The 144179-nt window shown below is 39.0% G+C and overlaps 6 protein-coding genes across 10 annotated transcripts; 3 read left to right on the top strand and 3 right to left on the bottom strand.

Moving 5' to 3' along the window:
* Positions 1–16269: 16269 nt before the first annotated feature.
* On the top strand, positions 16270–23770 carry si:dkey-105h11.2 (NXPE family member 3). The gene is given in 9 exon segments (XM_051098480.1): positions 16270–16442; positions 16533–16594; positions 19983–20339; positions 20422–20837; positions 20927–20997; positions 21278–21405; positions 21408–21483; positions 21894–22234; positions 22403–23770. Coding segments are annotated over 9 exon segments (1671 nt in total). The 5' UTR covers positions 16270–16420; the 3' UTR covers positions 22601–23770.
* A 3059-nt stretch (positions 23771–26829) lies between these two features.
* Positions 26830–30389, top strand: LOC127155893 (uncharacterized). Its single transcript, XM_051098472.1, has 2 exons — positions 26830–27653; positions 28509–30389. Exons 1-2 carry the CDS (start codon positions 27564–27566, stop codon positions 30354–30356), a joined length of 1938 nt encoding a protein of 645 aa, XP_050954429.1. The 5' UTR covers positions 26830–27563; the 3' UTR covers positions 30357–30389.
* Positions 30390–31423: 1034 nt separating this feature from the next.
* On the bottom strand, positions 31424–32462 carry LOC127155900 (uncharacterized). The gene is made up of 2 exons (XM_051098486.1): positions 32019–32462; positions 31424–31753 (listed from the first exon to the last, which is right to left on the bottom strand). The coding sequence occupies exons 1-2, from the start codon at positions 32460–32462 to the stop codon at positions 31424–31426; spliced, it is 774 nt and encodes a 257-aa protein (XP_050954443.1).
* A 5858-nt stretch (positions 32463–38320) lies between these two features.
* On the bottom strand, positions 38321–43366 carry LOC127155896 (NXPE family member 3-like). 2 transcript variants are annotated; one of them, XM_051098478.1, is made up of 8 exons: positions 43016–43366; positions 42869–42930; positions 41497–41856; positions 40875–41290; positions 40721–40791; positions 39610–39813; positions 39157–39497; positions 38321–38913 (listed from the first exon to the last, which is right to left on the bottom strand). In XM_051098478.1, exons 1-8 carry the CDS (start codon positions 43050–43052, stop codon positions 38716–38718), a joined length of 1689 nt encoding a protein of 562 aa, XP_050954435.1. In that variant the 5' UTR covers positions 43053–43366; the 3' UTR covers positions 38321–38715. The 2 variants fall into 2 exon arrangements, with proteins under 2 accessions (XP_050954435.1, XP_050954436.1); XM_051098479.1 differs by lacking the exon at positions 42869–42930 and having other exon boundaries at positions 38322–38913.
* Positions 43367–55355: 11989 nt separating this feature from the next.
* Positions 55356–130386, top strand: LOC127155895 (NXPE family member 3-like). Of its 4 annotated transcripts, none has more exons than XM_051098474.1 (11): positions 55356–55455; positions 116760–116950; positions 117247–117308; positions 117887–118252; positions 118652–119067; positions 119184–119254; positions 119354–119557; positions 119884–120224; positions 120351–121423; positions 122308–122414; positions 127066–130386. In XM_051098474.1, exons 2-9 carry the CDS (start codon positions 116914–116916, stop codon positions 120546–120548), a joined length of 1695 nt encoding a protein of 564 aa, XP_050954431.1. In that variant the 5' UTR covers positions 55356–55455; positions 116760–116913; the 3' UTR covers positions 120549–121423; positions 122308–122414; positions 127066–130386. The 4 variants fall into 4 exon arrangements, with proteins under 4 accessions (XP_050954431.1, XP_050954430.1, XP_050954433.1 ...); XM_051098473.1 differs by lacking the exon at positions 55356–55455 and adding an exon at positions 108316–108714; XM_051098475.1 differs by lacking the exon at positions 55356–55455 and adding an exon at positions 113957–114080.
* Positions 111098–113974, bottom strand: chst2b (carbohydrate (N-acetylglucosamine-6-O) sulfotransferase 2b). The gene has a single exon (XM_051098481.1). The coding sequence runs from the start codon at positions 113680–113682 to the stop codon at positions 112285–112287; it is 1398 nt and encodes a 465-aa protein (XP_050954438.1). The 5' UTR covers positions 113683–113974; the 3' UTR covers positions 111098–112284.
* Positions 130387–144179: the final 13793 nt, after the last annotated feature.

The following is a 144179-nucleotide window of genomic DNA, read 5'->3' as shown; positions in this document are numbered from 1 at the left end:
TACAAATACAACTGAAGTCTAGATCTCATACAAGATTTTAAACACTTTCCAAAAGTGATTTTCACTTGTTTAGGTGTAAATGTTTTTCATGAGGACAATAAATTTATTTTACTGAGTGCATAAAGCATCACAGTGAGCATCCACAGGCTTGCCACCTGCTATCTTTTATTAGTAACTTAAATGACAGAATGACTGAACATGTAGACTTAGATCAAAGAGTAAAGAGTCTTTAAAATGCTAAATCTTGACAGGAACTTGATAATGACTTTAAAGCTGTCTTATTCCCACATCTGAATAATAAAGTGTCATTTTGTCACTTTCTCTTATTTCATTCATTATCTGTGGTGAGGGTGTTTCAGAGCAGCTCACAGCATCTGTGCAAACCTACCTGCAGTAAATCATGCTGGTTCCTTTCGCTGTGAACCTGCTGACTCAGCATCTTCACTTTCGTGTTGAAGTATCTAAGAATTCTTTGTAGCAACTTGTGTGTGTGTGTGTGTAATAATCATTTAACCATTTGACTGAATGATTCATCATTCATTCAGCAGTGATTTTTTCCATTGCTTTTGCTTTGCTTGTTGGATTTGTGCTGGTGAGCTGAATTTTGAGTATCAAAAATATGCAGCGAGTTTCGGATACAGTAAAACACTGATTTTTAGGTTCCAACTGGTTTTGGGTACTAGACTAAACTCTGTTGAAGGGTACCAGACGAAGTTAGTATTTCCTGACAGGATCCAGTGCTCAGAGTTGGAAATAATATACCCCATGTGGAGATACTGTATGACCTAATGGAGATGTGTTTAAATCTAAAAACAGCCCCAAATCTGAGTTGGTTAACTTGTAAATCTAAAGGTTTTCTAAAGTAAATTTTTGTTATGAGGACAACTTTAGGTTTTAGACCTCTAAAATGTTTTCCACCATTTTTTCAGTTGTTAGCATTTTTTTTTTTTTTTTTTGGACAGTTTACCTTGTTCTTTGACTTTAATACCACCCCCACACTACATGGTTTTAGCAGTGTTTTTCCATTCTTTGACAGATGGAGATAACCAAACAAAAGCCGAAAATCTGAAGCAAATCTGTGTTCATTCAAATGAGTGAAGATCCCCAGGTTTCAGTTATTAAAGACACGATCTGATAGAGGCAGCGAAGCTGGTTTAGCAGGTTAAACATCTAGATCTCTCTTTAGTCCAAGTCCTGTAGGGTGGAATGTGTTTTAAATTGAATTGACATCAGAGCTGAACAGTGTTGGGAGTAACGCATTACAAAAGTAATAATATTACAGTAGTATATTACTTTTTGCTGTAACACAGTAATATTGGTGAAATTTTAAATGTTGGTAATATTATTACTTGTTACAATCTCAGTTACACATGTTACAACAACATATTTTAACTAAATTAAATGGTGAATTTACCAACACTGCAAAACAGCACCAGAGAAAAAAAAATAGTAAATTAGCTCGTCTATTTCCTGTTGCTGGAATTCGATGGTTGGGATGACTGCCGAGACGGATTGCATGTGTGAGATGGACACACTCCCGTTTTATTAATTTCATCAGAGAACAGAATAAGAATGCATAATCAGGTGTAACTATGTGCAACACCAAACTCTTAACAGGGTGAAATAGCATGAATGACTCCTGGAAACACCTGGACTGGTGCCACTAACACTAAACTACCGGTAGCCTATCTAAATATGATTTTATGCTATATAGACCTAACACAATACCCTCCACTGGATGTATAATGAGCAGAAATAAACTACATTTTGGTATTTTATAATGCCTAGTCATACTTCTGAGGATATTTTGGTGAAAGTAACTCAAAAGTAGTGTAATGCATTACAATTCAGAGACAGTAATATTGTAATGTAACTAATTACTTTTAAAAGACAGTAATTAGTAATATATAATGTATTACATTTTGGAAGTATCTTGCCTAACACTGGTGCTGACAGACAGCTTTGTAATGTAAACAGCAGTCCAGCAACTTGTGTGTATGGGTGGCACACGTACGTATTTGACTCTGACGCATCAGCGCTGTTCCCTTTAGGGTTGGCCTTGTCATCTTCAGAACTGCTCTTACTGGAGTTACGCATTTCCTTTTTAGCACTGTTCCCTTTAGGACTGGCCTTGTCATCTTCAGAGCTGCTCTCACTGGGGTTACACATTTCCATTTTCACTTAGTACTCTGGGAGAAAGCAACCCGTTACTGACAATATAGCCATTTGTTACAGATGTACAGTTGAGGTGTTGTTTAGTCGTCATGAGTCCCTTGTTTGTCCTGAACAAGGACTTCTTCAGAAAATCCTTCATGTCCCATAAGTTCTTCGTTTTTTTTTTTAGCAGTTTTTGTGTATTTAAACCCTTTCCAACAATGACTGTATGATGTTGAGATCCATCTTCTCACACTGAGGACAACTGAGGGACTCACATTCAATATTACAGAAGGTTCAAACACTCAAGGATGCTCTAGAGGGAAACACAATGCATTAAGAGCCGGGTGTGAAAACTTTTGAACAGAATGAAGACGTGTACATTTTTCTTAAATTACCTTTAGCACTGCCCTTCAGAAGCTACTTACATGTTTCCCAGAAGACAAAATAAGTTAAATTTACCCTGTTCTTCAAATTTAAAAAGTTTTCACTGCCCGGGCTCTTAAAGCATTGTGTTTCCTTCTGAAGCATCAGTGAGCATTTGAACCTTCTGTAATAATTGCATAAGAGTCTCTCAGTTGCCAATAACAAAACCAAACCCACAAGAGAGATTGGTCCTTCTGTTTGCACACTTGCACATAACAGATGGATACAAATTGGAGGAATGTTGCAAGCAAACTATTTAACCAAGCCATTATTGGTTGAATTCAGATTTTTATTTTATATTTTTAAAGAATCTGTTGCACAAATCATTCAATGATCATTCAAAAGTCAGTCACTTACAGTTCTTTCCTGAATGAATCAGCTGTTTTGAAAGAATTTGTTGAATGAATTATTCATTGACTCACTGATTAGAAGTAAATGAATTCACAATAACATACCATACTAACATACTATTGCTGCAATATAAATACATTACTGATTTAATTGGATTGTTAACAACTGGTCATTTAAACCAATTGGCAATTATTTAAACCTAAATTAGAATAGGACATCATGTCTTATTATTCTAATTGAATTAATGATTAAATGTAATGATTTGACATAAAAACTTACATATTTAATATGGTTAGAAAAAAAGGAATAAGGCCTAAAAAAGCCCCCTATTAAGGGCCAAATGAAAAAGTTAATTTCTGTCAATGGTCTAGCTCCACCTTGAGACATCATTGCAAGTCAAGGCTATTTATATGACCTGTGCGGATATGAGAAAAGGGTAACTTGTCTTAGTCGCTTATCTTAGTTCTTTAATTTTCTATATCACAAGCTGTATGCAGTCTTTTATAGAAGCTTTCAGTCTCTTAACTGAATTCCTTTATTGGTAGGACTCCAATTACCCAGGCTGTCCCTCTGGACATACAGCAGAAAGATCTCTGGAGAATGAGTCATTTGCAGTCTTTAGCTAGCACTTAGTCATGAGCTCATGCTAAACTAGAGCTGATATGAGCAGAAGATGTTTCATTCAGCTCATGTTTCCAAAGATAGCAGCCCTGCAGTGCAACTACAGTCTAGCAACATGAGGTTAATAACTGAAAGATAATTATAAATAACAGCAATGTTCATGTAACTAATTATATTCACTGGTTGATGATGGTTTCTTATGTTTGTACACTACACGATTCTGTAGTATAAATAGTGCATTCACACATGACAAAGGGTAGCGCACATGCCGAATGCTACAGTATTAGTACACTACACTATTAGTAAATCATTTGGATGCAGTTTTTGATTAGGAGAAAAATCCACAAAAGTCTACCAATCCTTTAACAACACCCCAACAATTGCCTAGAAACGCAAAACCAGCTGTCTTTGAGAAATAATGAATAGTCCACCATTCTCGCTAGGAAACTCTCGACATGAAGCTGTGTATTTTTTTCCCAAACACTGAAAGCGAATTGAGTCCACATCTTTAGACCTCATTGACTTTCAATGTAGGGACAAAAACAGTTTGGATATATCTGTTTTTCCATTTTGTGAAGGAATGTTATATTTAGAAAATATCTTCTTTAGTGTGATGTCAAATAACAACGATGAACAGCTACCAAGAACACTTTTACGCTGCCTATATTTCACAAGCAACCACCTAACAACATCTAGCAACTTCCTAAAACAACCGAGCAACACTAAAGCTACCATCCAGAACACAGTTATTAGGGCCCGAGCACCGGCGAGGATCCTTTTGGAATTGCTCAGTTTCTTCTTCTTCTCCAAAATGAATTGCATTTTTGAGGTCCTAAACATGCTCAAAAACTCATAAAACTTTGCACACACGCCAAGAGTGGAGAAAATTTACATCTGATATGGGTTTCAGAAATGGGTGTGGCAAAATGGCTCGATAGCGCTACCTATTTCAACGATGCACCCCTCGAGCTATGTTTCACATACATGTACGGAATTCGGTAGACACATGTAAAACACCAATACTTACAAAAAAGTCCTGTGGTACGAAGTCCAAATCCCAACAGTAAGTCAGTTATTTTGAATTTTCTCTGCAAGTTTTGTGTTTTTCAGGCGTTGTATTTAAACAAACTCCTCCTAGTGATATAAACAGATCAACACCAAATGTGGTCAGTGTAATCTAAAGCCCTTTGTGAGGTTAAATTTTTAAAATTTATTTTTAGGCTTTTTCGCCTTTCTTACGATAGGACAAATCAAGACTGACATGAAACAAAGTGGGAGACAGAGATGGGGGCTGGGTTTGGGAAAGGTCTTCAAGTTAGGACTCGAATTTAGGACACCTGTAGCACAATGGCGCTGTATGTCGGCTCACTGCCCACAAGGCCATCGGCACTAACTTGTGACGTTAAATTGCGAAGATCTTGAGTTTTTTATTGAAGGGCGTGTCCGTGGTTTCGCCATGAAAAAGGAAGTTGTTATAATTCAGGCATACAATGTTCGATTTACACCCAACTTCACATGTTTCATAAGAATCCTGTCCTGAACACATGCCCATATTCAGTTGTAGTCATAGTGCCACCTGCTGGCCACAGGAAGTGACATGTTTTACGCTGTAACGAACTCCTCCTAGAGATTTAATGACATCAACATTATATTTGGTCAGTCAATTCTTAAGGTTTTTGAGATGTTAAATTGCGAAGAGCTTGAGTTTTCGTTAAAGGGCATGTCCATGACGGCGTGACAAAGTTCAATATTACTGGGAGTTATTTAGGGGAGTGTAAGATGTGAAATGATTTCCTCATGAATTTAAAGTCCAGGAACTCTGACAAAACAGATGCCATGCAACAAAACAATAAAACTAATCTGGAGAAGAGATCTTCAAAGAGGGCAAACAACACCATCCCTATTGCTCATTTACAACCCCCTTCCTCCCTCTCCTCTCCCCCCCCCTGCATCTCACACGTTTCCCCCAAAAGGTTCCACTGAAAGTCACTAAGAATGTCCATATTCTACATGAGTTACACTTTGTGAATATGTTCAACTTTCCCTTTCATGTTTGGTATCGTTATAAAGGTCTCTGTGCGATTGGTAAAATGGTCTCAATTTCACAGAAGTCACTTATATTATGAGGAAGACTGAACACTTTTGTAGAATTGTGTTTTGCTGCTGAGGGGTGTGTTTTCCCCTTAGGGTCAGGTGAGAATCCCAGCAAGGTGTGACCCTGGGTCACGAGATCTCCTGACAAACCAAAAGGTTTTTTATGTGTTTACAACTGATTAGAAGATTTGTTTGTTTTGGTCTGGGTATATAAGCGAAGTGACAAAACATTACGGGGGGGATTCTGTATTCAGAAGAACCCCACACTGTGTGTGAGAGTCTCTGGAGCTTTGGCTCTAAATCTCTCACACGCTGCTGTGTATCTCTAGGCGGTCAGGTATGCATCTCTCACTCTTAGATTTATCTTTGAGTAAATGATGTTATGTATTTATTTGAATTGGAACTAAATTTAATTCTGAATTGGACTTTCATTGTTTAATTGTGTAATTGGCGTGATACATCTTACCTGACAAATAAATTGTTATATTTAATTCAGTCTGATCTCTTCTGAAATCATTATTTCTAGTAGATTAAAGTGTAGTCTGATATTTTTCACAAAGTCTGCGTCCAGGATGGTCACACCGAAGTACCAATGGTTGGACCATGGGGAACACCATTAAGGGCTTCCGTTTTCTGACTGTCACTGGCTTAACACATTGTAGTTCTCGTGATTATAGAAAAATACACTTTATGGTGAGGACTGCAGGGTGCAGTCTGCATAAAATGTATCATAACCACCCCTCAACCTCTGAGTAAGCCCAGAACTGGCGAGTTTGGGCCATGCGTTCACTGTTGGCCAAGTGAATTGCAAAGCGATATTAGGTCCTTAATAAACGAATAATTGAAAGTAGAGGATTTACAGAATAATCAAGTATCTGAAGTAATACACATTGATATTTGTGGTCAGCCTAAATTAGAGTAAACACCTAAATTCTAACGATCATATGAAATTGGAGTCAGATTAAATATGGAGCTAGATTAAAAGTGAAACTAAATCCTGATAAATTAAGCGAACTTTGCAGATGCGCTGTGAAAAGACCGAACACGCATTAAACCTTCAACCAGACAACTGGACTCCGCATTTGGGCCAGTGGATGGATCCTTACAGGAGTAGAAGTTGTTGAAGATGTATCTGTTGTAACTCATCCATAATGTATCCTATCTGCCCCAAACTTTACATGTTCGATAAGAATCCCGGCCTGAAGACATCTAAAGGCCAATATATTACGTTTGTATCACAGTTATTATAGCTCTCATTAATAAATCATTAACAAGCATTTTATAATGCTTAACACAACACTAGTTAATAAATCTTCACATTTCTAGAAATATAAGATAATGCACTTGTTCATGTTTACTAATGTACTTAAACATCAATCATTAACAAATCATTGGTAAATTGAAATGCTTACAAATGTCATTAAATTTTCAATTCATATCATCATAAACTTTTTTTAAAATCTATCTTTGGAGCTCCACCATGTTTGACTGTAGGGACTGTGTTATTTTCTTTGAAGGCCTCATTTCCTTTTCTGTAAACAGTGCCATGATGTCCTTTACCAAAAAAGCTCTACTTTTGTCTCATCTGTCCAAAGTACATTCTCCCAGAAGGATTGTGGTTTTGGCAAACTCCAGTCTTGCTTCTTTATGCCTTTGTGTCCTCCTGGGTCTTCTATCTAGTGTCCCTTTTCATTCAGACGGTGATGGATAGTGCGAGCTGACACTGTTGTACCCTGTGTCTGCAGATCAGCTTGAATTTGTTTCGAAGTTAATCGGGGTTCTTTATCTATCATTCGAACACTCCTTTATTGTAATTTTGGATTAATTTTGCTCTTCCGTCCACGTCCAGGGAGTTTAGCTACAGTGCCATGGGTTGTAAACCTCTTGATGATATTGCGCACAGTAGACACAGAAACATTAAGATCTGTAAAGATGGACTTGTAATGTACAGATTGTCCATATTTTCCCACAATTTTTTTTTTTTCTCTCAAATCAACTCTTTACACTTCTTTCTTTTGTCCGTGCTCAGTGTGACACACAACTCAAAGTTTGAGTCAACTTTTCTCCATTTCAACTGGTTGCAAGTGTGATTACAATATTGCCCACACCTGTTACTTGACACCGGTGTGTCTAAATACAAATTACAGGTGCATCATATGCTTGAAATACAGTTGTTTCTTACAATTTTGACAAGGTGCCAATAATTTTGTCCATTCCATTTTTGAGTTCTGTGTGAAATTTTATCAAGTTTGGCTTTTCTTCTCTGTTTTTGTGTTGTTGCAATGCAAACAAAAACAATAAGCATCTGAATACCAAAACATTTGCAATTTAAACAATTTTCTGAGATGTTGCATTTTCTGACAGAATTGCAAGGGTGCTGATAATTTTGCCCATGGCTGTATATAAACTAATGATTTGTTAAGTATTATATCTTCATTAATGACAGTTATTATAAAGTGTTACCTCACTTTCTCTTAAAACTCTAAAAGAAACAAAGTGTGTGATTTAATTCCACTCCTTTCTTTTTAAAGTCTTCCTCCGCGAATGTTACGTGTCTTCCCTCCAGCCCGACGTGTCTCCGCAGTATTCACACAGCAGTATTCACACAGCGGTATTCACACCGTCAGTGTGTCTGGGAGAGCAGTGCAGTGTCACAATAAGAGCAGCACACCATGACCGCTGCCTTTCTGTCCATTCTGATAAGGCTTTGTGTATCACCTCTGTGGCTCGACATGAATGGGAATCCTCTTCTACTGTGTGAAAAGAAAGATACTTTACTCATACCCTCTCTTCTCCTGCCTTTCTAGCATTACAGGAGCAGTCTAAACCTCTGGAACAAAGGACTGCCCTATTTCATTGCATTTCAAGTTGTCAAAGCATGACAGTCCTGCTACCTAAATATTTTTCAGGATGTTGATCAAAGGTAGGCTGTATCTACAAGAACTCATATTCTTAATCATATGCTTAATAAGTATCTTCGTCTTGTTTTCCAGAAGAAATCATTTGTTGAGATCTGCCAGAGAAAACACATTTATGTTCAAGGTACATTCTGAAACAGCATTTATAAATGTAATACTTTTTCTGAATATATTTGTATAAGATATTTGTCCTGAAAAATAAGATAAAATATGCTATATCTGTAAGTCACAGACTTTTAGTACTTTACTTTTTGTTATCAAGTGGAGTGCTTCTCATTCTCTTGTTGGTATGACTGTCATTTTTTATTACGGTATAGGAAATCACCACCAGGGATGAAAAGTAATTGTAATTCTATGGGCCGCCGTGTAGAAAATATCCTTCACCAGCTGATTATTTGGATATTTGTGGCAAGGATGCGATTTATCTTATGTAATATTACAGTTTGAAATGCATAAACGGCACACAGTGAGGTTATAAACCATAATTATGGTTCTATCAGAGGTGCTCAGATGTAATATTTCTGAAATAATGATCTCCTCTCACCTCTGTATGCCGTTACTGTGGAAACTGATAAGTTCCTGACGGCTCTAGGATGGCGTTGCCCTGGTAACGCCGCCATCACGTCCTGCTGCTGAAGAAAGCAGGGAAGCTCTAAGGAATGATTTTTTTTTTTTTTAATCTATAAACAGAGCATGAAGTGCTGTCACTTTCTAGTAAATCCCAGTGACACATAAAAGGCAAGTGCTTAGTTATAAGCATCTTAAATGTAAAAGTAACTTATTTTTAGGTTAATATTCTTTATCGTTCTTTGCCAGTACATCAGTCTAAGTGTATGCAAAATGTGCAGCACTGTCGCCCTTCACTTAGGTCACTCTTTACTCTATGTAAAGTTGTTACAAATGACCATGGTAATTTCACTCCATCTGATGTCTGGCAGACACTCTTTATCAACCCTGAAAAATGCTTTGTGGTATGCAGTCAACATTTATAATTTTAGTTATCAAAACACACTAATGTAATTCAAGTCCACTGTAACATTCCTTCACAAAATAGGAAAATTATGCTCTGTTTAGTTGGCGAATAGCTGAAGAAGTATACTTTTATACTTCTAGTATAAGAGTATTTAAAGGGGTCATTGGATGCAAAGTTCACTTTTACATGTCGTTTGAACATAAATGTGTGTTGGCAGTGTGTGTACACAACCACCCTATAATGATGAAAAATTCACTCAGTGGTTTTTATTTAATCTGTTAAAATAATTTCCCCTTTTTCAAATCAAGCCATTCTCAGCATCTTGTCTGTGTGACGACACACCGACAGAGGCCACTCCCACTATAGTTGATTGACACAGCCGTCTTACCTTAGGCCCGCCTTGAATGAGCAGTAACAGTCCGACCGCCATTCTTTCGATGCCAGAGCAGGGACGTAGACAAGAATGTCTCCTAAGCAATTGAGATGTTCTGTTGTTGGATGTAATAATGAACATAGTAGTCGTCATTTACTGCCAACATCTGAACTGCTGAAGTGTTTTTTGTAAAGGGAATGCGCCTCCCGATCTAAACATATGTGTCTATGTTTGCACGAATCATTCGTGATCCAGCTTCACTTAAAGCAGAAGTGAGTATAATGGTCTGTTTATGCATCGGCTTTCTTAATAACGCGCTAGTTAGCAAGTTTTGTGGCTAAAAGCAGCTAAATGCGGCTAAAGTAAACAGGCTCGTCACTCCACAGAGAGAAGACAGAGCAGAGCTCATTAACATTTAAAGCAACATCGACCAAAACAGGTTGATTTTTGCAGAGCTGAATTTGGCAAGGTGAAAAAGGTGTTTTTTTTTACACTACCATTGAGAAATTTTAACCAAAGCATGTCATAGACTTTTCATTAGGACCCTAAAGAATCATATCAACTTGTGGAAAATAGGCATCCAATGACCCCTTTAAAAAAGCATTAAATCATACTTTTAAAAAGTGTGTTCATTAGATAAATAATAACCTTTCAAATAATATATTTATTTGTGAACTGAATATAATATTTTTAGACATCCAAGTGTAAGGTGTTTGCAATTAAATGAAACTGTATGGAGGTTTAAATTTACATTTAATTTAAAAAAATGATAGTAGGACTTAAGCAACTTTATATGTATTTTTATGTTTTTATATATTTTACATCTGTATATATGAGTTCAGATGCAAAACCAGCTAAAAGCCATCTTGGTCAAAAATGAGATAATGATACTGAGTGAATGCTCTCGACACATATTATACGTCCATCAAATACTTTTTCTTCAAACTCGCTAAAATACCAGCCTCAGCCCAATCAGAGGTACCAGTTCTTACATAGAAACCTATACATCTGATCCTAATAAAAATGCATTTTTTAAAGAAAGGCGTCAGATAGATTTAGCTGGTTTTGCATCTGAACTCTTCATATATGTATTTTCAGAATTATTTCTATTGACTTTGAAATATGCATATTTCAAAGTGTACTTTCAAATTTAAAATTTTTCAAAGTGTACTGTTAAAGTGTACTTCCAAATGTGCACTGTAAAAAATGATAAGTTGACTTAACTTTAAAAAATTGAGGAAAGTCATTGCCTTAAAAAATGAAGTTAAAAAAAGAAAAAACTTTTAATTCAGACAGATCAAACAAGTCATTCTAGTTTTGATTCTAAACAGCTGATAGAAAACTAACATTATTGTCTGCCTAAGTATTATAGAGAAAATTATTCTCAGGTCAGTATACATCAGTCCCAGTAATGCTAGGATTTATCAGTAATATTTTAGTTGGTCAAAGAGTAAAAAGGTTTTAGCAGTGCCCCTCCCTGACACAAACTATGCTGACATCACAACATTCGTTAAATCCCCTGCTAATTCTTACTACTCTTTCTGTTGTTTTTTTTTAATTCATAGATATATTAACCAACACATTCTTACTCCAGACTCGTCACATATTGATGCTTGGTCAGGACCCACATTTTGGCCTTAATTTTTGATGCACAGGGTAACTCTTTAGTGCCATTTTTCAATGTGCAGGGTCCACCATGCTTTAAATAACAAACCTTTAAATAGATGCAAACCTTTAAATTATATATTGGGTAATTATATTGCCTCTATATTGTATGCAGATGCGTCAAAATGTTCGCAAATGAGATGTGAACACTTTGAGGGAGTGGGATCATTTTCAGCGATTAAAACATTATGATTTAATCTTTTCTTCACATAAACATAATGTATGGCTTCAGAAGACTTGGAATGCAGCACAACTTGTTTGTAATGCTTTTATACTGTGACTGTCACTGAACTTTTATTTGCCTGTTGCATGTTTTATATTGTTCAGTAGTGGGTAGGTTTAAAAGGTGTGTACCGCTTATGCTAAATGCAAAAGCAAAGTCCGCTCAAATAACGCGCAGACAGAAAATGTCTATACGTATACTTGTTTCTGTTTGCAATAGCGTCTGATACTGTGCTGTAACATGCTGTAGTACTGCTGTACTGGACAACGCTGGTAAAATGATGCTACCCTCTCGTGACGTTATGCTCTGCTCACATGCTCTGATAATAATAACTTTGTAGGACTATACATTATTTTGATAATTAGTCCAAAAAAAGTTATATCTGATTCTGAATTTTTTTATTATTATTATTCTGCAAAAGGGGGGAAAAAGTTTGGGAACCACTGCATTAACGAATGGATACACCAAAAGTGACAACAACTTGAAACAGTCAACACGAAGTAATGAAGTCAATGGAAACAATGCGCCAATGTGATGACTGAACTGCTTTTGTGTGGTAACAATTCATGAAATACATTGACCGCCTACATGCTGACATTCCACATGTTTGCCACGCCATATACTTTTTGTATAAAACATTATACTGAATTAACTAACTAAAAAATGCATCTATGGCTGATCTCATTAAATAGCACTACAAGGCTAACCTGCTCCAGAGCAGGTTTTACAAGAGACTGCAAACCAGAGCTGGACCAGTCAGCTTTGAGGAAATAGTTAATATGTGTCTGATGCAATAAAACACTCCCTGCTATATCTCTTACTTCTGCACGGCATTTTTTTATAGACCATTATAGCAAAAAATTCTGGGTTAAAAACAACCTAGCGCTGAGCGAAATATGGACAATAATTGTGTGATTGGGTTGTTTTGATGCAGCGGTTGGGTTAAATGTTTAAATGTAGTTTTATCTAACTCAGCTATTGCTTAAAAATAAAAATTACTATATTTCTTGCTTGAAATTAACCCCAGAATAGGTTGGAGATTAACATTTATTAATATATTTTTCATAAATGTAATTTTATACATTTATATTTTTGTAATTTCTCTTAACATCAAGTTCAAGAAATAAAGTCTGGTAGCACTCTGTGTGTTTATTTCCTTATTACGTTTAATAACAACAATTGTTTAATTTGCATAGCCTACCCCATAGGGAATAAATTCCGCTAATTGAAGATAATATTCTTAGATGCATTTTCTTTTTGTACAAGCATGTTTGTTACATATTTGTTACAAACTTGTTTAGGGTCAGTAGCGCTGGGATATAGAAACGAGATATGTTAAATCACATTCACAATGCGCTTCAAACATAAAGTTATGTTGTGCCATTACATATTTAACAGGTGTGTCTTTTTTTTTTTTTTTTTTTTTTTTTATTCTCTAAATGAATGCACACATCAAATACACTGATTCTTGTCAGGCTAGTTTGTAGAAAATACATTTCCATATTCTTTGAATCAAGCTTCCATTGTTCACTGTCACTGTAATTCAGATAGACAAAGGAGAGAGACAATATATAACAATACATAAAATACATTACAAATAATTCTAAAACAAAAGCACAGAGATACAGACATTTTCCAGTCAGTTTAGTGGCACAATCATTTGTGGGACTTCAAATTCATCATTGCACACAAGACAGATGCATGCTTTACATCAAGAATCCATCTGGGTTATTTTATGTGCTCTCTCAGTCCCTGAGAACCGAAGGTCCCATCCTGTCTTCATGAGTAAGCCAATGCAATTTGCATCCAAAATAATCAGTAATTCTGACTGATGGTTTAATCGGAGTGAAATGTCCAACCCAGGCTCATTGGAAATACGTGCCTCTACATACATTTCTGCAACACTGTAATTACGTACCTTACTAAATGTTTCGCGGCAGTTTCAAAGTGAAATGTCCAGAGAGTGGCGCTAAAACGCACGTTCACTACGTGACCTTGGCACATTTTTATTATGTTGGCGTTTTTATTATGCTGCTTGAGATACGTATTGCAGCTGTTCAGAATTAAAATATCCAGGGCGTGTTGCTAAAGGCTAATGCTCTATCTTATTTGAAATATCCCCTATACCAAACCCAACCCTAAACCTAACTGATAGTGTTAACAAATGCAAAACTGATTTAAAAATGTATTTTGTGATGCAGCTGTGCTATTTTTCCTTTCTCATTCACATTTGAGCTGTTTTGGTGAACTGTAGTTTCACAGGGTTTGAACCAGAGCTCTTCATCACCCAAGTGCAACGCCGTATCACATGAGCTACCAAGCAAACCTACTCAATTATAAAACTTATGTATATGAGGCTGTATATGTGACAACAGTGTTCAAAAGTATCAGTTTTCAAATCATGCAGGATGTTAAAATTGTCTTAAAACCATAATATAATATTCTGCCGTAGTAATCGTCTGAAAATTAGGCTTTATTAATCAAAACTCTGGAAAGGAATAAAAGTTTTACTGCCTCCAGCATTCATTTCAACTATATAAGTATGTTTTTTTCAGGTTTGCAGAAATGTATATAGAGGCACGTATTTCTATAGCAACTTTAGATTCAGTAAGTCGTTAGTAGAGTAGTGAATCATTTCGAGTAGCAATTGGTTTATTTGATTCAAAGTTTTAAAAACGTTAATTTCTCTCGGATGCAGCTGAAAAAGTGGGCAGCCACTAACACATTTTTTGCTACATTTGTAGAAGGGGAGGATTCCAAGCAGATGTCAGGTGTTTTGATTAAACAAAAATGTGATGAATGATGTGATAATACAGACATTTAATTGTTTCTACAGTAGGACAACAAGATGGGTTGGCACAGATTTCCCAACACGAGATTACATCTAAAGAGTGTTCACCATTTTTATAGTCAGTAAGAATGACTGTGCAGCAAAGTTGCAGAAAAACTACCCTGGGAAAATAATTTTAAGAACCAGCCAAGGAAAATAACCTAAAAGACTGAACCCAAAATTTAGGTGGGAGTGATGGATGGATGGATAACCAACCCAGCATTTTTTATAGTATATCCAGATTAATCTTCAAAATCTTCTACAATTTTGTAGTATTTTTAAGAATAAAATCAAATAAAATGTAATTTTGTGCAAGGCATCGGGTGTTTCCATCACACAAATGACAGATGCAGTATGCGTGTAGTTGACTGAGGACTTAGATGACCAACTCCTTCTTCTGGTGAGATTTTGAAGTGCATATACAGTGCAAATTTACCAACCCATGCGATCACGGGAGAGAAGTTGTGATTATCCACCTTTTTTTTTTTTTTTTTGTTTTTGCAATACTGAAGCTAGAGATTGGTCTTATTATTGGGAGATACCAGGGTCTACCATTGGACAAAGCATAATGGGCAACTTGGATCACCTTAGATCACCATATATATATATATATATATATATATATATATAGTCACGGGGGCGGAGCAAAGCGACAGACACAGTGGGCGTGACGTCAGGCCTCGGAGAAGCTTTTATTAAACAATAACAAAAAGTGTCCAAAAAGGGGAAAAAAGTGTCCAAAATAAAAGGGGGATCTGGTGTCCTCGACGTGACGGGTTCCGTGAAGGAGGGGTAGTGTTCCGAAGAGAAGGGTCCAGGTAAGGGGCGGAGTCCGGCGGCCGCAGGCGCTCCCCGCTCAGGTCCGGGGTGCGAGGGGCGGCGGCTTCTCTAGCGGCATCGTCCTCCTCCACCTCTGCGGCACTTCTGGGGGATAAAACGGCCCGGCAACCTGGCCCGTCAGCCGTCACGGGTGCGGTCCGGCAGCTCGTCCTACTACGCACCCTTCCTGGACCCACGAGGACACCAGCGTGCATGCACAGGGAAGAGACCGGTCTCCTGAGGAGAGGCGCGCTCGGCATTTTAACAGCGGCGGTGATGATGCTTCATTCACATCAGGTGTGCCTCATCACACGCCGCCAGACCTGGATGTTTCAGCGCCCCTCCTCCTCCCACACGCCCACTCCCGTCGGGAGCCTGGTGAAGGGCGGCGATTACCGACGGGGTGCAGCTGACAATTAGGGGGGAGGCAGTCGACTCGTCACAATATATATATATATTTTCACATAAACAGTTTATTCAGTCTAGTAAAGCTTTTCCTACATTGACATTTATTAATAAAGAAAAAAAAAAAAAAAAAAAAAACTTGTCTTGAAAAGAAAAGAGAAAGCTTTTTTGTGTGTGCGTGTGAATTTGCTAGACTTCAAATGTATTAGCCCCTGTAAATAACGTCAAAAATACAGTGGCTAGTTCTTTTGTTTATTTGTTAAAATGCCTCACCTTGAAGTAGACAGAAGTGCGTGGCTTAGGTAAGGGAGGAGTAAAATAATTGTGGTGAAGACAAACAGTTCTCACTTCCTGAAGTACAGAGTTGTTTAAACCAATGAGCATTAACCTGTGTCGTCAGCCAGTCATTTCTTTGTACCTTTAGCCAGTGTAGTCAGCAACTGGGGATGGGCTACCATATTCTTATTGTTAAAGCAGTGTAACCGGTTTTACAGGATGTTTGGTGGCAGGGTACTATTCTTTAAATACAAACTAACATGAAACAGACATAGTCGTGGTCATACCATCCATGATGGATTCAAATCCACCAGGTAATCAGTAGTTTTTTAGACATTATTATAAAAACATATTATGATTTAAAGATTTAGGGATTTGGCAATTGATTTGTTTCTGTGTTTCAGTTCACAGGTTAAGAAAATATGTACTGCTACTTGAATGTTTTGTTTGGATTACATTCTGTTTGGTAAGTTCATAAAATTTATATACACTTAAAAGCTAACTTTTTTAAATAAACATTTAATTTGTACCTGACAAAACAGGGTTGCTTTAGAATTGACATTTTTATTCAAATTCATCAAATTCAAAGACATTGAATCATGTCTAATCAAACAACATGCATCATTTGAATCTAAGTCAAAAATTTAGAACTGCTCTAAGTGTAGTTTTATAGTAATGCAGTCATTAGATTTTATCAAGAATAATGACGTTATTATCTGAATGTGTGACTATGTGTGTTTGTGTGTTTGTGTGGGTGTGTGGGTGTGTGTGTGTTGCCATCTCAGTCTGTGCTAATTATTATTTTATGACTATTTTTCTACCTCATTTTTTTGGGCATTTTTTCAGTTTTGTTTCTGACACAAGTGTTACTAGATACTATAGTTTAATTAGAACTCACATACCACTGAATTATATAGGCATTTGTTAAAAAATCTACAGAGGGTAACCTTTAAAAGGTTTGAATTTTACACAGACAATCTTTAAAAACAGGCTCAAACCTAATCAGTGTTATCCCTGTTACCCACGTCAAAGAACAGGTGGACAGTAACACGTTTGACGATTTCAAACAAAATAGTGCTAGCTAATAGTCAAGTTCACAAAAGCACATATTGTATACCTTGAAAGGATTTTTACTTGTAGATATTGATTATATTAAATGTAAGAAATAATTGTTTCAATTTATATTTATATTTTAAAAATGGTAACAGGACTGTTACCATTCATCCATTCTGTTACCCCCTCATTTTTTGATGAGGGTAACAGGGCTGACATGAAATCAGGGGACTCCAATGAAATTATTTGTATTTTACAGAAAAATGCACACTTATGCCAAAAACGCTGCCTAAAGGGCTCATCGGATGCCCATTTTCTGCAAGTTGATATGATTCTTTAGGGTCTTAATGAATAATAATTTAAACAGCATTTATGCTGTTAAGGGTAAGGTTTTTGGCCTGTCCCTCACTATCATTTTTCTTTTTCACCAAGAATTTTAATTTGCAAAATGAAGACAAAATGATATAAAAATCACATTAAGGGGTCATCAGATGCCTATTTTCCACAAGCTGATTTGATTCTTTAGAGTCTTAATGAAAAGTCTATAATATACTTTGGTTTAAAATTCTCAATGGTAGTTTAAAACAACACCCTTTTTACCTTACCAAAATCAGCTCTGCAAAAATCATCCCATTCTGGTCGAGACTGCTTTAAATGCAAATGAAGCTCTGCTTGCCCCTCCCCTTTCTTCTCTCTGTGGAGTGACGAGCATGTTTACTTTAGCCGCATTTAATCGTGTTTAGCCACTAAACTTGCAAACTAGCACATTGTTAGGAAAGATCCCAAAGATTCATAAAAAAAAACCCTTATACTCACTTCTGCTGTAAGTGAAGCTAGATCACGAATGATTTGCGCGAACATAGATGGATATATATATAGATCAGGAGGCGCATTCCCACAAACAAACGTAATTCACTGCATCTTCAGCGGCTCAGATGTCGGAAGGTAAATGACGACCACTATGTTCATTATTACATCCAGCAACACAACACCTCAATCGCTCAATCTGAGATATTCTTGTCTAACTTATATCACTGCTCCGGCATCGAAACAGTGGAGGTCGGACTGTTACAGCTGATCTGAGGTAAGATGCTGATGTCAAACAACTGTCATGGGAGCGGACTCTGTGGGTGTGACACTACAACAATAGGCATCTGAGAATGGCTCGATTTGAAAAAGGGAATATTATTTTTACAGATTAATTAAAAACCACTGCATGAATTTTTATCATTATAGGGTAGATTTGTACATACACTGCCAACACACATTAATGTTCAAACAACATGTAAAAGTGAACTTAGCATCCGATGACCCCTTCATCGGATGCAAAGTTCACTTTTTACATGTTGTTTGAACATAAATCTGTGTTGGCAGTGTGTGTACACAAACAGCCTAAAATAATAAAAAACCCACCCAGTGTTTTTTTTTTTTTTTTTTTTAAATCTGTTAAAAATAATTTCCCCTTTTCCAACTCAAGCCATTCTCAGCATCTTGTCTGTGTGACGTCACACTGACAGAGGCCGCTCCCACGATAAATTGATTGACACGGCCGTCTTACCTTAGGCCCACCTTGAATGAGCAGTAACAGTCCGATCGCCATTGTTTCGATGCCGGAAATGGGACATAGACAAGAATGGCTCCTAAGCAATTTATGTAATAATGGACATAGTAGTCGTCATTTACTCCTGACATCTGAGCCACTGAAGACGCAGTGAATGACTTTTGTTTGTGAAGGCAATGCACCTCCCAATCTACATAAATGCATCGATGTTCGCACAAATCGTTCGTGATCCAGCTTCACTTACAGCAGAAATGAGTATAAGGGTTTTTTAATAAATTTTTGCAACCCCCCTTTCCTAATAACGCACTAGTTAGCAAGTTTTGTGGCTAAACGCAGCTAAATACGGCTAGAGTAAGCAGGCTCGGCACTCCACAGAGAGAAGAGAGGAGCGGGGCGAGCAGAGCTCATTAGCATTTAAAGCAACATCCACAAGAATAGGTTGATTTTTTCAGAGCTGATTTTGGCAAGGTAAAAAGGCTGTTTTTTACACTACCGTTGAGAAATTTTAAGCAAAGCATGTTATAGACTTTTCATTAAGACCCTAAAGAATCATATCAACTTGTGGAAAATGGGCATCCGATGACCCCTTTAACATCATTTTGCATTTTGCCTTCATCATTTTGCCTTCATTTTGCAAATTAAAAGTCTTGCTGAAAAAGAAAATGATAGTGAGGGACAGGCCAAATACCCAACTTACCCTTACCAGCATAAATGCTGTTTACATTATTTAAAATAATATTTAACTGACTTTTTATGTAAAATTTATGAAAGCATAAATGGTATTATGTTTTTAAACTGCACATTTATTTGCTGTTATATTAAATCTGTTTGACTATTTCTTAGGAACGCAAAAGGCACTGATTTTGTGAAATGAGCTTTAGGATTTTGTCTCAGTTAGTCAACATTCACAACATATTTAATAACTTCTTTACAGAATTACTGCCCCAGTATCCTCTAGGTGATTAGGTTCAGAAGGGGGTGTCCAAACCTGTCCCTGGGGGTCCCTATCCTGTTTAGCTCCAACCTTAAATAAATACACCTGAACCAGCTTAAGGTCAATGGCAAGTGTGTTGTAGCTGGTAGGAACTAAACATAAGATGACAGCCCTTTAGGATCAGAACCAGACACCCCTGAACAAGAGCGATGGATAATAACTGACACCCTTTTTAAAGATTAATAAGGGTGAAATAACCTAAGATACTATATATATGGTATGATTTACATCATGATCCTCTTTCAGATTGTATGGCGACTGAATTGTTTACAAATAAGAATTCGTCCACTCCCCGACTCTATTCCAGTTCTTCGAAATAATAATACCTCATCAACAATATCAGTGTTTGACATGGGAATCAGTGATGAGGAGTGGGAAAGACTACAGAAGGCTCTCGAATGGCCTAAACCAGATCAAGAAATCCCTCACCTGAATCTAAGCACAAGTCCAGTTCACTCAACATTCTCCATTGTGGGACTGAAAAAGAGTTACGAAGTGGGAGAAAATATTTCTGTTATTATCACAGCCAGAGACCACAACAACAACCTGAAGACATATGGAGGAGATTTTTTTAAAGCAAAGCTTTTCAATTCAGAGCTAAAGGTATGACTGCATTTGGGTAATTTATAGTAATTTTTGCATTTTTTTTCTGCATTACACTTAAACATTTTCATTATTTTTGAAGGCGAATGTGTACGGGGAGGTTGTGGATCATCGTAATGGGACTTACTCGGTTACTCTTCTTCTGCCCTGGGAAGGTCAGGCACAAGTTTTTGTACGTCTTGAGCACTCCAGTGAGGTTGTGCAGATTCTTAAAAAATACAGGGATTCCTCATTCCCACGCAGCCACTATATTGGCCACTTCGAAGGGCTAGGTCCACATAAAAACAGAATCAGGGAAGCAGTACAATGTAATCTTAAGTGGGGTGCAGAAGGAAGCTGGAGGAGAGGCAACTGCTGCTGTGAATATAAGGATAAAAAAACAGGAATGGTGTGGCAGTGTGAGACACCGAAGAAACTTTCCTGTGACAATCTAGTTTATCACTCAAAAGGAAGTTTGGAGAACCCATTAAATGCTTTTGAGAAGCAGTTTTTTGCAAAGTAAGTATAGGAAATGTGTCAAAACAAATTACAGAAGAATTGCAGAACTGTAGAAAAAGTATAAAAAGGCATTTTTTCTCTCTCCACAGGGCGTTAACAAATGTTCCTATTACTGGAGATAAACAAATCATCAATGTCCTTCCCAACACTGCAGGCATTGGTATGTTCACATATGATCTATGTACATTTTTACAATTTAATTTACTATTTAGAAAGGAATAAATATAAGTAGAAAGGAAATAGTGGATATTTTTTTAGGAACAGAATGTCTTGATTTCTCTTATATTCGCGTTGATTCTGTTGGTAATTCTTTCCAAATAGGAAATGGTCAAAACATACACAGACAGAGATCATCTAAAATCAAATTTAGTCAAAAGAGAATGAACAGAATTCACATAATTGCTGCACAGTCTTTTCAGGTAATTGTTTCTTTGCTTTAGGCACAACGGTGAGATGCAGATCTAACTTGAAGACACCAGTTCCTGCTGGGTTCTATTTCAAAGATGTTTGGAAGTCTTTTGTATGCAACACTCAGCAATTCAGTGCTGCCAAAATGGGAAACTGTCTTAAAAAAAAAAGATTGTCTACATGATGGGAGACTCCACCACAAGGCAATGGTTTGAGTTTTTTGAAAAAAACGTGCCAGGCAAGTTATTCAGTGATATAAATGGCTTTGATTTTGGGGTGGGGGAGTTTTTTTCTGTCTTATAAAACATGTTATGTAAGACTTAACAGCATGAATGTATAACATAAATTAATAAGAAATTAACATAGAGATGCCCTGCAAAGTATTTGGACACTTAATCTAAAGATGTATGAATTTCTTGGTATTAGCTAGTTGAAACTGAGACATTCCTCAAAATATCATCTTCTGTGTTTCACAAAAGAAATAAGTTCATACGGGTTTGTGTGAGAGTAAGTGATGTGATGGACTCGCTTAAGTGCTCATACACTTCTTGGGGCTGCTGTATACAATAAGCAAAAACAACTTTTCAAAGCTGTTTAAGAAATTAATAAAGTGATGAGTCTAATATAGATTTTACTTATCTTTATTAGGCTTAAAGAGAATGAACCTTCACACTCCTCGTTTGGCTGGACCCCTGATGGCTGTGGAGTTAAGGAATAACATCATTATTCACTGGAGGCCGCATGGTGTTCCTTTGCGGTTTACTATAATGCCTATGACTGACCTGCATTATATCGCCAATGAAATTGATAAAATAGCTGGTGGTCCTCATGTGGTCGTTGTCTTCACTATCGTTGCCCACCTGGTGTTTCACCCAGTAACATTTTTTGTCCACAAAGTGGACAAAATCCGTCAGTCTGTTGTTGCGCTGCTGAGCCGTGCACCACAGACCACCGTCGTCATCAAGTCTGGAAACACTGCAGGACTGAAGGTACAAAGGATGAACTACTTTTAAGCAAACTATTTCTTTTAAGTAGAAGGAATAGATTTATTGTCCTTTCCTTTCTACATGGTAAGAGAGGTATAATGTGACAGACAAATAAAGTTACAAAAAAGTAATAAGTGCTGGACGATCTGACAGTATATTTTGTTGTTACAGGACGTTTTTCAAAGTGACTGGTATGCGCTGCAGCTGAACACAGTGATGCAGGAGATGTTCAGCAATATTAATGGAGTAATCTACTTCGATGTCTGGCAGATGACTTCCTGTCACTATTCAATTGAAAATGTTCACCCAGCACCTGTTGTCATTGCTAATGAAATCAACATGTTTCTCTCATATGTCTGTCCTGCCTAATACATTCAGACTCAACCACAGTAAAACAACATTTGTTGGTAACACTTTACTTGAAGGGGTGTGCATAAGACTGACATAACACCTTCATAATCGTGACATGACACATGTCATGAATATGAAGGAGGTTTTATGCATGTTTATAACAACTGTTATTAAGTGTCTTTCACTCAGTTATGTCATTTTTAATGCAAAGATGACATTGTTCGAGATGCCTTTGTTATGACAACTTGACGTAAACCAATACATCATAACCTGTCAGTGAATGGATGAATGGCGTGCCTACAAGAGACAGCTTACCCAATACAGATATAGTACAGTATTCTGTCTGCCATAAAAGACACTTTGTTGATCCAGGGACTGGTGCTCATACTCAGCATATTAAGCATGCATGGCAGAATTATAAGTTGGAAATAAGTGACCCTGGACCACAAAACTAGTCTTAAGTGGCACGGGTATATTTTTAACAATAGCCAACAATACATTGTATGGGTCAAAATTATCGATTTTTTCTTTTATGCCAAAAATCATTAGGATATTAAGTAAAGATCATGTTCCATAAAGATATTTTGTAAATTTCCTACCATAAATATATATCAAAAACTTATTTTTGATTAGTGATATGCATTGCTAAGAACAATTTTACAAATTTGGACAAATTTAAAGGCGATTTTCTCAATATTTAGATTTTTTTGCACACTCAGATTCCAGATTTTAAAATAGTTGTATCTAACAAACCATATATCAATGGAAAGCTTATTTATTCACATATCCAAGGTCACATATGGCGTCATAGAGGAAATCATTTTTCTCACAGTGATAGCACTACTGGTTAGGTGTACGCCATTATGGTGGCGTCTTGGGTAGACTTTTCCATGATGTAAAAAAGCATGTCAAGAAAATATAAATGTGTGGGATGCTGTACTTAACTCTTTTTGCAGTGATATGGACCAAACTCTGCATGACTTAACCCACCATTGTACTATTTTCATTTTAATGTTTGGGTGAATCGCTCTCCAAATGCAATAAAATACAATTTTATTTATTTATTATTATTATTATTATTATTATTATTATTATTATTATTATTATTATTATTACTATTGGATGATTGAATGTATTTCTGTAACACCAGTTAATCTTTTGTAATAATAGACATTTGAAATTGTCTATTATCTGACCTTCTGTTGGAGGAAACTTGAAATAAAATAAAAAATGAAATGAAAAATATTCATGATGCTGCTATAAAATAATTTGACAGAGTATTAGCACTTAATGACATTTTAATGACAAATTCAACTTGTACCACTGTAGTTCAGGTCAAGAAAAGTATTAATGACTCGGTTATAATTATTCGACAGAGTATTAGCACTTAATGACATTTTAAGGATAAATTCAATTTGTACCACTGAAAAAAAGTGGTAAGAAAAATATTCATGACACAATTATAATGGCCCCATGACTGTCAAAACCAACCAAATGACAGTTTAATGTAATGTTAACCCATAAAGCTAAGTAGTATATTAAGTTTGATAATGAATCTGCTATGTCATGTTTATGACAGATTTATGAAAGATTTCATTACTGCTGTGATAATTTATTGTGTTCAATTTAATAAACTCATGAAGTTCACTTTTTATTTCAGAAATCTGGGTTTAATGTACAGTACTTGTACTGTCTTCTTCTATAGCATCATGGGGTCTACTCTGATTGGCATGGTTTACTGCACTTGGCAGGAGAGGTCCTTTCATGTGAGTTGTGAGGACCGATTAAAGGTGGTGACCATATGGAGGTGCCAAACTCTAATTAAATAAGCAGTTCGTCTCTCACGCACTCTCAAACAGCAGTTATTCACTATACACTCATGTTCCAGCACATATATACTGTAAATTGCATATAAACAAATATTTTTTTCCAAGGAACTATGAGTCAGCTGATGGCCTTAAAAAGAAAAAGAGAAAAAGAGTGCACTGAAAAACAGTTGGTCTAGTTGATTTATGTGAAGATTGAGTGGAGCTGTATTCTAATGGATGATTCCCAGACTCAACAATCCTCCATCTGATGCAGTGGCTTTCAATGGTGATATGATACAAAGATAATGGTTGTATTCTGAAGCTGGGCAAACGAATACCTTAGGCTATAACGGTTGGTATGATGTGTTTTTGTATAGCTCAGACAAATATTTTTAGCGGTACACCTGTGTTTACAGTAGGAGGAGTGTGTTTACAGTAAATACAGTTTGTATACACATGTACCTTTAGTAAAAACATAAAGACTCATTTACATTTTGGCCACTGTGTTTCTCCATGGCTTATTAGTTGAGTTCTGGTGGCCTTTATGACCGTAGTGCTGCCACACAAACGCACACATTGTCAGTCCTTATTAGTACCTAGAACAAAAACCCGGGTCAGAGGAATGTTAACAAGCTTCAGATGCAGTCTTATTATGGTAACTTGCCATTGCTCCTGGTGCTAGGTCTGTCCAGTAATTCTCTTGAAACAGTTGGTCTTGTAGGTGTCTGATGTGTCAAAGCTGCCTTATGAAATATTATTAAATAGTTAGTTCTGGTCTTTGAATTTGATTTTACAGGTAACCTTTCCAAGCAGTCCAGCAGCACTGAGACTTTTCCCTGTTTGTGTCACTCAGCTTGTCCACATTGTATACTATCAGTCTGTGCAATAGTGGTAGGGATTTTTCAACTCATTCTGGAGTCATGATGGTAGGTGGTGACAAATGAGTCTCCGTGAGTGAATCATTGAATCATTCACTCATCTGATTTGTTCGAAACATGAATTCATTCATTGACTCAATTGGCCAAACCATTTTATCAAGAACACTGAAGCATTCCCATACAAAATCCCATTGTTTAGAAGAGACAATGTCATCACAAGTATTATTTCTGACATTTCATCTGTAGCCCTAATATCATTGCATGTCCTTAGCTTTGTATAATAATATATACAGCTACATTTGGCTTATTAGACAATATCAAAATGAAAATGAAGAGGTGGCACTACTAATCCGGTGCAAAGAAGATAAAAAAGCAGGGGAAAAAATAAGCAAGAAAAGGGTGAGTGATTAATTTTTAAAAGACATGAAATGGCGGTTGCTACACATGGTGTCCCATCAGTTTATTTCAGCATTTTGTGAGTGCTTTCAAGAGGCTGTGGCAATGTAACATCAGTGTCATCTTTATTATGGTATTGGACATTATTGTGGACACTTCAAAATATGTGAATAATTCTAGATACATTACTAGCCAAATTGTTTACATTTTTAGAAAGCACATTAGCTCATTTTTCATCGATCAGTTAAATATTTTACAACACTGCATGTTTGCTGTGAAAAAAATTACTAGCCAAATTGTTTACATTTTTAGAAAGAACATTAGCTCATTTTTCATTGATCAGTTAAATATTTTACAACACTGCATGTTTGCTGTGAAAAAATTCAGTCTTTTTTTTTTTTTTATCTGAACAAAAGCAGTAGACCTGCTGAATAAAAAAAGTTCTTTCTCTGACAGTTGGCAGTTATGCAACAGCAGAAATGGAACTCCATGGTTACCCTTGTACACACAGCAGCACTGTGCAAGCACAACTTTGGCTGCATGCGAAAGTTGAAAAATGCTGCCTTTGGAGGATGCATCTCAAGGTAGGAAGGCAACAAGACACTTCTGAATCCATTGTCAGCTTCACTTCTGTCTCCTGAGATGTCTTCATCTGATCTATTTTTGAAGGCGGCATAGATGTATCCTTCATTGCCTTTGATATACCACAATCCTGTGCATTCCATTTTGTGATGGTTGAGCTAAAAAAATAAAGATGGTGTCTGAAAGTTGCATTTGGTAATCAATTTGATGTGTGTAAATGTATGTTTTTGATCAACTTTTTGCACTTTGGATATTATTCCTAGTGGGAAATCAGTATTAGATTTAAAGTAGATCATTAAACCACTACGCAGCCTCTGAAGCCTGTCCGAAATCAGTTTCGTGAGGTGCCTTCATGTGCAAATGCTGCCTGCAAAGTCATTTCCTGATAAGGCAGCGAGGCAAAAAGTCAGCAGCCTAAGCTTTTAAATGCAGCCTTTGTGTTTCTGACACCTGCTTGTCAAGGAGAAAGAAGTCAAACAGTAATTATGTGTTTTCAATAGCCATTCAGATTTTTTTTATTCGCAGAATTACACCATTTTTTAATTCAAATATTAATTTATACATTTTTGCATTTTAATGTTACGACGGCGTTTTAGTGCCACCTTAAAAAAAAAAAAAAATTCTAAGATTACGAGATTAAACTCGTAATATTTCGAGAATAAACTCGAAACTACGAGAATAAAGTCGAAAGCTTACGAAAATAAAGTCGAAATGTTACGAGAATAAAGTCGAAATGTTACGAGAATAAAGTCGAAATCTTATGAGAATAAAGTCGAAATGCTACGAGAAAAAAGTCGAAATCTTATGAGAATAAAGTCGAAATGCTACGAGAAAAAAGTCGAAATATTTCGAGATTAAAATCGTAGTATTTTGAGAAATAAAGTCAAAATTACGAAAATAAAGTCGTGAATGTTTAAGATATGTTCTGTACAAGCACGTGTCGTCTGCGCCAGTGAGTTAGCTCTACGGAAGACCTTGCAAACATCAATCGTCAAAGGTAAGGTTTATTAAAATCTCTTTAGTATGCATACACATTTGTAAATGTAGTTTGATATAATTTGATAGATAGGGTATACGATGGTACGGCGGCGTTGCAGTTAAAAGCGTATTGCATTTTTAATGCTAGCAATCGCGTTTTTTAAACTATCTTTGAGGATAACTGATCATAAATATCATTAATCAGGGGATAAAACTGGCAGTGAGATTTAATAGTCAAGTTCGCGGAGCTGAATTAGTAAACCTTGGTACGAGCTCCATGTTTAGGAAGCAAAGTTATCCAATTTAAATTAACACTTCTGTGCACTACTTTGCAGCCCCATGATGGAGGAAAATAGTGATAATATTTTCAATTTCCTGAGAAATCGACGCATCCCTGAAGAAGAAATTACATTAATGAAGCAGCAAAAGGTATGATGTTTTGGTTAAATTGATAAGTCATTAGGAACGCTGAATATGGTCTAACTAATAAAACGTGGTTCAAATAAATTAAAATTACACATAACAAAAATAATTAGAATACAGTGTTTATTAAATTTTCTTAACCTTCTGTTAAAAGACGCGGCTGACCTTGTCATGTGGAACAATAACAGTACTTCTAAACTTTTAACTAAACTTCTCTGCCCTTTCACAACCTAATATCTCTTTAAACACGCACCTACTGCAGGGACGGGCAGCATCAGTCTTGGAGGGAACTTGCAGAGTTTACCTCCATCATCTCTAATTAAGGGGCAGTCACACTACACGTTTGATTTCAATACCTTACATTAAATATGCAAATCTGAGAGAGTGAAAAACATAGTTCACAAAAACTGTATAAAAACATGTGACCAGCAGAAGATACATCATGACATGACCTCATAGTCAAATTTAAAGTTTAAATCTAAACTGTACCACTGCAGGAAAGTGGTGTAGATTGTTTTTACATTTTGGATTTCAGTTTTTAAAAAGACACTGCAAAGCATGATGTCATTTCACAACTGTCATATCACAACCAGCGTAACAAGAAATTTTGAATGCTATTTTTTAGTATATATACATTTTGCCAGCACACTTAAAATTTTAGATGTGTTTGATTAGGGATGGAGCTAACACTGTATGACAGTGGCCCTCCAGAACCGGATTTGTCCTGACATATTAAATCTGAGTGACCAGATTCTACATTTGGTTCTCCTTTTTAGAAACATGGTCTTTTAGCTGTTATGAAATGGTATGATTGATATTCTTGTTCCAGAAGTTAACATGCGAGTCCCTCTCCTTTCACAGATTGACAGAGAAGTCATCCTACTTATGGACGATGCAGACCTGGCAAAGTACCTTCCCTCATATGGAGACAGGATTGCCCTGATACATTTTTGCAGGCGTCAGACCCCATCTGCAAAGCGAAAGCTGGGTCTTTTCGAGAAACTGAAAGAGAAAATGAAGCTTAGGAAGGAGGCAAATGGGGATGAACAGGAGCCACAAACATCAAACAAAAAAGCAAGCTGCAAAGCAAAATCATGCAAAAGAAACATTGAAATTGGGTGGATTCACAATGAAAATGGTGTAATAAAACAGGTTCGAGCAAGGCAAGGTGGGGGGACCAGAAAACTGCAGATAAACACTGAGGCAAGACATGATGATATACTAAAAGAAGGAAAGGCATTATTCTTTCAGAATGGAAACTCCACCAAAGGCCAAGAGTCTGATTTTGAATTCGAAGTTTGGGATTTCAAGCAAAATCCACTCCCCATTGATGTCTCGGTTGGAATGATTTATAACACTGTCAAACTCCCCATTTTACGTTTCTATATAGCAACTCGTCCAATACTGAGCTTGACTGAGGAGTCTAGTGATGAACCTGACCAGGCTGGTGACATATCGGATTCAGATTCAACAAAAGTTGATGACTGTTCTCAGAGTGAAAACTTGAGTGAGCTTGAGGAGACTGTTCCTGATGTTTTTTTCATTTCTGATGAAGACGTTAGCCTACATTCCTCAGAAGACCATCATGCAGGCATGCAATTCAATGTCAGCAGTGACCCAGAGATCACATTTGGTCCACAACAGCCTACTGAGGAAGATTTTCTCAGTGACACAGTGATCCATGACCCTTGTGACTCACCACAAAATGTTCCTAATGATTTACAGAACAGGAATTTGACCATACACTACTCACATAGCTTCAACGACATGATTGAGGCATTTTCTGACCATGAGATTGTCACCCAGTCCTTGACAGTAAAACGTATACTTCCCAACAACTCAGAGGAAGCAGGTAGTGGGCCAGGCGTCCTTCGTGATGTGTACAGTAACTTCTGGTCTGATTTCTATGAACACTGCACCATCGGAACATCTGTAAAAGTGCCTTTCCTCAGGCATGACTTCAGCAGTGACAAGTGGAAAGCTGTGGGGCGAGTCCTTCTTAAAGGGTTTAAAGACTGCAAATACATCCCCATCAAGATTGCTCAACCATTGTTTGAGGAAATACTGTTTGGGGTTGTATATACAGACCTGAAGGCAACATTCCTGAAGTTTGTCAGCTGCCAGGAGCGAGATGTTCTCAATCAAGCACTCAACGACTTTTCCTCTGTCGACATGGATGAGCTTTTGGACATCATGAACACTTATGAGTGCAGGAGGATGGTCACTGCTTCCTCTCTACCAGGAATAATTGACGAAATTGCTCACAAGGAACTCATTCAGAAACCAATGTTCGTTATTGACTGCTGGAGGGAGGTCACAAAAGACCTGATCTCTTTAAGCTGTGAAGAAATTCAACAGCTATACAAAGACTTGAAACCAACACCAAAAAAGGTGACTGGCCTGTTGAAGTTCCCATCAGAAATGTCAGAAAATCAAACAGAGGTTGCCAATCACTTGAAAAGGTACATCAGGGAAATTGACGAAGACAAACTCTGCAGATTTTTGAGATTCTGTACCGGTTCCGATTTGGTGGTTACAGAGGCCATTCAGGTAGAGTTCACCATCCAGACAGATTTCACTAGAAGGCCAATTGGACATACCTGTGGAATGGTCCTAGAACTCTCTGACTCCTATGATAATTTCCCACAGTTCCGTGCTGAATTTAACTGTGTTCTGGAAAGTAACATCTGGGTCATGGACATTGTGTAGCTGGATAATTTTCTAAACACACACATCACACACATACACACACCCACACACACACCTTCAATGCCTGTAAATACAGAATTCTGAATAAATAGGTTCATACTTGAAAACATAAGGTTGAATGTATTACACTGAAGCTTTGCATATGATAACTGGAAATACACTCTATGTGTTGTGCTTACATCTTAGGTTTACATATTGATTCAAAATTCTATACCCATTGAATTTCTGAACATAAAAAAGAAGGTATCAATTTTAAGGTAAAGAATAGGAACATTCTCTTTACATACAACTTATGTTGTGTTTTCATTAAGTTTAAATACTGACTTACATTTCAATACTCACTTAATGTAAGAAAACCAGGCTTATACTTGAAAATGTATCTTAAAAATGTATACTTGAAAAGTTATTTGATATTGAGAACTTCTGGAGATATTGCATATATCCTTAGTTTAAATGTTAAAATACATTTTTATGTTGTGTTTACTCACGGAATGTAGAATTCAGAAAAAAACTGGTTTATACTTGAAATGGTATACTTGACAAGTTATTTGAGATCAAGCTTTGGAGTGTCACAGCATGTAATGCAAAAAAACTGTTGGAGGTTTTACAGATATTCTTTGTGTACATACATTGTTTAGTTTCCATGTTTTGTTTACATATAGATTTATATGCTCATATGTTATAAAATGTTCAAGTACAGTTGAGGGTAAATAACACTTCAAAAGGCACATCAGAGGGTTCTTAGCAAGTTTTTGAAATGCTTCATGCAGTCACTGTGAGGGCTTCATATGCTTGTTGCTCATGTTTTCATGATGTTTTAAAAATGGATTAAACATTTTGCATGTATTATATTGATTATGGCTAGTTACTGGTGTGCTGTAATTTCTTGTTTGTGTAAGCATACACCATAATTGTTTTATTAACAATATTTATTATACTTACACAGCTCAAAAAACAATGTATTAGCATAACACTTATTGTAATACAGTCTAGTCTAATATACTGTAGGTCTGAGTTCAAATGTAACTATGCTTTCATTAATATGCAAACATCTAAAGTTTTTCTTTCTAGATATTCTCTAGTATCTCATTTCTTAACAGAGTGTACAGTTCAGCTGCAAGGTATGGGTCCACAGGAGCAGTTAATCCTTTTTCTTCCATAAGAAGTACACAGAGCTCAAATACAGTCTTGTCACAGGGGTATTGCCCCTTTGGGGAGCACTCCTCTTTGCAAGATGCTACTTCTTCAGGACAAACAGATTTGAGCTTGTCTTCTGTTGCACCATGAATTTCTGGCAAAGCGAACATCAGAACTGGGCGAACTGCGGGCAATCCCTGGCCTGGTCGTGGTCTTATTTGGTGGGTGTTCCATGTTCTCACAACTTCATCTAGCTCATTCTGCATGGCAAATCAAGACATTCATTGTTAAAGCTGATGTACAATGAGCTTGTGAATGAGCATATTAACCCCCCACCCCCCCAAAAAAAAAAAACAAAAAAACACATTTTGTTCATGAATTTTAACACTATATATTCAATTTTAACTTTTACCATTTTGTCTACATAACTCCTAGCATAAACAACACTTCACATAATAGTTAAATCCAGTGGTTTATCTATTTATTTAAAGTTCAATTCACGTTAAAGTTAAAGTTGTTACGTACCTGGACAAGGTTCAAGAAGCAGAACTGCATAAGATTTTTGTCCAAGAAATCACCAGAGAAATGCCCATCGCCTTTGAGGGTCTGAAAGATGTCCATCCAAAGTTGTCCACTTTGTTTACGCAGGATGCCCCACCATGCTTCTATGCGTTGATTTGCCGTGCTGCATCCATACATAAAACTTTTCTCTCCTGCATAACTGTCCGTGTGGTTTCTGCGCAGGAAAATTTGCATGTCTTTGACGTGTCCATTTTCCGTTCCTGGGTCGGCGCGCAGTCGCTCGGGACAACCCCCCATGCGGGTTACAGTGGAAATGTAGTAGTCGGCAATAACTTTGGGGTCACTGTTTGTATTGTACGCTTCCATCCACAACACAAACCGACTGAAGCCGTCAATGCAACCATTAATTGCAATGCCGTACGGCTTGAGTTTATCATATGAATCCATATGCCACAATGCGTTGGGACCCCGGCTGAAGTACTGGCGACGTCGGAGACAGTGTGTTCAACTCCTTCAGGGTCGATTGCTTTGATCATCATCCTCATAGTCTCTTGAGAAACAACATATCCTCTTCGAATAGCACGCAGATGTAACCATCGATATCCCTGGAGTCGACCACTGGTCGCCATTTCAGATTGCACAAAAGAGGCAATTTCCTCAATGTCTGTCTGATTTTTTCTTCTGAATAAATTAAGTTTCCTACATAACCGCTGCAGTGTCCTTTTACTAATTATAAGTCCGTGCTGATGCGCCAAAAGACAAAGAATTTCCTTATTGCTAAATCCTAACCTAAAGTAGGACTTAACCAGATCCTCCACATCCATAGTTTCTCGCAATTCTGTGATTTTTCTCGAAATATTTCGACTTTTTTCTGGTAACATTTCGACTTTATTCTCGTAACATTTCGACTTTATTCTCGTAACATTTCGACTTTATTCTCGTAACATTTCGACTTTTTTTCTCGTAACATTTCGACTTTATTCTCGTAACATTTCGACTTTATTCTCATAAGATTTCGACTTTTTTCTCGTAACATTTCGACTTTATTCTCGTAACATTTCGACTTTATTCTCGTAGTTTCGAGTTTATTCTCGTAGTTTCGAGTTTATTCTCGATATATTACGAGTTTATTCTCGAAATATTACGAGTTTAATCTCGTTATTTTAGATTTTTTTTTTTTTAAGGTGGCACTAAAACGCTGTCGTATAATGTAGACTAAACCATGTCAGCCAAAAAAAGAAAACATTATTCTCTATTTCTCTGGGTTACGGACATAACCAAGGTTGCCCTCGGGCAGGGGTGTCCAAACTCGGTCCTGGAGGGCCAGTGTACTGCAGAGTTTAGCTCCAACCTTAATTAAACCCACCTGAACCAGCTAATCAGGGTCTTACTAGGCATGTTAAAAACTTCCAGGCAGGTGTGTTGAGGCAAGTTGGAGCTAAACTCTGCAGTTTACTAGCCCTTCAGGACTGAGTTTGGACACTTCTGTCCAAGGGGAATGAGGCACTGTGTCAGAAACGCTTTGGGAACACATTGTATCCTGAAGCATGTATAAAATCAGTCCGGCCTCGGGTGCAAAAAAAAAAAAGGGGCATGGTAAGCAGCTATGGCCACCGTGTATACCCTTAAGGTGGAGGGTGTCAACCCTGCGGAGAACCATCCCTGCAATACCTTCAGAATATTCCTCTCTCAGGGGCCAAACACATAATTCCAGAAGATTCCATCCCCTGACCGAGCCACTCTCCCAGGGAGAGTCATCAAAAAGGGGCACTAGGTCTGAGAGCCAATCTTGAGTCAGCCAGAACGGGGGTAATAAAAACAGACTGACCCTGTCCGGGCGGACTCTCTCTATAATTCCTGGGAGCAGAACAAAAAGGGGGAAAAGGTGTACAGACGCAGCCTCAGCTGTGTACCATGTACCCACTGCGTACCATGTACTATGGCATCCAGTCCAAGAGAAGCTAGATGTGAGAGGGAGAACCAGAGTAGATAGTGTGAAATTTCAAGATGCACACAGATCTACTGCCTGCTCCACCACATCAGGGTGGAGCCTCCATTCTCTGGGCCTTGGCCCCTACCACGGTATGATGTCTGCTCATGATCACTTCCCAGCCCATGAGGGGTGCATCCATCATAAGAGTACGCAATAACAAGAAGCTCCCAACACAGGGTTTTCAGACACAAACCGAGACTTCTTTCACATGACTAAGGCACAAAGGCATTGCCGTGAAATGGGTTGCCGCTTGAGGCACCATGGTCCTGAGCCACCACTGCAAAGGTCTCATGTACAGCAGACCAAAAGTTATCTCTTGAGACTGGCCTCTGGTATATTTGGAGTAGTCAGTTCAGCACCCTGAAGCGGATGACCAGCAGGGATCAAACAAACTGAAAATATGAAAAAATATTTAGTGCAAGCTGGCAAACATCAGCAAAATGTTAACTGTTGGAAAAATGGCGGCTCTTTAGTTGTAACTACAGTCAGATAGACGTCAGCAGCCAACGTCAATCATGCCATTATGCATTGTGTAACAAAATGACAGCTGTTTTCCAGAATTACATTGGTTTTGAAAGCATTCCTAAAAAAAAATGCACAAGTGCAAAATAAACAGCAGTTTACTCCGGTTTTGCTGTCATCATCACTGACAGTCACAGCAAACAGCCTGTTATCACAGGGGAATGAACATCACTGCTTACAAAATATGAAAATCAGGAGATTTATATAAAATGTTTTTTGGAAGTTTCCTAAGACTCAAACTGGGCTGGCACAAATGAAAACAACTGTTTTTTGAAAAGTGTAGGAAGGTACACTCTTAAAAATAAAGATGCTTCATGATGCCATAGAAGAAACTTTTTTGTCTTACTGGTTCCATTAAGAACCATTAACATCTAAAGAATCTTTCTGTTTCACAAAAGGTTCTTTGTGGTGAAAGAAGTTCTTCAGATTATTAAAAAGGTAAGAAAGAAATGGTTCTTTAAAGAACATTTGACTGAATGTTTTTTGTGGAACCAAAAATGGTTCTTCTATGGCATCGCTGTGAAGAACCTTTCGAAGCACCTTTATTTTTAAGAGTGTAGGCCCTTGATTAAGAAGAGTTTATCATATCTCTGTTAGTCTTGTTTGAAATTGCTGTCTAATAAAACAATATGCGATATTGCAATTATACAAGAGTACAGTGAGGAAGTATGTAAAAAAGTAAGGAAAAATTAAGAACTGCCTACAAGACCCTATTGTGTATGAAAGTGCTTTTTTATGTCCAAATATCTTTTTACTAATTTTAAAATATAAAAAAACAGCGTAGGCAGTTTCTGAGAAGTTAATGGAGTAACAATAAGGCAGCATGATTGCATGATATTGCTTTTACAGACCAATAAACAAGAATTTTATATTAACTTACTTTTAATTTGCCAGATACTTTGCTGATTTTTGCTCTGTAAACGAGTATGGTTCCAAACAAAGTCACAACTAAACAACTCCACCACAGAAAACTACTAATTTTGTGTTTTGTTTGTGAATGATTCAGTGTTCTTAATCAACTGGGTCAGCCAACCAGTTCAATTAAAGAATAAATGCTTTTGAATAAATCGGATTAGTGAACAATTTAATGATTCACTCATTTGTTGCCACCTACTGGTTTAACTGCAGAGTAAGTTGCAAAATCCACACCAGTATAGTACAGATTGATAGTCTAGAATGTGCAAACAAAAGCTGAGTGATACAAACAGAGAACAGTCCCAGTGCTATTGGGTTGTTATATCAGCACACTTGGAAAAGTTACCTGACCAATCAGATTCAGGTACCAGAACTATTTTACAATATTTTGTAATGCATCTTTGACACATTGGACACCTGCAAGTCCAACAGTTTCAGGCTACTTGGTGTCATGGCAAAAATTGTGTAGTACCTAGGGGCACTTTTCTCGAGACGCCATATACGTACCAGTAAGTACATATCACTGCAGTTTCCAAAAGAAATGCACACTAGAGGCAGTAAAACACAACACGCAGTATGGAGATGTACTTGAGAGGTGAAAAGCTCAACATGTGTTTTATATCAGTTTTGCATTTGTCAACATTATCAGGTAGGTCTAGGGTTGGGTTTAGTGTAGGGCATATTTCCAACACAATAGAGCATTAACTTGTAGCGACAGTCCCTGGATATTTGAACTCTGAACCGCCATAATACGTACCTAAAGCAACATAATAAAAACAGCAATATGTACCTATGTCATTGTAATAAAAACATGCAAGGGTTATTGAACCTGTGTTTTACACATTTCTCTTTGAAACTGCCATGAAACATGCCGTAAGGTACGTAAAAATGGTGTTGCAGAAAAGTACCCAGAGATACGTATTTTTATGAGACTGGGTTGGTTTCAGGAGAAACCCAGGACAGACCCAGCAGCAGGAGCAATGGCAAGTTACCACAAGCCTGACTGCATCCAAAGCTTGTTAACATTCCTCTGACCGGGTTTTGTTCTAGGCACTAATGAGGATTGACGTTGTGTGTGTTTGTGTGGCAGCACTACGGTCATAAAGGGCACCAGAACTCAACTAATAGGTCATAGAGGGACACAGTGGCCAATATTTAAATTAGTCTTCATGTTCCTAGAAGTGTTCGTCAGCCAGTTTAACAGTCGGCATTCTGAAGGGTATTACTGGCATTACTGAAGTAGCATTGCCAAATGGACTGTGAGCACACTGTGCAATTGCATTTTTTTTAATTATTATTTCTTCCTGGTGTGCTGTGGCCAGTCTACTGCTAAATATATTACACCAACCTTCATAGCTTTGGATAATAGTTATGCCCAGCTTCACAATACTGCCATTATCTAGATATCATATCATTGTTTAAAGTCACTGCATCAGATGGAAGACTGCTGAGCTGAGGAATCTTCCATTAGGATACATCTCCACTCAATCTTCAAATAAATCAGTAGTTAGAGCGACTGTTTTTTCAATCCACTCCATCTCAGAATTTGAACTTACACTTGGTTTCCATAGTTGTCCCAGCCCAGTCTTCAGTTTAACTGATCACACAGAACCCTAAAAAAAAGGGTTAGGAACTGCCATGACAGCTGTCCTAAAACTGATTTCTACAATCTATCTTCCATGTCCACAGTACCTTCTTGAATTCTTGCTACTTGAGTTTGCTCCTCAACATCGTCCTCTGAAATTTGAAGAGGTTCTTTAGACCAGTGGTTCTCAATGCTGGCCTGGGGGCCCCTGCTCTGCACATTTTGCATGTCTCCCTTATTTAACACACCTGGTTGAGATCATCAGTTCATGGATTTCTCTCCTAATGAGCTGATGATACATACGGTGGCCAAGAGAGCTCAACGCGCTGCAACTTAAGAAAACACATGCAAATAGAAAAAACGACAACAAATTAAGAAAACATCTTCATCAGTTTGACAACACAGGCGCTGCAAATCCTCACAATGCAAACACAAACACAGAAACGCGCTGCAAACACACGAACGCGCTGCAAATAGCACGGACCACAGTGGAAATGTTTCAGGGGGACCTCAAAAAGTGACGAACCCAGCTGGGACCTGATTATTTGTTCAGTGGCTTTGGGTCAGAGTAGAGGTGTTGTCGGTGAACTAAAAGGTGAGTTTTTGGTTTATTTTAATATCCTGATACAGTTTTTATGAGAGTAACTCTAGCTAGCATAGCATTAAAATAATGTTTCACAGTTAAGTGTGTAATTCGTCAGATTAGTCTAATAATATCCAAAAGACCAAGGAATCGTATGATCAGGATGTTAAAATAAACAATAAACTCAACTTTTAGTCACCGACAACACCTCTGCTCTGACCAAAAGCCACTGAACAAATAATTGTGAGAATTTGCAGTGCGTTTCCAAATTGTGTTGTGGGAATTTGCAGTGCGTTTCCGTATTTGTGTTTGCATTGTGAGGATTTGCAGCGTCTGTGTTGTCAAACTGATGAAGATGTTTTCATAATTTGTTGTTTTTTTTTCTGTTTGCATGTGTTTTCTTAAGTTGCAGCGCGTTGAGCTCTCTCAGCCACCATATGATGATCTCAATCAGGTATGTTAAATAAGAGAGACATGCAATAGCGCAGAGCAAGGGTCCCCCAGGACCAGAATTGAGAACCACTGCTTTAGACATCACTGTCAACTATAGTAACTTGCCATATAACTTGCTTGTTTAAACAGTACTTTTATATAATTATTTTTAATTGATGTAACAAGTGCTGTTGCTTCTGCATTATAGACACAGTTTTGAAAAAAAACGGGGTACTTTATTTCAAAACTCAAAACAGTGGCAGCATTGAATGAATGCTCTAAATCTAGATTTCTAAAATGAATGTTTGTTCAGCTTTGTGAAGTACAGTACAAATCAATGCCACAATTGTCATCTATAACTTTTTAAACTCAAAATATTCTTTTATTATTGCCATCAGCTGATTCCCAACGTTTCTTGGAAAGAGTATTTGTATATGCAATTTGTAGTAAAGTGTATGACTGCTGGAACTCGACTATATAGTAAAGAACAGCTTTTTGAGATGTTTTTATTGCACAGCTTATTGCAACATGCAAAACAATTATAACATGACCACTTCACAAATTGGTATGTTCACATAACAATTTATGTTTATACTTCTCTAATGTAACACATTTTAAAGACTTCTGGGCTCCAGTCATAATATTGTCTCACTGTAAGTAGGCAGGTCTATTAGGCAGGACAGACATATGAGAGCAACATGCTGACCTCATTAGCAATGATAACAGGTCCTGGGTGAATATCTTCAGTTAGATAGTGACAGGAAGTCATCTGCCAGACATCTAAGTAGATTACTCCATCAATATCTCTGAACATCTCCCGCATCACTGTGTTCAGCTGCAATGCATACCAATCACTTTGAAAAATATTCTGCAATGAAACAGATCAATAAGTAAAGATACTGTCAGACTTGGAATAAGAAAAAAAAAAACGTTAATGTAAACAAAGTACATTTACTATATTGTTTGTATTTACTACTACTGTGCCTGTTGCCCAAAAGAGAATCATTTATCCACTCATCCTTATATTTAAATATGTAAGATAGTACATACATACTATAAGTATATAAGATGTATAAGCTTATTTGCATGCAATTAAAGTGACCAAGTGTACCTTTAGTCCTGCAGTGTTTCCAGACTTGATGACGACAGTGGTCTTTGGTGCACGCCTCAGCAGCGCAACAACAGACTGACGGATTTTGGCCACCTCATGCACATAAAAAGTTAACGGGTGAAAAACCCGGTGTGCAAAGATTGTAAAGACAACAACTACATGAGGGCCACCAGCTATATTATCAATATCATTGCCGATATAATGCAGGTCAGTAATGAGCATTTTATAAAACCGCAAAGGAACACCATGTGGCCTCCAGTGAATAATGATATTATTTTTCAACTCCACAGTCATCAGTGGTCCACCCAAATGAGGAGTGTGGAGATTCATTCGTTTTATGCCTAAAAAAAGAGAAGTTTGGAACAACATTAAGATGAATAGTGATGCTATCAGTTCTTAAACAACATGGCAATTAGTCAACAACATAGTCATTTGTGTCATTGAGAAACTTGCCTGGCACTTTTCTTTCTAAATACTCAAACCACTGCCTTGTGGTGGAGTCTCCCATCATGTAAACAATCTTGTTTTTAAGACAATTCCCCATTTGTACAGAATTAAACTGCTGGGTGTTGCACACAAATGACTTCCAAACATTGTTCAGATAGAACCCTGCAGGAACAGGTGTTGTCAAGCCAGATCTGCACCTTTCTGTTGTGCCTAATGCAAAGAAACATTTGAAATGATTATGCTAATTCCGATCATTTTCTTGTAACTACATTTGATTTTAGATGATTTCTGTCTATGTATGTTTTGAACATTTCCTGTTTGGAATGAATTAAAGGGGTCATCGGATGCTAAGTTCACTTTTACATGTTGTTTGAACATTAATGTGTGTTGGCAGTGTGTGTACAAATCTGCCCTATAATGATAAAAATCCATGCAGTGGTTTTTAATTAATGCGTAAAAATAATATTCCCTATTACAAAACGAGCCATTCTCAGATGCCTGTCGTTGTGCTGTCACACCGATTGAGGTGTTGTGTTGCTGGATGTAATAATGAATGTAGTGGTCGTCATTTACTCCCGACATCTGAGCCGCTGAAGATGCAGTAGATTACGTTTGTTTGTGAAGGGAATGCACCTCCCGATCAACATCCATCTATGTTCGCACAAATCATTCGTGATCCAGCTTCACTTACAGCAGAAGTGAGTATAAGGTTTTTTTTTTTTCCTAATAATGTGCTAGTTAGCAAGTTTAGTGGCTAAAGTAAACAGACTCATCTTTCTACTGATAGAAGAGAAGGGCGGGGCGAGCTGAGCTCATTTGCATTTAAAGCAGCCTTGACCAGAATGAGATCATTTTTGCAGAGCTGATTTTGGTAAGGTAAAAAGGGTGTTGTTTTACACAACCATTGAGAATTTTTAACCAAAGTATATTATAGACTTTCATTAAGACCCTGAAGAATCATATTAACTTGTGGAAAATGTGCATCCGATGACCCCTTTAACGACAGAATTAAAGTGAACTGTATTGAAGAAATCAAGCACAATTCTTGTTGTACGTTTACTTAATGAAAAACATCAAATAGTAAAGGTCAAAATGTACCGATCATATGTGAACATACCAATGCCTGCAGTGTTGGGAAAGACATTAATGATTTGTTTGTCACCAGTAATAGGAACATTTGTTAATGTCCTGTGGAGAGAAGAAGAAGAAGAAAAACATTTTCTACACTTTTTTAAAGTTCTAGAATTTGTTTTAAATCATTTCATACTTACTTTGCAAAAAACTGCATTTCAAAAGCATTTAATGGGTTTTCCAAAACACCGCTTGAGTGATGAACCAGATTGTTACAAGAAAGTTTCTTCGGTGTCTCACACTGCCACTTTGTCCCTGTTTTTATGTCCTTATATTCGCAGCAGCAGGCGCCTTTTATCCAGCTTCCTTCTGCACCCCACTTAAGGTTACATTGTACTACTTCCTTGATCCTGGTTTTATTGGGTCCTGATCCTTCAAAGTGGCCATAATAGTGACTGCGTGGGAAGGAAGACTCCCTGTATTTTTTAAGAATCTGAACAACCTCACTGGAGTGCTCAAGACGTACAAAAACTTGTGCCTGACCTCTCCAGGGCAGAAGAAGAGTAACTGAGTAAGTCCCATTGTGATGATCCACAACCTCCCCATACATACTCGCCTTCAAGAAAAAAAAAAAAAAAACTTTCTTGTTTAAAAAATGTACAGCTTATTAACCTAAACATAATATGCAATATTTTGTAATATATGAATCATTAATATATTAGGATGATTTATGTTTATTTATAATTTTATTGACACATAATTAATATATTAATACTGAGATAATATAGATTTTCCCCATGCAAAAATGATACTCAAACACACTTTTAGCTTCGAATTGAACAGCTTTGCTTTAAAAAAATCTCCTCCATATGTCTTCAGGTTGTTGTTGTGGTCTCTGGCTGTGATAATAACCGAGATGTTTTCTCCCACTTTGTAACTCTTTTTGAGTCCCACAATAGAGAATGTTGAGTGGACTGGACTTGTGCTCAGATTCAGTGGAGTGATTTCTTGATCTGGACCAGGCCAGTTAAGAGCCTTCTGAAGTCTTTCCCACTCCTTATCACTGATTCCCATGTCATACACTGATATGGTTGATAAATTATTATTGTTGTTTTGTAAAACTGGTTTAGGGCTGGGGGGATGAAATCTTCTCATTTGGAAACAATTCAATCGCCATAAAGCCTGAAAGATGATATAAGATGAGATATAAATCACACCACATTGCTATATATACACTTGATTTCAATTTTAACTGTGGTGTATTATTCAGGATTACGTTTATATATTTCAATATTTGCATTTAGCAATATCACATGAGTAGCCTTCACACTTGTGTCATTGAATATATAAAAAAAAATAAGATAAATAAGAAACAACCACGGAGTCACGTCACAGTGACGTGGCGTTGATGCTGTTTCAAGTTAGACAAAATTTCTAACCGGTATGGACTGCTTCAGGTCAGTCGCCGATCAGTCTGCACAGCACGCATAAAGTCGGACACACCTATTGATTTCTACTGTTTATTATATACAGATAGCTACCAATCTAAATTAAGTCTAACCCACACACTTGCCCTAACAGAAAACTTTCTGAAAATTTTGTCAGGTTTTGCTCACTTCTGGGTACAAAATGTGTCCCCAAATTTGTGTAAGTATACACACAACAGGGGGAAATAAGGCACAACAAGAACAACACACACACACACACACATATCAAAAAGTACAAGGCAGAGCAATAAGTTGTTGATAAACTATAAGTCTAAGGGAAAGAACTTGACAAAAATCTAAAATAAATTACTGATTTACAGCAAGATTACAACGGGATAAATCTAGGCACAAATAAATATAGACCCAGTCTAAATAATAAATCAAAGAAAAAGTGACTGGGATGGGGGGAAAAATACTAAATGTAAATGTTAAAAATACAAAGTAAATGTTAAAAGATGATTGTTGTCATTGCAATAATTATAATAATATATAATAATAATATTTTATTTATTTATTTATTTAAATGTACTTGCTCAAATTGAGCAAATAAATAATAAATAAATACACTTATTTGATTTCATTTAACGTTTATTTATTTCAATTTTGATTCTTAATGATATACAACCCTGTCTTGTTAGGAAGAAATAAAACAATTATTTAATAATGAATGCTAGCTTTTTAAGTGAATATACATTTTACAAACTTACCAAGCATAATGCAATCCAAACAAAACATTCAAGTAGCAATACATATTTTCTGAACCTGTGAACTGATAGTATAATAAAAGTATCAATCGCCAAATCCTTCAAAACATTAAAAAACATAATATGACAATGTAATAAACTAGAGATTACCTTGTGGATTTGGTTCCTTCGTGGTTGGTATGACCATGGCTAAAATTGTTGTTCTCCTAGAACAGGAGTGGCAAACACTGGTCCTGAAGAGCCGCAGTTGTGCAGAGTGCAGCTCTGACCCTAATAAAAACTCACCTGCCTGTAGCTTCCTAGTAAACCTTCAGAATTTGATTAGCTTGTTCAGGTGTGTTTGATTAGGGTTGAAACAAAACTCTGCAGGACTGCAGCTCTCCAGAATATTCGCCACCCCTGTCCTAGGAAATTTTCAGTTTTTTAGATAATAATTTTAATAATAATTTTTAAATAATTTTAAAATAGCATGTGGTCACACAACCATGAGAATAAGGCAGCCCCAGGTTCTCTCACCTGCAATTACAAAAATGACGATGGACGATGACGGTTATTGGTTTAATCAACTGATAATGTGTTCTCTTACAGTGTTTATTTTTTAACTGTAATATCATTGTCACGGTTCCTCGTAGTTATCATGGACTTTGAGTTTGTTTTCAACACGCACCAATTGTGTGGATAGCAAGTGATGTTGCAGGTGTCTGATAGTGCAGGTGCATGTCTGCAGCCAGACCCTACTGGGTGTCACCTGCCTGTCTGTTTAATTAATTACCTTTATGTGGATTAATTAAAGATGTTTGATTTTACCATCAGAAGACAGGGTACAGGTTTAATTAATTTGAAATACTTTTGCTTAAGGTTACTCTATCAGATATGCAAAAGAAATCTCTCCTATCTCTCACTCTAGCTACTGTGTATAGACCTCCAGGGCCGTATACAGATCTCCTAAAAGGATTTGCAGAATTCCTTTCAGAACTATTGGATAATTTTGATAAGGCGCTAATTGTCGGAGATTTTAACATTCACGTTGATAATACAAATGATGCGTTAGGACTTGTGTGTACTGACCTAATAAACTCTTTTGGAGTCAAGCAAAATGTCACCGGGCTCACTCATCGTTTTAGTCATACACTAGATTTAATTATATCGCATGGAATTGATCTTACTGATATAGATATTGTACCTCAAAGCGATGATGTTTCTGACGTTTCCTTGTATCGTGCATGCTGCGTATTACTGATATTAACTATATGGCTCCGTGTTATCGTCTGGGCAAAACTATTGTTCCAGCCACCAAAGATAGATTTACAAATAACCTGCCTGATTTATCACAAATGCTCTGTGTACCCATTAATACCCTAGACAAAATGACTAGCAATATGGGCACCATCTTCTCCAATACGTTAGAAACTGTTGCACCCATCAAAATAAAAAAAGTAAGAGAAAAACATACTGCGCCATGGTACAACAGTATTACCCATTCTCTCAAGAAAGAAACTCTTAATCTTGAGCACAAATGGAGAAAAACTAACTTGGAAGTTTTTAGAATTGCATGGAAAAACAGTATGTCCAGATACAGACAGGCTTTAAAAGCTGCCAGGGCCAAGCATATCCGCAAACTCATAGAAAATAACCAAAACAATCCAAGGTTTTTATTTAGCACAGTGGCTAGATTAACAAATAACCAGACGCCACATGATCTAAATATTCCCTTACAGTTTAATAGTAATGATTTCTTAACTGATGAAATAGATAACATCAGAAATACAATAACAAATGTAGAAATGTAGATGTCTAATACGTCAGCTTCTTTCGCCACACCAAAAGAAAAACTGCAGTTCTTTACAACTATAGGACAGGAAGAGCTAAATAAACTTATCACTGCATCTAAACCAACAACATGCCTATTAGATCCTGTACCCACTAAATTACTGAAATAATTGTTACCTGTAGCAGAAGAACCGCTTCTCAATATTATTATCTCATCGTTATCTTTTTCCTAGAACCCTTTACCTGTCATAATTTCCCTCCCTCTCTTGCCTCCTCCTATTATCACTGCATCCACAGCTTTGCTATCATCTGCCCCTTTGCCACTGCTTCCTGTCAGCCCCTCAGCCCATCGTCTGTGCTATGGGATCTCCATGGGTCTACCAGTCTCCACTGGTGTCATGTCATGTACATGACACCTTATCGACTCTTCCTCTCTGCCCTGGGCTCCTCTCCCACCTGCTCCCCTGCCACTGATCAGCCCCCTGGAGTCGTCAGCCCTTCCTCCACCATGGCTCTTCTCTCCGTTGGCTCCATCGTGGGTTGCCTTCATGGCTGCAGCCTGGGTCTCACCTGGCTCCTCCTGCTCCAAGTCCCTCCTGTGTTCTCCCAGGCTCCTCCCTCTGTCTGATCCACCTTGGCTCCTTCTGTCTCCATCCTGGCTCCTCCCTCTCTCTGGTCTGCCGTGGTTCCACCGGGTTCCTCTGTGGCTCCTCCCTCCATCATTGCTGCCCTGGTTGTCTGCCTGCTCTTTTCCGTCCCATCAAGGGACGGGGGGGTGGGGGGTCGGGGGGGGGGAGGGAGTACTGTCACGGTTGTGTTCTGTTCCTTGTGGTTTTCATGTACTTTGAGTTTGTTTTCCCCATGTGTTCCCTGACCCAGCTTCTTTCTCCCCATGATTGTATAATTTGATTCACCTGTGTCTTATTAACTACCCTCATTTGCTGTTCTCTTTAAGACCGTGTATCACCTGCCTGCCTGTTTATGGAATTACCTTCCGCCTCCAGCCTTTGAGTCCTGGACTCTACTTCGACCCGTCGAACCAGGGGCTCCTAGCTTCCTCCTCTCTGCCATGACCCATCAGTCCACCAGCTCCGCTGGGCTCCCTCTTCCCTCCAGCTCTGCCTTGGTTAGTCATCAACTATCCCCCATCTCGGGACTCCACTCCTCTGGCTGCGCCTCATCACTCTGGCTCTGTCAGGCTCCTCCTTGCCTCCAGCTCCACCTTGGTCCTCTGTCACTCCAGCTCCACCACGCCAGAGACATCTGCTCCACCTTGGCTCTCTGGATCCATCACCCTGGCTCATCGGCTCTTCCTCTCTGCCCTGGGCTCCTCTCCCACCTGCTCCCCTGTCACTGATCAGCCCCCTGGAATCGTCAGCCCTTCCTCCACCATGGCTCTTCTCTCCGTTGGCTCCATCGTGGGTTGCCTTCATGGCTGCAGCCTGGGTCTCACCTGGCTCCTCCTGCTCCAAGTCCCTCCTGTGTTCTCCCAGGCTCCTCCCTCTGTCTGATCCACCTTGGCTCCTTCTGTCTCCATCCTGGCTCCTCCCTCTGTCTGGTCTGCCGTGGTTCCACCGGGTTCCTCTGTGGCTCCTCCCTCCATCATTGCTGCCCTGGTTGTCTGCCTGCTCTTTTCCGTCCCATCACCATCCCACATCCACTCCTTTGTCCTCCTCCTAAGTCCCCCTTCCATCCCTCCTCTTTTGGTGTTCCGTTTCTGCATGAGGTCTCGCCTAGCGCGGGGGAAGGGGGGGATGGAGTACTGTCATGGTTGTGTTCTGTTCCTTGTAGTTTTCATGGACTTTGAGTTTGTTTTCCCCATGTGTTCCCTGACCCAGCTTCTTTCTCCCCATGATTGTATAATTTGATTCACCTGTGTCTTATTAACTACCCTCTTCTCTTATTAAGAACCCTGTTCTCTTTAAGACCGTGTATCACCTGCCTGCCTGTTTATGGAATTACCTTTATGTGGATTAATTAAAGACTGTTTAACTTTATCATCTACTTTGTGCATGTTAACTAGACACCGTAGCGTTACAATCATGTTTTGTGTATAAATTATTTGTGAATATTTCATCGTATGTATAGGATAGGCTATTTCTAACATGCAAATATGGGGGGCTCGGGTCTTGCTTTGTGTCTGTTGGTTATCATATTGATTTTCATGTAAATTTAAACGAGATTCAATTTACTAGCAATAAAGCACATGAGGTGAATTATGCGACATCAACCTTTGATGGCCTATATGGCTGATCCACTTCAAAAAGTGAGAACATTCCACATTTTAAGTCTTTAAGTGTGATGGTAGATAGGGGTGATCATTCATATCCATGAAGAGGCTAATTACGGTCTTTTGTCCCTTGCAGAGATATCCAATAGGTTCTAAAGACTTGGAAAGCAACACAGATAGTGGGGGAATCCTTCAAAATGAGTTTAATACAGCTCCAGAAATTACATGGAACAGAATGAAATTATTACAATGTCAAATTAAGAGCTAAATGTGATGCTGTTAAACAGTAAAATCATCTATTAATTTCACAAATTCAGTAATCTATGAACTTAAAATATATATATATATATATATATATATATATATATATATATTTTGTATGTTTACTTGAACAACCTTCCATACAAATACCTAGTTTTAATGAGATTACATTGAGATGATACACATCCGCTAGCCTAAAATGGATTTTCTAGTAGGCATCAGTGCTTTACCCACTTTTGTCCTGTAATTGCACATTTAGATAAGTTGCATGTAGAATGTGTTAAGGACACTGTGTTAAAGGTTCTCTTAGCATATTGCAGATCTTCCATGGTGGCTCCTGTTGCGATGGAAAGGTCATGAATCAGCAGGGGACGTTGCCTGATGAGCTTTCGGCCAGCTGTGTTGTCTCTTCTAGGCTATTTGAATTGAATCTGTTTATAGTTAAACAGCAGAGAGAGATGAGCTCTGACTTTCCTTTCTCTTGCCATACTGGCCACATCCCTCGACATTGTTTGTCCAACGAAGCCCTTGTGACACCTGGTAAACCTAGAAATCATGCATGTTAAAGGGATAGTTCACTGTTGAACAAAATAATACATTTTGAGAAATGTTGGTAGCCATACAGTTGACCATATCCATTGTCTTCCATGTTTTTTTTTTTTTTTTTTTTCAGTCAATGGCTACTAGCAACTTTGGCTTACCAACATTCTTCAAAATTGTTCTTTTATGTTCAACAGAGGGAAAAAAAAAACTCATACAGGTTAGGAACAACTCATACAGCTTAGGGTGAGCTAATGATGACACGATTTCAATTCTGAGATATGAGCTCTGCATGCTTGAGAATCATTTCATTATGACCAAAAAAGTGTAACCACAATGTAAACAAGAGATTTAAGCAGCATATCGGCAGCTTAATTTAAATGGGAGTTTTCGTGCAGTTCTGGCTGTGCTGTTCTGGGTAAATATGTTAAACTTTATTGGCATGCATGTGGGATGTGAGCACTGGGTGTGTGTCTTATGAGAAGGGCAAATTCCATTATAACTGAATACAGCCAGGATCTCCAAATAAACTCTTTTTCAGAGTGGGCATGGTCGGGTGTTGATTGTTTGAACATATTATTTGATGGCTCTCGTTCCCACATCTGATCTATAACCTTAATTCACCCTCGCAACAATCACAGGTTATCACGTGATTGTTTCTTCTCAGCTGAATTGTCTGTACTGCTTATTCTCTGAACTTTTTCTATACAGCCCAGCTTTGAGGTAAATGGTTTCAGAGGAAAACTGAAACAAAAAATGTGCTAATATAATTATTTTATGCACCCAGTAGGCTGTCACACCCCTGTGGACTGTTTTGTTGGTTTCTCCCTCTTGTGCCCATATTTGGTTTTTCCTGTTCCTTTCCTTGTTAAGTCTTTATTAGTTTATCACTCTCACCTGTCCTTGTTTCTGTCACAATCGCTGTACTAGAAATGAGGTCAGGGTCCAAAATGCAGGAAAGAAAATTTTAATTAAACAAAACACAAATAAACATAAACCAAAAGGCCAACACGGCACAACATGACTAGAATCTAAGATCAAAATAAACAGAACAGAAACACAATCTAAGCCAGGATCAAAACAGAGGAACACACACAAAGACAATGCAGCCAGAATGAGTAGTGGGAAATGAGAGTTCTTATAGACCAGATAATTGTGAACAGGTGAGAGCTAGATGAGTGCTAATGACCAGACAGGTGTACAATCAGGGAAGTGCAGTGCAGGGAGAACAGCGACCTCAGGTGGCTAAGGGAAGCCCCACAGCCCAGATCATGACAGTACCCCCTCTCAAGGGAACGGCTTCCAGACGTTCCCAAAAAAAATCTGGAGGGAGGAGGAACGGTGGAAGGTGCATCAGGGGGAGGGATGGCGGGCCAGGCCCGTGCAGCGGAGGAACGTCAGTGGACACCGCCGCGTCAGGAACAGAGAGCGCGGTCACCGCCGCGTCCAGAACAACGAGCGCGGTCACCGCCGCGTCCGGAACAAAGATAGCGGTCACCGCCGCGTCCGGAACAGAGATAGCGGTCGCCGCCGCGTCCGGAACGGGGAGCGCGGTCGCCGCCGCGTCCGGAACAGAGAGCGCGGTCGCCGCCGCGTCAGGAACAGAGAGCGCGGTCGCCGCCGCGTCCGGACAGGAGATAGCGGTCACCGCCGCGTCCGGAACAGAGAGCGCGGTCGCCGCCGCGTCCGGAACAGAGAGCGCGGTCGCCGCCGCGTCCGGAACAGAGAGCGCGGTCGCCGCCGCGTCCGGAACAGAGAGCGCGGTCGCCGCCGCGTCAGGAACGGAGATAGCGGTCGCCGCCGCGTCAGGAACGGAGATAGCGGTCGCCGCCGCGTCCGGAACAGAGAGCGCGGTCGCCGCCGCGTCAGGAACGGAGAGCGCGGTCGCCGCCGCGTCAGGAACGGAGATAGCGGTCGCCGCCGCGTCAGGAACGGAGAGCGCGGTCGCCGCCGCGTCAGGAACGGAGAGCGCGGTCGCCGCCGCGTCAGGAACGGAGATAGCGGTCGCCGCCGCGTCAGGAACGGAGAGCGCGGTCGCCGCCGCGTCCGGAACGGGAGCGCGGTCGCCGCCGCGTCCGGAACGGGAGCGCGGTCGCCGCCGCGTCCGGAACGGGGAGAGCGGTCGCCGCCGCGTCCGGAACGGGGAGAGCGGTCGCCGCCGCGTCCGGAACAGAGAGAGCGGTCGCCGCCGCGTCCGGAACAGAGAGCGCGGTCACCGCCGCGTCAGGAACAGAGAGCGCGGTCGCCGCCGCGTCAGGAACAGAGAGTGCGGTCGCCGCCGCGTCCGGACAGGAGATAGCGGTCGCCGCCGCGTCAGGAACGGAGATAGCGGTCGCCGCCGCGTCAGGAACGGAGATAGCGGTCGCCGCCGCATCAGGAACAGAGATAGCGGTCGCCGCCGCCTGCCCGCGGAAGAGCGTCTCCGCCCCCGCCAGAAAGCAGGGCCGCATCTGCGCAGCCTCGGCCCTACAGGTGTCCATCCCCGCCAGACAGGCGTAGATGAGCTCGAAACGAGCGGCCGACGCCGCCTCAAAGGACATCCCCGCCGTCTCGGGAACAGAACGGGTGGTCGCCGCCCCCAAGCGGGCGCACGCCGCCGCCAAACGGGGGGACGCCGCCTCCCTGAAAAAATTCCTCCCCGCTGGACCCATCCTTGCTGGCTGCATTCTGTCACAATCGCTGTACTAGAAATGAGGTCAGGGTCCAAAATGCAGGAAAGAAAATTTTAATTAAACAAAACACAAATAAACATAAACCAAAAGGCCAACACGGCACAACATGACTAGAATCTAAGATCAAAATAAACAGAACAGAAACACAATCTAAGCCAGGATCAAAACAGAGGAACACACACAAAGACAATGCAGCCAGAATGAGTAGTGGGAATGAGTGCTAATGACCAGACAGGTGTACAATCAGGGAAGTGCAGTGCAGGGAGAACAGCGACCTCAGGTGGCTAAGGGAAGCCCCACAGCCCAGATCATGACAGTACCCCCTCTCAAGGGAACGGCTTCCAGACGTTCCCAAAAAAAGTCTGGAGGGAGGAGGAACGGTGGAAGGTGCATCAGGGGGAGGGATGGCGGGCCAGGCCCGTGCAGCGGAGGAACGTCAGTGGACACCGCCGCGTCAGGAACAGAGAGCGCGGTCACCGCCGCGTCCAGAACAACGAGCGCGGTCGCCGCCGCGTCCGGAACAGAGAGCGCGGTCGCCGCCGCGTCCGGAACAGAGAGCGCGGTCGCCGCCGCGTCCGGAACAGAGAGCGCGGTCGCCGCCGCGTCCGGAACAGAGAGCGCGGTCGCCGCCGCGTCCGGAACAGAGATAGCGGTCGCCGCCGCGTCAGGAACGGAGATAGCGGTCGCCGCCGCGTCCGGAACAGAGAGCGCGGTCACCGCCGCGTCAGGAACAGAGAGCGCGGTCGCCGCCGCGTCAGGAACGGAGATAGCGGTCGCCGCCGCGTCAGGAACGGAGATAGCGGTCGCCGCCGCGTCAGGAACAGAGAGCGCGGTCACCGCCGCGTCAGGAACAGAGAGCGCGGTCGCCGCCGCATCAGGAACGGAGATAGCGGTCGCCGCCGCGTCAGGAACGGAGATAGCGGTCGCCGCCGCGTCAGGAACGGAGAGCGCGGTCGCCGCCGCGTCCGGAACGGGGAGCGCGGTCGCCGCCGCGTCCGGAACAGAGAGCGCGGTCACCGCCGCGTCAGGAACAGAGAGTGCGGTCGCCGCCGCGTCCGGACAGGAGATAGCGGTCGCCGCCGCGTCAGGAACGGAGATAGCGGTCGCCGCCGCGTCAGGAACGGAGATAGCGGTCGCCGCCGCATCAGGAACGGAGATAGCGGTCGCCGCCGCATCAGGAACAGAGATAGCGGTCGCCGCCGCCTGCCCGCGGAAGAGCGTCTCCGCCCCCGCCAGAAAGCAGGGCCGCATCTGCGCAGCCTCGGCCCTACAGGTGTCCATCCCCGCCAGACAGGCGTAGATGAGCTCGAAACGAGCGGCCGACGCCGCCTCAAAGGACATCCCCGCCGTCTCGGGAACAGAACGGGTGGTCGCCGCCCCCAAGCGGGCGCACGCCGCCGCCAAACGGGGGGACGCCGCCTCCCTGAAAAAATTCCTCCCCGCTGGACCCATCCTTGCTGGCTGCATTCTGTCACAATCGCTGTACTAGAAATGAGGTCAGGGTCCAAAATGCAGGAAAGAAAATTTTAATTAAACAAAACACAAATAAACATAAACCAAAAGGCCAACACGGCACAACATGACTAGAATCTAAGATCAAAATAAACAGAACAGAAACACAATCTAAGCCAGGATCAAAACAGAGGAACACACACAAAGACAATGCAGCCAGAATGAGTAGTGGGAAATGAGAGTTCTTATAGACCAGATAATTGTGAACAGGTGAGAGCTAGATGAGTGCTAATGACCAGACAGGTGTACAATCAGGGAAGTGCAGTGCAGGGAGAACAGCGACCTCAGGTGGCTAAGGGAAGCCCCACAGCCCAGATCATGACAGTTTCATCGTTATCACCTGTCTTTATAAGTTGCATTCTGTTCAGAGTTTGGTGTCTGGTCTCGTCAGTATGTTGATGTGCATTTCCCTGCTGTTCCTGTCTGTATATACCCTTTTTGAATTATATTAAAGCCCTTTTGTTATATTTTGTCGTTCTACGTCTCCTTCCACACACAGCGTGACAGCAACATAGTTGTTATTTATCTTTTTTTAATGCAACCCATTCATTTGACTAACTTCTACCAATTGACACCAGAGTTACAGAATGCACAGTCAGATGTCAACATGGGAAGCATTTTCTGCTCCCTTCTAAGGATTGTGAGCCTATTTATTTTATTTCTTATCACAGTCATGTGATCAGTTGCATTTAGCATTTTCTCCCACCATCAGAATAGGCCTGTGACCCATTTACAGCCCATATCCCACCAGCTGACAATCACTGATGAAGAGTTCAAGCGTCACTGATTCTCCTTTGACTTTTGAAATCAGAGATATTTCACACAGACATGCACAGACCAGTCTCATCTGCCATTAAAAGCTCTTCACACATCAGAAGAGGAGGCACTGCCTCCAGCAGAAGACTGCAGGCTTCACTGCACACCTGAGCAGGCTGCTCTTCAGCTGGGGCAGATGTTCACATGATAAGCGCTGTATGTGGCAGTTGTAAAACACTCTTGTTTGGGGTCCCAAGAAGGCAAATTGTATCCAAGCCTTCTATTCCATACTGGCAGCCCAGAATAGTTTATAGCTAAATTAAAGGAATGATCCGGGAGCAAAACAAATCAAACTGACATTGAGGATGTGCTAATATGTACACCTGCACAAATAAGTCTTGTACTTAAATATTTCCATGCTTCTTGTGACCTTTTCAGTGCAGCCTTCATAGGAAATCAGCATGCAATGTATTTGGTTGCCGTGACAACTCCACATGCTTGCTGGTGCATATCAGAAATGGCAACAGGACTATTTGATCATGCTGTGCTCATTTTGATTCACAGAGTTTACACTAATTAATTTCAAACACTCACTGTTGTGTTGTAATCTTAGTTTATGAATTATCAATTAATAGATATTAAGTAATGCGATTTTAAAAAAGTCACGTCATTTTAACTTTTTTACTGACCTTGTGTTATCAATATTAATGTTTATTCTGCAAGATTTCTCCACACAGACTTTCATTGTCCATTTTCAAAATTTGTACTTTGTATTCATGTCTGTAAATCATATAAGCCAGAATAAGACTTGCTAGGGACCAATTTTGGCATATAGAGACCATTCCTCTTGAATGCATAGAATTCTTGATTCTGTCCTGCAGCACAAAGCGTAACAGCAGTCTCAGGCTCTTAAAATATTGATTTGCTCCAACCCAGTTTCCATCACAATACACATCCGCAAAACGTTGCTAAAAATGTCTGCAGTGTTTTTCTTTTCTTCTTCTTCTTCTTTCTTCTTCTGACCTTCACATTTCTTTTATAGCTTGTCCTTGGTAAACACTCGAGCTTTTAGCAGCATCTGTGAAGGCATGTGATTAGCTTGTTAAATCCATAGCAAATATTTAAAGTGTTTGTTTGGCGTATCCCAGATCTCATGGACGACATGATGCTTTCTTTGGCATAAATCTGAGAAACCTTAGATATCTTGCATAACCTTTGAAATTCAATAGTATTTGTTTCAGTCTCAGTCTACATCTGCCAAAATAATAGCAAAGCTATTGTGAAAATTCACAGTTGAATTCCTCTTTTGCAAATGTCTCCTTTGAAGTTGTCCAAGGCCATCTTGATGAGCTGATGCTCTTTTTACAGTGTCCATACACACCACCCCTTTCTAGAGCCAGTTCAAGAGTATACATTTCTCTCAGTTCCCTGCTATCTCTCTTTCCAGGCCTGAACACATGCTTTCTTACTGTCTGTGAGTGTGGGAACAGATTGTCTAGTAGGAATGAACATGATTGTTCCATAATGGTCCTTGTCCATGTTATTTTGTTACATCTTACAAAACCTGTCCAGGTTTCACCCCAAATGTAAAAGAAACAAAAACTACAACAAGCTTTGCACGACAAAGATGCTTTATGAAAGCTAGATACAGACTGTTATAATAGACATCTCAACCTTTTGGCCAGATTCCACCAAACACCAAACCAGTGATATCTGATAATCAAACATGTCATTCGCTTATTTCTCTCCTTACTTCTCTCCCTCTCCCTCTCTCTCTCTCTCTCTCTCTCTCTAAGGTTTAGATACTCTGAGGTTTACACTTTTACATTTATCACTTTCACTAACCTCTGTTTTCACTTAATTAACTTCTTTAAAAATGATCTGCTCTTAACTCTGACCTCTGCAATGTTAATTAGACATGTGAGATGTGACACTCATCTCTATGATTCAACATGACCGACAAGCTTCTACTTTTTCTCCCAGAGGAGAAACACATTCAGTACAGATGTCATTGAAAGTCCCTAATTTCCTCAGCTTTTCTTATGGTGACTTAGCAACAAAGACATGCAGAAGTGTCATACTGTATCAATGCAAACTGCACATGTCCCTCATTTCTGAACCAAGTGAATTATAAATGAGTCTTCCAAATATGGATTATGTTGGTAATTACGGTAAATTGCATGAATATCTTACATAAAAATGCATGCAGGTGGTTTTATAGATAGATAGATAGATGAAAAAAAAAATTTGAAACAAATGTGCATGATACAGCATTTTCTTACAGGGTACTTCGTGGTTAGAAAAAGGGAAGGGTTTACAACTGGGATTTGGGATGGGATTACAACTGTTTGTTTGACAGAAATGTTCTTCCAGAATCAACAGAAGATGATTTTTCAGAAACACATAATATGGTATTTTATAATAGTGCTTTTTTTTTCTGAACCATAAGCAGCCATTATGTTAGGATTGATTTAGGAAGTAAGCAAGATAGATATAAAGGCAGGACTACACTGGTTTCAATCAATAATAGTTTTGTTGTTTCCCATGGGATTAGTCTTTCATCTTATTGGGGTCCTGTAGTGTAAAAATCACTTAAAATGTACTAGCAAAATTTTAATAAGGTCTGCTTACATAATACACATCCTCCAAATATGATCTACAGCTCTGCTTTTCATACCACAGTTATGAGACCACACTCTTGAAAGCTGCCAAAACATTACTTTATGCCTCTCAGCCTATTTATTGAAAACATTTGTGCCTCACCCAGCCATTCTTTCCTCTGTCTCGCTTGAACGAACTGAAGAACATTCACTGGGATATCTATACCCTGATCTTCAAAAGGAAAAGTGGTAACCAGCTTTTTTCTATGGCTCTCTATGTGTTCAGTGTTAAGTGTTCAGTTGAATAATGTTTGGCATCATAGTTGTTGACTTTGTTTGATGTTTTCTGATGCATTATTTCTGCTAAGCTTTTATTTCATAACTGCTGCTTATGCCACATTTTAAGAGGAATAATAAACACAAAGTCTGCATGTTTAAATAGTGTGCTATTCACTATCGTTTAAGTGGACACTGGTCTTCTGAACCCCCTTTTTCTGTCTGTGGTGTAGTGGTGTTCTGGCTACAGAGACTGTCTAAACACTTTAGTGACACCAGAGCAAAGCTCAGTCCCCATGACAATCTGATATGGCCTATTTCCAAAAGGTCTGTCTTTTCAATGTGGACGCCCAAATACTTAGCCATTATCGTGCCTATTAGATTTCACTGTCAGACCACAGAGGCTAGAAGTGAAATTGAAAACAATGATTAGTGGGACATTGCAAGTATTAATATATAATAAACAGTCTGAGAAGTTACCTAATCCTCTAGAGGGCTCTCACAGTCAAATTTATCCAGGTGATGGTCAGTGTCGTTTTGCAGAGCTGTGTTCAAAATCTCTCTGTATTCAGTATATAGTGCACTGTATTGAATTCACTATAAGGCCAGGTTCTCTATGCACATGGTCACAAACAAACATTGCTATCACCTGAAGGTCATTCACAATGTGTGGAACAGGATACATTAGGAAGATCTAGTCAAGTGAACTACCTCTTCTCTCAGACTCATTCTGTTTATTTTACATTAGGAAGCAACTGACTATCTATCTCTCCGTCTCTCAATCTTGTACAGCCATCTGAAAGTCTGCACAAGGTCATAAATATTCACCTAAAAATGAAAATTTGCTGAAAATGTACTCACTCTCAGGTCATCCAAGATGTAGATGAGTTTGTTTGTTTATCGGAACAGATTTGGATCAATATAGTATTACATCACTTGGTCACACAATGGATCCTTTGCAGTGAATGGGTGCCGTCAGAGAGTCCGAACAACTGATAAAAACATTACAGTAATCCACCAGTAATCCACACAACTCTAGTTCATCAGTTAACAGCTTTTGTGTTTGTAATAAATCCATCAGTAAGGTGTTTTTAACTTCAAACATTGCTTAAATCTAAAATATGAGTCTCCTATCCATAATATTGTTTTCTCCAGTGAAAAGGTCTTCTTGTCTGAGTCAGAAGAGAAATATGCACAGAGCAGGAGACGTTTACAAGCAGAAAGTATTCTAAACAAATATGTTGCCAGATTTTGATGTGAGAGGACAGGGGCTGAATATTTATGTATTTATTTACAAAAGCAATGGTTTAAAGTTAAAAGTAATTTTCTTGACTTATTGTGCAACCTCTTATGCATTCTGTAATGTTTAGTAGTGTTGGGTTCGAGTCCACCTAAGTCGAGTCCGAGTCGAGTCCGAGTCTTTTACCAATCGAGTCCGAGACCAAAATGGGCCGAGTCGGACTCAAGTCCGAGTCCCAAAGGGCCGAGTCTGAGTTGAGTCCGTCCGAGTCCAAGGAAACACTACTGTTTGTCAGTATCTTAACATTGTTTTAATCCAGGGGTGCCCAAACTCGGTCCTGGAGGGAGGTGTCCTACAGATTTTAGCTCCAGCCCCAATTAAACACACCTGAACCAGCTAATCAAGCTTATACTAGGCATACTAGAAACCCCCTGGAAGGTGTGTTGAGGCAAGTTGGAGCTAAACCAAGGACCAGGACTGAGTCTGGGCACCCCTGATTTTAACCTTTACAAATAGAAAAATGCAATGTCAATTGAAATGTAAGAAAAGCAAACCTCTAGTGGATCTTGCCATTTTGATTTTTGATTTCACAACATCTCTCATAAGTTTCACAACATCATAAGTGTCCATGCTCTGCTTAGCAAACTTAAAGTGCTATATATAAAATGCAACAGAAGTTATGGCTGATCTATGTATTGTGAAACAGGTTTTAGAATGTGAAAAATTATAGGGCCGGACTTGACTTTATTCATCAATGTAGTAAATGTATAAATTGATTAAGTTAAGTTGTATTAAGTAACAACTTAGATATTTGTGTTTGCTAAACTTAACAGATGGGTAAGTGACCCAGCTGCCTTAAAATTTTAAGCTGATTCAACTCAAATATCTAAGTTGTCATGTAGTATAATTTAACATTTCAAGTTGAATAAACTTTTTTTGAGTTGACTGAACTTAAAATTTTAAGGCAGCCAGGTTACAAATTATTTTAAGTTGACTCAACAAATTATTTTTTACAGTGTACCTATACTTTCCATAAGTCACAGGAAACTCACACCTGTTTTATTTTTGAATGCATTTATAGTTACATTAATTACAATAAATTACATTATATAAGGAATAATTGATGATGGGCCATTTAATTATTAGAAAATCATGCACACACAAGATGGTTTTGGACCTATAAAAACTGTTGCTGCAAAGATGTTAGAAAATTTTTTCTTTCAAGCTAGAAACTGCCACCATGTTTAAAAAATAATAATTTCAATACAGAAAAAACTAATCAACCAATGTAAGTAAAACATTCTGGAGCTCAAGGCAAGTAAGCACTCCAAGTATTACTTACAAGCAAAAGTATTAATACATATATTAATCAAAAATACAAATGAAATAATATTTTTTTTTTAAATAGAATCTTTTTTTAAAATAGAATTGTAGTTTTTTTTTTTTGTAAGTTTTTTTGTTGTTGTTGTTGTTGTTTTTATGTAGGTCTATATAAAGGCTATTACAGAAATAGACTACAGACATATCATGAAGTAATAAACGTTAAAATAAAACACTGCAAAATCTTCACTGTATACATTAAAGATAATTCTTATTACAGTTAATAAGTGATTCAGTCAAGAACAGTGAGTGATTTTCTCTTTTTCTTTTGTTGTTTGATTATTGTTTGACGTGGTCGGCTGCTGTCGCTTTAAGATCTGACGCACAGATCAAATATTTTGACGCATCTGTATTTCTCCCAAATGTTCAGGTTTACTTAAGACAAAACCGGCTTCATTTACATGAATAGTCTCCAATACGAGCATGTGTGTAGCAATAACAGAACCTATTAAAAGCGTAAGAGAACTCTGTATTCGCACACTGACTGAGAGGCGCTTTCTGTGAGCGCGCTTTGAGTGTGTGCGCACTAGTAATGCGCGGATGGTGGTTATATCCGCGGGTCGGGTGGGTCGGGTGATAAAAAAAATGCATTCTGATTATTTGCGGGTGGGTCGCGGGTGGATGAGATGAATCAATAATGAGGCAAATATTAACTACATTTTCTAAAATATGAACCTGTTCTAAATACTTTTTTCAGGCAAACGATTTCATTTGTGTGTGTGTGTCTGTATGTTCACCTGTTTGAGAAGTTGTGACAGAAAAAAAGACATTCCAGATCAAGTTTGAAGGGAGTTACGCCTGTGTTAATGCTATTGAGTGGGGTAATATTTAGTGGTGTAGTGCTGTACCTGCGGATACCCATTTTTTAATCCGTCGGCTTTGCGTATACCCACTTCTAAATTCCCTCTGATGCGCATCATTCAGTAGTGTCCTGCATTAGCCAAAATCATGACAGGCCACGATTTCTAATTCAATCGTATGTGAATAAATGCAAATAAATAAATTTCTTAAACTGGGTGAACCCCTGTAATCTTTTGTCCAGGGATCCAGTAGACGTTCAAACACCCAATTGATTTCATCAGAGATTGCGGAGAGTCACGTCCAGATGTCAGTTAACGTTATTCTTTTTAGCGCGGATTTGGCTCAAAAGCACGAACGATTAAGCTTATATAAGTGTGCAGCGATGTGCAGATCAGCTGAATCAATCTGCTGTTAAAAATGAACCATCCATTCATCATATCATCATGCAAAACTAAGAATTAGAATAATCGTAAACGACGATCGGGTGCGGGTCGGGTGCGGTTATCTAAATCAGAAAAATATAGGTGCGGGCGGATCATTTATTTGAAGCTGCGGATTCGGGTGAAATTTGAGCTCATCCGCGCATCTCTAGTGCGCACATACACCCGTCGGCTTTCAAGTAGCCTACTGGACAAGACTTTCGTGATAATGCATCGAGTCAGTGACATTTCCGTCAACTGTCTCTGGACTCGGACGGACTCGGGATATTTCCCGAGTCCGAAAGGCTTGAGTCCGAGTCAAGTCCAAGTAAAAATGCATCCGAGTCCGTGACAAGTCCAAGTCGCCTAAAAATTGTACTCGAGACCGGACTCGAGTCCGAGTACGAGTCCGAGTACCCCAACTCTAATGTTTAGTGAAGAAATAACCACAGGTAAATGCAGTCTCTATTGAAAATCAGTATCTTATCTGCGGCCCATGTCCAGCCTACACCATCAAAAACACCAATAGCTTGTAGCTACACTTTCAAAGTCGCTTGCTCAGAAATTTTAGAAAATAACTGCCTACATTACAAAGGTTTTATTATTGAATCAACATTGATTTCTTTTTATCTGTGTAACCACTGGAAGTCTTGAAATATTAAAAGATTGAACAGGGTCATTGGACTCATTTCTCTTTTTGATTCCTCAAACTTTGTACAGAAGGTGTGTCTAATTCTGTCGGTGGATCTTTATCATTGTGACAAAGCTTTTATTGACATCATGTTGTGACAGTCGTCAGTGTTTTTGTTTCTTTTTTTTCTGTTTAGTTTTTGGGGGGCACTGTTGTGTGTATTTGTAGGATAACAGGAAGTTATTTAAGGAAGTTTGATGAGGATGCTCTCTCTCTCTCTCTCGCTTTCTTTCCCCATTGTCAGAGCATGCAGTGTGTTGCGCTGGTGTGAGTATGTTGGAAGCATGATTCATATGCTTGGTTGCTGTGAAACCCGCTTATTAAACTGTCACCGTGTACAAGTTTGGTGGTGTTTAATGCAGGAGTTGTGGAATCGAGGATGCCGATTCCTAGTTCGGAGAGAACTAGTTTTGCCTTCATGTGTTTGGAGAGAGGATTGTTCCATAGAGAGCAGAATGTGAGTGATCTTTTCGCTGAACTTGAGAGAGTGCGTGGTTAATACGCCAATGTAGTATGTTACAGGCAGGCAATTGTTCAGTTGAGCACTCCAGCTGAAGATTTTTGTTGTTGTTGTTGTTGTTGTTGTAAATATTGGGGTCTCACTTTTGTGTGTTTATTCTTCCGGGCCCAGTAGTCCAACGGGTGACAGGTGCCTACTATAACGTGCATATGTTGTAGTCTACTATAATGTGCATGTGTTGAAGTCTATGTGTGTATGCTGAAGCTTTATTATAATGTTCATGTATTGAGGCCTGCTATAATGTGCATATGTTGAAGTTTACTATAATGTGCATATGTTGAAGTCTACTGTATGGTGCATGTGTTGAGGCCTATTATAGTGTGCATATGCTGAAGACAACTAAAATGTGCTTGTGTAGAGACCTTTCATAATGTGGATGGACTAAATGGACTAAAATCTTATTTCCCTTTGAAGCTTTGTGGACTGGTCTCTATGCTGTATTCTGAAATATTTCACCCGTTGTTGTTTTGTGTAGGGTATTAAAGGGTAATGTTCCTGGGCCTGGAAGTACTGTTTTTTTTTTTGTTTGCTTGTTCACCTACTAGATTGTTACAACGAATTGAGTTGGAGTTAAATAGATATGAGCTACAAGCTGTTGTCTGGTTGTTCTTGACAGTGAATTAATTTTTTTTATTGAAAATTTTTTTTTTTGTTTTTGTTTTTTTACCCCTGGCGCCCGACCCTATAATGTAAGGCCAAACAGTTTAACTGCTTGCTGTTCTCCAGAAAAATCCTTCAGGTCCCACAAATTCTTTGTTTTTTCAGCATGTTGGTGTATTTGAATACTTTCCAACAATGACTGTATGATTTTGAGGTCCATCTTTTTACACTGAGGACATCTGAGGGACACACATGCAACTATTACAGAAGGATCAAACGCTCACTGATTCTTCAGAGGGAAAAAACAATGCATTAAGAACCAGGGGGTGAAAACTTTTGAATTTGAAGATTAGGGTAAATTGAATTTTCTTTTTGTCTTTTGGGAAACATGTAAACATCTTCTGTAGCTTATGCATATATATATATATATATATATATATATATATATATATATATAGTCAGGTCCATATATATTGGGACACTGACACAATTTTTATAATTTCAGCTCTGTATACCACCAGAACAGACTTAAAATGAAACTATCAAGATGAAATTTGAGTGCAGACTTTAAGCTTTAATTCAAGGGGTTGAACAAAAATTGTTTTATACACAGGTCCCACATTTTCAGGGGCTCAAATATTATTAAACAATACATATAATCATAAATAAAATGTCAATTTTAAATATTTTGTTGAGAATTGCAAGCAATTATTTTCTAAGTCTGGAACTCATGGACAACACCAGAGACTGGGTTTCCTCCTTTGTGATGCTTTGCCAGGCTTTTACTGCAGCTGACTTCAGTTGTTGTTTCTTTGTGGGTTTTTGTCTTCAGCAAGTGGAATGCATGCTCAGTCAGGTTAAAATTAGAAGGTTGACTTGGCCATTGCAGAATATTTCACTTTTTTACCTTCAAAATTTCCTGGGTTGCTTTTGCTATATGTTTTGGGTACTATGAAGCGCCACCCAATCAACATTGCTCCATTTGACGGGAAAAGGACAGAGAGTATATCCCTATACGCGTCAGAATTCTTCCGCCTGCTTCTATCCTCTGTCACATCATCACTAAACACCAGTAACCCAGTGCCACTGGAAGCCATGCATGCTTATGCCATCACACTGCTCCACCGTGTTTCACAGATGATGTTGTATGCTTTGGATCATGAGCTGTTCCAAGCCCTCTCCTTACTTTTTTCTTCCCGTCATTCTGTTATAGGTTGATCTTACTTTCACCTGTCCAAAGAATGCTTTTCCAGAATGGTCTGGCTTTTTTAGATGATTTTTGGCAAAGTGTAATCTGGCCTTGCTTGCACCTTATGGTGAACCCTCTGTATTTGCTCTTGTGAAGTCTTCTCTTGTTTGTAAACTTTGACAGTGATACACCTACTTCCTGGAGTGTGTTCTTTACTTAGCTGGATGTTGTGAAATGGTTTTTCTTTACCATGGAGAGGATCATCCAATCATCCACCACTGTTGTCCTTTGTGGACATCTAGGCCTTTTTATGTTGCTGAGCTCACCTGTGTGCTCCTTTTTTCTCAGAATTGACTAAACATTGATTTGGCAACTCCTAATGTTCCTGCTATTTCTCTGATGGCTTTATTTTGTTGTTGAAGCTCAACAGTTGCCTGTTTCACTTGCATGCAGAGCTCCTTTGAACGCATGATGTGGGTTCAGAGCAACAGCTTCCAAATTCAAATGGCTCACTTAGAATCAACTCCAGACCTTTTACCTGATTAACTGATGTAGAAAAAAATGAAGGAATATCCCACAACCATCCATGAAACAGCTTTTGAGTCAACTGTCCAATTACTTCTAGTCCCTTGAAAAAGGGGGGAGGTACATAATAAAGAGCTGTAATTCCTTAACCTTTTCTCCAAATTTGATGAGAATAAATAAAAAATAAAGCTCAGAGTGTGCACTTTAAGCATATTCATTATATAACTGTAACTTAAATATGTTTTGGTCAACAGCTAAAATAATTTGTGGGACCTGAAGGATTTTTCTGAAGAACAGCGGGCAGTTTAACTGTTCAGGACAAACAAGAGACTCATGAACAACTATCACTAAACAAAAAAACAGCTGTGGATCATTCAGGTAACAACACAGTATTAAGAATCAAGCTTATGTAAACCTATGAATCGTGTCATTTTTATAAATTCAACTATTACTTTCTCTTGTGGACTATATGTAAATGTCTTTAATGTGATGTATCTTATTTAGGTCAGTACTAAATAAAAAATAACATGCATTTTGGATGATCCCTCTTATTTTGGTAAAATAATTAACATTTTGCAGATTTTTCAAGCCGTATATAAACTTATTACCTTAACTGTATGTGTTATAATGTAAATCTTCAACAATATGATTGATTTGTATTTAAAAATTCGAAACTGCATGAAGAAGCGTTATATCAAAGTGTTAGTATTTTTTATGCATTCAATATAACTAAACTTGCCAGTTTAATGGATTTCATTAAAAAAAAAACAATGTTTTTGTGCTAAATTACTAAGTACTTCAGTGTTGCTTTTTCTTATTATTTGAAGTGTACCCAACTTATGCTTTTTCAAATAGGTAACTTGAATTACTTTAAATTACGAATAGCTTGGAAAGCTAACACTGTTGGTAACAGACTGCGATCTGTTAGTTTTCAGTGCCAGACACTTGCAACAAGATCTCGTGTATCCAGAGGTCTCCTCACACAGTCCAACCAATGCACAAAACCTAGTTTTCTCTCTAGTGTAATCAGAGGAGAAGAGTGTTGTGTGGGCCTGGACCCACAAAAGTCGGCCAACAATGGAAGGACTGATAAAGACAGTGGAATAAAGAAAGGACTGCCATGCCACCCCCTGCCTGATACCACTTTCCCTCCAGCAGCCTGAGTCTATCGCGCTCCTGTTCCTTCCGTCCCATCGTACGGCCCGCACAGAAATAAATGAAGTTTGAAAAATGTACATTCGAAAACCAATTTAAAGGCTGGCTGGCTTTGAGATGTGAAGTTTGCAAATGAGTGTGCACTTTAACTAGAGAAATATGAGGCAAGATGTAATGAGATTTCTGGACTATCAGGGCCAACAATATCTCCTCGGGTTGGGAATTCTGAAATGAGCAATTTTTGGTGTGCATTATTATCAAACAAAACAGAGGATGCTATGGAATACACAATGCAGCATTGTGTGGGAGATGAGTCTCTTAGTGGTGTAATCAGATATGGATTACAAATATAATATTCCTCCAAGGCCTCTCATGCTGCAATTTCACTGGAAAATCTCAATTTGTCTCTCTCTGTCTCTGTTGCTTGCAGTCATTTATTATGAATCTGCCTTATAATATTATCAAATATTCTAGTTAAAGGGTCATTGCAAGGAAAACGAGCCATTTCCAGTTTAATAATGTGAATATTAAGGTATATATTGCATGTATAAGATATATTCCTTCAGATCAACATGATGTCATGATAATACATAAAATGTATTTTACATAAAATGTGGTTCTACAAAACATATATTTACTTAAGTTTTACAGGCACTAAAACGTATAATACTGTCAGCATCTAAACGTACAAACACTTATGCATTTTCAGCCTTTAAATGTACAATACTGACGTAATGATGACACCTAAAAAGGAATTCTTATGAATATTGAAATCCCACCATTAATTGTATTATTATTGTTGTTTTTAGTTGTCATATCAGTGACCTTATGCTCTCAACTGCAAAATTAAATTGTTTACTCATTTACTTAATATGATATGATAACATTTTGTTCTGTTCTGGGTGATTTCTGCTGCCAGCTCGTTTCCAAGAAAAGGCCTACATAATGTTAAACAAGACTAGACTTTAAACCCTTAAAATGAATAACATTTCTGCAAACATTTAGCCAAAAAAGCGTAACGGCTAAAGCTAACGATTCCGGGCTGGCAGTATGTGGAAAAGGAGACCAGAGGCTGTTTTCTTTGAATGGATGTCAATGGAGGAGAGGCTTTACTATGCTGAATAAACAGCTTTTTAGAAAAAAACAGCTTACCATTTAATGAATCAAAAGCCTATCTGCTAATCTTCAACATGTTTTACACTAATCAGTACTTTTGGATTTAACTATTTTTAGAGTTTACCACAAAAAAAAAAAATCTGTTTTATAAGAGAAGTCACTGACTTTTTGCGACAGGTGGGATTCAGCTTACAGCACTTCTCATTCATTTCTATGGTATCCATAAATGACGACTGAGTGTCGCACAACTCTGACTGAAATTCAATGACGTCAGTACTGTAATGTGATTGGTTATTGAGAGACACATGATCCAAGTTAGCCATTACGCTTTCTCCAATAGTAATAATACAGACCCTTTTATCTACCTATAGTAAGAAAATCTCTGGTATATGTCAAACATCACCTGACCAAATCCGGAAAACAGGTATCATTGCTTCCACTTGTCGGAGAATGTGTTAATAGCCGTAATAAATAATAGCAGTATCGATTGACTTTTAATGAAATTAATTAAACTAGCTAGCTGTTTTTGTTGACGTTTTATTTGATTTTTTTTATATATAAATATTATTGAAAAAACAAAAAAAAAAAAAAAACTTATGAATCCAGTAACCGTAAGCATCAAAGCCCACACTGACTGACGTGCTTTTTACAAATTAAAATGTTGCCATTCCAAACAACAGGTTTTACAGAAGGATAATGGAATGCTCATTGGCTCTCGTTTTCAGTCTTCACAGATTGAGACATGCCGTGTTTCGGGTGAGGTGTGTGGATCGGGAAAATAATCTGGATAATATTTTCAGCTATTAACAACTTAAATTCTGCTCCACACCTCACACAAACCTACTGTATTCTGCAAGAGAGTACTGCAGCGCACCATCATTTGGATTACTTTTGGTACTGCTTTTGACATTTTTGCAATAAATAAATGATTGTATTTGCACTGTAATTGTAATTGTCATTTCCATGCATATTTTGGTCAAATACATTTTATATCCTTTTATATTCACTATAAAATGGGTGGGTTTAGGTTTGGGGGTAGGTTAAGGGGGCTTAAAATCTAAATTGTTTATTAATAAAATGATAAAAATGCATATTTGCTATAAAATGGGTATAGGTTTAGGTTTGGGGGTAAGTTAAGATGGCAGAATGTAATTTATTAACACCACAAAACAATATATTTATGTTTTTGAGCAGCCTGGTCTCATTGTTTTTTATGTAAAAACATAAATATACAAAACGTTTTTTGATGTTTTTATTTATGCTAAAATGTACAATTTAGACGTATTTCAACAGATTTATTAAGCTAAATTAATATGAATGATGACATAATGCTCTAAAGTTCAAATATTTCTAAAATCTATTATTTCACTAGTTGTTTACTATAAAAAAAATCATGCTAAAAAAAATGACATGATTACTGGGATAATTATTGGGATTATTAATTTTTTATTCAAATTTAATGTTACATGAGCTGTAACAGTCCGACCTCCATTGTTTTGATGCCAGAGCAGGGATGTAAGTTAGACAAGAATATCTCCGATTGACCGATTGAGGTGTTGTGTTGCTGGATGTAATAATGAATATAGTGGTCGTCATTTACACCCGACATCTGAGCCACTGAAGATGCAGTGGATTATGTTTATTTGTGAAGGGAATGCCCCTCCTGATCTACATAAATGTGTCTATGTTTGTGCAAATCATTCGTGATCCAGCTTCACCTACAGCAGAAGTGAGTATAAGGTTTTTTTTATGAATCTCTGCAATCACCTTTCCTAATAACGTGCTAGTTAGCAAGTTTAGCTAAATGTGGCTAAAGTAAACTGGCTCGTCACTGTGTGATTTCTGCTGCCAGCTCGTTTCCAAGAATAGGCCGACATAATGTTAAACAAGACTACACTTTAAACCCTTAAAATGAACAACATTTCTGCAAACATTTAGCCAAAAAAGTGTAACGGCTACACTTTCCTATGTGGGAAAGGAGACCAGAGGCCGTTTTCTTAATGGATGTCAATGGGAGGTTTTACTACACTGAAAAAACTTTATTTAGCTTTTTAGAGGAAACAGCTTATCATTTAATGAATTGAAAGCCTATCTGCTAATCTTCAACAATCTTTACACTAATCAGTACTTTTGGATTGAACTATTTTTAGAGTTAAAAAAAAAAAAAAAAACGTTTTATAAGAGAAGTAACTGACTTTTTGCGACAGGTGGGATTCAGCTTACAGCACTTCTCATTTATTTCTATGGTATCCATAAACGGCAATTGAGTGTCACACAACTCTGACTGAAATTCAATAGCACGTTCTTGCTAACGTGCTAGTTAGCAAGTTTAGTGGCTAAACACACTAAATGTGGCTAAAGTAAACCGGCTCGTCACTCCACAAAGAGAAGAGAGGGGCGGGGTGAGCAGAGCTCATTTGCATTTAAAAGACCAATCCATCAGAATGGGTATATTATAGACTTTTCATTAAGACCCTAAGGAATAATATCAACTTGTGGAAAATGGGCATCAGATGACCCCTTTAATATGGCAAGGAGAAAGTTAACTTAAATAGAAGATGACTTTTTTTAGAAAAAGAAAAATGTTTGAAGGACTCAAATGTCACTCCCTCTGAATAACTCGAAGTTAATTGGCTTTGGGTTTATATAGTGAGCTTTGTCGGATGCATAGCAAACTCTGCTATTGATTTAGTTTTTATGCTGCCTCTAGAAGGAATTGAATCTCATTCTGTCACTCCCTGAAATACAATATTCCTCTCACTCCCTTTCTTTTTGGGATAGGTCTGTTGCATTCCAACACAAATATGCATGTCTCTTACAGCTGTTTCACACGTATTACTCACCAACCTCTTCACAGCTGGAACAACACTCAACCATAGTGACACACAACTAAATATGTCAGCAATCAGGAAGAGCTAACATTTACATTAACTGTCCCTGAACTCTGAGCTGACGAGTTGATGTGGGATGTAATGTGTGAAGAATGTTAATTGCACATCTTGCTCAAAGGCTCTGGTAATGAGACAGTGAGTTGCAGCAGGGATTACAGCACTGATGCTGATCAGAATGGAAATGTTATCTTGCCTAATCAGACAGCCCAGGCACATTTTTCCCCTCTCTCGCTGTCTCACACTATTAAAATGCTAAGTTGCAGCCCTCCTCATGGGGTTCTCTGTAAATCTGTTCCAAAACGCAATGAGCTGACTTGCTGTTTACTGCCTACATAGAAGCATATATTCCATGTCTTTAGGTGTGATTTTGGCCTGTCTCACCTTTACTAAACTAAATTTGATATACATATTATAAGAAATGTACAGGGAAAGGTTACATATTGAACCGAAAACCACCCCTGAGACTCCATCCCCACAGAGTCTTCTCCCAGTTAACACACACTCTCTTATATATGCTACCAATTAACAATTATAGGATAGACCAATTGGAAAAGTCCAATAGGATCTGGAGAAACTTCAAGGTCATCACAGTGCCATCAAAATGAGACTCCAAACAGCTGATAAAAACATTACAATAATCCACCACCACACAATTCCTGTCCATCAATGAATGTCTTGTTAAGTGAAAAGCTGCATGTTTGTGGGAAACAAATTCATCAGTAAGGTGTTTTTAATTCAAACAATTGCTTCTGTCTCTAATGGATTGCTGTTTTTTTTTTGTTGTACTCGTGGTTTGGGGGTATTTTGGTTTATTGTAAACAAAATGACATACTGCTTACAAAAAGATCCAGCCTAAACTCTTTCTTCCTGCAATAAAATGTGACTGTCAGGGTTTTGGACCTGTTTTGCTGGCTTTCCGCCCCTGATATGGTTCCTGTGCATTCTGTTACCTGTGTTCATTAGCCTGTGTATTTAAGTTCCTGTCTGTGTGTTTTTCCCCTTGTTGTGTCTAAAAGTTGTGTTCATGTGTCATTCCTTGTTCCTTGTGTGGATTACCCTGTGTCTGTGGATTTACTGAAGGTGGGAAAGCCGGCCACAATGCCCACTGTAAGGTAAAATGCCGTGGCCAGTGAAACTGAGGAGAGGAGCTCCGCCCACTGCAAAATGGCTGAGGGTGAGCTTTTTATGGACCTGGGTATAAGGAAAGCAGAGGAAGATCTTATAGACTTCTATGCTGACCTGTCCCCTCACCTCCCTCCTTCTTCTCCTCCCTCTGTTCCCATGTCCTGCCCAGAGAGGGCTCCGGTGTCCACTGCCAGCCTAGAGGGGAGCTCCCGTTCCTGAGTTTAGTCCAGAAAGGGTTTCTGTCCCCAAGGGCATTCCCGAGAGCCTGAGGCTTACAAATGCCTGTCCTCCCACCCGCTCCTGCCTCCTCCTCTGCTGTCATTTGCTAGCCCCTCTGTTCACCCTCAGCCCTTTATCTAGTCTCTAGTCTCTAGTCTCCATTGGTGTTATAGCTGGAGGACCCCTGTCTCCACCTCGGTCCATCTACCCAGTGGCTCCACCATTGCTCCACTCCTCCGGCTGTTCCTTGTTCCTCCATCTCTCCGGCTCCACCGTGGCCTCCTGGATCCACTCCTCCATGTCGTTTGCCAGCGCCATCGGCTCCACCTCTGCCCACCAGATCCTCCTCGTCACCCTTGCTCATTGGCTTGCCATCTCTACCTCAGGCTCCTCCACCACCTGCTCCACCGCCATCAGTTGGCCCCCTGGAGTCGTCAGCCCTTCCTCCTCCCTCCGTCGGCTCCACCATGGGTAGTCATCATGGCTGTGGCCTGGGTCCCTCCTGTCGTCTTCCTGGCTCCTCTCTCCGTCTGGTCCGCCCTGGTTCTTCTCATTTCTTGTTGGCTCTTTCCTCTGTTGTTTCCACCCTGGACTCCGTCCATCATCCCTCCTCCTGAGCCTCCTCCCAAGTTCCCATCCAGCCCTCCCTCTGTTGTTTCTATGGCACGAGGACATGACTTGCGGGAGGGGGCAATATGTCAGGGTTTTGGACCAGTTTTGTTGGCTTTCCGCCCCTGTTTCTGTTCCTATGCATCCTTGGACAAGTTCCTGTTCTGGTTTAGTCTGATTAGTTATTCTGTGCTCCTGTGTTCTCACCCATAAGCCTATGTATTTAATGTGCTGTCTGTGTGTGTGTGTGTTTTTTTTTTTTCTTGTCGTGTCTACAAGTTCATGTGTCATGCCTCGTTCCTTGTGTGGATTACCCTGTTGTGAATTTATTAAAGGCTGTTTCGCTTATTTAAGTATCCATCGTTCCTTCCGGCAGTGTAATGTAACAGTGACACAGTGCTTGATCTGTATGTATTTCTCTCCTGATTCAGGAAAACAAAACAAAATTGTGGATAGAGGACTTGTGTTTTAGTAGAAAACAATGAGATTAAAAATGTCTTAATGATTAATTTATTACAAACACAGGTTTTCTGTGAATTATTGTGATTTTTTTCTTTGTTTGACTCTCATTGCGATGGTACCCATTCACTGCAGCTCACATTGCTGAGCAAGTAATGTAATGCTACATTTCTCCAAATCTGTTCCAATAAAGAAGCAAACTCATATTGGATGGCCTAATGGTAAGTACATTGTCAATTTTAAAGGCTGTGTAGATAGTCAGCTCAGGTCTTGTAGAAGAACTTGTCTATTTTCTCTCGCTCTCTCTCCCTTACTCTCCCTCATGGGCTTCTTGGTCTCTCTGCAGTAGATAGATGGTGCTGTGTTAAAGAGATAACATGTGAGAGTGCAGCACGCAGTGGTGAGCAGGGGACTGTTTATCAGCAGGGAAACCAGAGAAATCCAACACCTTCCACTTCGTTTAATCAAGCCAACACCCATTAGAACTGACGTGACATCAATAACAACACAGTGAGAGATATGGACAGAAAATTAAAATGGCATGTGATAAACTGGCTGTCATGAATCTGGTCGGTGACCTGCGGTCCGCTCACCACCAGATGTCACTCTCGCCCTGTCGTTACACACTGTCTGTTGCATCACACCCCGGACTACATCTCCCGTCATGCAGCGCGCTGATTGGGTCAGCACCTGTGATCAATCAGGCGCGCTATAAAAGCCCCGGACTTTCTCTCTGGCTTCACGGAGTATTGTTGTTGTGATTTTCATTGTTATTGTTCCTAGTTCCTAGTTCCCTTATTCCCTATTTCCCGAGTTTCCTGGGTATAGCTTTCTCGCCTGGCCATCTCATCTCGACTGCATCGCCGCCTGCCTTCTGCACCCTCGCTTCAAGTCAAGTCAAGTCAAGCTTTATTGTCATTCCGCTACATGTGTGGACATACAGTGGAACGAAATGTCGTGTCTTGCAGGACCACGGTGCTACATAAATAAACATAAATATGAACATAAATACACTAGATGTAAAAACAATTTTTAAACCTATACTTGTAACTATACATATACTATAAATAATTGACTATACATACACATAACCTAAGACAGACTATACAAGTAGTTTACATAATAACTTTGCATGATAATGTGCAGTAAAGGTTAAGAAGCAAATAGTGCAAAATAATTTGTGGTGCGTTGACAAGTAAACATTTGTTAAGTCTTTATTATGTCCTTGTAACATGTTAATAAGTGTTAATAAGAAAGTGTCTGGTGCATATAGAGATGAAAGAATGCACTACTACAGGTGGTTTGTCCAGCCCACTCACCTGTGTGTAGCACACTCAGAATTGCAAAAACTGTGTTTTGAGTTTTTCAACAGTTTACATTGTGGATAAGGATTTCAGAGGGGGGTGAGGTGGTTGGAATTGAGGGTTCTCACAGCCTGGGGGAAAAAGCTGTTGAGCAGTCTTGCAGAGCGGGCTCTGATGCTCCTGTAGCGTCTTCCTGATGCCAGGAGCTGGAAGAAATGATAGGAGGGGTGGGTGGAGTCCTTCACAATACTGGTGGCTTTACCTGAGCATTGTGCAAGGAAAATGTCCAGAAGGGAGGGGAGAGGGGCACCGATGATCTTTGCAGCTGTGTTCACTGTCCGTTGTAGGGTCTTGCGGTCAGCAGCACTGCAGTTCCTGTATCAGACAGTGATGCAGCTGGTCAGCACACTCTCAATGGTTCCCCTGTAGAATGTGGTGAGAATGGGTGGAGGGAGACTTGCCCTTTTCAGCCGGCGGAGAAAGTGTAGGCGCTGTTGTGCCTTCTTGGAGAGTGACATGGTGTTGGTGGTCCAGGTAAGATCCTCCGTGATGTGCACCCCCAGGAATTTAGTACTGCTGACTCTCTCCACAGCCGAGCTGTCGATGGTCAGTGGGGGGTGGTCAGCAGAGGTCCTCCTGAAGTCCATCACAACCTCCTTCGTCTTACTCACATTGAGGGACAGGTTGTTTGCACCACACCATTCAACCAGTTGTGCCACTTCCTCTCTGTAGGGTGTTTCATCGTTGTTGCTGATGAGACCTACCACTGTTGTGTCATCAGCAAACTTGATGATGTGGTTGGAGCTGAACTTGGCAGTGCAGTCGTGGGTCAGCAGCGTGAAGAGCAGCGGGCTGAGAACACAGCCCTGTGGGGCACCTGTGCTCAGTGTGGCAGTGCTCGAGGTGTTGTGGCCGACACGGACTGACTGAGGTCTTCCAGTTAAAAAGTCCAAGATCCAGTTGCAAAGGGAGGTGTTAAGGCCCAGAAGGTTTAGTTTGTTGATCAGCTGTTGTGGGATTATTGTATTGAATGCTGAACTGAAGTCAATGAACAGCATTCTAACATAAGCTTGTTTCACGGATTATTCCCTCGTCTCACCCCCTTTACGGATTACGTTCGCCACAGATCGACCCACGCCTGCTTCACAGACTTCTTTTGTGCCTAGCCCCAACATACCTGTTTGCTGTTGTTTTGACCCTGCCTGCTCGACCATGTATTTGTCTCGTCCATTAAATAAAAGCTCGCAAATGGATCTGCTTGCCTCTCATCTCTCATTCACCGTTACAGAATACTCCGTACAACAGGATCCAGCAGCTTCACCCCTGGACATTCGACAGGTATGGACTCAGATCGCATTCTCTTTAGATTAAGACAAGGACCACGCACGCTCGAGCAATATATCCGTGAGTTTCTGGCCATTTCAAATTATTCTACCCTCCCGGACTGTATTATCATTGAGATCTTCTGCAATGGCGTTAATGAGCCTTTAAAGGCGAGGTTGAAATGCGAGGGCTGCTTTCTTGGACTTTGCATTGTTGACTGTGGGCTCATCTTTTACTGTGGGTGTCGCGGAGGAGGAACGCGACATCTCCGTGATGCCGGCTGCGCAACCCACACGCGGAATGGCGGCCGCGTCGGAGCGCACTCATGTAATGGCGGCGACTGCGGTGCCCGTTCGCAAAATGGCGGCTGCGCCGGAGCGCGTTCACACCGTGGCGGCAACAGCGGAGCCCGTGCACAAAACGGTGACAACAACGGTGCCCGTTCGCAAAATGGCGGCCGCGCCAGTGCGTGCTCACAAGATGGCGGCGACGGCGGAGCCCATTCACAAAATGGCGGCTAAAACAGAGCTCCGTCACGTCACAGCTGCTACCCCTGAGCCATGTAAAGTTGCAGCTGTGTTTCCCGAGTCAAGCCAAGTTGCAGCTGCGTTTCCTGAGTCAAGTTGCAGCTGTGTTTCCTGAGTCCAGTCAAGCTACAGCTGTGTTTCCTGAGTCAAGTCAAGTTGCAGTTGTGTTTCCTGAGTCAAGTTAGGTTGCAGCTGCGTTTCCCGAGTCAAGTCAGGTTGCAGCTGCGTTTCCCGAGTCAAGTCAAGTTTCCAAGTCCAGTCAAGTTACAGCTGTGTTTCCCGAGTCAAGTCAAGCTACAGCTGCTGCTCCAGTGTCAAGTCAAGTTTCCGAGTCCAGTCAAGTTGCAGCTGTTGTTCCCAAGCCCAGTCAAGCTTCCAAGTCAAGTCAAGCCACAGCTGCTGTTCCTGTGTCAAGTCAAGTTAGAGCTGTGTTTCCTGCGTCAAGTCAGAGCTGCTCTTCCTAAGGCAAGTCAAGTTAAAGCTGTGTTTCCTGTGTCAAGCCAAGTCAGAGCTGTCGTTCCTGAGTCAAGCCAAGTCAGAGCTGTCGTTCCTGAGTCAAGCCAAGTCAGAGCTTTCGTTCCTGAGTCAAGCCAAGTCAAGCCAAGTCAGAGCTTTTGTTCCTGAGTCAAGCCAAGTCAGAGCTTTCATTCCTGAGTCAAGCCAAGTCAGAACTGTCGTTCCTGAGTCAAGCGAAGTCACTACAGATCTCCATGAGCCAGGTCATGTCACCGCTGATCTCCATGAGTCAAGTCACGTCTCGTCTGACCACCCAGTGCCTCGTCACGTCTTGTCTGTTGGTCCAGAGCCAAGTCACGTCTCGTCTGACCTCCCAGAGCCTCGCCATGTCTCGTCTGACCACCCAGAGCCTCGCCATGTCTCGTCTGACCGCCCAGAGCCTCGCCATGTCTCGTCTGACATCCCAAGGTCACGGCCTATCATGATGGCCAGCGTGCTGGACCCACCACTAGTGTCAGTGCGGGCAGCAAACATCTCAGTGGCACCAGCGCCTCATAAACCAACCATTAATGAGGTCCTGCCTCCCGCTGCTGCTCTTCCTTTAATGGCGGTTGCCATTTGGTGTGTGTGGGCTGCACACTGTGCTCCTGAGGTCACGTCTGTTCACAAGTCCGCCCCTGAGGTGACGTCTGTTCACAGGTCCGCCCCTGAGGTCGCGTCTGTTCACAGGTCCGCCCCTGAGGTCGCGTCTGTTCTCAAGTCCGCCCCTGAGGACACGTCTGTTCTCAAGTCTGCTCCGGAGTACCCATCTGATCTCAACTCTGTTCCAGAGGCCCCGTCTGATCTCAAGTCTGCTCCAGAGGTCTCGTCTGACCACGAGACCGCTCCAAAGATCTCTCCTGTCAGAGAAGCTGCGCCAATGCCTCCTGAGGTGTCAGCACTCGCTGTAGAACCTCCTAGGGAGGCAGCGTTCATCCACAAACTCTCTGCTTCTCTCCTTATTCTGTCTGCCTCCTCTGTCCCTGTTCTCCCCAGGTCCCAGTCCATGACGCGGGTTCCTGCTCCGCCCTGGAGGCCTGCGCCTCATTCTGCGCTTCCGGCTCCACCCTGGAGGGCTCCTGCGCCTCCTGCTCCACCTCCGGCTCTGCCCTGGAGGGCTCCTGTGCCTCTTGCTCCACCTTCAGCTCCGCCCTGGAGGGTTTCTGCCCTGCCGGTCCTGCCTCAGTCACCGGGTCCTCTGCATGGACCTGATCCTCCAACCCTCGCCCTGTCTCGCTCCCACCCCACCACTCCCCTGGACTGTTGTTAAGTTGGAGCGTCTGGAAGCCGCTCCTTGGGGGGGGGCTATGTCATGAATCTGGTTGGTGACCTGCAGTCCGCTCACCACCAGATGTCGCTCTCGCCCTGTCGTTACACACTGTCTGTTGCATTACACCCCGGACTACATCTCCCGTCATGCAGCACGCTGATTGGGTCAGCACCTGTGACCAATCAGGCACGCTATAAAAGCCCCGGACTTTCCCTCTGGCTTCACGGAGTATTGTTGTTGTGATTTTCATTGTTATTGTTCCTAGTTCCCTTGTTCCTGAGTTTCCGAGTTTCCTGTGTATAGCTTTCTCGCCTGGCCATCTCATCTCGACTGCCTCGCCGCCTGCCTTCTGCACCCTCGCTTGTTTCACAGATTATTCCCTCGTCTCACCCCCTTTACGGATTACGTTCTCCACGGATCGACCCACGCCTGCTTCAGGGACTTCTTTTGTGCCTAGCCCCAACATACCTGTTTGCTGTTGTTTTGACCCTGCCTGATCTCTCGTCTTTCATTCACCGTTACACTGGCACACTCTAAGCAGAGAAAGAAGGGACACTGTGGTGCTGGTTGTAGTTAGCTCCATCATATACAAGTGTCAGCACTAGGAACCTGCCACAAAACACAACTATGTACAATAATAGCAGAGATAATAATAACAACAATAAGAAGGAGAGCACTCCACCATTTCAGGTATTGCCAGGTGCTGGCAATCCTGGGGATCTTTTTATGACTCTTTCTGAAAATGTTCTTACATTAGTATGTGGTGAAAAAATGATTCATAGAATCATTTACTCAACTGATTAATTTAAACATATTCATTTAGGAAAGAAACAATTGTCTGGCTGTGATTTATGTCATGTGACCTCAGACTGAGGTCTCATATATGTGTATCGAGCTTGGTGTAAATATCTTATTCTGTTGAAAAGTTATAGCTGTTTAGGAAAAGTGGCCCCGCCTCTTTCTAATGTTATGGCATGCCTTCGCAACAGTAAGTGAAGTTTTTTTTTTTGATAATTATAGTTATTCACTGTACAGAGAATTTTTCTGCACTGGGGAAATCAGGAGAAAAACCTAGGACTAGTTCGCATTTTGAATTTGTTCGAATATGTCACGTGTTATCACACTTGAGTCTGTGAGGAGTGCTTTAAAAATTATGAGCGATTTTGTACTGTAGATTGCTGTAGCTCCCCCATCAGGCTGATTGGGGCAGGCCTTGGTGACAGTGTAGACAGGGTGGGTACTAACATTTCTCAAAATTTCGAGTCTCTACTTATGGTTTGGTCTGCCTGATCATTTTTAGGTCAGAATGGTGATCTTTCAAAAGTTCCAAACGTAGGTTTGGCAGGAGTCTAATAATTCAGTCCTGTCAATCATCATTACAAGCCTATATAAGGCACTTATTGCACTGACCCAGCATCGATTCTTCTGGCATCCCTCCACCTCCCCATCTCCTCCTCTATTTCTGTTATTCTCCTCTAGGTTGCACTACAGTTGGGTAGGGGTGGGGGTTTGCATGGACTGAATGGGCAGGCGAACTTGTGAAACAATTACAGTGAGGATTCAGTGCTAAGTGCTGAAATCTCTTCTTTTGTAAAATCAGCTCTTTTGTAAAACAAAAGCTTTGTTTCTACTTCTGGAGTGTCAGTGAATATTTGAACCTTCTGTAATAGTTCCCTCAGTTGTCCTCAGTGTGAAAACATGGATCTCAAAATCATCCAATGAAGAATTTTTCTGAAGAACAGCGGGCAGTTTAACTGTTCGGGACAATCAAGGAACTCATGAACAACTACCACTAAACCAAAAGAAAAAAACACAACTGTGGATCATTGAGGTAACAACACATTAAGAATCAAGCCTTTGTAAACCTTTGAATGGGGTATTCAACTATTATTTTCTCTTGTGGAGTATATGTAAATGTCTTTTGTGTGAAATATCTTATTCAGGTCAGTAATAATAATAAAAAAAAAAAACACATTTTGTATGATCCCTCTTAATTTGGTAAAAAAATTAACATTTTGAAGATTTTGCAAGGTGTATGTAAACTTTTGATCTCAGCTGTATATGGTTCTTAATTGCCCTTAATGAGCATTGACCTTGTTTAACACTAATGCCTGAAAAGGTGAGCAAACTTGGTTATTTAACAAGCATGTGGAGATATACAGTGTATCTCCCTGGAAAACATTTTCGAATTTGCTGCAGGTGTTGGCAGTCTTGTGTACAATCTAGATTTGTACAGTATGTGGGTGTGTGTTTATATGTGTGGGCAGATGAAGCATTTGCAATTTCAGTGTGTTCAGCATTGCCACTTGAACTAACACTTGCACATTTTGTCATGGAAATAATACTTGAAATTGTGCACAAATTTTGCGGTGTTGTGTTTTGTTGTGTTTGTCTGTCCATGTTCCTTTTTGCAAGTTGGGCAATTCAGTACAACCAACAAGCACTTTTGGACATCTGATCATCTGTGGTTTCATACAGCCATGGCCAAAAATATCGGCACCTTTGCAATTATGTCAGAAAATGCAACCCTTCTCTCAGAAAATTGTTGCAGTTGCAAATGTTTTGGTACTCACATGTTTATCTGTTGTTTCATTCAGATGATGATGGATAGTGTGAGCTGACACAGTTGTACCCTGTGTCTGCAGATCAGCTTGAATTTGTTTGGAAGTTAATCAGGGTTCTTTATCCACCATTCCAACAATCCTTCAGTGTAATTTTTCATAAATTTTGCCCTTCTGTCCACAGTGCCAGTGCCATGGGCTGTAAACCTATTGATGATATTGCGCACAGTGGACACAGGAACATTAAGATCTTGTCGCCTTGAGATTGTTCATGTTTTTCCACATTTTTTTTTTCTCTCAAATCCACAGACAACTCTTTACAATTCTTTCTGTTCTCCATACTCAGTGTGACACACAACACAAAGGCTGAGTCAACTTTTCTCCATTTTAACTTGTTGTGTGATTACTATATTGCCCACACCTGTTACTTGCCACAGGTGTGTCTAAATACAAATTACAGGAGCATCACATGCTTGAAAAGCAATTATTTCTTACAATTTTGAAAAGGTGCTAATACTTTTGTCCAGTCCATTTTTGAGCTCTGTGTGAAATTTTATCAAGTTTGACATTTCTTCTCTGTTTTTTTTTTTTTTTTTTTTTTGTTGCTGCAATGCAAACAAAAACAATAAGCAGGTGAATACCAAAACATTTGCAATTGGAAAAATTTCTGAGAGAAGTGCTGCATTTTCTGACAGAATTGCAATGGTGCCGATATTTCTGGCCATGACTTCACATGTAACAAAGCACCAACACACTGAAAGGAGCTTTGTATTGTATTGGCCACTATCCAGTGTTGGAGAACAATCAGAATGAACAATAGGAATTGTAATATACTTGCATTCACTGAGACATGGCTTAATGTTACTGTGTCTGATTCAGCCATTACACCCATCAGATTAAAAGATTTTATGGTGAATAAAATTATTAGAGATTGAAGTTTGACCAACTTGTGAAGTCTTTCTGGTGGTTTGTCAACATTTACAAGGGCTGGACAAAATAATGTGGACACCTGGGAAATTGGCAATATTTCTTTGTGTTTTACCAGCCTTTGCCAACCTTTTTCAAATACATTTGCACAATTGTGAATAGTCCCCAATGGATGTTGTCTCCCAGAACATCAGCCATTTGCTTCAGAGATGCTGAATAGGGGTATCTGTATTTTATAACAAATAAAATGGGAACACTTTAGGGGGCAATACTCACTATCAACTAGTTATATTTGACTTATTAGCATATTACTAGAATATTGGCAGTTTAATAGTACTTACAAAGTACATATTAATACATTATTTTGCATGACCATATTTTAGATACTTTAATCCTACCCCATACCTAAATTTATATTTACATAATAAATATACACAGTACACACACACACACACACACACACACATACATATATATATATATATATATATACATACATTATATATATGTGAATATATATATATATATATATATATATATATATTCACATATATATACATATATATATAGAGTGTAAACAAAAAAGTTTATTTTGGATGCAATTAATCACAAATTAATCTTTTGCCTGCCATTAAAGCAAACAAATATCAGCAAGGACCTCACTTCCAAATACCACTACACATTCTCTCAGATTCTCTTAGTCAAAATGATGGATCACTTATTGCTTATTGACTGTAAAATGAATTGTAAGACATTACTTTGGTGAATGGGGTGGGTGTGTGTGTTCTTGTACTTGCAAGAAACTTAAAGGAAAGAGGTACTAAGGTGCATTTTCTGTACGCATAAAAATACTGGAACTCTCAGGATTATTGGCCGTGTTTGCAGAGTGTGTGGGTTGTCACAGTAGAGTGTACAGAGGAAGAGGAATGAGTCCTCTGTTACCCATCATTCTCAGCTTTGGCCCTCAATAACCCCCATTCCACTATCCAAATTCATCTGAATGAGCAGAACTATTTATAGCAGGGCTATTCTTGGTATGTTCAGTTCAGCAGTCTTCCTTCTGAGCATCAAAACTAAAACGTATGTTTAGAAATTCAGTACTGGCTGTGGGTCTACCATTAAAGGGGAAGTAATATATTATTTGTAGTATACATACATACATACATACATACATACATACAAACAACATACAGCTGTGCAAGGCAATATTCAAACACACTGTGCACTTTTTCTATCACAAAAGCAATCATTTTAGTATATCTTCTCAAGGGACAATACTATAAAAATTAAACTTGGATATATTTTAGATTAGTCAATGTGCAGCTTGTATAGCAGTGTATATTTATTGTCCCCTGAAAACATACAGCCATTATTGTCAAAACAGCTGGCAACAAAAATGAGTACACCCTAAGTGAACTTGTCAAAACTGTGTCCAAGGTGTCAATATTTCGTGTCAAGCCATTGTTATCTAGCACTGCCTTAATCATTCTGTGCATGGAATTCACCAGAGCTGCACAGGTTATTGCTGGGATCCTCTTCAAATCCTCTATAATGACATCATGGAGCTGCTGGATGTTAGACACATGGTGCTTCTCCACCTTCCGCTTGAGGATGCCCTTCCTCAGCAGGGCAGTTGTCATCTTGGTGGTGCGTTTGGGGTCATTATCGTGTTGGAAAATTGCCATTCGGCTCAGTTTCTGAAGGGAAAGCATTATGTTCTGCTTCAGAAATGTACAGCACATAATGCAATCCATGTTTCCCTCAATGAACCACAGCTCCCCAGTACCAGCAGCAGTCATGCAACCCCAGACCATGATGCTACCATCACCATCCTTGACTGTAGGAGAGACACAATTTTCTTGGTACTCTTCAAGAGGGCATCACCACACATGCTGGACATCATCTGAGCCAAACAAGTTTATTTTAGTCTCATCAGACCATAGGACATGGTTCCAGTAATTGGAAAGGTTGTCTTCAGCAAAATGTTTCTGGGCTTTCTTGTAAGGCAGCTTCAGAAGAGGCTTCCTTCTCGGATGACGCCAATGCAAACCGACTTGTTGCAGTGTGCAGCGTATGGTCTGAGCACTGACAAGCAGACCTTCTACTTCTGCAACCTCTAAAGCAATGCTGACAGCACTCATGCATCTGTTTTTTGAAGCCAGGTTCTGCACCTGACGTACAGAATGAGCATTCAACTTCGTTGATCGACCCTTGCAAGGCCTATTCCGAATGGAACCCATCTTGGAAAACCTCTGCATAACCCTGGCCACAATACTGTAACTAACAATACTGTAAAAACATGAACATGATGAATAGGACATGTGGCTTTGCATGGTTAATGACATAGTGCTGTTATCACTTAGGGTGTACTCACTTTTTTCACTCACTATTTTCAGGGGACAGTAAATATACACTGCTATACAAGCTGCACATTGACTACTCTAAAATATATCCAAGTTTCATTTCTATAGTTGTCAGGTGTGTAGCAGGCAGGAAGATGAGGCCTGGAGAATGACATTTTAAACATTGTAATTTTAATAGAAAGTGAAAATACAGACTGACAGGGAGTACACACAAGTAATGATGACTGAGAACAGACAAAGAAAGACTGAAAAAAAAAAAAAAAAAGTGGTGTTTAAATACATGGGCAAACGAGAGCAAATTAATGACAGGTGTGGGGTAATTAATCAAAAACCATAGCAACACATGAGGAACAGAAACAGAAGGCAGGAGAACAGGGAAAACACAAAACACAAAGAACGTGACAATAGTATTGTTCCTTAAGAAGATATACTAAAAAATGTTGCTGAAATGTGAGGGGTGTACTCACTTTTGTGAGATATTGTATATAGACACATCCTTAAGTCCTTAAGTTTATGATATATACTGAGTGTCTGTTTCTTAAAACCAATTTAGTAAAATACTATAAGCAGGAGACAAAGTTATTATGATAAAAAAAGGAGCGGAGTTTATTATTTAATCTAAGTTTCAATGCTCAGTCTTTGTCTGACCAGCTCAAATCCAACAAGTGTAATTATACCACAAGCAACAGAAATGGAAAATTACTGTTTCACAACATTATACTGTTACAAACCTTGAAATAGAGACATTGTGTTATTTCTTACTCGTGAACACAAATATCTCTTGAAACCACACATCGTAAGACTAAACAAGTGATAATACAAATAGTATAAAAATAATAAAGTGATAATAATAATATAATATAAATGGCTGTATTATATAAATGGCTTAAATTATTATAATAAATGATTATGTGATTAAATGGAATAATAAAATGATTAAATGATCATTGTAAATAAGCAAACAAATTAATGAATATATAAGAAACAAAGTAAAACACAACACAAATGTACGGTTGCTCTTTTGAAGCAACACAAACAGTTCGCATCCTTAGATCCTTTACCTGTAACCTTGCTTGCTCCTGTTGTTCTTGCAGTCCCTATTCATGTGTTTGTTCTAGTTCCCTTCCCTAGCCTGTATTTGTACCTGCCTTCGTTTCTAAAATTGACTCAAAATATCAAGCATTTTGGATATCCTCAGAATGAATGGAATGCTAGTCTGAAGCTAAAAAATCAGTCTGTGACCCCAATACTTTATTATAAATCCATTATACCATTATATTTTCTATGAAATCTGTTAACTCCAATCTGCAGACTGGCCCTGACATTGGGCAACTAGCAGTCCAGACTGTAAATTGAATGCTTAGAGTTTGAGCTCCGTCAAGTTAATTTCTTATTGTATATTTTTCAATCTAAAATCAATTTTATACACAATTACTTTCATTTCTTATAACGTGTGAATATACCCCCTGTTGTATTTTACAACTAAAACAACTGGATTGCCATGTTATCAGTAGTTTTGTTTTGATTTCCCGAGTCTGCTAGCTTATAGCCCGTTAGCAGGACCAGCATGGTTGCCGCTAATCTTGCTTGCATTGTTTACACACTATTTACACCATTGTATATTCACTGTTACTTGCTTTAATGGCGAATTTGTGTCTACTTTTGAGTGCAGGTGAGGACACGTTCGACTGCACTCGGTGCGGCTTGAGCTGGAGGCCATGGAGAAGCAGATTCACGAGCTGTTGGAGAGACAGGCCGAGCTGAGAGAGCAGAGAGCCGCTCTAGAATCCTCCCGGGTAAGTATACAGCGCAATACTAACACTCCCAATACCTCTACTCTGTGTGCTTCTCTGCACAGGTGTGCAGAGAACTCTACACGCTGTGATCGTCTGAGACTCCATTGTCCGGTACGCCCGTGCTACCTTAGCTAAAGGCAAAGTCCACACCCACTGTTCTCCTGGTGCTCGTGTTCTCGATGTTTCTGCGCAGATACCTGCAATCCTGAAGGACGGCGAGAGCGTCAGCGCGATCGTCCTGCACGCCGGGGTGAAACGACACCAAGCTGCAGCAGACGGAGGTTCTGAAGAGGGAGTTCAGTAGCCTGATCGAGACGGTTCGCAGCACGTCACCCATGACGAGGATCATTGTGTCAGGACCACTTCCCACGTATCGACGTGGGCATGATAGGTTCAGTAGACTTCTTGCTCTAAATGGATGGTTATTGACATGGTGTAAAGAACAGAAACTGCTCTTTGTTAATAATTGGAATCTTTTCTGGGAACGTCCTAGGCTTTTCCGTGCTGATGGCCTGCACCCCAGCAGAGTCGGAGCGGAACTCCTGTTGGACAACATCTCCAGGACGCTATGCTCCATTTGACTAGTATGTACATTCTCAAATGATTGCTACGATGGCTTTTGTTCTGAACGCTTAAATGATAGTACTTGCACTGTCCAATCTATAAAGACTGTGTTCGTTCCTCAAATAGTGAGGTCAAAACATAAATTTAATGCAGGATCTAGAAAAAATCTGATCTGTAATTAAACCAGACAAATGCAATAAATGAACAGAAACCATTTTTAAAGCTTGGGCTCCTAAATATCAGATCACTTACACCCAAAGCAGTTATTGTGAATTAAATGATCACAGATAATAGTTTTGATGTACTCTGCTTAACTGAAACCTGGCTAAAACCTAATGATTACATTGGTCTAAATGGGTCTACTCAACCAAACTACTGTTATAAGCATGAGCCCCGTCAGGTTGGTCGTGGCGGTGGATTTGCAACAATATATAGTGATACTCTCAATGTTACTAAGAAAACAGGATACAGGTTTGATTCATTTGAAATACTTTTGCTTAATGTTACTCTGCCACATATGCAAAAGAAATCTCTCCTATCTCTTGTTTTAGCTACTGTGTATAGACCGCCAGGGCCTGAGTCAAGTCAAGTTTCCAAGTCAAGCCAAGTTGCAGCTGCGTTTCCTGAGTCAAGTCAAGTTGCAGCTGCGTTTCCCGAGTCAAGTCAAGTTGCAGCTGTGTTCCCTGAGTCAAGTCAAGTTTCTGAGTCCAGTCAAGTTGCAGCTGTGTTCCCCGAGTCAAGTCAAGTTTCTGAGTCCAGTCAAGCTGCAGCTGCGTTTCCTGAGTCCAGTCAAGTTTCCGAGTCAAGTCAACTTGCAGCTGTGTTCCCCGAGTCAAGTCAAGTTTCTGAGTCCAGTCAAGTTGCAGCTGTGTTTCCTGAGTCAAGCCAAGTCTCCAAGTCTAGTCAAGTTACAGCTGCGTTTCCTGAGTCAAGTCAAGTTTCTGAGTCCAACCAAGTTGCAGCTGTGTTTCCTGTGTCAAGTACGTCAGCCAAGCCAGCGCCCGCTAAAGCCACGTCAGCCAAGCCACAGCCTGTTCATGTTATGTTTTCTGCTCTTGAGTCTGTACCCGTCATGGCCGCCCTTCCAGATGCTGCTCCTGTCTCAAGTCAAGCTACAGCCACCGCTCCAGAGCCAAGTCAAGCTACCGCTGCTGCTCCAGAGTCAAGTCAAGCTACAGTTGGTCAAGTCGAGAGTCAAGTCGGAGCTGCTGGTCCTAAGGCAAGTCAAGTTACAGCTGTTGTTCCAGTGTCAAGTCAAGTTAAAGCTGTGTTTCCTGCATCAAGTCCAGTCAGAGCTGCTCTTCCCAAGTTAAGTCAAATCACAGCTGTCATTCCTGTGTCAAGTCAAGTCAGAGCTGCTCTTCCTAAGTCAAGTCAAATTACAGCTGTCATTCCTGTGTCAAGTCAGAGCTGCTCTTCCTAAGTCAAGTCAAATTACAGCTGTCAATCTAGTGTCAAGTCAAGTTAGAGCTGCTCTTCCTAAGTCAAGTCAAATTACAGCTGTCGTTCCTGTGTCAAGTCAAGTCAAGGCGGTATTTCCTGCGTCAAGCAACGTCAAAGTAGTCGTTCCTGTGTCAAGTCAAGTTACAGCTTTATGTCCTCTGTCAGGTCGTGTCACGGTTGCATTTCCTGCGTCAAGCAACGTCAAAGATGTCAATCCTGCATCAAGTACAGTCAAAACAGCTTTTTGTGAGCCAAGTCAAGTCACTACTGAACTTCACAAACCAAGTCACGTCTCGTCTGTCGGCCCAGAGCCAAGTCATGTCATGTCTGCCAGTGTGATGGCGATCACCATTCTCAGTATGTGGACCGCACACTACGCCCCAGAGGTCACGTCTGTTCACAAGTCAGCCCCTGAGGTCCCGTCTGGTCCCAAGTCTGCTCCAGAGGTCCCGTCTGGTCCCAAGTCTGCTCAAGAGGTCCCGTCTAGTCTCAAGTGTGCTCCAGAGGCCTTCCCCATCAGAGAAGCTGTGCCAATGCCTCCAGAGGTGTCAGCGCTAGCTGTAGAACCTCTTATGGAGGGGGCGTTATCCTTTAAACTCTCTGCTTCTCTCTTCATTCTCTCTGCCTCCTCTATCCCTGCTCTCCCCAGGTCCCAGTCCTTGACGCGAGTGCCCGCTCTGCCCTGGAGGGCCCCGGCGCCTCCTGTTCCACCCTGGAGGGCCCCGGCGCCTCCTGCTCTGCCTCCTGCTCCCCCTGGAGGGCTCCTGCTCTGCCTCCGGCTCCGTCTTGGAGGGCTCCGGCTCCACCCTGGAGGGCTCCTCCTCCACCTCTGGTTCCACCCTGGAGGGCCCCTGCGCCTCCTGTTCCGCCCTGGAGGTCCCCTGCGCCTCCTGTTCCGCCCTGGAGGGCTTCTGCGCCTCTTGCCACGCCCTGGAGGGTTCCTGCGCCTCCTGCTCTGCCCTGGAGGGCTCCGGCGCCTCCTGCTCTGCCTCCTGCTCCGCCCTGGAGGGCTCCGGAGCCTCCTGCTCCGCCTCCTGCCCCGCCCTGGAGGACTCCTGCACCTCCTGCTCCGCCTCCAGCTCCGCCCTGGAAGGCTTCTGCCTTGCCGGTTCTACCTCAGTCTCCTGGCCCTCCCACTGCTCCCCAGGACTGTTTTTCTGTTGGAGCGTCTGGAAGCCGCTGCTTGGGGGGGAGGCTATGTTACGAATCTGGTCAGTGACCTGCAGTCCGCTCACCACCAGATGTCGCTCTCACCCTGTCACAACACGCAGACTGTTGCACTACACCCCGGACTACATTCCCCGTCGTTCAGCGCACTGATTGGGTCAGCACCTGTGACCAATCAGCGGCGCTATAAAAGCCCCGGTCTTTGTGCATTGTTGTTGTGTTAATCATTGTTAGCGTTTCCTAGTTCCCTTGTTCCTAGTTCCCTTGTTCCTAGTTCCTAGTTCCCTGTGTATAGCTTTCTCGCCTGGCCTTCTCGTCTCGACTGTCTCGCCACCTGCCTTTTGGACTCTTGCTCGTTTCTTGGATTTATCCCTACGCCTTGCCTTTGATATACCTGTTTGCTGTTGTTTTGACCCTGCCTGTTTGACCATGTATCTATCTCGTCCCTTCAATAAAAGCTCGCAGATGGATCCGCTCGCCTCTCGTCTCACTCACTCCGTTACACCGCGTCCCAAAACCATTCAAACTGACAGTTATTAAGCCTCTTAAGAAACCACAACTAGACCCTAGTGAACTGGCAAATTATAGACCCATTTCTAATCTTCCATTTATGTCTAAAATTTTAGAGAAAGTTGTATCTGCTCAAAGGCCTCTAGATTACGCTTATTTTACCAAAATAAAATCTTATCATGCCGTGATTTTTAATTATTTAATTAGAACAGAAAGGTCAGACTTTGCTTAGACAAAAGTCTTGTCACATCTTTAAAGGATTCAACCAATCACAGATTAGAGCGTCACCTGTGACAAATACTGTAATTAACACATTCCCAGATGTGTAGAAAAAGAACCCCAGCACATCCAACCTTCATTTGAAATGCATCCTGACCTGACAGCATGCCAAAGATTCAACCACAGACCAAAGTGCAGACATTTTTAATGTATCTAAACGTCAAGTGGAGAGGATAAGAAAAAGATTTGAAGAAACTGGTGAAGTTCATGACAGGCCCAGGTCAGGCAGACCCCGTAAGACAACTGTTCGAGAGGACCGTTTGTTGGTTCGACAGTCCAGGGCAGGCCCTTTTTCAACTGCAGCAGAGCTACATAACAACTGGTCACCAGAAACCCCTGTATCTACAAGAACAGTCTGTCGAATTCTCTCATGCAGTGGTCTCAGTGGCCCAATTAGTGCTCAGAAAACCAGCATTAAACAGAAGACATCTAAAAAATCGTGTTGCATTTGCCAAGGAAGGATAGACTGTGGAAAAGTGGCAGAAGGTTGATTTTTCCGATTAATCATCTATTGAACTGCATCCAATTGTCGCAAATACTGCAGAAGACCTATTGGAACCTGCATGGGTTCCAATTCACACAGATTCACACAGAAAACAGTCAAGTTCAAATTCCAAACCACAGGAGAGGGCAAATTCTTCAGCAGGATGGCGCTCCTTCTCATACTTCAGCCTCCACATCAAAGTTCCTGAAAGCAAAGAAGGTAAAGGTGCTCCAGGATTGGCCAGCCCATTCACCAGACATGAACATTATTGAGCATGTCTGGGGTAAGATGAAGGAGGAGGCATTGAAGATGAAACCAAGTAATCTTGATGAACTCTGGGAGTCCTGCAAGAATGCTTTCTTTGCCATTCCAGATTACTTTATTAATAAGTTATTTGACTCATTGCCGAGACGTATGGATACAGTCCTCCAAGCTTATGGGAGTCATACACAATAATAATTCTTTTTCCACTGCACCATGACTTTATGTTCTGTACTCTACATTATTTCTGTTAAGTGACAAGACTTTTTTCTAAGCAAAGTCTGACTTTTCTGTCCTAATTAAATAATTAAAAAATCATGGCATAATAAGATTTTATTTTGGTAAAATAAGCGTAATCTAGAGGTATTTGCCTTTCATATAAGCCACTTCTGATTCCAAATGATCAACTAGAAGTCAAGTTATTATTTGTTGTTCCTACAACTTGGATAGCTGACAAGACTTTTGTCAGGGTGTGTACAGTTACTTCCACTACAGTCAAAAGCCTGGGTGTTATATTAGACAGCAACTTATCTTTTGAAAATCATATTTCCCATGTTACAAAAACAGCATTCTTCCATCTTAGAAACAATGCCAAGAACGACTGACAGCCTAATTGACGCAGAAAAGCTAGTTCATGCATTCATGACCTCTAGACTGGACTGTTGTAATGCACTACTAGGTGGTTATCCTGCATCTTCAATAAACAAGCTACATATAGTCCAAAATGCAGCTGCTAGAGTCCTTACCAGGTCAAGAAAATATTATCATATTACCACAATTTTAAAGTCTCAGCACTGGCTACCTATTGGGTTCCGCATCAGCTACAAAATAGTACTTCTTACCTATAAGGCACTTAACAGTTTAGCTCCTGCGTACCTAACTAGTCTTCTACCACGCTACAATCCATCACGCTTCCTAAGGTTGCAAAACTCTGGACTGTTGATAGTACCTATGATAGCAAAGTCCACTAAAGGAGGTAGAGCTTTTTTGCATTTGGCTCCCACACTCTGAAACAGCCTTCCAGATAACGTTCGGGGTTCAGACACACTCTTTCTGTTTAAATCTAGATTAAAGACACATATTTTTAGCCAAGCTTTCAAATAATGCATCTCATAAACTTTTCCTGCAGTTATATCTAATCAAATGCTTATTATTAATCTTTTAGCTCTGGTTGAACAAATCTTTCTTTGCTTGATTTGAACAGCAGCTATGCTAATTATGTTCCTATTTGTTCTCTGCCATCTTCCTATCTTGGTTTCTGCCATGGGATTGACATCCCGTGGTAACTAGGAATTCACAAGCTTCAGTCTGAATCCGCAACACTTCAGAAGAGATGATACCAACCCCGATATGTATCATGAAATTTATACAAATAAATTTGAATTGAATTGAATTGAATAAATTGGTGCAAAAATCTGTGCAAAAGTTGCATAGTGTATTCCAGCTAAAACTGCCCAAATTTTGTCAAGCTTGTGGTCTCACTAACATTCATTTCCTCTCTTGGAATACAAACATTCACGTTATTCAGTTCCTGTTCCCGAGACTGTCACTGGGTCTTACGGTTGCAAGGCCTCTTGCTTCTTAAAAGTTCTTAAAATCTCAGTGCCTGAGCCGGTTGTTATGCCAGCACACATCCCCTTCCATTAGTCACAGTTATTTATGTACAGTATCTTCACAAAGGGGAGCCATGATCATCTGCTGACTTTTGGCACAAAGCCCATTAGATGTGTATTTTCTGTTCCTGGGATAGTAGAAAAGTGGAATGTTATTGGAAGTTAGTCAAGACTTTAACAGGGGATGGATTAGGTTTTCTGCTATGGTTTTGGCAGAAACTAATAGAGCCATGTGGTCTCAGGCCAAAACAGACTGAGAGAGTGAAAAACATAGAGAAGGAATGAGAAAGGAGAAAGGAATAGGGGTGTAAAGTGGACCGTGAGAGTCATAGAGTAAGGGTCAAATGGCTGGACTTGGCAAGCCCAGTGTAGGACATCTGTTCTTGTGTGTATAGCACAGCTGAATTAGCTCTCCTCTGGTTGTCCAGCCTGTCTCAGACCTCAGCCAGGCAGCTCAGATTCTAGCCTCCGCAACTCAGCACGACAGCACAGATGGTCAGTGTGGTTATGTATGCATGCTTACAGTACCTGTTCCTTTGTGTGCCTAGATGTGTTTGATGACTTAGTAAATGACATAAAATTCATGTTTTGTCTGGATCTATAATACAAAAAATAACATGTTATAAAGGTGAATAAATAAATTAAATAAAAAAATAAATAAATATGAAAACTTGTCCACTAAATCAACATCATGTCTTGTGACTAGCAAGCATAAAGCATAAAACATGAAACTATATCACAGAGAGGATCCCTGAAGATCCTTAAGGCTGTGTATGTCTCTCCAGAAGACTTCAATGTCTTATAAACTTTCCATTGGCTGTCTTTCTCGCATGCGTGATTAAACCTCTGAAGATGATCCAAAATGTGGCACTGTGCCTGGTCTTCAACCAAGATGAGAGGGCTCACGTCACACCTCTCCTGTTCTTGCTTCACTGGCTGTCCCAGAGTGGTACACACATTATGTTTAAGGCATTAATGCTTGTGTACATAACTGCTCATGAATCCTGCCTAAACTTACTGATGCAGATTCGTTTTGCTTCTTGACCTCTGTTTTCCCAGATCCAACGGACCATCAACTATTTTTGCCAACCCAGCCTAACTGTAAAAATGTGCCTCTGTCTACATTTTTGCTAAACTCCAAAAGCTTAGCTATATATGTATACAATTCACTGCATTTCCCAACAGAAATAAGCACTATTGTCTGTAAAAGACCAACAGCAGTAATTGTGCTCAGTAGCACACCCGGTACAGCATTGCAATTGCAATGCGGTGTGCTTAGGTACTAGTCCTTTGAAACACAAGTTATGACACTCAATAAAATAGTTTAAAATCTCATAGAAACAAGCTCAAATTATTTTACATCTTAACACAATCAGTTAGGTTTAGGGTAGTATTTCGTTTAGGTGGTACGTTATTTTCAAACGCAATAGAGCGTTAACTTTTTAGTAATCACTCACCGGACATTTCACTTATGAACTGCCATGATACATACAACAACCACCATAACTGTCAGCAATGCTACTGTGAGGAGGCAAGGAGCATGGAGACATAGGCGAATTCAGGATAACAGTCTTTATTCCAAAACAAGGATAACACAAGGCAGACAGGAGGCACATGAAGTAACACCGGACAAAGGAAACCAGGAACAGGCAACACTTTAAATACAGGACTAAATGAGGGGAATTGACGAGACACACCTGAACTAAACAAACGCAATCAAACAACAGAGAAACTGGGTCACGGGGAGCACTTGGGGAGAAAGACTGCCAGACGACAGCAGGGAAGGAGGCATGAGAGGGGGGGAGGGAAGGTGTGTATTTGGTGTGTACAAAAAGCCCTCCCTGGGCTGCCATTGGGAACAGATGCCCTCTCTTGGCTCGACTCAGGAACAGCAGCCTTCTCAGGGCTTGATGTGGGAACAGGAGTGACAGAGGGCTCCGACGAAGGAGGGAGGAGAGGGGGGATGTCGCCATATAAATCCATAAACACTCCTTCAGAGTTCCACAGTCCCAGATCCACAATAAGCCATGGTGCAGTGGGTGGATTTCCTCTCTGCACTCTCGCTGTCCACTGTTTTTTAGCTTGTGGTGGGCGTAGTAGCCGGCTCTTGCACCTGGTCAGACGTCACAAGCAGTTCCGGCTCCGTTGTGATCCTCAGCTCTGCCACTCCATGCGGCGATGGGTCGTCGGTCGCGGCAGTATTGGGCTCACTGTCATCGGTGAGTTCGGGCTTAAGCTCCGCGCAGTGGGGTGATGATGGGCTGGGCTCTGGGTCTGGCTTTGCTCTGGATCAGGGATAGACGCTCTCCAAACACCGGATGATAGCTTCCCTCCAGCTCAGTCCAGTGGTATCTGGGAGGTCGACGGGGCGGTGGTAATTTGCCCCGATCCAGAACAGTGAGTTCAACACAGCGTCGCCGAACACCGTTAAAGCGGAGATCTGGCTGAACTCAACCCGCATATTCCAAGAGGGGCACATCCTTACGGGCTAGGGAGGTGGCGAGGGAATCCATGGAAAAACAGAAAACAAAACACTGAACAAAATGCAGAAACAAAACGGAGGGACAACATCGACTAAACTTCTTTTTTGTTGTTGTTTCCGATCCGGTGTTCTGTGAGCAATGCTACTGTAAGGAGGCAATAAGCATGGAGACGTAGGAGAATTCAGGATAACATTCTTTAATAGTCCAAAACAAGGGTAACACAAGGCTGGCAGAAGTCACATGTAGCACATAAAGCTAGACGTAACACCGGACGAAGGAAAACCAGGAACAGACAACACTTTAAATATAAGACTAAACGTGGGGAATTGATGAGACACACCTGAACCAAGTGAACACAATCGAACAAGGGAGAAACTGGGTCAAGGGGGGCACATGGGGAGAAAAACACACATAGACAGTCCAGAGGTGTGACAATAACAAGGTGCCAACTTCACGTTCATCTGTCTCCTATAAAACTGAATGTGTACTTACCGGATATTTCACTTTAAAAGTGCTATGAAATGTGCAAGAAGTCATCATTTTGTGAAAATATCACCACAAGCACATTATTCCAACAAAACTGTTTGTTTGTTTTTTTTTTTTTTGCCCTGGGAGCCATACAATCTTAGTAACACTACTGCATCTGTTAAATTAATTAATGTAAATATAATGTGTTTAAAAAAGAGGAATTAACTAGTAATACTATATCAAATTTTGACAAGTTAGCTTAAAAGAGAAGGGAAAAAAAACTGGACAAAACGTTTCCCTTAAACAGTGAGAGTGGGTTGCAGCTCAGAGCTTGACATGCATCACAAAGTGAGTCTGACAGAGCCTTTAGGGCCAGAAAGGACCCATCTTCTACAGCTGCAGTTTGCTATGCCGTGTGATTATTATTCTGCTCTTCAATTATTCAAAAGCACTCTTAAAATTCTATCACCTGCATAAGAGTTAAATAATTTTTGAACCAGACAGAGAGAAAGAATGGGGTGATGAAAGTGAATTTGAACAAAGGATGCACAAATGTCTCTTTCTTTCTCTTAGATTCACCCACACTTACCCCTGCTATGCCATTTTTGTTTTCTTACATTCAGAGAGTTGTTCCACACCCCACAGATTACAAAGCATATTAGAAGGTCAGGTCAGAGTAATGTGATTCTGCCAGAAACAAGAATAGACCTTTCTGTCAGAAACAGGATGAGACAGAGAAAGAACACTGGAGTCACTGGAACCTCATATTTACTATTTAACTTCTGCTTAGCATGAGAGTGATAAAAAACACTGAAAGAGAGTAATATGGGAACTTTTTGGAATGCTTTTTTAAAGCATTCAAAAAACATAGTAATGAGTCATTTTTACATTCTACATCATTGTTTCAGTGTGCAAAATATGTATTTCTTTCAACATCTCAAAACAAGTTACTTACAGTTCCATTAACTTTTTACCCTTGTATGGTGTTCGGGTCTGTGGGACCAGTTTTTACTTTTTGTCAAAAGAAAAATGATACAATTAATTCGTTTTTCAAACTCAAACTCATTGGCCTTGGCTCATTTTCTGTGAAGAACATATATCGGAACAAATTTGATGACCAAATTCAATGACCACTCACTGTACACCCTGTACACACTTATGTTACATACAGGATGTTTGGGTCCACTAGACTCATAATAAAAGAGTAGAAATTTTAGGTCCTGTGTATATTGCTGGGCCTGTTAATGTGTGTTTATGATTAGTGTAAGTTTGAGTTGTGTGCTTCTGCCCCTGCCATTCCCGCACAAGGCTGTAGCACTTCAATTCATAAATGGTAAACATCTGTTGAGTTGTTTAATTGTGTTAAATTAAAAACCCAAAAATGCAGTGGGTCCACCAGACCCATGAACACTGGCTGAGTAACAAACATATGAACACCATATAAGGGTTAAGTAATGACAGGTAGGATACAGGAAGGCTGTTATAGAGCTTTGGGTGGAGCATGTTTAGCTGACATGAGCCACAACATTTAACAGCTTGTGACCAAAAAAAGAACTCTAAAAGTTCACAGAACCTAGAATTTATTGAGCCATTCTTCACGGAATCTCATTCACTTCTGTACAGTTCCTGTTGCTCAACTAAAAAGAAAAAAAGTAAGTTGTTGATGTTTTTTTTTTTTTTTTTTTTTTTTTTTTTTATAAAAAAGTCTCTACCAAATGCTTAAATGTAGTTCATTCAAGTTCATTTTATCATCTTTCAGTCGTTGCTCATAGCAGTGGACAGTATGACCAAAATTTAGTTTAGTTTTGCTCGAAATTCAGTTTATTTTTGTAATTAACAATGAGGTTCTGCATTTTTAGAATAACAGTGAACTGAAGACATCATTCCATTTGATTATTTATTACACTGATTTAAGATATGATTATTTGATTATTCATGAAAACTATTATGAAACAAATTATGTATAAAAAGATTTTTCAAAACAGTATAACCAATGTTTTAAAGCATCACAGTTATAAAATATGACTGAATGGGTCACATTGTAAAATATTTAATATACTGTACACAGACCTGTGACACATCAGTGAATTCTTTAATAATTTGGCAAGCTGCAACTGTTGCTTGGCAAGAACTAAATGTGTGGCTAATAACTTTGGTTAGATTTTTCCTCAAGTTCCTCCTTCCTTTAAGACATTTCAAGACAGATAGATATAAAGCTAGATATAATCTAGTTAAACATTTGTGTAAATGTTCGATAATTATACCCAGTATATCATCCACCCAACTTCCAGCCCACATGGGCCCCAGGGTAGCACTGAGTGCCTTTATAGCATTCCGAGGCTTTAGTCCTTTTTATTAAATTCTTCAAATGCTCCTCTGTTGCCACATATATGATACATTGCCCACAGTTCTCTGAGAACCTTTTTATATAAGCATGCATGCAGCCAAAATCAGACTAGAGTTATCTATCTTAAGTTTACTAAATGAAACAAGTGATAAAGATGTATGCATTACATAGGTGTCCCAAGGGTATTATGTCCCAGGGTTTATTTTTATTAATACTAACAAATTTGACTTCTGTTACATTTCAAAATTGTACATATAGATTACATCATACATGTTCTGTATCAGCAAAGTTTCCAATAGCACATGAAGTCGCACATCCACTTTCAGGCTGATTGTTGACGTCTCCAGCTCATCTAAACATCTTTTTTATAGTCAGTTTGTGCAGCTCAACAGCCATTTGTCACACATCATTAGTGTATCCCCTATAGTAGGCAGAAAAAACAGAAAATGCATCTGTAGCCCTGTGGAACAGGAATTGGTCTTAATTGGTCCAGTAAACATAACAACATGCAATAATAAATGACTGCCTGCAAATGCACATATTTTAGAGTCATTTCTCTACGTGTATTTTAATAGAACCCTGACCAACAGAAAGCAGTTTGGTTTGAAAGTGCTTCTGTGTGAGCAGTGCTTTATACATCGTTACACCGTTTCTTGCCCACGGAACTTAAGTGAAAAGGACTGTTCACACCAAAACCAAAAGGCGGAGAACCAAAAGTGACGTACCAGAAGTGACGTTTTGGATGAAACTGACCTATATATATATCAAACGGAAGCTCTTGATGAGCTCTTTCTACTGCCAGAAAGACACAATTAAATCGTAATCATTTTGGAGTTATTTATTAAAAACCAAACTACTTAAAGTTCACTTCCAGAACATTTATGCCCTTTTGGCACCAACTGGCTTAGTATTTTCAGTCTTAAAGGAATAGTTCACTTCCAGAATAAAAATTTAAATGCAGCTTCAAAGGTGACAATCCCAGACGAGTAAGAAGGGTCTTATCTAGCTGTCAGGTGTGTAGCAGGCAGGAAGGTAGATGACGATTGGAGAATGTTTTAAACAAAATGATTTCAATAATAATTGAAAAACAGGCAGACTGGGTGAACACACAACTAATAACGACTGAGAACAGACAAATAAATACTGAACAGAATGGAGTTTAAATACTAGGACAAATGGGAGCAAAATCAAAGACAGGTGCAGGGTAATCAAAAACCATAGAAACACATGTGGAACAGAACCAGGAAGCAGGAGAACAGAACCAAAACACAAAGAACACGTGACACTAGCAAAAAAAAAAACTTACAATTTACATACTTTTTGACCTCAAATGCTTCTCTTGTCTAGGTCTGCATTAACTGTTTTGTCCGGTTCAATACAGTTAGGGTGTGTCGAAAAAACTCCCATCTCATCTTCTCCTCCAACTTCAAAATCATCCTACATCGCTGTTTCACCTTTTTTTGTAAAGGGCGTTTGACCTTCACTTTGTAAACACTGGGTCGGTATTTTTGCAGCGATTTATAATTTTGAAGTTGTAGGAGAAAATGTAATGGGAGTTTTTTGACATGCCCTAACTGTCTTTAACCACAAAAAAACGCAGTTCACGCAGACCTAGACAAGACAGGCATTTGAGGTTAAAAAGTATATACATTTATAAATTTTTTTTTTTTTTTTTTTTTTAGAAAATAACCGATCATTTTGCTAGATAAGACCCTTATTCCTCGGGTGGGTTTAGAGCCCTTTGAATCTGCATTTTGGAAGTTCAAACTCAGGGGCATCATAGAAGTCCCTTATATGGAGAGGAATCCTGAAATGTTTTCTTCCTTTAACACTGAAAATACTAGTGACATTTTGTGTGAAACTGATATCGATTTATTCGTGCCAAAAGGACACAAATAAATTCTTAATAATCTTGGAGTTATTCATTAAAAACCAAAAGACTTAACTCTGAAAATACTAAACCAGTTGGTGCCAAAAGGGCGTAACTGCACTTACGTCGCTTTGGCATTGAGAAATGCATTGTGGGTAAAGCCTGTTGAAAGCACATGAGTCAAAATGGCTGATATGAGTTATTCAATTTCAGTGAGGTGTAGCTAGTGTAACAGCACCAATATAACCCCTCTACTCAATAATAATAATAATAATAATAATAATTAGTTATGCAATACATTACTTCGGTATTTTATCAGTATACTGTCATCCATGTGTGTACACATTTATTATTATTATATTTATTATAAACACAAAGTCAGACTTTCTGGTTCTCACCCCTCAAACTAATAATAACTAAACAATAAGTAAACGTGAAGTTTTAAAAATTGCTCCAAATCGAACAGAATATTTCACACCAGCTATAACATAACATAACATCATAGATGAACAATATCATTACTTTAGAGCAAATTTTGTCTTCCAACTGAAAAAAAAAAAAAAAAAAAATTAAATAAAAATAATAATAATAACACTAATAATTAAGACATTGGCGGCCAATCAAAATTAATTTGACTTAAAACCAGGCTTAAAATAAACAGAATATTGTCATTATATAATCATCATAGTTTCCTTCTGATACATTCACTCGCATTTTGTCAGTTGCTGACGCTTTGGGGAAACTAATTTTCTCAGAAATACTAAAGCCTGACTGCGCATCTTACACAGACAAATGGCCTTTCAGCACACTCAAATAGGTAAGGCCATTTGTCCCATGGAAGAGAGGCCACCTTTTCCAGGCAAAAGAGTCAATTTGGCAGCCCCAGCCCAAGTTGTGGAGCCTCCATCTATGGTCCCAAATTTGGGCCAAATGATTGAAATGTTGTCCTTAAGCCAAGACTTGGCTATGTGCCTAAGGTGCTCTCCACTCCATTCAGAGCGCAGGTCATATCTCTGCTTTTCCAGCTTCCAAAAATGAGCAGTCTTTGCATCTACTCTGCCCAGTCTGGGCACTGAGAGTACATGTCGAGCACTCTAGCCAATTCAGGCAATCAGAGCAAACTGTAACAAGGAGCTGCCTGTTATGAAGCAAAAACTGTTTTGTTGGACAGTGGATGTGGTAGTGCTGGCTTACGCCTCCTTGGGCTTTCAATGTCCTGCTGGAATGAGAGCCCACTCCACCAGGGGAATGGCCTCCTCCTGGTCTAGTGGAGTATTGGTGACATCTGTGTGGTATCTGTGTGACATCTACTCATATGCCAACAAGGAACCTGCTTAGAACATTGAGTGCATGCATATATATATATATGGAAAAAAACAGTAAGTTACTGTAATTAAGATTTACAGTAGCAAACTGTATTTAATTTACAGTTGCAAACTGTACTGTTTTACAGTCAAATACAATAAAAAAAGTCAAATTCATCAGTATACTACTGTAATTCATTCATTTTAATATAGATTTCAGTAGATTTGATAATTTTTTATATTGAATTCATTTAAATTTATTTTATTTTTACTCTACATAGGTACTACTGGCTTTAAATTAAAACAGACACAATAATTACAAAATATAAAATACTTTATTTTAAAACAATGCATGTATAACACTTAAAAACACAGTCTTTCACTGCTGGAACAGTGCATCTTCACCATTTTTCCTGTCTTAGGACGTTTTGAAGTGCACTATGTTGTATCCTCTGGATTTATCCACACAAAGAATCTATAGGCAACAGAAACATAATGGATAAAAAGACATGTAGCCAAAGAATACACAGCCATCTGCAAAACCCAGGTGCTGCTCCAAAACGTGGCCACCACCTTTGCTCACCGTCCACTTTGTTAGTGACAGGAATGTCTTCTCTGAAAAACAAGAAGTAGAAATAGCACACTTTTAAAAGGAAAACCCCACATAGAATACACAAACATCTCAAAACCATATTGTTCTCTTACCATGAACTATCAGTCTCAGGGTGGTTGGCATGCTCATGTCTTTCTTGATGCTTCATTGCAGTTGCCTTTAAAACACAAACACAAAAAAATGCAGTAAATCTTAAATTCCATTAATAATTATAACAAACTAATTCTAAAACTAGAAAGGCAGCTAACAGTTAGCCATATAACTTGTCTAACCTAGTCAACATACAATTTTATTTTCTCAATAGGCTACTGGCCAACATTAACTACTAACACCTGAACAAAATTTCACACTAATGTTAATATAAAACAAGCATTGCTCGTAAAAAAAAATAAATAAATAAAAAATAAATAAATACAAAATAATAATAATAATAATTCTGTAAATTAATTCAATAAGCTGACAAAAACCATTTGAAACGACAGTGCAGTTTACTATAGTAAGTTTGTAACCGCCATGTTGACGGATAAAAATTACTAGGTTAAACTGGTGTGCAAAATTCTGACAGACACTCAGACAAACGTATATATATATTTTTTATACCTTACTTGCTGGTCTTAATCTCTTGTATTTGCATCAACACACAGCATAGATGTTCTCCGGAACTCTTCCGCTCTCATGGGTTCATCCCCGGGCAAACACCACTGCGCTGCTGCTTCAGCGTCTTTCTCGGACACAAGTCACGTGGCGCAGCACGGCTCAACAAAAGACAATATAAAACTCATTAAATGTACTATCTACAGTGGATGCTTACAGTAAAGTAATGCCCTGGTATACTTCTGACTTACAGATGTACTTCAAGCGTTCGCGCTGTGTCTGACATGACGGACAAACGGATTTTCCAATCATTACAAGCGATGCAACACATGCAGTATAGTCCGTCCCAAGCTGTTGCGGTGTTGTAGACATGGTGTAGGTCAAATCGTGTCAATCCAAATATAATAAATGAGGAAAATAATACGACTTCAATAGAATGCCACCAATGAGGCTGTTACATCAAACACATTAGTAGACAGCAATTTAAAAAAAAAATACAGTAAGTCTCTGTATGTGGGGTCTGACATCACAGAAAATTCCCATGATGCAATGGTTATTACAGTTATTTACTGCAAAAGGAATTTGCAGTATCATACTGGGTGATATACAGTTAATAACTGTAGAAATTACAGAAATGTCTAACAGTGTACCAACTCAGGTTCCCGCAGCCACGCCCCTGGTTTCCTCTCTTTCCAAACCGAAATCTAGATTTGACATTCTGTTCAGTAAGAGACATTCTGTCTAGTACTTTGTTATTACTCCTGTGGTGAAGATCATTGCCATAGATATGTGTTGAATTAGAAATGTTTCAGCTGCACAAGCGAAGTACTGTAAAGCCATTTAGTAATTATTAGTCCTTTTCAATTTATTTCCCCATCCTTGGCCTGATTTGTTTTGATGTCTGTAATAGGTAAAACTAAGCCAGTAAGGAGTAATTATAACACATCAAGCATCCATCCTAAAAATATCTAAAATAAATTAATAAATGTCTATGAGTCAGTAGTGTGGCGGTGCGGTGGACCAAATTAGAAGCAGGCCTTTTTAGAGAGCTTAGCTCTCATGAAGAACATTTGATAGTTTGATGACTCATTTCCAGATGAGCTGCTTCAGCTGCTTGAAGTTCAAGTTAACCTTTTTTCTGTTCAAGTTAAACTTTTTCAGCACTCTCAATATCACACAGATCTACTTTGGCAAAATAACCATGAAGGTACATATATCTATCATCAGTCATCCAGTTTGTCAAAGACTGTGCCCGGTCTATGAATTACACTATGAAACTATTCCGCTATATGTGCACACATATTAAGGCTGTGTCACCATTATGGTACCACTTTAGAATAATGGTCCATTGTTAACAAATAACTATGCAGGAAGTACAGTATCTCACAAAAGTAAGTACACCCCTCATATTTCATTTTAGTATATATTCTCAAGGGACAATACTATAGAAATGAAACTTGGATATATTTTAGAGTAGTCAATGTACAGCTTGTATACCAGTGTATATTTACTGTCCCCTAAAAATAACTCAACATACAGCCATTATTGTCAAAACAGCTGGCAACAAAAGTGAGTACACCCTAAGTTAACTTGTCAAAACTGTGTCCAAAGTGTCAATATTTTGTGTTAGCACCATTGTTATCTAGCACTGCCTTAATCATTCTGGGCATTGAATTCACCAGAACTGCACAGAATATTGCTGGGATCCTCTTCAAATCCTCTATAATGACATCATGGAGCTGCTGGATGTTAAACACATGGTGCATCTCCACCTTCCGCTTGAGGATGCCCCATAGGTGCTTAGTTGTTACCGAACCTTTAATAGCCTAGGCCATCTTTGTGGAGAGCAACAATTCTAATTCTCAAATCTTCAGAGAGTTCTTTGCCATGAGGTGCCTTGTTGAACATCCAGTGGTCAGTATGAGAGAATTGTACTCAAAGCACCAAATTTGAACTGCTCTAATACAAGATACACAACTTTGTATGGTCCTGTCAAGCAGACAAAAACATGAACATGATGAATAGGACATGTGGCTTCGCATGGTTAAATGACATAGTGCTGTTATCACTTAGGGTGTTCTCACTTTTGTTGCCAGCTATTTTGACAATAATGGCTGTATGTTGAGTTTCAGGGGACAGTAAATATACACTGCTATACAAGCTGCACAAGTTTCATTTCTATAATATTGTCCCTTAAGAAGATATACTGAAATGTTTGCTGAAATGTGAGGGGTGTACTCACTTTTGTGAGATACTGTAATAGGTAGTGCTATAACACTGAGCTTATTACTATTAACTAATATGGAAGCAAGATGAACTAAGCAGTAAGTAATAGCACATTTAGGATAGAGGTAGTTCCTTATTAGGTATTCAGTAAAATAAATAAAGTGAATATATTTTTTAGATTAAGAACTACTTGTTAACTATGATCAATTAATACAGAACAACCAATTAAAAAGAATAACGTCTAAAAACGTATTAAATTACTTGTGAAATTGATGTTGATCCCTTACTAATTACTCAAGAGTTACCTTGTCGGGAAAAAGATTTTCATTTTTGGGTGAACTATCCCTTAATGCAATAATGCAATAGTATCGCATATGATATAACGTAATATATACATAAATTATACCCAATTAAGTGGTTAATAATGTAGCAGAAGGAAGTGGGTGTGTACATTTGAACATAAATTCACTGATAAAAATATCAACCAAAGATTACAATTTACAATTCATTAAATGTCTGATATTTTATAATTAATATGATGTAACAGAGCTCCGTTTTCCCCAATACATGGCACAATACAATATGAAATTACAATAATATGAGACATGAGTTCACTGTTCATCACCCTGATTTCTTGATAGATATTGTTTCTTAACTGTAATTACAATACAAGACAAGTTCACTGTTCATCACTACATGTAATTTTTAATTACATAAAATCAACATAAACACGCAGTGTACATTTTAAAATACCTGATGGATGCTTTTAAAACAAGTTTTTAAAAGATTTTTGAATTTCTCATCTTGCCAAGCCTTTTTTGTCACTGACCCTAATGTGTTTTTCACTTTAAAATAATGGTTCAGATCACTAGTAGTTCATGTGGGCTAACAAGGTAATGCTTGAGTAATTACTGAAGGGTTAAACATGTTTTTCACTTTAAAATAATGGTCCAGGTCACTAGTGGTTCCTGTAGGCTGACAAGGTAATGCTTGAGTAATTTGTGAGGGGTTGACATTGATTCCACATGTAATTTATTAAATAATTTAATATATTTTATAATTAATATGATATAACAGAGCTAATACATGGCACAATACAATATTAAATTACAATATATCTGAGACATGAGTTCACTGTTCCTAGTGATATTCTTGTTAACAGACATTGTAATCTGGAGGATGTTGTTTTTACAATACAATGACAAGTTCAATGTTCTTTATTAAGGATGCAAATTTTTAATTACATAAAACCATCATTGTTTATGGTTACTGTCATTTTCTAATACCTTTGGATGTTTTAAAACATATTTAAAAGATTTTGAATTATTATCCTAATTACTACTGTTCTGTGTTTAAGTTTGAAATAAACTACTTTTTGGTAAGAGTATAGTACTCACAATCTCAATCTGTAGCCAATTTATTTGTGGGCATATAATATTCATAAATTAGTATCTGCAAAGAGCCCATTTGAGGTGCAAGCTTCTGAAAAAAGCATTTTATGACCATGTTAAGAATAAAGCAAGACAGGGTTTGGTGGTTATATTATATTATATTATATTATATTATATTATATTATATTATATTATATTATATTATATTATATTATATTATATTTGGTGTTGTCAAAATTAGTGCGTTAACGCAGGCAATTTTTTTTTTAACCCATTAAACATATTAAATCTGCAATATACGCACCTAGGGACTATTTTGGCCACCCACCCATTGTAATCTGGAAGAATTGCTTTTATTTAGATTCTAGGATTTTCATTTTAGGGGGGCTCAGCCCCCAATGAGGATATAATAATAAAACAATAATAATAAATATAAAAATAAAATAAAAAAATGTTTGACTAATAGCGGTGGTATATGTATGCTTATTGCAGTATTCCACTGTACTGTATAGATAGGTATAACATTTGAGTACTGAATGAGCCTACAGATCTTAGTGATCTCACACAGACACCTGTTTTGCTAAATTTTTCAGTCTGAATTTCTACAACTCTCTTTCCTGAGCTCAATTATGCAAACCTCTTTGCCACATGCACTGGAATATGTATTATATTGAAAGTTAAATTTTCAAATGAAAATGGCAACATGATCGTTTTATAAAGCATGCATTTATAGGGGTGTGCGGGACACAAACTAACGCAGGGTTAATTGTAACACACGTGGTTTAAATATTTCCACACATGCCAGCATAACCAAATTTATGGTATTTACTAGTTGCCATAGCAACACTATACAAAGAAAGAAGTACGCCAAAATTCAAAAGCCTTTTGAAGATATCGTGGAATATTTATTTTACCATTGTAAGAGTACATTTCTAGATGAAGAAATTTGTTTATCTCAGTTTTTAGCATCCATTTAAAATGAGACAAAATGCTATTATTTTAATCACAAATCTGTTATTGATCAGTTTAGATTTAGTCAGTTTAGTTTAGTCAGAAGACACTAACCACTTTTATATTCCAGTCGCGCTGATGGGGAACGTTGTAACACTGCGTTACAATCTGCCCCGCTATATTAAACTATGTTATTCTATGACATCAGCGATGTAATTTTCACTATTTGCTTTTATGGATTTTATTAAGAAATCACAAGAAACAGGTAAATAAAGACTGACATTTGATGTTTAATGTTCAGAAATTATTATTTCAAGAAATGTACAGCATTTTGGCTCGTTTATGTGTCTCATGTTCACTGTTAAAAATATTCCTGTATTTTTACAGTAAGTTACTGCCAACAATGTTGCCAGCAAGTTGCTGTAATTTGTTTTTCAGCAATGTACTATAATGCAACTTCGTATAGCTACAAAACATTGTACTGTATTTTTACAGTACTTTTTAATTTTGTTTTTACTGTAATTTGCTATTGTGTAATTATTATTGTGTACTGTATAGTTGGAGTACATACAAATAGTTAGTAAAATTGTGATACTACTATAATTTAGAATAAAATTACAAATCAAAAGACAATCCAAACATATTTACAAAAGTATTTTTATTAAAACATTTCAAAACATTTAAGTATTGTGTTTGCTACCCAGAGTACAGTGCATCAACAATATACAGCCATGAATGGGTGTGCAAGAATATAAATGAAACAAACACAGGCGTCTTGAGAGCTGGACTGGGAATGAATGTCCTAAGAGAGAACGTGATTTATCTTACTATATACTATATTTTTACTATCTAAAAATTAAACTTCTTAAAATTCTCAAGTCTTATAACCATCACCCCGAAACGCAGGGCATGTGGGTGGTGGCAAACAGGCCACAGCCCCTATCCATGAAGTCCTCCATTTAAACATCAGTTTGGACTGAATGAAGCTGTTGACATGCAGGGTTGATGGCCATCACTCTGCACCACCGTGCCGATCTTCTGCTCACTCCCTGTCTCGCAGTATATTTATTCCCATCAGTGGTGAAACTAAAACACAGCCATGAAACACACAAAGACAAAACCTGTTTTCCACAGCACCAAGAAAAATGAACAGAGCATGGGGAAAATAGTGAATAAAAATTCTGTAGCATAGATGAAAAATTAATGAAAGAAGAAAACAGTTGAATTCAAAAGTTTACATACACATTGCAGAATCTGCAAAATGTTCATTATTTTACCAAAATAAGAAGGATACAAAATGCATGTCATTGTTTAGTACTGACCTGAATAAGATTTCACATAAAATATGTTTACATATAGTCCACAAGAGAAAATAATAGTTGAACTTTTAAAAATGAACCGTTTAAAAGATTACATACACTTGATTCTTAATACTGTGTTGTTACCTGAATGATCCACAGCTGTGTTTTTTTGTTTAGTGATAGTTGTTCATGTTCCTGAACAGTCAAACTGCCTGTTGTTCTTTAGAAAAATTTAAGGATCAGGTAAATTTAACTTAAATTTGAGCTTCTCACTGACAAGATCGAATCGAATCGGTTTACATTATAAAAGGGACCCCAGAGAGACAGACAATCGTTTTATCATAATATATATCCCTTTTGTTTAAACTCAAACTACCATTTATCAATCTCCTCACCCCCAGCAGACTCCATTGACAAACATGGTCATTTTACCTTGCATACCATAGTAAAGCAAGCTTTGTTAAAATTCGACAGAAAAAAAAAAAAATCACCAAAATGGCCTCGGTTTGTGTCTCCAACAAGCATCAACTCTAATTTTGGTCGAAATAAACCATAAGCTAACGTTAATTCACTAGACGTGAAAAGTGCAGAGGGTGAAAGAGCGCGTAACTCACAGAGTTTTGACCACAATTTTGAGGGAGTTAGATAATAACGTTTGCGGCTAAACTTGCGGTTTCATTCCACACTAAAAACCACATACACTATCTGATACACTATCTGAAACATGATAGTCAAATATTAACTTACCAAATTTGCAGTAATCCGCCGTTCTGTTTCTCTCTCCAGTCAGCAGCAGTTGTGTTCTGTCTGTGTGATGTGACGCCAGGTGGCGCGCTATTTACAGCAGTCCTGTATTATTGCCTGGCATGTTACAGTCAGGTTACAGCAAGGTTACAGCAACATTAAAATATACTGTAAAATATTCCTGCCAAGTCAGAATTACCCAGAATGCAATATAAATTACAGTATTTTACTGTAATGTATAAATGTGGTATTGTACTGTAGGTTTTTACAGTACTATGCTGCCAAATCTACAGCAATTTCTAACAGTGTTCTTTGAGAGCTGTGTTTGGAGGGAGGGGGTGTTTTTTGAATGTATGTTTTATTGTGTATATTTTTTCATTCGATCAAATAACATTTTAAGCTGTCATATGGTCATGTTACAACGTGCCCCTCACATGTTACAATGTACCCCACATACGGCGTATGTCGTCACTTTTCACTTCCTTTCTTTTGAGGTAAATAACGAAAAATGTATACACTGTAATTATGAAACAAAGCAAACACAAGTGTGAAAATAACGTGGATAAAAAATTGTACTCTGAACCGCACGTGGATTTACACAAACTAAGATATTCAAAAAGTGTTAGTTGTGCCCCACGCTCCCCTAATAACGACCACATCAAACAGGAGACTTTTCAGATGTGCGCTCCAATGAGGAGCTTCAGTAGAACATCAGTGAACTGCGGTCAGATGAGATGTTGGCTGCGTCCGAAAGCCTAGTCAGCTGACTTGCTGCCTCTCTGCCCTATCAGGCAGTGACTTCAAAGGCTGCGAAGGCAACTCTAGAAACAGTTTCGGACAGACTTCAGAGGCAGCAGAACGGTTAAGTTGTACATTTTGCAGAAAAACGATCTTGAACAGTTATGTATAAATGATTTAATACATAAAGAGTTCAGTGCTGTTGTCATTGAAGGTCTGTGCATCAGAAAAGACGACAGAGAATGGCATTTTTTGCTTAAAAAAATAAAAGCACTGTTGCAAGAATAATGGCAGAACAGGTCATTGTTATTAGTGGCTATTTCGTTATTATTGGTAGTATATTGTAAATATTATTCTTATTTACTACTCATTTAAAACCTTTTAACACTTTTGTAAAATACTGTTATTACAAACAATATTATTTATTATGCTTTTTACACTATTACTACTCATAAAGTATAGCATGGTCAAAATTTCATCTATTATATAAAGTATCAAGTTTAATTTCACCAGAATATATTTATTTATACAGCCTATATGATGCGCATGCACAGGATTGTGGGAAATCGAAGGCAGCGAAGGATACATCACTGCCTTCAAAATTCAATCAAAAGAAGGTACCTCCGGAGACAGGAAGTGAAGCAGAATTGGGATTCGGACTTTCCTTGATGCCTTCCTGCTTTAGAGCTTTCGGACGCAGCCGTTGTCTGGTCATATGTCAGTAAAAATGAATCTTCCTGTCCTGTCAGCCGTTATACTGTGCACGTGCCGCGAGCTCTTCAAGTGCACGCACAAATGTGCCAGCGTGCGCTGTTTGGCTATAGCCTATTAAAGCGCTGTATCATATTCAAACCCAAATAAAACTACGATTATGTAGTTAGTCATAGTTATGTCGTCAGTTAAATCATGAAGTTACAAAAAAGGTGACTAAAAAGCTGCCTTAAAACTGTGCATGCAAGTGCTTATTATTTAAGAGTTACATTTAAAGAATGTTTGAAATGGGGTTGGGGGGTTCTCGGACCTCCCCATAAGCATTAAGGGACCCCCCTTAACACTGAAAACTATAATACTTAAAACAGGGGTGGCCAACCCTGTTCCTGGAGATCGACTTTCCTGCAGAGTTTAGTTCCAACCCTAATCAAACACACCTGTCTGTAATTATCAAATGCTCCTTGATATCCTAATTAGCTGGTTCAGGTGTGTTTGGTCAGGGCTGGAGCTGAACTCTGCAGGAAAGTCGATCTCCAGGACCAGGGTTGAGCACCCCTGACTTAAAACATAAAACTAATGAAAATTAAATGAAAAGATTTGATTGCTGTATTAAATTTAGACCCGCTTACATTCAATCATATTTTATTTGTATGCATTTTTACAGCGTTGCGCATTATAACCAACACACGACTCCAATCAGAGGTGTACAGAATAGTCATTACTGAAACCTGGAGCTTTGTTCAGACTAAAACTCGTGAATTCCTTCATTATAAGCAACAAAGTGCAGATGTATGAACTATGTAAGTAAGAGATTCATTTATCATACAGTGTATGAATAGCTTCATTGATTATAAGAAGAGGTATCAGTGCTTTAATACTAGCTAGAGTTGTTCTTTCACTGCGTGATTCAGTCTAATAAAATGCATTTTCCCAAAATTCAGGATATGGGGGCAGAAAATGTATATTTAAATGTATATATGTAAATGTGCTGTCAATCGATAAAAAATTAAATCTAATTAATTACATGATGCTGTGATTAATAAATCTCATTAATCAAAATGTAATCATACATCAAAAGATAAAGGCATTATTGTGTTAATTGAGAAAACCATTAAATAGGTACTATAAAAAGTAGCTTTAGAAAAAAGAAAAAGAAGTAGCTTGATTTCAATACTTTGTAACTTTGTCCCTCTATGCAAATATTTGTGCTAGCAGCATATACCTTTGGACTGTTGCTGTAGAATTTTCCTTGTTCAAAATAAATTGCTCTGAAGAGGTTTTAAAGGTTTAACTTAAACAAGTTAATAAAAGACTCAAAAGGCTGAGTAATTATAGGCATAATTCTATGGTTTATATTGATCCAAGATCAATGAAAATATTCTACACTGTTTAAATTAATTACATTAGACGAGAATGATACAGGGGAGGGGGGAGTTAAACAAACTCCTCTGTTTGTTCATGGAAGGTACATGCGCTGATGCTTAAAGCAACAACGCGAAAAAAAATTGATCATAGTGCACTGCGTGTCTGTGCTCGATCATGATTTCTTTAGTGAGGTAGACTGAGAACTGCGGCACATTGAAGGACAAGTGCTTCTAAGATTAATGAATTAAAATTTTTATAAATCTGTTCTCTAAAACAAAGTACAGCTTGGATAGTCTGAGAGTGAGTACATTTTCAGCAAAAATTCATTTTTGTGAGAACTGTTTCTTTAAGTAAAAATTATTGTCTACTTTGCATATGGGCTTTAAACTGTATATCCTAACTATTCCTACATATGATTTGCATTAATATTTTTAATTTATTGTTTTTAAATAATAAATAATTAAAGTTAAAAAAAAAAAAAAAAAAAAAAAAAAAAACTTTTTTAAGCAGATCGTATCAATCTTCAAATTCAAACATTAAACTTTTTGTTTGTTTGATTTTAATTTGTTACGTTCTATGTTCCTTTTTCCATGATGTTCCATAATTTCTATCTTTGAATTTGTGGAGGTTCTGGTTTTCTTTTTCATTTGCTTCAAAGCTGCTTAACTTCTTTTGTTCACTAATTTCTATACATTTATTTATGTTGTTTTTGTTGTTTTAATGTCTTTACTATTATTCCAAAATTTGGAAATATATAATATATATATATTTTGCAGACATTGTTTGCCCTTGTCTAAGTGGAAACTGTTGTGCGGGTAGCATACAAACTGAGCAGCAAGGCTAGAGGTTTTAAAAGCACTCTGAGCATTATTCTAATGTAAATAGTGTAACTAACAACCTTACCTTCATCTCACCTGGGAGAATAATCAACCCTTACATGAGGCTCTTTTTAAGGGAACCCCCTCCCCCAGGTTCTGTCTCATTTACAACACTGGTTTATTTCCATTTACAGAAAGGTCTTCCTTTGAGTCCATGGGTCATTGGATATGGTCCATTTGACCTTTAAAGCTCATTTACATTTGGAGGGGTTACATGAGGCGATGCAGAAGATCGTTGTGTTTGTATACTCCAAAATATTTCCACTTTAAAACAACAAAACAAATAATCTGTGTAATTGTAGTCCGGTAATCTACCCAGCACTGGCTGTAGACTGTGGATACTCATCTTGCCCCTGTTTTGCTTTCTGTAATTTTTGACTGGTATTGTCAATAAAATTCCTGCGTATGGATTCTAACCATCTCCTAAGTACCGTGCCTAAGGCAACAGGCAGTAATTACTTGGTCTTTAAATTAATTTTCTTGACATTCACCTTTGTATAACTGTCATCTTCAAAATTTAAATACTATGTAAAATATCTACAGTCTTAAATTTTAAATTGATTTTGGGATGGAAAACAGAATTGCAAAGTGAACTTGATTACAAGAAAGTAGAACTGAAGTGGTTCTATTAATAACAGAAATAATACCATCAAAACTATATTTAATTTAAATACATATTTATAAAAGAAACTATAGTTTGTCTGGCAGAATGGCAATTGATGCGACTGTGTAATTTTGAAAAAAAAAAGTATATTTGACATGCAATTGAATACATTCTCTTTCTGTCCTTCTGCACATAGTCAATTCCTCCACATGATGATGTCATCAAAAGTGTAGCTAGGTTGTATACCTGCTAAGTAAACAAAAGTATGTACATACAGCATCTTTCTTTGTCTCTCTTTCTCAAGGTTGAGTCTTCACCACCTGCTCCCATAGCTTCAGTTCATACACAAATAATAGCTGCACCTCCTTGAGCTGTTGTCATGGCAACTGCACAAGACATCGTCAGAGGCAAGCAGAGAGATGCTATGGTACCCAGTCATTATGATGTACATGGGGAATGAACTGTGTGCAAGCGTGTTTCTGAGTACAACACATCTTAATATGATGCAGTATGTGTTTGTAGCCACCACAACCAAGTTTAGTTTATGTTGGTTTCTAACAGAACCCCACAGGCCAATTACACAGGGCTCTAAACAACGCCCATTCATTCTGAAAAAAAATATGAAAGCTGTAAGAAAGTCCCAAATGCCTCTGGAAAATACTGCGTATGGTAACAGAAAAACAATGGCTGTTGTTTTTGCTTAGTATCCAGAGAGCTATCATAACCACTTATATGTGTGCTGTCCAGAGATACAGGCCTGTTCACACCAAGAACAATAACTGTAAAGATACATATAGCACAATAGCTTTCTGCTTATGTTTAGCATATGGAGCAGTTATGTCATCTGCTGCTTTAAATGCTGAAGCAGGAAGGATTCTGACTGGCTGTCAATGTTTTTATCGTTCATCAGCTGGAGAAATGTTCTGAAAGTAATTTCAACAGCACTGTACCTCTGTGCCATTCTTTTTCATTTACAGGGACTTTTAAAACTGTATCTTTAGTTATTGTTTTAGCTTTTGGTATTAAAAACACTGTAGCAGTTGATCTGGATTAATGGAATTTTTTTTTTTTTTTTTTTTTTTTTTTAACTTACACCAGGTTACTACTAGTGTACTAACAATTTCCATAAATGATTCAAATCTGTATAAAAATCTGACACTTCACAGAATTCCACAGTCAAAGTGGAAAGAGAATTGTCTCGTTGTTAATTGTTTACTCATTGCTTTGGATTTTTACCATTAAAAGCCATTCAGCAGATTGAGACTCTTGCTATCAGACAATTATGGTTAATGTTCTTTCAGTAACTACAATTCCTAAATCAACCCTTTGTACAATAGTTATATTATCAGCCAGTTTACTTAATAGTAAACTATTGTCCTGGTTTACCAATTTAACAGTCAGTGGTAAACCAGTGAAACCCTGTTTGCTTGGTGTTTTCTCACTCTCATTCACATTTCTGAACAGCAAAAGCAGATCAATATTATATGTTTGACCAATATAAGACAGAGGTTGTAAGCAGAGGTCCCATGGAATGCACTTGAGCAAAGCGAACCAACTTCCTAGCTATGCTTAGACACATGGACCATATTTGACAAATTTTCTGAATGTCATTGCTGTACTCTAAATACGAAACACCAAAACAAAGTAACAACAAATCAGCCAACAAATGCAGCTGGTTCTTTTTGCAGAACTAGCTCAACTATTCTGAACTATGTTTGCAGTGATTATTAAATAATAAGAAAAAATGTTTTTCTTTAAAATACTATAATTGAAGATATAATGTCCCTATATTTTTATGAAACCAGTCTAGATTCAAATGCTTTCTTGACAAATTCAGCAGCAACTAAGCAGTAAAATTAAAGCCTTTATGATTTTTGCAATGAATTGCTTTAGGTTTTTATTTGATAAAATGAGAAATATGCCTTACATAACACATAACACTGGCATTCATAAAGTGTGTGGAGATTGTGAACTTTAATGATTGTCTTTCATGAATTGATTCTAAAGAAACAGCATTACCTGCACTCTGCAAGTTTTGATCAGTATTTTTGTTGCTCATTTTCCGTTTTCATTTCTCAGTTTTACATACAGCAAATTAACTGAAACTCAAAAACAAACCTAGAACATTCCAAAAAACCTTAAGCATCCATTTTGGGAAAAAAGGGCAATGCAACATTTGGTTTGTACAATATAAATTTTCCAGTGGTTCACAGATTCTGCCGTATCAAACATCTACGGGTCCATTTAGAAAAGTAATGGTGCCATTGAATGACCACAAAGAGCTATGACTTTCCATAAAGAGATTGTGAAATCCTTCAAAGCACTTTGATTTAAACAAACAAATCCACAGTTGCTGAGCTGATGCTCCGTTTCAGAACGCTATCTCTGTCACAGTTTGGAAGCGGTCAATAAAGATTTACTTAAGTCTTTTGCTTCTCCAGCTGTTCTCACACGTTCATAACCCAGGATAGCCATTGCATGATGGCAGTACTCCTCTACTTGTTTTATCTGTTGAATACTCAACACTGTTCTCCACGCACTGGCCGCCTGTGTTGCGTTCCTGGCAGACACAATAAATGGCTTTGAGGAAGAGCTTGTGCCATTCGTCATGTTAAGAGCAAAAGACTCAATGTCATGGTTGGCACTGAGATTAGCAAATTGATAAACATTCCGGAGTGTTTTGACAGGCTTTTCCACCAGATCCTCATAGCGCACCGCCATGTATTTCCCTTTAAGCCAGTCGGGAGGATTTAAGGCAGTCCTCAGGCTCCTGTACGTCCGATCACATATCACCTCCATAGCCCCAACCGAATGGTAATCTGCGCCGTCCTTTTTGCTCATTTTGTGGCCGGGATCCACAAAGGGTATCCGACGCAGTTTGGGATCCCTGCTTCGGACCACCTGCAAGTTCTCACGAATCAACCCGTGCCTCGATTTGATCCTGGAGTTGGCCACGGCTCTGGGATCTCGAACCAGGTGAATCACCTTGAGATCCAGAGATGGATCCTCCATAAGGGGCGCCAAAACATTGACGTCCAGAACCCGAACCCCTTTTATGACTATAGTGTTGTATTTAAGGCATTCTTCCTCTAAAAGCCTGAGGCTTTGTGGAGGACATTTTTTGCACACTTTGTCATCCACCATCCCAACCACTTCTTTCCTATAAGCGGAGCAAAGAGGATACGAGCAGATGACTTTATTAAGTGTGGCTCCAAAAAGTCCAAGGGAGGTGAAGTTTTTGCCCCCAGGGCTGTTGTACAGCTGAAAAACTGAAAGATCACAGCGGTACAGCGAGCTTAGCATGTCCCTTGCTGCTCCCTGTAATGACACAGCATCACCCGGGTACAGCTTTTGCCAGATGTGCCACATCGGTTCATACAGAAAGAAAACCTCTGGGTGTTGATTAAACAGCTCTCCGAAAAAGGATGAGCCAGACCTCCATGTGGTCAAAACATATACAAGCTGTCTCTTCTTTGCAAGAGATGGTCTGTAAAGAAATCGAATGTCTGACCTGCCCTGATATGGTGTGCTTCTCATCTGGATATTGCACTGTTGAGGTTCTTTAGTCCACCTGTAGTTAGCCAAGTTCAGCATGGTGAGAACTAACAGCAGAAAATATGCTATAAACAGTACAATTCTTTTTCTCCTCAACACTTTCATTACGATTCCAGGCTGGGTGATTATTTTTGTGGGATGATTCCGATACGTTTTGAGATTTCTGCCATAAACACCATTCTTTTCCCCTAGTGCAGGCAAATTAAGTTGTAGGAACTGGTTGCTTCTCATCTGTCGAAGGATAGAGTGGCTTTGAACCACTCAGTCACACTGGATGAGCAATATTGTTTTCCGATGTTTTCATGCAACCAAACTTTGTTCTTAATGAAAGCCCAAATGCGATCTCGTTTCCCGACAAACATTCAATATCCATCACATCCACAGACCAATCGCGTGCATTGCTGAATGTAGTCTTACTGCAGTGCGCAGAATCTCCCCTCAGTCCTCAGAAAAATTATCGCGAACGCTCACAATATCATATCCGTTTGTACATCCATCAATAGCGACCGTTAGAGAAATCCTTTTAGCAGTGGTTGCCTATAATGTGGCTCCTGCGAAGATGGAGAACCGCTACACTAGCGGAACACACATCATTAATACACCAGAACCGCGTCAGCGTTGTGAATGAGGTCAGGATGCCTTTATTACTCTGCAAACATCCGCCGGCGTCTTGTTTTCCAGTCGTGTGTCGTGATACGCGTCTGTTTTTTTGGCGATGTGGCGTCTGTCTCCGGCTCCCACTGTACTGAACTGATTCAGTCTCGGTCTGGGGGTAATAAAGACCCTCCCCTTCTCCACAGCCAGTGGAAATGCACCGGTGCTTTCGCCTCTTCAAACTCCCCCCACCACATTATGTCAGTGGCAGTGCACAACAAAACAGTGGAGATGCCTAAACACAGCAAGTGTGGCTTGACTAGTCTTCCATTATAGCTTATTAAATTGCAAAATGCCACAACAATTGTCAGCCAGTTGCAGGCGTATAAACACAACAATATAAGATATGGAGGGCTAAATTACTAAAAATTAAATAACTAAATAAATGTTGAAATATATAAATAAATCGTTAAATGCATAATTTAATTATTGAAAGCATAAATAAATGTATACATATTTATTTAAATGTTTATTTATATAAATATATTGTTTAATTATTTATTTAATTATTTATTATTTAAATATTTATTTCTGCATTTATTTATTTAAATATTTATTTATTTACGCATTTATTTCTGCATTTATTTATTGCTTCCACATTTCATTTTGAGGTTTGCGGTTGTCGGCACGTCACTCAACAATAGTGGGCATCACCTTTCCAGCTCGATTTTTTTGGTCTTTCTAGTTCAGGCGCCTTTTTTATGTTTTTCGCATCACAAGCTATGGCTGATCGAGGATGGTACGGTAAAAGATCTGTTGTTGACTCTTGTGGATACAGTGACATGGCATCTGACACACAGAAGCCATTAGCACATGCCACTATGCTCAGTGGCACATCTGGTGTATGAATAGTGCATAGTGCATAGAATAGTGGCTTGACCCCCACTTGCTCTCATACTGTACAATGCTGTATATCAATATAACAACATAACACTGAATACAGTCTTGCATGTTCCTTGTATTAGATTTGCATACCGAACATGAAATGCTTCAATTTTTCTAGTTTAAACTGGTACCTAGTCACTGGTTCAGTTATGACATCAATCAGCATTGACCCTCCACATGCCTAACCAGTGGTCCCGACTACCCATTTCCTCCAGCGTTACCCCAAGCTCGAAAATAGACTTCTAACAGTGCTCACCTAGGGCCCAAAGTTGCTGACCCCACATTCCAATCTGTGAGGTCAGCGCTGAAATCCATATCCCTTCCTTTGTTTCCAGTCCCAAGTTCCTTCCTAGTCCTCAGCCAAGAAACAGCAGGCGCTCTACTCTTAAGCCCGCCAACCGCTTCACTTTCAAGCTCGCCAGCCGCTTCGCACTCAGACGGACCGTCCGCTTCATGCTCAAGTCCGCTGGCCACCTTTCAAGCCTGCCGGCGGTGAACTCTCAAGCTCTATGATACCTCCTGGTCCCACGTCAAGCCCAGAGAGGGCTGCTGTTCATATGCCTGGGAGGGCCTCAGATCCCGAATCTAGCCCAGAGAGGCCTCCGGTTTCTGAATTCAGCCCAGAGAAGGCTTCTGTCCCCAAGTGCAGCCCAGACAGGGCTTCTGTCCCCAAATTCAGTCCAGAGAGGGCTTATGCACATTCACGATTTCTAATATTTGTACAGTCTTTACATTTGTATTTCAATGTGATAATTAGCAATTCATTTAATTTTATCTTTGAAACAAATTTGTTACGTGACAGCATTAATTAAAGTTTCTTAAGGGTCAAGATCTCACGTTATCGGCATAATAGCTGTCATCGCTCAAATTAATGCACGACTATCTGTATAGCATGTGTGTAAGATTCTAATATATTTATTAAGTAATTATTTTATAACCAGTAAATATTTTAATAAGTAAACCTGGCTGTGTCTATTATAGACTACACAACATTATTATATTATTTTCAAATATAAATTTATAATTACTGTCCCTGAATCAATAGTAGATTGTAGTAAAGTAGTAGTGGTTGGGACAGATTTTAAGTATCAGTTATGCTTAAATGATGCAACAGTCAAATCCGACGTACAAAGAAGTTTCTTAGACTTCCAGGAAATCTGAGGACCATTCTGAGTAAGACTAAACCAGTACTGTGTTATACTCCCCCTGTCATGTAGATCTGTTGCCCAATCTGCCACAAGTTTAACTTTTCCATCACCTTTCTTGTAACATACTATAGATCAGGATCAGTTGTATATTTTAAGTATCTCATCACATGTTTAACTGTAGACTAGTGTTGTTCATTTGTTCAAACAAATACTGAGACAGTTTACTGACAACCCTACTTAAATCAAATCAAGTACATGTCATCAGATAGATCAAACTACCTACTACGGTACCTTTTAGGATCAACAGGATCACTATGACTATTGTAATGTAACTTTTGCTCACGTGCTGTTGACATGGGTTTATATTATGACATACTGAAACTCTTTAAAAAACTCTCTAGTATGTACCTTTTCTGGTTCAATTTTACAAATCATTCACTTTGATGGAAATTTTTGTCTGGAAAAAAAGACAAAAACAAGCTTATTTTAGTTTTTTAATTCGTAATTATTATACATACATCATTATGATACGTTTTACATAATACAAAACAGAGGCAAAGACATTCTTATAATTCAGTATTCTGTTGAACCAGAACCTCTTTATTTGCATATTTCCAACAGGTTACATATGGCATGAACAGTATGAGGGCACACCTATTACATTAACAAGCTGGACTGGCATTCTGGAAACACTTCGACTACTGAACTTCATAACAAAGCAGCAAGTTGTACCATTACTTGGTAATGTATCTTAAAATGCAGGAAAGCATTGGATATGACCATGCGCATGTTACCCACAGCTGATTATTCAGGTAAATAGTAGTTTATGGGAATATTATGAATATTATTAAAATATAAATCGAAAACGACAGCTACGTTAGATTGTTTTTTGTTGTTGTTTTTATTTATTTATTTATTTATTTTTTTATTTTTAATTTATTATTATTATTGTTATTATTTTAATGGAATTCATTGTGTGTGTGTGTGTTTTTAATAAGACTTAGTCAAATCTACAAACCAACACTTACAAAAGAATTAAAAATAGCCAAACCAATTAACTCCTTAAGGTAGTCTTTGCAAATGTTCACTCATGACAGTGTCTTTTTAGTTTACAGGATAAAACATTGTTTCATTTGCTCGTTACTGCTATATCTTGCAGTCATCTGTATGGTAAGTTCATGTAGTATATATATATATATATATATATATATATATATATATTGTATCAAGGCCGAATTTATTTGATCAGAACTATAGCAAAACAGCAATATTCTGATATATTATTGCAATTTAAAATACCAGTTTTCTCTTTTAATAAACCTTTGAAATATAATTTATTCCTGAATTTTAAATTTATCAGCCATTACTCCAGTCTTCAGTGTCACATGATGCTTCAGAAATATGCTGATTTATTATCAGTGTTGAAAAGTTGATCATTTTATTACAAAAATAAATAAATAAATAAATAATACTTTTATTTATTTATTCACTTTTTCCCCCAAGATTTTTTGATTAATTAAAAAAAAAAATCTTTTGGAAAATCTTTTGAACAGTCACATATTGTTACAAAAGATACCTATTTTCAATAAATGCTGTTAATTTTAACTTTTTATTAACTAATATTCATGTGTTTATCATTATTTTGTTATTATGTGGAGGAAATAAAATTAAGTTTGTGATCTTAAATATAATTAATAATAATTAATAATAATTAAGTATTTTAAGTAGATTTCTTGCTCATCTTTTAGACTTTATGGATATTCCTAGAATATGGTTGTCAGAGACAGCAATTCCAGGTCCCAATTCCTAGACGTGCTAAACAGACACAAACAAATTCCTCTTCTGTAATTTCCGCACTTGACATGGGAATCAGCGTTGAGGAGTGGGGAAGACTACAGAAGGCTCTGGACTGGCCTGGTCCAGATCAAGAAATCACTCAGCTGAATCTGAGCACAAGTCCAGTCCACTCAACATTCTCCATTGTGGGACTCAAAAAGAGTTACAAAGTAGGAGAAAACATCTCCATTCTTATCACAGCCAGAGACCACAACAACAACCTGAAGACATATGGAGGAGATTTTTACAAAGCAAAGCTTTTCAATTCAAAACTAAAGGTGTGTTTATTTTTTACTATATTATTTATGATTATTATTATTGTTTTTGTTGTTGTTGTTGTTGTTGTTTTTTAAATCAATATTCAGACATTTGTCATACTGAGTTTAATTTGCTAATTAAAGTTGTGGAGGTCATTTATGAAAAATAGTTTGAAAATTAAAAGTAATACCCAAACAAACCATTTTGTAAATACTTGCTATCTGTCTGTTCTGTGTGTGTTTAAAAGTATTGAGTTTGTATTGTTGTAGTTGTAGCTGTGTAGTCAATCAGTAATAGGGGACATTTACATTAAAGGGAAGAAGAGAGAGTAAGCAAGCAGGAGAAAAGACTTTAGAAAGACTGTGGTTATTCAGTTTGATAAATGCCATTACATTTAACATTTTCCATTCTTTTTGAAGGCAAGTGTATATGGGGAGGTTGTAGATCATCGCAATGGGACTTACGCAGTTACACTTCTTCTGCCCTGGGAAGGTCAGTCACAAGTTTTTGTACGTCTTGAGCACTCCAGTGAGGTTGTGCAGATTCTTAAAAAATACAGAGACTCTTCATTCCCACGTAGCCACTATAATGGCCACTTTGAAGGGCCAGGAATCAATAACACCAAGATCAGTGAAGTGGTACAATGTAATCTTAAGTGGGGTGCAGAAGGAAGTTGGAGGAAAGGAGACTGCTGTTGTGAGTATAAGGATATAAAAACAAAGACGGTGTGGCAGTGTGAGAGACCGAAGAAACTTTCTTGTGACTATCTGGTTCATCACTCAATGGGAAATTTGGAAAACCCATTAAATTCTGCTGAAAAGCAAATTTTCACAATGTAAGTGGGAAGTTTTTCAAAACAAATTCCAGAAGAACTGTAAAACTGTAGATATTATTATTATTATTATTATTATTATTATTATAATTGTTGTTGTTGTTGTTGTTTCTCCACAGGAAATTAACAAATGTTGCTATTACTGGTGACACACAAGTCATAACTGTCCTTCCCAACACTGCAGGCATTGGTGTGTTCAGGAAAGATATAATTTAAAATCAAATGTAGTTATAAGAAAGAATTTGCATAATTATGACAGTCTTTTCAGGTAGATGTTTCTTTGCTTTAGGCACAATGGAGAGATGCAGATCTGGCTTGACAACACCAGTACCTGCTGGGTTCTATTTCAGCGATGTTTGGGAGTCTTTTGTATGCAACGCTCAACAGTTCAATTCTACACAAATGGGAAAGTGTCTTGAAAACAAGATCATCTACTTGTTGGGAGACTCCACCACAAGGCAGTGGTTTGAGTATTTGGAAAAGAATGTGCCAGGTAAGTTATTCAGTGGTCTAAATAATTTGAATTATGTTTAAAAAAGAAGAAGAAGAAGAAGAAGAAAAGAAAAGGAAAAAGTCATGTTATTTAAGATTTGATACCATAAATTGTAATATAAATTAAATTTAAATTACACTATATGAAATAATAAATGAACATACAGTAAGCAACATACAGTAACATACAGAAGTAAATTCTATCATCATTTACTCACCTTCATGTTGTTCCAATGTCTAACTTGATTTCTTTTGTGGAACACAAATCTTCACAAATGAACACAAATGGACAACAAGTCTAATGCAAGTTTTACTTATCTTTGTTAGGCATAAAAAGAATGGACCTCCACACTCCTCGTACAGGTGGACCCCTGATGGCTGTGGAGTTGAAAAATAATAGTATTATTCACTGGCGTCCACATGGTGTTCCTTTGCGATTTACTAAAATGCTCATTACCGACCTGCATTATATTGGCAATGATATTGATGAAATAGCTGGTGGTCCTCATGCAGTTGTTATCTTCACAATTGCTGCCCATCTAGTTTTTCACCCAATAACATTTTATGTTCATGAAGTGGCCAAAATCCGTCAGTCTGTTGCTGCACTGCTGAGGCGTGCACCAGAGACCACCATCATCATCAAATCTGGAAACACTGGAGGACAAAAGGTACACTTGGTCACTTGGTCTGGCTACACAAGACTAGGTGGACAATACAAACTAAATGCAGTTTGTCAAAATCACATATTTGTTAATGCATATAGTAATTTTTGTTACATATCTGTGTTGTTGCAGAACATTTTTCAAAGTGACTGGTATACATTGCAGCTGAACACAGTGATGCGGGAGATGTTCAGAGATATTGATGGAGTAATCTACTTTGATGTATGGCAGATGACTTCCTGTCACTATATAACTGAAAATGTTCACCCAGAACCTGTGATCATTGGTAATGAGGTCAACATGTTGCTCTCATATGTCTGTCCCGCCTGACTTCTGCACAGATTCTGCACAATATTATATTTTGTGTGTGTGTGTGTGTGTGTTGGTTTTGGGGGATTACAAGGACATTTCACCAGTTTACATACCAGCATTATAAGGACATTTGGGATTACAAGGACATAGGACATGTCCTTATAATTCAAACTAGAGTTGGGGTACTCGGACTTATCACGGACTCGGATGCATTTTTACCCGGACTTGATTCAGACTCTTGATTTCGAGCGTTTCGGAAATATTCAGAGTCCAGGGACAGACGGAAATGTCACTGACTCGATGCATTATCACGAAAGTGATATTTATGGAGCCAAGCCCCTAGGAGGCGATGTTGAACCTACAATGGTAGGCAGGACTCTTTTTAAATACTTTCGATTAGCAGCATTTCAATTGTTTGGCGTGCACGTGGTTGTCCGTCGCTGGAAGAACAATCGCTGTTGATTTTTAGATGTAGGTCTTAGAAGTTTTCATGCTGGTTATTCTGAATTAAATACTTTGTGGATACTGAATGATCAACACTGCATATTGCACTCAACTGGAGATGTTTTGAGACTCCTATATTTGTTAACTTGGGTTGGACGAGTGGCAGACGCTGAACGAGCAGTACAGCATACTGCACGTGAGGGTTGACGATCTATGGAAGTGGATGTGTAAAATCAACCCATTCTCACTCCCAAGGCGTCAAAAACTGCAGTACAGTCAACGGCGCCCCTCGGCGTCAAATATTGACGAACTGGGATCTACATTGATTTCAATGGGAAACTTTTGGCGTCAGAACACAGACGCCAAGGACGCTATTAAATCACGTTCAAGAAGTCTCATTCAGCACACGTAGCGATATTTGCCATCAGTTCACGTGTGCCACAGGTTGGGTGAGTAGTCGTAAATACGCTGTCTTAATGTTTGTTTTAAAATGTATCCTGTCTTCTTTATTAATCAGATTAGTGCCGTATGTTAATTCGCTTAATGATAACTGTCATCCGAGGCTGTCTTTGCGTTTCATTGCGTTTAACTAAACGAACACACCTGCTAACTGGGGCGATTAAACGCTATCTGTCACGTGTCGTGCCATAGACCTTCGATCAGTTTTATATTCATATCAGGTTTAAAGATGTAAGTTGTATTTGTAGTAAAATCATGGTAACCACAACACAGCAACTGCAACTGCAGTTGTACTGTGATATTTAAAGTTAAAACACAGTAACCAGGACACTTACCATGTTTTTACCCCAGTAACTGCAGTTGTACTGTGATATTTAAAGTTAAAACACAGTAAACAGGACACTTACCATGTTTTTACCCCAGTAACTGCAGTTGTACTGTGATATTTAAAGTTAAAATAAAGTAAACATGACACTTACCATGTTTTTGCCACAGTAACTGTAGTTTTGCTGTGGCAGTTTCAGTAAGAAAGCACAATAACCACAACACTTATTATGCTTTTACTGCAGTATCTTTAGTTTCACTGTGATATGTATAGTAATAGAACAGTAATCACCAAACGTACTATGGTTTTACCACTGTAATGCTAGTTTTGATGCGCTTTTACGAGAGATACCACAGTAATCACTACACTTACTATACCGTGCTTGTAATACCTTTTAATGTAAAATCCAAAAAGTAAAAATAAAAAAAGGTATTTTTTAACCTCTTGCAGTTCATTCATATCAATTTACAACTTAAATATTTTGCTCACAGATCATTATTAACATTCTTTATATAATTCTATTTTCTATTATTTTTATTTTTTTTTAAGCTGAAAAGACCTTAAGGAAGCAGCTGGCCCAGTCTTGTTTGTGGAGAGGTATTCATTCAGAAACAGAGAAGACAGAAAGCTGCAGAGGGAGACATTTGCAGTGTTAGGTCTGTGTTAGTTTTACCCTTTTGTCAAACATACCTGCTATTTTGCACAGCGTATATAACATATTGTCACGATGTTCTGCGGTCCGCTCACCACCAGATGTCACTCTCACCTTATCACACACTGACTGTTGCATTACACCTCGGACTACATCTCCCAGTATCCATCACGCTGATTGCGTCAACACATGTGACCAATCAGCGGCACTATAAAAGCCCCGGTCTTTCCCCATGCAAGCCACGGATTGTTGTTGTATTTCTATTGTTAGCATTCCCTAGTTTCCTTGTTCCCTAGTTCCTAGTTCCCTCGCCTGACTCCCCCGTTTTCGTCTGTTCGCCGCCTGCCTATTGGACTCTAGCTCTTGTTTATTGGTTTATTCTCCTAGCCCAGCCCCTTACGGATTACGTTCGCCACGGATCGACCCTCGCCTGTTTCACGGACTTCTATTGTGCATCGCCTTCGTTATACCTGTCTGCCATTGTTGTTTGACCCTGCCTGTTCGACCATGTATCTGTCTCGTCCCCTGAATAAAAGCTCGCAGATGGATCCGCTCGCCTCCACGCGACGGTGGAGCCCGTTCACAAGATGGCGGCGAGGACAGAGCTCCGTCACGTCACAGCCGCCATACCAGAGCCATATAAAGTTGCAGCTGCACTTCCTGAGTCAAGTCAATTTTCCAAGTCAAGTCAAACTGCAGCTGTGTTTCCTGAGTCAAGTCAATGTACAGCTGCATTTCCAGAGTCAAGTCAAGTTCCCAAGTCAAGTCAAGCTACGGTCCTTGTTCCTGTGTCAAGTCAGGTTAAAGCTGTGTTTCCTGTGTCAAGTCAAGTCAGAGCTATTGCTCCTATCTCAAGTCAAGTTACAGCCATCGTTCCTGAGCCAAGCACTGTCAAGATGGCCGCCACGCCAGAGCCACTGCACAAGATGGCTGCCACGCCAGAGCCACTGCACAAGATGGCTGCCACGCCAGAGCCACTCCACAAGATGGCCGCCGTCTCCAAGCCCCTCCACAAGATGGCCACCGTCTCCAAACCACTCCACAAGATGGCCGCCATTCCAGAACCTGTGGTCATGATGGTCCACGTGCTGGACTCACCCCTAATGACGGCATGGGCAGCTAAAGTGGCGCTCCTTCATGTCGCGGTGGCTACCCCTGAGTCTAGTCAAGACACAGCTGCCGTTCTCCACGAATCAAGCCAGGTCACAGCTGTGCCCTACGAGTCAAGCCAGGTCACAGCTGTTCCCCACGAGTCAAGCCAAGTCACAGTTGTTCCCCACGAGTCAAGTCACGCTACAGCTGTTGTTCCTGAGTCAAGCCATGTTGTTCCTGAGTCAAGTCCCAGCTGTTGTTCCTGACAGCCATGGATGAGTCAAGTCCATGAGCCAAGCCAGGTTATAGCGGATCCTCATGAGCCAAGTCAAGCTTCAGCCGCAGCTCCAGAGTCAAGTCAGGCTACAGCTGTAGCTTCCAAGTCCAGTCAGGCCTCCAAGTCCAGTCAAGCCTCCAAGTCCAGTCAAGCTTCCAAGTCCAGTCAAGCTTCCAAGTCCAGCAACGTCAAGGCTGTCGTTCCTGCGTCAAGCACTGTCAAGGCTGTCGTTCCTGAGTCAAGTAAAGTCAATGATCTTCACAAGCCAGTTCAAGCCACCGCCGGTCTTCACGTGTCAGATCAAGTCACTACTAATCTTCCCGAATCAAGTCAAGTCACTACTGATCTCCAAGAGTCAAGCCAGTTCACTACTGATCTTCACGAATCAAGTCAAGTCACAGCCAATCTCCACGAACCAAGTCAAACCACAGCTGATCTTCATGAGCCAAATGAGGTTATTATTGCATGTTCCAGAGCCAAGTCACGTCTTGTCTGACCTACCAGAGCCCTGTCACGTCTCGTCTATCTGTTCAGAGCCTCACCACGTCTCATCCGACCGCCCAGAGCCAAGTCACGTCTCGTCTGACCTTCCAGAGCCCCGTCATGTCTCGTCTATCTGTCCAGAACCTCGCCATGTCTCGTCTGACCGCCCAGAGTCAAGTCACGTCTCGTGTGACCGCCCAGAATCAAGTCACGTCTCGTCTGACCGCCCAGAATCAAGTCACGTCTCGTCTGACCGCCCAGAGTCAAGTCACATTATGTCTGCCAGTGTGATGGCGATCACCATTCTCAGTATGTGGGCCGCACACTGCACTCCAGAGGACACATCTGTTCACAAGTCTGCCCCGGAGGTCCCGTCTGATTTCAAGCCTGCTCCAGAGCTCCCGTCTGGTCTCAAGTCTGTTCCTGAGGTCATGTCTGATCTCAGGCCTGCTCCAGAGCTCCCGTCTGGTCTCAAGTCTGCTCCAGAGGTCCCGTCTGGTCTCAAGTCTGCTCCAGAGGTCCCGTCTGGTCTCAAGTCTGCTCCAGAGGCCTTCCCTGTCGGAGAAGCCGCGCCAATGCCTCCTGAGGTGTCAGCTTCGGCTGTAGATCCTCCTAGGGAGGCGGCGTTATCCTTTGGTCTCTCTGCTTCTCTCCTTATTCTTTCTGCCTCCTCTGTCCTTGTTCTCCCCAGGTCCCAATCCATTAAACGGGTTCCAGCTCAGCCCTGGAGGGTCCTGGCACCTCCTGTTCCGCCCTGGAGGGCCTCGGCGCCTCCTGCTCTGCCTCCGGTTCCGTCCTGGAAGTTCCCGGTGCCTCCTGCTCAGCCCTGGATGGCTCCTGCCCCTCCTGCTCCACTGTTTGTCTCCTCTATCCCTGCTCTCCCCAGGTCCCAGCCCATGACGCAGGTTCCTGCTCTGCCCTGGAGGGCCCCGGCGCCTCCTGCTCTGCCTCCTGTTCCGCCCTGGAGGGTTCCTGCGCCTTCTGCTCCGCCTCCTGCTCCGCCCTGGAAGGCCCCTGCACCTCCTGCTCCGCCTCCTGCTCCACCCTGGAGGGCTCCGCCCTGGAGGGCTCCTGCGCCTCCTGCTCCGCCTCCGGCCCCGCCCTGGAGGGTACCTGCTCTGTCGGCCCTGCCTCAATCACGGGGCCCTCCACATGGACCTGGCCCTCCAACCCTCGCCCTGTCTCGCTCCCGCCCCACCGCTCCCCTGGACTGTTGTTTCCTTCGAGCGTCTGGAAGCCGCTCCTTGGGGGGGGCTATGTCACGAATCTGGTCGATGTTCCACGGTCCGCTCACCACCAGATGTCACTCTCACCTTATCACACACTGACTGTTGCATTACACCTCGGACTACATCTCCCAGTATCCATCACGCTGATTGCGTCAACACATGTGACCAATCAGCGGCACTATAAAAGCCCCGGTCTTTCCCCATGCAAGCCACGGATTGTTGTTGTATTTCTATTGTTAGCATTCCCTAGTTTCCTTGTTCCCTAGTTCCTAGTTCCCTCGCCTGGCTCCCCCGTTTTCGTCTGTTCGCCGCCTGCCTATTGGACTCTAACTCTTGTTTATTGGTTTATTCTCCTAGCCCAGCCCCTTACCGATTACGTTCGCCACGGATCGACCCTCGCCTGTTTCACGGACTTCAATTGTGCATCGCCTTCGTTATACCTGTCTGCCATTGTTGTTTGACCCTGCCTGTTCGACCATGTATCTGTCTCGTCCCCTGAATAAAAGCTCGCAGATGGATCCGCTCGCCTCTCACTCCTCGTTACACATATAACATGTTGTTTCTTAAACTTTTGCCCTGTCCAAATACCCACACCCCTTGACTACTTGTATGTATAAAATGCAAGTGTTTACACAGATTTATTTTTATTTTCAACTTTGCATTTTAAAATAAACTTCTAAATGTCTGTTCAGTAGTCCCTATAACAGATGGCAATTTAATTTGTGGTGCTTCGAAATAAGTGATAAAAAGCAGTTGCAAATAATGTACAAAATAAATATACTTCTCTTTGCACCAATAAAACGTGAGATCTCACAGAACATTTATTCCAAAACATGATGCATGATGGGATACACTAAGCCTCCTGAGCAGTATTCAAAATAGTGTGGATTTAATGTGCATTAAGGGCACTGCAATTTGGTATTATTAAGACCTGGGACAGTCTTGTGCACGCACTTGCTGTCACATGCATGTGCTATCAAGTGGCCAAGACCACAAGTGTATGTATTTGGACTGGGTAAAAGTTTTGAAAATGCCCCATTAGTACATCAAAGTTTTAATAATGAAATAATTAAATTGAACAATTGTATGATATTGTACAAGTGTACTTGTAGACAGTCCTGCAACTGTTACTCCGCTGCTGAATGTTAGTCATTGCCTCAGTCCCTGTACAGTCTCGTTTGACACAATATTTGTAAATCACTTGTGCCCCTTCTTGGAAAGCAGTCAGATGCCCCACACTGTCAGAAACTTTGGCGTCTTAATAATTACTTCAAATGGGCCCCGTCAGTTCATTGTCCAACATTACATAATGTCTCTCTGCACCTCGTAATATATCTGTTTCCATGAGTGGAAATGCTAGTTTGATGTGTCCTGCTAGCATGTAAACTTATTTAATAGAATTAGATATATAGCTTACTATTAATGACTTACTTTTAATAATGGATGCATGTAAAATTTGGTTATACAGCATCTCTGCAGAGGCTGCTTTTACGGTCTAAGAAAAAACCCACAGTAATGTATAAACTAACAAGTTTCATGTAATGTAATAATATTTCTTTCTTTCTGTCTTGCAGGGTTTCTTGCAGACAACGCTGTCCTTCTCCATTATGCACAAGGCCCTCTTTAACTTTTTATCCCCCACTCATACAGAAATGGCACCGGATCAGTATTAAGACTTTGCAGTTGTTGTTTTTTGTTGTTGTTGTTTTCAGAATGTTTTAGAAGTTTTCAGAAGTTTATTTGTATAACTATCATTAGATACATTTTTGTAATTAACTGCTTTTTTTATTCTTCATAGTGGCAAGAACAAGCTTGGTGACAGGATGCAGTGCAGTAGTTTGGGCACTATGTTTGACATCAGTAAATACTGGGAAATGCTTACAAAACTATGCTTTTCATTATGCTTTATTTATTTATTTATTTATTTATTTATTTATTAAGTTTTTATTCTTAGCATTAAAATGGTAGAGAATTACAGAAACACAAAGTGAATGTAAAAAAAAAAGAATATATTTATAACTTTAAAACGCAATGTAATTTACAATGTAAATGCTAGAAGCACATTATTTAATTAGTAAATGTACATGTCTATGGTCAAAATAAATAAGTTATCTATTGAATTTAATTAGATAAATCTATGGGTTAAGGCTACATGGAATATAGCACATCAATACTGCCCAATTTTTGTCAAGAATAATTACTGTAGGTGTAGACGTTAATAAAACACAATCTAATAGGTAGCTAATTTAATGTATTATTAACCGAATCTGTCCCTTCAGCCGAAAAACGGAAGAAATTTGTCATAAATGACCATGGACAAGTACATGTGACGCCTCTGTTCAGCTGGGATGTTAGTGGCTGTGAAGTTCCTTTGTCACCCGCAGGACTCGCTGTGATTGAATTATCTTTTAACCCATATTAAACAGCGCATTATGTTACAAAAGTATGTTTTGCTGATGTTATTACGTTGGTAATATATTAAGTTAACAATGAAGTATTGCTATGTTGAGAGAAATTACTCCTTTAGCCAGATCCTAACCCAAGCGTGACTTCAGTGAACTACAAATAACAGTTTTCCGTTCCATCGACAGAATGACAGACGCTTATGGGTAATGTAGTTTAAAACGTTTTATTAATAAAATGAAATATTAAATATAATATTTTTAATGGAAAACTGGATATCTAAATATGTTCATTGTGCAAACCTCTATGACATATTTGAGAGGCAGGCTTAAATTTGGTATTTTACTGTGAGCAATATTTAAAATGCCTTTATAACAGGTTTTCATATATTTCTGAAAACTGTGCCCAACATTATTTAATCAACATAGCATAAGTAGTAATTCTGCTGATTTTCTCTTTGATAGGTTAATCGGACTCTAATTTACGGCCATTTGAAATATGCATTTTTTGGCTTTTCCAGGGGGTGCTACTGAGCCCCTGGGGGTAGAAGGGCAGTAAAACATACATACATGTTCTCCTCATCATGGACAACAAACTGTGTTGAGTCACATTTATATCTGACAGTTTTCACAGTCCACCCTTTTCTATTCTTTTCTATTCTATTCCTTTTCTATATAGCCTTTGACAGGACATTGTGAGGCCATCTGATGGAACAGAAAAATTTTAAAGAAATGCTTTAATAATAATAATAATAATAATAATAGATTATTTCTTAGATTTTAAACACCATAAATATAATGGATGAACCTGCAACAACTTGCCATTATCTCTTCCCCACTGTTAAGCAGTAGTCAAAGACAATTTATATACATTGTGATATTTCACTAATACTATTACACAAGGACAAATTCATGCAGTAGTAAAAATCACAATATAAAATAATAATAATAATAATAATAAGCAAAAATCCGTGTAAAAATGTCCTCCTCACCCCCTTATCTTGCTCCTCACAGGCCGGGCATCAGTAATGTGCATGCTCTTGGTTTTAATGCAGTACAAGATCATTCCTGGTACATTCTCAGTTATCCCTTAAGTGTTTATAGCAATAAAGCCCATGGTAGCATGTTGTAACACAAAATAATTAATCTTGTAATTCCCTTTATTTCACCAAAAATTGGCATATTTGTCACTAAACTAAACTTTTTGGTGTATTGTTGTCCCAAATATCATTAATCTGATCAAAAATGTTTATGTCTTAGTTAAAAATAATCATGGTAATTAACTATATGTAGTTTTTCAAGTATAAATATACACAAATGAGCCTACCAAATTATGTATTTACCAAGAATTTTCAATACACAATATTCACCATATTCATTTTATTGAAGCATACAGCATAAAGTTGATAAAGTAGCATCAGGACAAATGAGATTTAAGAAAAATAATAATGGATTATTAAAAATACATTAACATCATACATTAATCAGTTCACTGCAGCTGAAGACACACAAATGAGTGACAAAATGTCCTTAAAGTCACACAGTCCATTCCAGTCAACTTTGATACAGATCATGCGGTACATGTAAGTCATTTGATACTGTTTGAGAAAATAATGATTCATTATCATCGCATCTAAACTGGTGTCTTGCTCTTCTCCGTCCATTTCCCCATCATGATCGTCTCCTGTCATGTCTGTAAACAGTTTGTGGTTGATATCCAGCACTGATGTGGTGTAGCTTTTTCTCAGCCAGAGGATCTCTCACTCCTGACATTCCATTTTCATACAGTTCCCAGACCTGGTCAAAACGTAAAACAAAAAAACACAAGATGAATTTGTTTAATGGACAGTCAGCTCATCTTATGTTCTGCGTGATGTTGGGTGAGCAACTATGGCCCTTAAGGTACTGTACACATACTTTTTTAAAGATTTTAAGACTTTTTGAGAAGCTTTTTCTTTGAAGACAATTTACAACTTCCTAAAATGCTGTACTACATTATAAAGCATTGCTTCAGTATAGACATACCAGTGGACATGCGCACTTTGCTGTCGTCTTTGTTTGGACGCAAGATGGCCATATTCATTCCTCAACCTGAACAAAGGACTTCCTTGGTCTTCCTTCCTTTCTACTTCCTACTCTATGTGCAATTAATATTGCTCCTTAAAAATATAATTAAGTTCATTTCAAATAATATTCAGACCAGAGCATTTGATGTATAAATGTTGATTCAAAAAATTCTAGAAAATGTTCCTGGGAAGGGCTGATCACAGCAAGACTCGTTGAGACTTTTAGTTTTTAGGAAGGTTTGTGAGGGTAGGCTTGTAAAAGAGCTGTTGATTTTGATATTGTAGAAACCTGGAAAAGAAGGACAGCACAATCTGTGAGTAATCCTGTAAGACAGAAAAAGAAGAACATATTATTACATTACATGCAACTTGTTGGTTTACACAATGTGGGTTTTCTTTGTTTTTTAGACTGTAAAAACAGCCTCTGTAATTATATGTTAAATTAAATAAATTACATGTTAAATTAAATAATTCAATGTTAAATGCATCCATTTTTAATAGTAAGTCATTAATATCAAGATATATATATATATATATATATATATAATGAACTCTTTTCAACATGTTTACATGTTAACAGGACTGTTATCAATAGTTCTGACAAATTAATCTAAGATTTGATACATCATGTGACACATCAAACTAGCATTTCCACTCGTGGAAACAGATAAATTACGAGGTGCAGAGAGACATCATGTAATGTGGGACAATGAACTGATGGGGCCCATTTGAAGTAATTTATTAAGAAGCCAATGGACAATATAAAGTTTCTGACTGTGTGGGGCATCTGACTGCTTGAAATGTAATTTGTCTGTCCATTTGACCTCACCTTACTCCTTCCCTGCCTGCAAAAATGTACTGACCACAAATGTGGATGCAAACTGCCTAAAGACAAAAGGCAGTACCAATGAAATTATACATTTAAGCTGAAGTGCATTCTTTAAAATACATTTTTCTATCCCAGTTTAATAAAAACAACTAGGTCTATCCACCTTATTTTTCACTGCGGAAGTAAGCTGTTTTCTGGTAATGTGTTAGACGTCCAGTTCATAATCCACCATAGGGAAATAACGAGAAGAATATCGAAGTGCAGTAAACGGTAAAACAGTTTGCACTACAAACCAGTGTGTTCATAATATAATGTTCATAAGATAATACATTAAAATAATATGGTAAGACACACCGGTTTGCAATATCAAGCAGCAAAACAAGCTTTTTCTGCAGCTAAAAATAGCTGGAAGTGGATGAGACCGGAAGACAGACACAAAAAATTTACAAATGGCTGCACCCATACTTATGTGAAAAATATGGTGGATAGCCATTCAAAATCTTCAAAAACTGATTTCCTTTAAAAGTGTAAATACTGCTGGTGATTCTGTATACATGTGTATTTGGGTTCCAGTGACAAAGGTGAAAAAGCAACGCAGACCTGGAAAACTCCGGCCCTGGAGAGCCACAATCCTGCAAAGTTCATCTCCAACCCTAATAAAACTCACCTGCCTGTAGCTTCCTAGGAGCCTAACCCTTTAGATCTTGATTAGCTTGTTTAGGTGTGTTTGATTTAGGGTTGAAGGAAAACTCTGCAAGGCTGAGGCTCTCCAGGACCTACGTTCGCCACCCCTAAAATAAATAACCGTGTTTTGACGCCATCTAGTGGCTCCATCAAGCCTAATTTTGTAGCGTTTAGGCTACTACATTCTAAGAAACAAATAGGAACAACACTTATTAATACAACAAAATATTAATACATCTTAGCTTCGTTCATTATGAAAATGTAGTATTTCAGTCTCTGACATTTGCCATTTGTGAAAGCATTATAAAATAATAAAAAAACAGGCCTTAATGGGATCCTCCATCCTTTATACCCTCATGCCATCCCATATGAATATGACTTTCATTCTATAGCTGAACACAAACTGAGATCTCTCTGCATGTAATGCAAGTGTATAGGATGTTCAAAAATAATAAAAAAAAAAACTAAAAAAACACTTCAAAAACTACACAAAGTAAATGTAACAGTAACCCATTTGACCTCTGTTAATGAATCAGTGTCTTTCTTAAGAGAAATGTTCACTTTGTGTGGTTTTACTGCATTTCTGTACTGGAATTATATGCATAAAAATCTTAGTACGTGTTCATCTGAAGAAAGAAAGTCGTATACATCTGGGACGGTATGAGGCTGAGAAAATCATGAGAAGAATTTGGGTGGAGGATCCCTTTAAAGAGTAAGATGTGATGCAGAGGACAGAAACATATTCCAGACAGAATACAAGAATGTGTGTCGAATTTATGATGAGGTGACAAGGAATTAAAACAGAGTGCAACATTAACTTTTTGAACTTTTGGACACTTTTTCTATTTAGTGCCACTGTCTGTATGTCACTGTAATGATAATTGATCTTTTAATTGTTTATTTAGAGCATTTAGAGTTTTTGTTTTTCTCAGCAAATACAGATATGACATTATTTGCGAATAAATAATTAACTTATGAGCAAATCATCTAATTATTTAGTTTAAAAAAAAATAATTGACAGTCCTAATTGTTACTCATCCACTCCCTGTGGTAATAGTACCACTAAACATGAATTTCAATTACTGTAACATACAAATGTTCATTTAAACATTTAATTTTAAAAAATTAAACATTTCCACCAAAACATGCATTGTATTTAAATTCTCATCACTGATTTTATTTGTACTTCATACTGTGCATTCAGCCAATATATTACACTGCTAATATCAGCCATATCAAAACAGACAAACATAATGAATAAACTTTTTTCTCAATATGCTTACTTGTCACAAACAGAAAAAGAGGACAACTGGGGTAATGTAAATCACAAAGTCTTTATTTACAGGATAAAGGTGAAGTCATCCACGATGTTCATGTCTTTCTTTCTTCAGTCGTAAAGAAATTATGTTTTTTGAGGAAAACATTTCAGGATTTTTCCCCATATAATGGACTGATATGGTGCCCCGATTTTGAACTTCCAAAATGCAGTTTAAATGCGGCTTCAAACGATCCCAAATGCAGTTGTAGACTATCCCAGCCGAGGAAGAAGGGTCTTATCTATCGGTTATTTACATTAAAAAAAACAATTTAAATACTTTTTATTGTCAAACGCTCGTCTTGCCTTACAGTCCTTGAACTCTGTGTACTCTGGCTCAAGACAGTTAGGGTATGTCGAAAAACTCTGACCATATTTGTGACCCTGGACCACAAAACCAGTCTTAAGTCGCTGGGGTATATCTGTAGCAATAGCCAAAAATACATTGTATGGGTCAAAATTATTGATTTTTGTTTTATGCCAAAAATCATTAGGATATTAAGTGAAGATCATGTTCCATGAAGATATTTTGTAAAATTCCTACTGTGAATATATAAAAACTGAATTTTTGATTAATAATATGCATTGTTAAGAACTGTATTTGGACAACTTTAAAGGTGATTTTCTCAGTATTTTGATTTTTTGGCACCCTCAGATTCTAGATTTTCAAATAGTTGTATCTTGGCCAAATATTGTCCTATCCTAACAAACCATACATCAGTGGAAAGATTATTTATTCAGATGATGTATAAATCTAAATTTGGAAGTAAACATGCAAAAAAGATCAAACACCCTTAACAAAAAATGTAAAACAGCGATATAGGATGATTTTGAGGTTGAGGGAGAACATGAGATGGGAGTTTTTCGACATACCCTAACTGTCCTGAACAGAAACAAAAACAGTCCAGCCAGAGTAAGACAAGACGAGCATTTGGCATTAAAAAGTATATAAATTGTATTATTTTTTCAAAATAACCGATTGTTACGCTAGATAAGACCCTTCTTCCTCGGCTGGGATCGATTACAACCGCATTTGGGATCATTTGAAGTCGCATTTAAACTGCATTTAGGAAGTTCAAAATCGCGGCACCATAGTCCATTATATGGGGAAAAATGCTGAAATGTTTTCCTCAAAAAACATAATTTCTTTACAACTGAAGAAAGAAAGACATGAAAATCATGGATGACAAGGGGGTGAGTAAATTATTTGTAAATTGGCACCTTAGTACTAAAACTAATGGATTCGGATAATGATTTATTTACAGTGGAGAAGTGAGTTCTGTAATCCTACAAACACGGGAACACACTGCTCACACGGCCAGTTACATGATTGTTTGCTGTAAATAAAATGTCATGTGCTTGCATTATTAAGAATAAATTCAGATTTTATAATATCATATTTATTACTTGATTACTTACATTTCCTGTTTAAAAATATGAAAATAGACGTGGTAGTTGAAATGGTTTTCTGTCTTGCTTTTTATCTCTCAAAATGATGGATGTCATTAAAATGTGGCAGAAATAACTTAATACAATTATTTACATAAGGTAAACATAAAGCTGCTGTTTATATTTTTATATGTATATAATACATATTTTAAAAGGGTTATGAACTGAGAAACCAAAATTGTCTTGATATTTTGACATATAGGAGGTCATTGCATTATAAAAACATCCTGTAAGTTTCAGAATTTTCAGAACTTTGTCGTTAGTCTAAAAGCAGCTTATATTGAAGGCAGTCTGCCAAAGGACAGTTTTTTTTTTATGTTCCTATGTATTATGTAATAGGTGGATTAAGCGCCATCTCCACACATAGGTTGAGCACGTAGGTTGGCCTCCATGGCTACTTCAGTGCAACCAAGTAATTTAGAATAGACTTTGATCACAGACAGACAGACAGGAACGTTGAGAATAACTTCCATAGTTGCATCCCAGCTGACAGGAAACTCAGGGACAACCTCCATGGTCATATCAGGACAGACAAGGATGACCTTTATGGTTGTGTTGAGCAAACGTGGCATACAGAAGACAGGAGGACAGGAAATTCTGTCATCCACCATGGCTGGGACACAGAAGACAGGAGATTCCGTCAGCCATTATAACCGTGGCAAGGTGGCTAGTGATGGTCATCGTGACAGTAATATAGAAGTAGAGAGAAGATATAGGTTTGGCTAGCCTTTATGACCTTTACATGGGAATTTAGAGAACATTCTGGAGCAGACTCTGGATTGAACTCAGGGGCTGAAGCCATCACTGTACCATGCTTAGGGGCTTGAGCCATCACTAGACTCTGGTTGGGGGATGGAACCCAGACGCACACACATGCTAATGCCATTGTGGACAGCCCAATGTTCTCTGGGCTGAGTTCTGAGGCTGAAGTGGGCACTGGACTGAGCTCTGAGACAGGATTGGACTTGGGCCATCTTTGTACTGTTCTCAGAGGCTGGAGCCATCACTAGGCCGTAGCCAGGGGCTGGAGCCTTCACTAGACTGTGGTTAGGGACTGGAGTCATCACTAGATTGTGTTCAGGGACTGAAGCCATCACTACACTGAAGTCAGGGGTTGTAGCCATTACTAGACTGTGGTCTGGAGCGGATTCTTGGTCTAGGTGGAAATCCCATACAGACTCAGTGACTGTGATTAAGTTTAGAGTTACTTCAAAGGCACAAGCAGGCTCCAGTGGTGATTCAGAGATTAGAGTGGTCTCCCATGTAGATTTAGAGATTGTAATAGCCTTGATACTGATCTCTTGGGACTGGATCTGACTCGTTACTGAATTCTGGAGCAAGAAATGACTTGTGACCTAACACTAGAATGGGGTTAAATTCAAGGGATTGTGACCAAACTCTAGAACGGGTTGGATCTCAAGGGTTGGAGCCGACACTGGAGCTGACTGAGGGGCTGGGAGTCCTCGGCAGACTCATGTATCAGAACAAACTTGGATTCTGAATTGGTTTGGACTGTAGCGGACTCTGGATTGATTTCAGACTCAAGATTGGTTTAGATTGGAGCAGTTTTAAGGACTAAAGCTGAAAAGGACAGTTTCTTTTTCCTCAGCTTTTTCTCTTCTGGGATGAGGTCAAAGTTGAGGCTTTTGCTGTCTCTGGATTGAGCTGACACTCTGGAGCAGATTCATATTCAACATAAACTGATTTTAATTTCATTTATTTTGATGATGATGTTCTCTAGCCTCATTTAAGCGCACTTCAGCTATTGTTTGTTTATGGGCAGGTTATGGAGTCAGTCACGGCATCTTTTAGGTATGAGTGAACTAGGCCACAGTTCCCCTGCTGAACAGCAGCCCACCACTGGCTCAAATTTCCGACACACTGGCACGAGAATCAGCATTATTTTGGTGAAAATGGATTACAGAAAATGGTTGAATACACTTGAATTAAAATTTTACTTTTAAATGTTACATTTATTTATTTATAAAATACTTGTTAAGTGAGTTTGTATGTAAAATTGTAAAATATGGTGTATTTATTCAAATAAAATCAATTTGTTCAATGTTTTTGTCCATGGGGGTTCTGGCTTATTATTAAATGTTCATATTTTGATTATTTCTGTTCCCTCTAGTAATTCTGTGTATGATTTTGCAGCCCATTTTAAGCCAGCAATACAGTAATTATTAAACAATAGTGGAGATAAATAAGCTTGTGCAATTTACGTAAGAACACAAAAGGAGAAAACAGAAAACGATACAGAGAGCAGCAGCTTTTGTTTATGCCATGGCAGCTGCACAACACTTTAACTTAACTTAAAAGACTTCAACAACTCACGAATCACAAGTATAGACAAATGTGTGTGTTGTTAACTTAAAAGCTTAGCTTAAGTGTACACTTAAGCTAAGCTCTTAAGTTAACAACACACAAGCAGTTGTAATCTTTCATGTCTTTATTGAACATCCTGTTAAACATTTACAGTGGTGTGGAAAAAGTGAACATGTGCTCATACGTGGAGTCCATCAGTTGTCCTCGGTGTTAAAAAATGAAATGTTTTAAATATGCAGACTATTCTGAAAAAACAAAAAATGTGCAGGGCATGCCACTATATTCACTAAATGTGTCTGTCTCTGGGAGTGGCAGTGTGTTCATAGCAGTAGGTAAAATAAAGGAATGACCCACCAGGTTTACATGACATGGACACATGTTTATTAGTTGAGTGATGGATATGTATTTGCTTTTAGCTCTTTGTGTGATTATGGATATGATTTTAGGGAGGAAACTCTGCTCTGATGTGAACTAGCAAATCCCGTTTCGACATGATCTAAGACAGTGGTCCCCAGCTGCTGGACTGTAAACAACTCTTAAGATCAAAATTCAAATCTCTCTTTCTCTTTCTGCTTTTTGCACTTTCTCCTATTTCAAAACTGGACTATAAGATTAGACGAAGAATATATCAATGTGCACTGCAACAGATTCTGCTGCACCATGAACAGGAACAAACCAGATGACAACAAAAAATCTAAAGGTAATCCTACTCCAAAATCCAAGAAAGCATGTTGCGATTCACTCTTCAGCTCTAATACAGCTATAATAAAATACAGCACCATCCACATCACCTAAATCGCTGTGCTGCACAGACGTAAGTAACATTCTGCCCTCCATTTAAAATCAGCTTTAGGGACTTGATGCCACAATCGCACTGATCAAAGTGATACATGAGAAAATCAAGGAACTGTGGCATAGCCTGGAATTTAGTCAAAAACAGATAAACACTCTCACTAAAGCCCAAAATATACTTCACTTTTTACATGTATGCGAGGAACAGCATACAGTGTGCGTGGCGCAAATAGTTCAGAATAGCACATGTGCATTTAAGTTATTTTGCAGTAATCAGTTGTTACACAGGGTGGCAACACTGTCCCAGGCCATTGTTGTACAGTAGAAAATGAAACTAAAGAGACAGAACAACAAATTAGCAGAGACTTTCAGTTCACAGGCAACAGCTCTGGTGGACATGCAGTCAGCATGCCAATTGCACGCTCCTTCAAAACTTGCGACATCTGTGGTGTTGTGCTCTGTAATAAAACTGCACATTTTAGGCCAGCCTAAGGCACACCTGTGCAATAATCATGCTGTCTAATCAGCATCTTGATATGCCACACCTGTGAGGTGGATGGATTATCTCGACAAAGGATAAGTGCTCACTAACACAGATTTAGACAGATTTGTGAACAATATTTGAAAGAAATCGGCCTTTTGTATACATAGAAAAAGTCTTAGATCTTTGAGTTCAGCTCATAAAAAATGGGGGCAAAAACAAAAGTGTTGCGTTTATAACTTTGGTCAGTGTACTTACACTTTCTGCCAAAAAATTTATCAGGAAACAGACATTCTTATTTATATTTATATTTATATATATATATATATATATATTTTTTTTTTTTTTTTTCTTGTTTTCTTGATTATAATGAATAGATTGAGGAATACTAAGAAAGCTGATGTCAAACATAAAAAAACTGAAGGAGGGAGAGGGTAGTAAATTACATCCAGGGCCGCTAAAGGCCCGAGGTATGCATTTAAGGGTTAAAAAAAAATGTAAAAAATATTTGTTATCAGTCATAACTTATAGGAGAATATAGAATAGACACTGAACATGGATACTTTGAAAGGCTACGCGTTCGACTGTACACAAATGCTAACGTACGCGTACAAAAATGAAGTATACTTTGGGCTTAACTCACCTCCATTATAAAAGAAAATAAAGCCCTAAAAGCCCTGAAAGCCATTCAGTTTTGAATTTAGCAAAATTTTGCATTTAGTTTTACCAGTGCAGTAAGTGCTATTGTTTAAATTTGCCGCTTGCTATCAACTGCTTTCTTCACAAAATTCAGATCAACATGTTGTGTCTAATTATTTATTTTTGTCGCAAGCCCATATAATAAGGACAATATACATAGGGCTGGTTGTTATTGCAAAATAAAGCCTTTAAGTCTTATACAACAGCTGATAAGCCTCAGGCTTTATTCTATGATAACAACCTGGTGGAAGTACATTGTCCCTTACATAAATAACACATAAACTAAGCAATTACCACATCATAGCACTTGTGTCTGTTTTGATAACAGACATAAAACAAACTCATTACAGGATAAGCTCAGGACTCGCATTACCAGAACCCACCCCCAAAACACAGGGTCAGACAGGTAAGATCTACTATAAAATGTGCTACAAATGAAGAACTACTCAATAAAAAGAAAATATGAAACTATCGAGGCGTCACCAGAAACAGAAATAAATTGACAGATGCATGTACGTATACTGGCGAATTTGCTTCCTTTGGAGAAGGACAAACTACGACCTGTGGCATCAAATTTGAAATCGACTGTGTGGCAACATTTTGGATTTGGTAAAGACAAAGGGAAATGAGTCGTTGATAAGAGCCATACTACAAGGGCGTAGAATTTAGTAGGGACGCTAGGGACATGTTTCTAACAATATCTAGCAACTACTAAATTGTACCTAGCAATAAATTTTATTAAACAACTAAATATACATATATGTAACCAATGTTGTTGTAATTTCTGACTCATCTAAAATAGGTCATACCAATGATATTACCTGAGAAGTTAATAGAAAAGTAAATATAATATAAAATGGCGCACTTTCAAAGACATGCATTTAGTACATGGGCGGAACAGGAACAAAAGGTAGCCGCAGTGTTTAAAACATGTTCAGTTCAGTTGAATGATAAAGTTTATGATCAAGTGTGTTAAACTTAATGCACAAAGCAAACTGTTAAATTAAATATTCACAAAATGAAAAACAAAACTAAAATAAGCAAACTCTGTGGTGCCAAATTCAAATATTTTGGGAACACAACTAACATGAAGAAACATGTTATGCGATTCCACCCAGAGCTGGAGAAACAGCATTCTGTTCTGATCGCGCCCACTGCCAGTTTCACTCAACAGACCCTTGAGCAAGCAGCGAAGCTTTCACCGAATTCTGAAAAGGTGAAGCAAATAACTCAGAATCATGATGTGGGGCAGGGTTTGTCAACTCTGGCCCTCAGGGTCCACTTTCCTGCAGAGTTTAGCTCCAACCCTAATTAAACAAACCTAAACAAGCTAATCAAGTTTTTCAGGATTACTACAATGTTTCTTGCAGGCAAGTTTGATCAAGGTTGAAGCTAAACTCTGCAGGCAAGTGGATCTTGAGCGCCAGAGTTGAGAAACCCTGATGTTGGGTAACAACTCACTGTATGATGTAGCCAATAGAATGCAGTTATATGCCCCTAAACTTGAGGTGAGATGAGATGATTTATACAACAGTTCAATAAATAAGAACTTAATATTGTGTTATATTTCAAACATAATATTTTCTGTTTTTGCTCAGTTTTGCCAAAAAGTTTACTCACTTACACTACTTATACAGTTTACAGTGACAGGATACGCATAACTATGTGTATCCTGTCACTGTAAACTGGCCTGTTAATCATCTTGTCACAGTTAACTTCTTCCACATTTCGTAAGCCATTCGCAATATTGGAATAGTCAAAGACAGTCTGTGAACACTTAAGAGTAAGTTGCCTGTATGTCTGTGTAGTGGTATAAACTCAATTAGTTGTATGTTTTATTTTTATTATTATTAGATAACATTTATTAAGTATACTGGTGCTTACTTTAACATGAACTAAACTTGTACATACTGTGTAATGATGCCTACTTTATCATTTAGACCTGTATATACTGATGGGTAACACTAGGGGGTGATGGTAAGCCACAGGGAGTTTCACTCACATTTGAGAAGTCACACTGCCAGTCATTTCAACACACTGTGAAATGAAGTCAATTTCTTGCCAGTTTGTTGTGTTTATTAATTTTGCAGATAAGTTGACTGAAATGGCATCATAGCTTATGTTAATTAAATGTTTGTGTTATTTCCATGTGTTTATTTGATGTACTTGTGTTTTAAATCAACAACATTAACCATACCCGCAGCCAAGTGGGTTGCAGGAGGTGTTGCAACAACAGAATGACTTTGATGTCATTAGAGATCACAATGTGCTCAGTAATTATTGTTCTAAAATTCTGACATTCTGTCATTGATTGACGAGTATTGCAATGCTGCTAAAGAGAGTTAACAGTTTTCTAGGAGAGAGCTATAGAAGATAGGCCTACTTAAAGTCTTTGTAAACTACACAGTTTGTGTGTACAACACTGATTCTTGAGACATGGGACAAAACATGTCCAGCAGCTGTAACTATTAGTCAGTAAACTATTAAGTTTAAAAACTATTGGGGAAGCTAGGCTACTCTAAAACTGTAGCTTGACCAGCTACAAGCTACTCGTAAATTAAAGTAGTTAAATTACATTCAAGCTTCTGAAAAAGTAGCTAGCTAAAAGTAGCTAGCTACTTTTTCAGAAGTATTGAAACTACTTTCAGTTTATTATTATTACTACTATTATTATTATTATTATTATTTATTTATTTATTTTATTTATTTTACAGTTAACATTATAAATACTGAATTGTTAATGAAGAATTATAATGAAGTTGTAAGTAAAATATTTAAAACAACATGTTGTAGTGCAGTCATGATTTCAAAGAGTATGGTGAATTCAGGTTGATTGGGACGCTTTTTCCAAGTCATTTCAATGACAAAAAGTGTCCCAATCATTTGATTTTGTAAACTATCTGATACACACAATGATGAAATATATTTATATAGGCCTAGTTATGTTATCCTAAACTGAGTGTCAATGTGCAAAATTGCTAACATCAATGTAAGAACAAATTGCAACAAACTGAATACGGAGGAGTCGTAATAAGCAGTTTATTAAACTCACAGCAAATGCGGTATACTGACTGTGAATTGAGCCGCTCTGAGATGTCAGTCATCAGCTACCCTTTGCGTGAATTCCCGCCGCATCCTTTGCCAAATGATAAGCCCACGACTGTATCGTGATTTTATTTTCTGTTAGTCAGTGTTCATTAGATTAGATTAGATTAGATTAGATTAGATTATGACGGTTCATCATTGTAAAATAGACATTTGATATAGAGTGCAATAAAGCAGGAGAATTAAAAAGGCAGTTTAAAAAGGCTATTATTCATGTCCTGTATGTGCTGTCTTCGACGTAGACCGCATTTAAAACTTTATTTTTTTTTTTTTGCATAAATTAGAGTTGATTCATGTGAAATACAGGGGAGCGCGGGGCACAACCTAACACTTTTTGAATTTCTCAGTTTGTGTAAATCCACGTGGTGTTCAGAGGATATTTTTTTTATCCACCTTAATTTCACACGTGTCTTGTACAAATATGTCACATTTGTTTCATAATTACAGTGTATACGTTTTTCGTTATTTACCTCAAAAGAAAGGAAGTGAAAAGTGACAACATGCCCCGTTTGTGGAATACATTGTAACATGCGAAGGGCATGTTGTAACATGACCATATGACAGCTTAAAATGTTATCTGATCGAATGAAAAAAATATATACACGACAAATAAAAATATTTTGTCAATAAAATAAAATGATTAACCTTTTCAGATAAAATAAAGCGTTTTTTAAGAATTAAAAAAAACAAAATCTAATTTTTGAGGTTCACAATGAACACATCGCAATCATGCATGGGACGGCCCTGATAGCAAAACACAGCTATACCATTACAGTATAGCTCAAAACAATGTGCCAAAATAGATGAAACACATTCAGACATTAAAAAAACACTCCCCTCCCTCCAAACACAGCTCTCATAGAACACGAGATACATAAAAGAGCCAAAATGCTTTATATTCTTGAAATAATAATTTTTTTCAATATTAAACATTGATTGTCAGTCTTTATTCACATGTTTCTTGAGGTTTCTTTTAAAATCCATAGAAGTACATAGTGAAAACTTACATGGCTAATGTCATAGAATGGCATAGTTTAATATAGCGGGGAGGATTGTAACGCAGTGTTACAACTTTCCCCATCAGCCCGACTGGAATATAAAAGTGGTTCGTGTAAACTGACAAATAACAGATTGGCGATTAAAATAATAGCAGATTTGTCTCATTTTAAATTAATACTAAAAACTAAGAAGAACAAATTGCTTCAGCCAAACATTTACTTTTACTATGGTAAAAGAAATATTCAGCGATATCATCAAAAGGCTTTTGAATTTTGGCGCACTTTTTTCTCTGTATAGTGTTACTATGGCAACTAGTAAATACTGTAAATTTGGTTATGCTAGCCAGTGTGGAAATATTTAAACCATGCGTGTTGTAGTTAACCCTGCCTTAGTTGTTTAACTATTAAATATATAATAGTGCTTAATTTTTCTAATAATGTATAATTACTAAACATACAGGATTTTTGTGCATACATGCTTTTGTGGATTGATACTCACAATTTCTAGCAGAGTTTATTAAGATGTTTAAATGTGAATATTACAGGGGTTTTTTTTCAACTGCTTACATTTTCAAAACTTTGCCTCTATTTTTCAAAACTTTACACACAAATCCAAGAATTGCACACACAAAATGCAACATGCCTTACATCTCTTGCAAAATGAAGCACTGCATTCAAAATATCACAAACATCTCAAAAGCAAACATTTGTCTTAGGTTGCTAACACCTTTTCCTTAATATTATATTTTTGGATATATCATATACACACAGTGATTTTGTGTGTAAGCAGTTGAAAAAAACTGTAAGATCCTGGTGAATGTAAATGGATAGAGGTAACAACTAATTGTTTTATTTGTGCATGTAACTCTTTTTAAAAGTTGCCCTGTTACCACAGCAGATGCACAGCAGACATACTGTTCTGAGATGAGAGAAAATAGATCATCTGTGTTCTAATGATATATCAAAAACTGTTAACTATTGTGTATTCGATAGTTAAAATGCTTAAATTCAGGTTTTTGACACCACTGTCAGATATGTTAACTCTGTCAAGTCTACATAGTCAATGATTAGTTGATTAATCATTGTAATAATAGATTAATGACTATCAAAATACCTGTTTTATGAACCCCTTCTCCTAATTTTACTTTTATTTTACCAGGAAAAACACCCTGAGATTAAATATCTCTTTTACAAGAGCGTTTTGGCCTCTTGTAAAAGAAGACTGAAGAAGACTGTCGCCTTGTGGTCAGCACTATACTGAGCAGTGGAACAGCCAGACAAAAAAAAAAAAATAAAAATAAAAAACACATAACAGTTTATTGTGCAATAAAAACATGTGCAGTATACACTCCAACTTTTTACACACTCCAATAAAAATATACTGATAGAAATATGAAGCAAAGACCAGGACACTCCCAGCAGGCACTGCACATCAATATAACATCAGGTTATCAACACCGATGTCGGAAAGACATTGAAAATTGGATTGACGTCTGTATTTGATGTCAATTTGATGCTGACTAAACAATGGATTTTGGTTACA

The sequence above is a fragment of the Labeo rohita genome, chromosome 24, assembly GCF_022985175.1.
Source record: "Labeo rohita strain BAU-BD-2019 chromosome 24, IGBB_LRoh.1.0, whole genome shotgun sequence".
NCBI classification, from domain to species: Eukaryota; Metazoa; Chordata; class Actinopteri; order Cypriniformes; family Cyprinidae; genus Labeo; species Labeo rohita.
This window is presented reverse-complemented; position numbering and strand designations above follow the sequence as displayed.

Coding starts and splice junctions, on each gene's coding strand:
- LOC127155900 (XM_051098486.1), bottom strand. CDS start 32,462: ATGGATTCATATGATAAACTCAAGCCGTACGGCATTGCAATTAATGGT. Junction 31,754..32,018: donor GCTTCTTGAACCTTGTCCAG/GTACGTAACAAC, acceptor TTTGCCATGCAG/AATGAGCTAGATGAAGTTGT.
- LOC127155895 (XM_051098474.1), top strand. CDS start 116,914: ATGACCATGCGCATGTTACCCACAGCTGATTATTCAG. Junction 119,558..119,883: donor TTTGGAAAAGAATGTGCCAG/GTAAGTTATTCA, acceptor TATCTTTGTTAG/GCATAAAAAGAATGGACCTC. Junction 120,225..120,350: donor GAAACACTGGAGGACAAAAG/GTACACTTGGTC, acceptor GTGTTGTTGCAG/AACATTTTTCAAAGTGACTG.
- LOC127155896 (XM_051098478.1), bottom strand. CDS start 43,052: ATGGTCATACCAACCACGAAGGAACCAAATCCACAAG. Junction 42,931..43,015: donor GAAGGAACCAAATCCACAAG/GTAATCTCTAGT, acceptor TTATACTATCAG/TTCACAGGTTCAGAAAATAT. Junction 39,498..39,609: donor TTTAGAAAGAAAAGTGCCAG/GCAAGTTTCTCA, acceptor CTCTTTTTTTAG/GCATAAAACGAATGAATCTC.
- chst2b (XM_051098481.1), bottom strand. CDS start 113,682: ATGAGAAGCAACCAGTTCCTACAACTTAATTTGCCTGCACTAGGGGAA.
- LOC127155893 (XM_051098472.1), top strand. CDS start 27,564: ATGATGGAGGAAAATAGTGATAATATTTTCAATTTCCTGAGAAATCGA. Junction 27,654..28,508: donor CATTAATGAAGCAGCAAAAG/GTATGATGTTTT, acceptor CTCCTTTCACAG/ATTGACAGAGAAGTCATCCT.